Source organism: Pagrus pagrus (assembly GCF_965226575.1).
Source record: "Pagrus pagrus genome assembly, chromosome: 8".
Taxonomy (NCBI): Eukaryota; Metazoa; Chordata; class Actinopteri; order Spariformes; family Sparidae; genus Pagrus; species Pagrus pagrus.
Genome location: NC_140192.1, coordinates 19,005,716 through 19,131,646, shown reverse-complemented (window position 1 = coordinate 19,131,646; position 125,931 = coordinate 19,005,716). Strand labels below are relative to the sequence as shown.

The 125,931-nt window shown below is 41.1% G+C and overlaps 1 protein-coding gene across 1 annotated transcript; it reads left to right on the top strand.

Moving 5' to 3' along the window:
- The first annotated feature begins 6,491 nt into the window (after positions 1-6,491).
- galnt9 (polypeptide N-acetylgalactosaminyltransferase 9) lies at positions 6,492-99,759 on the top strand. The gene is made up of 11 exons (XM_084358852.1): positions 6,492-7,401; positions 21,051-21,231; positions 32,400-32,566; positions 41,924-42,098; positions 54,029-54,226; positions 62,972-63,089; positions 87,124-87,309; positions 89,010-89,147; positions 91,513-91,608; positions 98,415-98,582; positions 98,716-99,759. Exons 1-11 carry the CDS (start codon positions 7,161-7,163, stop codon positions 98,860-98,862), a joined length of 1,815 nt encoding a protein of 604 aa, XP_084214978.1. The 5' UTR covers positions 6,492-7,160; the 3' UTR covers positions 98,863-99,759.
- The last annotated feature ends 26,172 nt before the right edge of the window (positions 99,760-125,931 follow it).

The following is a 125,931-nucleotide window of genomic DNA, read 5'->3' as shown; positions in this document are numbered from 1 at the left end:
AACACCTAGGGGCTTTGTCCAATGTTGAAAAATACACTTTCCATTACGGGGGAGGGTAGCCACAATTGTAACCTTCTTCACACTCTTTTACTCCTCCTCCTACTCTTTTAGACGTACATATAAAATATTTTTAGGGAAAACAACCAACATGTTTTTGCTCCACAAACCAGAGTGGACGAACCCTGTTGATATTTCCCAGCATGTTTGGTACTGTGTCGGCCACACAATGCCATGATGACAGCACGATGACATTATAGCAAGAGAGAACATGTGTGTTACAACAGATTTTATCTCTTCTCATCACTGTGAGGTTGCCAGGCAATAGTACATTTTATGTGCATCCTGTGCATTAAGTGAGAGTCAGTAGTTATTACTAAATTACATCATATATCAGGTGTTCTAGTTCAGTTTTAACACATTTGTGTCAAAAAAACTGATTTTGGTAAAAATAAGCAATACTTTTGTTGTTTTTTTTTGTTTTTTTTTTAAACTCCAGGAAGATTCAGGGTTTTTTGTCTCCACAACAGCATTATATTATGTGAATACCTTGACATGCTTGGATACAGAGTAGAGAGTAGAGAATTTGTTTGTAATTACGGCTGATTCCGCTTTAAAGGGTTTAGCGTCGACAGTATAGAAATCCTAACAACAGTTCCATCAGTGGACTTTCATACGCCAATTGAATCAGCCAACACGTAGAGCTTCATGTTTTTGCGTGTATTTATGTGCGTGTGTATGTGTGTGTGTGTGTGTGCCTCTGTCTGAACTCAAAATGTATGCTTCTGGGTGCATTTTGATAACATTTCCGTATTCTTTTGTAAATCCATCAATAGCTGTTTTTCTCAGTGTGAAATACCCCCACCCATTGTCTAGCCCCGAAATTGAAAACATAAACTGGAGGAACGCTCACCAGCCTTGGAATATCAATCAGTCTGCAAACAAGTCGGAGGTGTCAGCAGAGTAATGGCTTTTGTTTGAGAAAGAGTCCATAGCTGGTGCACACAGGGATTTAAAACAATAATCTTTCCGGCATAATGACTCGGTAATATGGATAGTCCATTTATCTTTGATTAGATTTTTTGATGCAGGGATTCATTCCCTCAGCTCCCTGTTTCATTATTCTTTCTAATTACCTGCACCGATTCGCCCATCAAGCATCGGTACACTGGCAAGATGTAATTGCTCCTGCCATAAATCAAGAAACATTTGGGGGCGTCTCCAGAGCTTCTCCTCCATTAGGGTAATACAAACATATTGAAACCAAGGCTTATGTTCATATTGAAAAATCCAATCATTCATTTTGACAGTTTGATGTTTGATGTTCTCAGTCTCCAGATCAATGTTCCCATCGTTCTTACACTGATAGCTCTTGTCACTGTTTTGTCTGACACTCTGTGTACAGAAGCAAAGCCTGCCTCCGTCTTTGTCTCATTAACATCACATTTGCCTTGTCCCCACTTGAGAAAAAAGCACTTTGCATTTGTGATTGGGATGCCCAGAGTGATGCATCACAGGTTCAGCCACAGTTAGGTCAAGGAGCACTTTGTGCCTTAATGAGGCCCCGGCTCTGAGAAACATTCACCTGCTGGCCCCCAGTGATGCCTTATCTATGTTGTAGACGAACCAAAAAACATGTAAAAACTTGCCCGGAGCTGAACACCACATATTCTTGTCCGCAGGGGTGTTATTCTAATTCAGTTAAGGCATTAGGCAAATCAACAGCTCCCGCAGCAGAGCAATGGGGAGAAGAAGTGGCTGGAGGAGGAATGTGAATGAGCTAAGTTAAGGCAGACAGAACTGGGGCTTAGCTGTTAGCCTGAGGGTCAAAGTGATAATGTATGAACTTAGCTCAGGCAGTGGAGCAGACAGCAGTACATTAGTGACCAACGAGTATCTTAGAGTGGGTGCTTTATTCTGAAAGCGACATAGCAAGTCTGCATGTCAGCTGATCAGGAACAAAACACGGATTATTTGCTCAGCTACACCGGTGCCGCCGTTCCTGCTGCATCAGATTTGTCAGATGCTTTTTTATTTTCTTTTTACAATACACACACTGACCTTGATGTAGCTTGCGGTGAATTAGTTTGTGTTGATGCCAAAATGGTATGCATATTAGTTACTGTGAATACAAATGGAGGACTGAAGTTTTTCTCTCAGGTAAAAAAAAACAGCCTTGTATATTTTTGATGAAAGTTGCCACGTCCAGCGGTTCTCAGTGCTTGCTAATTCATAATGGAAAGTTTGCAATACGCTGAATACAAACTACCTCACTCTTAAAACACAAGGTCTCTCTTTTATTTAATTCTCTCAACACGCCCAAGAGCACATTTTCATTCTATGGCAAGGACACAGAGTGTGCGTGGTTAGTCAATACGAAATGAAATGTTGAGTAAACACAATACTGCCAAAGACAAAAAAAGCTGATGAAAAGTTTTTTTGATGCTCAACTCTGTGGTTAAATTCAGTCCTGCAATGCCTTCTGTGTGTGTGATCTGTTGACTTCTGGCTGTCCTTGCTTAATAGCATCTTGTCTGAACTCATTCACTCTGTCCGGCCATGTAGGCGTCTTGTGAACCAAATAGTGAAGCGCAGCTTCAACTGACAACAATGCTCAGTGTACAAAAACCACTGGAGTGCAGCAAACTAAATGATCCCCAACAAAGTACTCACTACCTTGGGTTTTACGGTTGGTAAGATTCTCTTTGGGGCCAGGACTTCTTTGGGCTCCTTCCTACCTGTATTTACTGCATGGTCCATTTATACTATCTGTTATTCACCTTTTAAAGCTGCAATCATCAATATTTTTATTATAACAAATCATCAAACGTCTATGCGTAACATGAAAGCTACTGCTCACAGTGATGAGCCCACAGAGAATTATTGCCTGACTGTGCAGTTTCACAGGAGCCTTTTAGCATCTTTCAGCGTATTGTTTTGGTTCACTCTCACCGTTCCTCCTATTTTCTGATGCATGAAGCGTTTTCAGTGAAAAATGATGAATAAATAAATACAATATAAATAAATTGAACATAGGTAACAGTACACAAGCAAAGTTATCAATCAGGTGGTGAACAGTGGCGCATTTAGCTGTCAAAACTTTATGTTTCTCTATGTTGCAACTTTACATTTCTTTAAGTTAAGTTTTCAATCTTATGTTATAACAACGCTGTGCTAATGGTCTGGTAAGGTTCGGGCACAAAAACCACCTGGCTAGGGATAGGAAAAGATTAAAATATTTGTTTTGGTCACTACTTGACTACTTCTTGTCCAAAATAGGCATTTTTGGAAATTGTCCTGAGGTCTCCTTAAAGGATAAGTACCGTTTTTTACAACCTGGACCTTATTTCTGGCAAAACATATGGTCATTTACTCACCCAGATAACTTCGGTGTCATTCGGCGTCGTTCGGACGAAATTAGATCCAGTGTAGCGGCGATATATCCATATAATGGGAGAGACGGGGCAGCGACACACAGCCTCTATATAACGCATTATCTGCCACGAAACTAGTTAATTTCATCAATATTTTGTTATGAAATGCTAGCGCTATTAGCCTCTGAGTCCGGGCTCGTCCGTTATCAACATCCGGGGTCAAACTAGCAGTAGCAGCTACAGGTAAACAAGCCGCGCTGTCGCGGGTGCGCGCGCAGCTCAGAGACGACATCTTCCAGGTCAGAGGTAGTAGATCAGCCTACAGACCCCGGATGTTGACAATAGACGAGCCCGGACTCAGAGGCTAATAGCGCTAGCATTTCATAACAAAATATTGATGAAATGAACTAGTTTCGTGGCAGATAATGCGTTATATAGAGGCTGTGTGTCGCTGCCCCGTCTCTCCCATTATATGGATATATCGCCGCTACACTGGATCTAATTTCGTCCGAACGACGCCGAATGACACCAAAGTTATCTGGGTGAGTAAATGACCATATGTTTTGCCAGAAATAAGGTCCAGGTTGTAAAAAACGGTACTTATCCTTTAAAAATATCCCATTGTGTCACGTTTACAAATGTTGAAACTTAGTCTCAAACTGAGGTCACTGGCTTTGCAGCCTTTTCGCCGGTAAACCCATCACCATCTTCTCCATCTCTCCAAATGTTCATTTAATTTTTCTAGGTTAAATAGCAAGTAAACTAGTCAGCTAGCACGTTGAGCATCTCAAAAACGTAATGGCAGATGTTGAGATGGGTGTTACATGCATTTACATGCTAAATGTCCTCATTTGATTATCATTTTCACAGCAAGAAGGGCTGCCTTTATATCATTTGGACTTTTTATATGTGAATAAATCAACAGGACAACTGAAAGGGCATTTGTTCACATTACCAACACACATATTTGTGATTAATAGGTAGCAGACTTATTAAACACATTTTCGCTCAGTTCCTCTCCTCGCAGAGTGTGGCTTCAGCGTGCGCCAAGACATTATGTTCCCTCTGATTACAGATCTGGTGAGTACATGCCTGTAGATATTCCCGGCTGTCTTGCAGCAGCACTATAGGTGCACACAGTCCCATCCAGCCTGTGTCCTCCCACTGAATATGTTCAAGTGGCTTACGTTGAAACACTGAGTGGGTAGAGTAAGGTGCAGCTGGCAGTGACCCAGGTTAATATGGTTAAAACACTTGAGTGCCAGTGTCTGCAGGCACCGAGGCATGCAGGGTGCTGAATACAGAAAAGAGAACAGAAGTCTTGGGAGAGTCCTATAGAGGAGTGCGGTGGGGGCAGTGATGCTGGAGCTGCTGCTGTATAAGCATCTGTGCTGAGGCCTGCACGGTGGCTGAGGTGGCTGGAACAGTGATTTCCCCACAGTCTGTCTGTTTCTGCAGACCTTGAATTAAATCAGCACCTTTTGTAATGGGACTCGTGTGCAGCAGGAATCCTAATTAAACACTGCATACAAAGCCTTTTATTTTAAATGTAAATGTCACACGGAGCTGAGAAGCACAAGAGAGGAAGCGCAGGGGGCCGATGATAGGAAAGTGTACTGTATCATCACATTTAACCACATTTTGGGCTGCGGGGACTTCTATATAGAACACCACCGAACCTCTCAGTCCTCTTCAGTTAAGTTTGTGTCTTGAGAGAAATGATGAGGTCACGCTCAACAGCACAGTGCACCACTTCTCCTCCAACTCTCAAAGTGATTTCCGAGAGGATTAAAACTAAAAGCTCTTGAATCTGCTCTCAGAAAACCCTGAATTGATTTCATCTTGAAGACACGTAGCATGAGGGCATTTATAAAAAGAGGCATGAGAACACTCACAGGACACATGTTCCTACCACGTCCTCCTCCTCCTCTGAGGAGGCGCAACGCTGCGGTCTATAAAGATTTTTTACAGTTACAGGGTGCCATCTGATGATGGTGGAGAGGCAAACAAACTGGAGAGTGTAAATCTGAGGTCCTCTGGCGGGTATGAAGTGGGATCAAAGTGCTTTGGGAAGCCTGTGCCACGTCTGGGTTTGCTTAATCAAGTGAGAGTACACAGAGAGACTGAATCCCTCTGTACGTGATTTACTCCAGCTATATATCATTTTTGGAGCTGGAGATGAGGAGCTCGCAGTGACAGGAAGGAGGCTTGAAGGAGATCTGAACTGGCTGCTGATGGCTGGAATCACTACCCCGTGCTGTGCACCGCCCCTCTCTCCTCACTTGTGGAGATCAGCCATCAAGAGTGGGCTGCAGTGGCAGGTTGGATGAAAGTTGGAAAACTGGAACAGAAAAGATGTGACGTATATGATTAAGACTTCTGTTTGTTAGCTCTCATGTGATGGAGGTTGAGACTCCATCCGAGCGTGTGATTCCTGAAGGGATGATCACAGTCCTGGGGTTGACCATGCATGTAGGCAGGGGGCAGTTGCATAACAGTCAAATTAAAAAAAACAACCCTATATGCATCGTGGATGTGGAGCTGTGAGGCTTGAGGCTGGCGGTGGCATCAGAGGTGAGATGGAAACTGTTAACCTTCGCACCACGGATCAGGAAAAAAAAGAGAGGAAGAGAGAGAGAAATCTGCAAACGCGTTTGTTTTTCACAGTCCACTAACTGATACGTGGAGAAAAGCTGCTCCACCGAGCGGAAGCATCCGTGCTGTTTATTTATTTTTTATTTTTTTACACTGCCAGACCAACACGACTCGTGAATATTCATGATTGTGCCTCCAAACGTCAGGACGCAGCGGCGGCTCTTCCTCCCCGACAGAGAGCGAGAGAGAGAGTGAGGCTGAGGGGGAGGAGGAGGAGGAGGAGGAGGAGGAGGAGAGAGACAGCATGCCAGAGTCCGGCTGCATCTCTCGCACTGCATGTGAGGGCGAATCTGCTCTCAGCTCTGCCTGCTCTGCGCCGGAGACACACGGGGGACGACAATGGACTGACGGGAGACACAAACACGGAGGGAGACAGAGAGAGAGCGAGAGAGAGAAAGAGAGAGAGAGAGAGAGAAGAGGAGGAGGAAGAGGAGGGAGGGAGGGAGGAAGAGAGAGAGAGAGGGAGAGAGAGAGAGAGAGAGAGAGAAACGCCGCCTTGTTTATGAAGCATGCACATATTTTCTGGACATAAGCTCCTCGGGTTTTCGCAGAGCGGGACGCATCGTCCGGAGAGGGGGGTGTCACAGCGGAGGAGGATGCTCCGACACGGCCGGTTATCGCACAGCATCTCCCGGTAAGATGGACGAGACGCACCGGGGCTGAAGGAAGCGGCGACTTATCACGTTTGCGGGAGGAGAGATGTTTCGCAGCTGGCTTCTTCTTCTGCTTCTTCTTCTTCTTCTTCTTCACGGGGGGATGCACGTCTCCCCTGGCGTCACATCCCGCTTGTAATATGTAGCTCGATCGCATGCAGCTGTTTCTCTCGTGGAAAAAAACAAAAAAGAAAAGCGTCGCTCTCCGGCTGCGAGCCGAGCCGAGCGCCGCGTCCGCCCGCAACCTTTCCCCCACCTTGAACCTCCATGTGACGGGGAGGGGGTGCGAAGAAGTGAGCGCTGTCCGTGGTGCTGAACGGATCCGGGGCTTCTTCTTCTTCTTCCTCTTCTTCTTCTTTTATTTTTTTTTCTTTACGAGTTGACCTTCCTCTGGAATAACGCACAGTACGGTGGCAAAGCAGGCCACCACACCGCACGGCTGCTGGGCTTGACTGAGTCAGCCAGACGACAGTCTTCTTTCATGGCTGTGGCACGCAAAATCAAAACTTTGCTGACCGTCAACATCCTGGTGTTCGTGGGGATTATCCTGTTCTCGGTGTACTGCAGGATCCAGGACCGATCCGAGGAGCTCATCCAGATAGGGCGTATTTCTGACCAGAGGCTGCGAGCCAGGAATGGCAAAGTTTCCAACTTGGTGGACAGGCAGTCTATTCTCCAGAGGCTGGAGAGGCTGGAGGATGTGGTCTACAACCAGCTGAACGGTAGGAAAACGACTCGGTTATTAACTGTAAAGAGGTCACCATCATCGTCATAATGAGGCACCTCGTGGACTGAGGCGGAGAGGACAGTCCTGGTGCAGTGTGGAGCACTCTGTGTGCCAAAAACTTAAAACGATGCGCAGGCTTCAGTGAGGCTCGTGCATGTTTAGCGCATTTTGCACATGAGACAAGGTGAAGCTCTGACTCTGCCTGTAGAAGCCAATGAACTAGGCTGATGTACCGTTTGCATTGACAGACTTTTACTGGGCCGTAACTTTAACAGCCCATCAGACTGTGTGCCACCCCCTCCTCCCCTCCATCAGCCCATAATTGACTCGTTGTAAACTTCACATAAACTTATGTATTGATGTCTGTGGATCTGCACGCAGTCCCGCTCAGAGGAAGTCTGTCTCTCCGCCTGGCAGCTCATTTCACCGGAGGCACCGCCGGCTCGCTGCTCAAACATATCAGATTTAACAAGCTGTCGGAGTTTTGAAGGAGAGTCTGGCTCTATGGCGGACTGACAGACTTGTATTTCATTACATGGCCATTAGTCTGTGCGGCGGGCTTTTCTTTTTTTGTTTTTTTCGGTCTCCTGGGCAGAGCAGAAATCTTTAAAATCAACTTACGCACGGCTCTGTCTTCCTCGTGCTCTGATCTCCTGTGGGGAATCAAACACAATCACAGCTGATGTTAAAGATGCAACTTGGCGTTTCTGGCACAGACTGATCTGGAAACAGGACAGGTTGCAAAACACAAGCCAGATAACCAGATAAAGAAGCAAACCAACTTTTAATTTATATGTATTTGTTGTATCAACCAGGCAAAGTTAGTGGTGTTTGTTTTAATAATGATAATTCCAGTTGCAACTTTTCACTTATATAGCCTACTCATTTGATGAGTCACTCTGTGCAAACATGACAGTGTCCCAGAGAGTTATTATCAAACTAGTTCAATTTGTCTTAAAGGTGCGGATTGTAGTTTCGGGGGAGACATTTTAATCAGAAGAGAAAGATCTCCATTGACTAAATAAACAACATAAATAAACAAACTTTGTTTTCATGACTGAATAATCAGAACATACAAACTGACCTTAAAGGACAACACAATTTAATACTGTTTATATGTGGCGGACCCTGCCAACTTTGTAGAGTCTGAGAACAGCTTGTTTATTCACTTATGGAAAAGATAAATATTTCTTTCCCTCTTTAATATTGTAAATATTCAAATGCTGGGTTTGAATTTGTTCTCCAAAACCACATAGTGCCCTTATCCTTTTAAAGGATAAGTTCACCCAAAAATGAAAATTCAGTCAGTATCTACTCACCCCCATGTCAATGAAAAACCTGGGAGATGTTTCGTAGTCCACAGTAACATTTCTGGGGCTTTGCAGCAAAACAACGTTGCATCATTCCCTTAAACAACTAAAGTAGATGGAGACTCCTTTTAAAAGGTAAACAAACAATAAAAAAAAAGAAATTAAGGCTCCATCCAGCTTATCCGGCTTAATCCAAGCCTCAGGATGCCCAGATATCCCAAATTGATTTGAGAGGCAGCTACAAATCTGTTGTAGCCGCTAAGCTAAAAGCGTTAGCAGGCAGCCCTGTGGGTGCAGGAGCTCGACAGCACGTCAAAGGTGTAATACCGTCAATCAGTTTGGGATCTTGGGGGTTTCCAGAGGCTTGGATTTCTCTACAGAACCATGTTATGTTTTCTTTGGTTGTGTTTTTCACGTTTTAAAACAAGTCCCCATCTACTTCAGTTGTTGATGAGAATGCTGGACGGCTGTTTTACTGTTTTGAGGACGATGTAACTTCACACAGCTCTCCATCAGCATTCCGGTGATTAAACCACGACTGAATTTTTTTATGACCTTTTCCTTTAATCAACTAATCACTCACTAATCTTTTTTTTCTACCACACTCTACTATTTCCTGCTCAGTTTCTGTCAGGTTAAAGACTCAAAAAATAATGAACAAGACAATAAAAATAGATGTTGGATAGTTTCCCACTGACTCCTGCGCAGGTCACTGCTGCAGTAAAATAAACACATTTCTTGAAGTTAGTGCATTTCTTGGGCTGACCACTGCCTATTCAGATAAACAGAGGCTAAGTGGGATCACCACCACAGTTTTCTCACAATACTGTGTTTTTTCTCTGGTCGCACTCTCCGGCGTTGTAAGAGGATGCTGCAGAAATGTTTTACCACCTTGAAGGGCAAACAAATCCAAGTGCATCTGCAAGGACTTGATGGGCTTGATTAATTGCAGTGACTTGCAAAAGTAATTGCTAAATTTGTTCCTCTTGAAAATAGATCCACAAAAAACCCCCAAAATATTTTCTTGCTCAAAGTCAGGTTTGTAATAAAACTCCTCACCCGCAGGCGTTTCAGCTGACTCAAAATATTCCAGCCTATTCAGTCGACAGTAATGAGGGACGTGTTTTGAGTCAGTGATGTTTCATCTAAATCAAAAAGGTTTGGACACAAGCTGAGTAACGAGAAATCAGCATGCTGGAATGTTACTGCTTAGCAAGTTGTTACTGAATGATTTCTAATCTATCAGTAAAGTCACTTTCTATTTACTAGCTTACTGTTCTCTCCTCGGAAACAGTGACTTTTATCATCTGTGGAAACGACACGCTGCTACAGCTCAGGCTCAAAGGGGACGGCAGGTTCTGCTGGTGTTGTTGTGTTTCATGCGGGTCACCAGTAGAGGTCACAGGTAGCTTAATGCCCCTTTAGCTACAATTCAGACCCATGAAAGCTGATTAATTCAAGAGCATACAGACAATAAATAGAAAGTACACAGAGGAAGTCAGCGTTCCCCTTTAGTTGTTGAAGATACAGTTACGTGTTCTAACTGATTCCGATGTTGAAATGATCCAGAAAACGTGGCTTGACAGTAGTTAAGGACATTTCACAGCTTCATATCCCGAAACAGCTGCAACTGTGGACTTTTTCCTGCATGATCTTGTTATTATGCCTGAGCTTCGGCAGCTATTTGAGGGTCACTCTGTCACTTTGAGTTATGCTTGGCATCTGGCAACCAGCCAGCAGGCATTGCCTCTCAAAAATTACAATGCATCCTCTCAGTCACTTAGCTTTTTATAGAGACAATGCAACTAAGCCAGTCAACCCCACAGCGTGACTGCTGCGGGACAGAAACACACTGTGTCTGTGAAAAATACACAAAGAGAGACTTATCTACTTCTTGAACATGTGTGCGTGAGATTATACGACGGGGGTGGGACACTGTATATAAATGATATCAGTTTTGAGTGGGTGGAACATGAATGTGAGGTTTTTCATTTGGAGGAGTGCAGTGGTGGACAAAGTGCACAGTTTGAGTCAAAGTCAAATGTGACTCCGAATGGAAGCTGCTCAGTCAGATTTTCTCTTTGAAATACTTAAATTGGCCATAGGCAAATTTTTTTTTGCATTCCTAAGTAATTACTGACTGCACAATATAACTGCTATAGAAAAAATGACACCATCCGCATATAGATTGTTTCCCTGTAAACCTCGTTTTAATTGTGTTATTGGGCCTGCCATGTGGCTGAATTTTTCCTGGAAAAAATGAAGGTCGAATTATGGCACAAAGGAAGCGCGTCTGCCATGAAGCAACCAAAAAGGATGGGCATTCACTCAGTGGGGACCGCCAGTGTTGTGTCACACTCTGTTCCCCCTCTGATATGTGTTTCCTCTTACCACCGGGACTTGAGACGGTTCAAAACAGGCATTATTTTTACTAGATCAGTAAGTAACAAGCTCTGCCTACTTATTAGCGCAACCATTTTACTTGCTTTGACAGTAGCCAGGTCATTAGCAGTATCCATTTTGCTAGCACTATCTTGGTGCCAACAGTACTAAAAGTCGTGTTTATCTGCATTCAAGGTGCAATATGTAAGAACTGGCCACCTGTCAAATTGATACTCCAACAACTAGGGGGCAGCATATTACCAAAGAAAACTATAACTACCGCTAGGGTAGGAGCACTTCCTGGAAACAAATTCAGTTTTTTAGAAGTGCTTTTTGGATTGGTACACATGTAGATTTAAAAATCGTGAGAAAACTCAAAGGCCCTCACTTGAAAATATTAAAATGCCTTTATTTTCATGGCATGGTCATGTTAGACCTTCAAAACAAACTGGGACGCATTCCGGCATCAAGCCGTCTCAGAGGGCACACATTGTCGAAATGGGTTGGACTCCCTGATGAAGGCTTGATGCTGAAATGTGTCAGAGTTTGTTTTTAAGGCCTAACCTGACTATGATATGGAACTTTCTTCATTTGAAAAATCGTAAACATGGACTTCGGATATGGCCTTGTGTGATCTGGTGGTGAGGAGTCATCGTCTTTATCTGCTGTAGCCATCATTACACTGCCAAATTCAAATTTAAGTGCATGGAGTTGCATTTTACGTCACTAGCTTTGTGTCAGTGAACGTTACATCAGCGTCATTAATGAATTCTCAGAACTGACAGAACTGGACACAATTCATGCACGTCTGTCACAAGTGGAGAGAGTAATAGTTGACGATGGACTCGAGAGGAACAAGCAATGAACTAAGTGCAAAGCTGGCACAGTTGCCTGCCTTTCAGCAAACAGAGAATACAAGAGAATAAAAACATCTTGAAACTAGGTAGGAGTCTAAAATTAATTAAATAAGTCAGATAAAGTCAGTAATTATAATTATTTCACTTGGTGTCGGACTGTTGCACTGAATTTCAAATTGAGCCTCACACAGCAAATTCCTCCAATTTACACTTCCCAAACAAACTCCACATATCTCTTTCAATGCTGTCCAAGTGTGAGACAGAATAAGGAATCATTCGCAGTTTCGTATTTTTTCTTTGACAGCGGCAATATGTAGCAAGGAGGGCACACAGGCTGGAAACGTTCACTGGCTGTCACAATCCCTCCATGATTTGTCTTGAGCTCTTTAATGGCATACTTAATCATGTCCTCATATCCCAGGTCACTGCCCCTTTTTCTAAATCGTGCACAGACCACAAATTGTATTCTGTGGCCATTGGGAATAACTATGGTGAGAGGAGGACTCGGCGCGCCAATAACTATTACCATGTCCAGCAGCGATATGAAGTAATTGCCCATTCCCTCTGTTGTTTATTGCCTACCAATGGCATGCCGTGGGAGCTGCAGCGAGGTCCAATTAGATTTGAAGGACATAAACAAGTCGCAGAATTCTTTTTTATGGTCGTCTGATGGATGGCCACCAGACTCCCAGCAAGCAAACAATGGTCAAGCTTTATCAGCAGCCCGTTCTGCGCAGAAATGAGCAACATGAGGGTTATCAGCAGCACTGCTGTGCTGTGGATGCCACCGTCTTTGGCTAATCAGATGAGGGGGTTTTAAGCCTGTTAACAAGCTTATAAAGCAGCATTTTGACCTTAAGTACTGCATTAGAACCAGAAAATACCTCCCCGACAGTACTTACCTGCTGAAACCCTGCGAGTGTGGCTGAATGATTTCAATACACAAACAAGATTAGCTGCCTTTGTTTAGAAAGAGATAGAAATTCATATTTTTAACACTTGTTTGAGTGAAAAGGATTCTAAAGTTCAATATTGAAATGAAAATAAATTAAATTACTCTGTTAATATCCAACATAATGTGTTAATATCCAATTAGTGCAGAGAAAACATGATTCATTAAATCAATGCTATATATGCGCAAGGCTATCTCCCCCATTCAGCTACTGCTGCTACATCTTTGAAGCTTTCTGTTGACACAGGATTTATAATGTAGTGTACAATAATAACAGTGGCAGATTTACCACTCAAAATTCTTAGACATTTTTAAAAATAATTCAGGCTTTGAACCCTCAATTTTGCTGTTTTTGAAGCTAGCTAGCTAATTAAGCTGACATTAGCACCACCAGTCAGTTGAAAAGCCCATCTTATATGACTAAATAGAAAATATTAGTGTGAAAAGAAAAAGAATAAAAGGCCTTACTGACATTCACGTAGGAGACCTGGAAATAAAGAAACAAAATGGTTCATGTGTCGCAGTGTAGAGCTACAATCCTTGTATGAATGTAACACTGGTCGGCTGTTTTATCTTACACTGTTTGTTTTTTGAATCATATGTTTTCATGTCATACGAGAGTAAAAGCTTTAGCATGATAGCTGAACAGTGTATGAGGTAAACGTCATAATGTATTGGGAACAAGTTCGGCTAGTTAGCCAGGCATGCTAACCAGTCGATATGGCAGGCGAGAATGGCCGGGGTTGTATTTTTTTTTTTTTTTGTCGTAAAAAGTTCATACGGTTTTGTTGTGATGGATTATCTCAGCATCTCAATAAATTGGGCTTTTGTTTTGTGGACATAGCGAGAAGATGAATTAAATTCATCATGAGAAAACAAGCTTTGTTATTTTTCGAGATAAAAATAATTGGCTTGTGATCTCGAGATAAGGGCATTAAAAATAATTGTACGCTGTTTGTTCTCAGCTTCCATACTTGTTTTTTTTAAGTCCTTGCCCTTTCACTCTTACTGCAGGTCCAACATGTGAGTTATCTACAGCTTGACAGACGTGCCGGATGTTTTTGTGGAAGAGTGTAGCAAACGGTCAACCGCAAGACTTGGATATGTAAAAGCAGACTGGTTTAATAAATAAAAGATAAACATCTAGTAATTAAAAACAAAACAAAAGCATAATTTTCATTCTGATGGTCTTAAGGTCAAACTTAATTTGAATTACACTCAGATGAAACTACCTGTTTTTCTTTTCATTGCCTCTCTTTCTTCTGCTGTTCTGTGACTGGAAGCAGCTAAAAATAAGCCTCCTGAAAAACAGACGTTATTATTATTATTATTATTGTTAACAAATGAATGTGCTACTCCTCTGACCGGCTGGATGTGTCATTGTTGGAGCTCAGCTGTTGTCCCTCAGCTCACAGTCCTACTGAGTCCCTTGTCATCAGCCATGCATGTCACTCCCGGCCTTCTCCTGGTGCGTAGGTGCTGATGGGATGGCAGCCTCACGGGCCCAGCTGCAGCACTAGATATGCTTCTTATCTGTAATGCCCAATTATGGCAAAGAAACCAACGCTGTTTATATGCTAAGCCTGCTGGGGCAAAGACTTGATGAGAAATAAGAAATGTCACACTCTCTCTCTTCCACACTGACACACACTTGATGCTCTGACTGTATCTTAATGATACACATCGCGGCGCGCCTGTATGTTGTTGTGCGGTGTGTAATGGCGGCGGCTGCAGGGACGCCACATCACAGCTCGGTGAGGCCTGATGAAATGAAATATATTCCAATAATGATATGGAGATGAGGCTCTGGCCGACAGTTTCAGAAACAGATAAGAATCAATTCTGCTCAGCCTTGAGGAATCATGATAATGAATTCAGCTGCTAACCTGACAATCAGCAGTCAGCCACAGACAATAATGGCTATTTCACATGGAGTGAACATTCCTCTTATTTACACGGTTGGCCTCGAGTCATGCAGCCATTTCATTACTAACATTTAATTTTGACATCCGCTGAAGGAGGGACATATAGGCCAGTCTGCCAGACTGGATAATTAATTGTTTAATTGGATATTCATTGCCTCTCTGCCTCCCTATTTGATTTGTTTTGTTTTCCTTTATGAGAATTCTACAATGAGATGTTTACAATCAATACTAAAGATGTAACCAAATAGAATTACAGTATTTAGATATAAACAGACAAAGACATACCAGAATCTGTGCAGTGATATTTTTTTCTGCTAAATTGACACCCCTTTAGATTGACCTTCAGCTATAATCACCTCCATCATGGAGGGTATGTTTTGTCCGTTTGTCAGCTGGTTGGTTTGTCAGCAAGATTACACAAAAACTCCTGAACACAGCCCAGAACAGACCCCACTAACTTCCGGTGCAGATCCGGATAAAGGGACAGATCCAGGAATCGTTTCTCGCGTACTTTAACATTGTGAGAAAGGGCATTTTCAACATTTGTGTTAATTTCTCAGGGAATAATGTATGGATCTTGATGAAAGAAATCTGCCGTGATCTTCCTTCATGGTCATCAGATTCAGACTTGCTGTTTAATGCAGCGTGACTTTAATGCAGATTTGCTGAAATGTAAACAAATATAGACAATTTGCATGATATACAGCTGTGTATAAAACAATGAGAATCACGTCTTCAAAGATTTGTTTCACATTGTGGGATAAAGCCTGACTGATGCTGAGCAGGTTGTTATAAACCTGTTGATGCAATATTTAAGCTTGACAAATTAAAGCAAATGTTGGCTCAAAAGAGACAGAAAAATGATGAACTGAATGAAGATGACCGTCTCAGAAGTGTATGCAAAACGGCCAAGAGAGCCAGACACTTCAACTTAATTTTGTCTTGACCTTCTCCATATTTTTGATAGTTCGACAGCCCCATTCCTGGGAACTCAATATCTCAGTACGCCTTGAGGGGATTTCTTCTAATTTGAAAGAATGAACAGATTCAAATTGGGTGGTTAGAGGTGCAGTATGTAAGAATTGGCCACCTGTCAAATCCATACTCAAAACAAGCAGGGGGCAGCACATCACCTGAGTAACAACTAACTGCTGCTTACTGTAGCTGCCCTCAGCTAGTTAGCTCAGTTAGCTGCGCAGCTTGCAGTTCAGACTGGGAGCTCGGGGACCAGGGGAGAGCAAGTGTTAACAGGCTGCGGCTAGCTGGTTAGCATGCTAACTTAAGTAGATATCTCTGCAACACAACACAGCAATCTGCAACTTGACTCGTGCGGGGAGGCATACAACCGAGAGGCGGTAATTCTAGTTTTCATAAGCAATATAGCACGATTAGCTGAGACGCCATATTTTTTGTCAACAGCATGCCACTGTTTCATTGAGGTGAATGTTTTGAATATAGAGTTATTCTTCTGTGAGCAGCTGAACACATACAGCACACATGACACAAATGGACACAGAAAAATGAGGCGGCAGATGATTCCCAACGACTTGCGGTGTAAATCAGGACACAGAGGAACGCAGAGATGATGTGTGAAATGAACAGATACAGATTATAGCATTGCTCTGCACTCCTGTAATTACAAATATTGGATAGAGGAAGCTCTCTATTCAGTGTTAACAATACGCACAAAACACATGGTAGTGTGATTTTGCCTGTCACACGTCGCCAAAATAGATTTTCACTCCAAGGCAGCGTTTAGTCAAAGCCAATGGATGAGAGTTCCAAACAAGCAGAGAACGGACTGAAACTACAAATGGGGTCTTTAATGGGTTATTTTAGTGTAGCTGCCTAACTACCGAACCAGTGTGAAAAACAAACGGACAAAGAAAACAAATGAGCTAAAAGGGTAAAAGATGAACTTATTGTCCTCCCTCTGCAGTTTGTGCTGTTGATGCACACCACGCTTCATATTTGCTCGTGCTTAAATATCTCAAAAGGGGAACAATCCATTGTTTTGATATAATTTAGGGCTCTAGTGTTACCAATTTCCAAATCACAGTTGTTATCCTCATGACATGCCGGCTGCTGTCATGAGTGGCAGTGCTAGAATTAACACGGCTCTTCTCCCAGCCCTCGGCATTTCATAGATTTGTTTTGGCCTTTGAAGGCTTCAAACTTCTCCACAAGGAGTTATTTTCCCCTTCTTGAAGAGATCTCAGAATCCCCCAGCCCACCGCTCGCCATCAATATTTAGAAGTCAGCTGCATCACTTTGGACACACATAAATCCACTCTTGCTCTTAAATCTTTCATTAAAAATGGGGTCATCTTTGAATCCGAGACACTATCTTGTAAAGGCCAAATCAGACACATTCTTAGGGTCGCTGTATTATTTATAGCTGTTAGCGGTTTAATGTATCGTGTCAGAGGGATTTGGACAAATGGATTGTGAGGAACGAGCGCAGGGACAGATGCACGCGAAGGACGCAATGAGATTCAAATTGGCAGCCGACGTGTCAAGGATCCACATCCAGCTGACACTGAGAGGAAGAAGCAGATGTTGGGCTGGAACTGGCTCCAAGTGAGATGATGAAAGCGCTAATGTGGTGTTTGAAGTGTGAACTCACATCGGAAGTAGTGAGCGAAAGAATACTTTGCAGGAAATTCATGGAGATTCGAAAGTCGTGAAGTCAAAGACTACAGGTGTGTCGGTTGTTTCGGCTGTTTGCAGTTATCTCGGCCTCAGCACTACAGAGACCAGGCCTTTAGACATTGTCATCTTTTTTCTTTTTTTTTTTGTTATTTACTTGAAACATAACAGGCCACTTGCTGAATGCTTTTATACAAAGTGCCTCCCAGGATCATGTGTACATACATTTTTAACCGGTGCCGTGGGAATAGCTCTTAATCCTCACAGCGTTAGGGCGACGCTCTGCCCACAGATTTGCACAGTCCAATTCTTTCCTTTCAAGAGACGCATTAAAAGCTTCTATTTTTGTTTGTGAAGGAATGTTGCTGTGTAAAAGAAGCGTTCGGGGCTCTGCTATTGATTAATCATGCATATTCAATTTTTTTCTTTCTTCTCTCTCCCAAGCAAATGTAACAAAAGGAAAAGACGAAATAAAGAGAGAACAAGACGGATGAATCAGAACCAGGCTGAGCAATCCGACTCCCTCAACTGACCTACCAGGCATTATCAAAGCAGGTTCTTGTTTTTTATCAGCAGCTACAAAAAGACAGAACCCCGCACAAGATTTACAAACTAATTCTTTTAAATCAAGAATACACAATCCCTGTAATGAACTTGCATCTGCAGAGTCTTTAAACTTATGTTGAAATGCTACAGACAGACAACAGTGGATCGGACTTTCAGGCCTCTCATCCCATAATGCAATTTCGTCCAATCAGATAGAGAAAGTGGAAGGCAGGGGGAAGCAAAATAACGCAGAAAACAAAGCCGGCAGGCATTGTCCTGCTTCCAAGACTCATGCAGAGACAGAGAGGCCCTCCAGACTCGAGTCTCCGGCTCTGGAGGGTATCTGTGTTATTGTGCGACACGAGCCGCTGTGCCAGATGGCTGGTCGGTGACGTGAACCCCACCCATACTTGTCAAAATGCCACCACATTGGCTGGTGCAGGGCATGCTAAATCCCTCTCGTGGGAGACGCCAGTTTGCAACCATTCAGCTCCAATTACAAATCTTCAGTAGCACCCGAGGATTTGAGGCCATCCAAATATGGTGATTACTCCGCAGTTCCTGGAGGGGTGAAGCTGAGAGATGAGCTCTTCATTGGTATGCGCTGTTTACTTACTGTCTGTGTGTCCATCTGTTGATATGGAGAACAGACGCGGCTCGATTTTTCTGTGCAGGCCACACTGGAAGCTTGGCTCGCATATCAATTATCTGACATTATCCTGCAGTTTCATGGAATTTTAAATAGTCAGACAATAGTCAAAGCAGCAGAGGAAGGTATGAATAAAGCTGACAACGTGCTTTTGTTGGGACAAGTTGAAGAAAATACTTTGCAACATTTACTGCAGGGAAGATGCGTTTAATTGTTGTGTGAAAAAAAGGCCTTTTGTGTGCACCATGGATTGTAATAGCTTGTTTTGTCGTACGCAGCAGACAGACTTTACTCATTAACAGTGCTAATACGCCAATACTCATTTAGTAGCTGTTGGTTCAACAGAGAGCAGCTGGAATGCTCTGTAAAGAAAACATCTATCATATTTGCACTCTTCATATATGATTTAAGCCATATAAAAGATAATTAACAAGTTTGAAAACAATCTGAGATGAGATGAGATGAGGGAGGACGGTGGTGGATGTTGAATGTTGTAAGTCAAAGGGAAGGTCCATAGACGTATTGATAGTGAGAGGGTGTTGTTTTAAAAAATAAAGACGAAGAAGAAGCATATGGTTAAGCCCCCCCTCGCTTCATCTGAATTAATTTCTGGACAAGTCTGAATCATTGAACGGGCTGGTTTCTTTCATCAGCCAAAATATCAATTTTTGACACTGCGCACCATTTTACTCCTTCCCCCTTTTGAAGATGTCACTGTCACAGCACCAAAGTGGCGCTCGGTTAAATCACATGAGTCATGAGTCATTTTAATGAGAGCAGAAGGATATTTTAAGTCTGACACATTAAATCCGGTGCTGGATCTACTTGTGTTAGACCAGAGGAGCCTCACATGACGACGATGACCAAGGAGCGGCTTTCATTCACCGCTAAGCAAACTGAAGTGTGGGCTTTGATGTGAACACTGAGGCAATGTGTGAGGAGGGATGATAAATGCAGAGGTGGGTCAAAAATGGTCCTTGGATTTTTATTTATTTATTTTTCTATCTATTTGCAGCATGGGAGATTCCAGGTTCCTGAAATATGGTGTTGGTTTCCTCCTTTTCAAACGATTTATTCACCTTTATAAAACTACAATTTTGTATCATTACCCAAGTTTTCAATAAGTAGGTCAAAAACTTTATTTGATCATAGGGATCTTTCCTCCTTATCACTTGCGACAGGTATACTGTATTTATATTATATTTATGGCACATATCTCAACTAAGCATCAGCAGGCTACATTATTTGATACAGCATTGTATCTGCTATTGATATGTTACCTGCAGGTAAACAGTGCAGTGCGATAAGAGAACGTGTTTTACTCATCACGATAACAACACTGAAGCACAGAGCTGCTGCTCATGATAATGCCACACTTTTTTAAGAGCCGCATGGGGTGAAAACTGTATTTGAACATCAGCGCTTTGTTCATGGAGAGACAAAATACCAGAGGAGACTATGCAAAGTATTACAGGAAACCATCTGGAAAATCTCATGCCAGTTGTGGTAATGAAAAAAGAGCATATAGTGGTTGACAACGAGGAGGGACAGAAAAGAAAATTCCTCTAATGGAATCTACAGTAGCTCAGGCGCCTGGAGGTGCTGCTCCATCTCGACTCTATGATTATAATCAAATCGTGCTACTTTATAACTAGCTAACATTAAATTGTCAGTCCGCTCAACCACTCTGCCCTCAAAGTTTTCAAAAACCCAAGAGGAGAATCTCAGAAGTGAATGTAGAAGTCACTGCTGGAGGATCCAGGCTGAGTGTATGAGTCAGACCCAGCTGCACGACCTGCTTGTCGTGGGTGTGTTTGATTTGTGTCGCCTCGCGTGTCTGCCTGGTGGTGCTTTAAATCATAGATTCATTAAGGTCCTTCTTTAACTACGCAGAGGTACAATAATGCTAACCCTACCACACCTCATCATAACATGACCCCTAATTGTATTACATTGTTGTACATATTGCTGCTGTTCACTCTGCTAGTGAATGTTTCTCTACTCCGTAACAGATACCACTCGAAATGTAGCGAATTATAGCATTTGTAAGAAACAGTACTGAAGTCTCTAGTCGAGTGTTGGCCTTTCTACCGCTGCCTCTGATGGCTTCTGTGACGTGTGCATTCGTGTGGGTGTTTTGCAGCTTTCTTCATTGACAGACAGTGTAATGATGCCCTGTGTATGAGCCCCGCTGGGTCTCAGAGCTGCCATACACCAGTCTCCTCACCCTGCCAGAGACTGTCCATCAGCTGCCCCTCTGCCTGGCCTCTCTTCTCACCTGTCTATCCATATTCTCTGTGTATGTGTGTCTCTCTCTACACATGGCCGTGTACATCTGTATGATGGTCCCTCTGTTGTGTCATTTTCTTGGCAGGTCTGGCGAAGCCCATGGGGCTAGTTGAGGGACCCGGAGGCCTGGGCCAAGGGGGAGCTGCTGCCACTCTGGGAGAGGACAGTCATGACGCCGAGGGGAAATACGAGGAGTACGGCTACAACGCTCAACTCAGTGACCGCATCTCCTTGGACAGGAGCATCCCTGACTACAGGCCTAAAAAGTACATCCACCTCCTGCTTTTTCTAGCTCTCTGTCATGTACATTCTCCCTCCATCTACAGCCCTCTTTTCCCCCTGGCATGGCTATATAACTTTAAAAATGACTTGGAAATTGAAGGTTTACCAAATTAATCCCTGCTGCAGTTGATGGGTTCTATTTTTGTGAAGGCACACTATGTACGGCAGGACGTTTTGCCAGGAAACCGGCATTTTCATCAAGCACATAGTGTTTTATCCTCTTTTTTTCTCTTTCTTTTTTTATGTTTATTGGTATTTTGGTGACAGTCCAGAGTATTTACTGTGCCAAAATAGTAGAGTTGCAGTACAAGGTGAGCCAGAGATGATAAGAAGCGCAGTTAAAGCGTGGTGTCGAGGATTACTGGAATTTACAAAATCTTCCTGCAAGCTCAGACCAAGTTAAAAGTGCTCATGATATTTTCATGCTTTTGCTTAATGACGTCTTGACAAAGTCTGGAAAGCTTCTTTTCCACAGTTCACCAACTCTACTTGGATTAAATTCCCTGTAAGAAACATGAGAAAATGTATTAAGTACACGCTGCAGCAGTGTGAACAGTATGCAGTGAGTGAGGATGCACTAAGTGAGACCCTTTTGAGTTTTGTTGTGTTGTCCAGATGTCAGGGTTGCTGGATGGATCTCTCAAGACCAATACAACATTGTACCCAAATTGGCTTTCTTTTCAAAATATAATTTAAAGTGCTGTGTATTTTTCTCATGTCTTCAGCTGTATTCAAGACTTACTATGCAAAAACACTGTGCCCAGTGCCCGCTGCCAGAGTGCTGATGAGATGAATGGAAGATCAAAAACTTCCTCTCATTGGTTTCTGTATTAAACATAGAAATGCAAATGCCACCCTTGTAAATTTAATGTCCTCCAGCGGGGGACATTCCTGTACACATGGTGGTTTATGACATCAATTTTGCACCGGCTGCCCAAGGCGTCTCAGTGCCACATGGCATGTTATGAACCCGCACTATGACGAAACGACATGAGACACAGTGCAGTGCATTCATAAAGTATGAATACGGGTTTTTGTCCTAAGAACAGAATTCAAACACTAATCTCACATGTTGGGCATCCGTTTCATAATGTTCTCCCTAATGTTGTCGGGATCAGAGTTTCAGTGGCTGAGGACTGTGGAGAAAGTGTTTGTTTGTGACCCCTTTGGTGTTTTACAGAGCAGCCTTTCTGCTTTCATGTCCCAGATGAAATGTGTATTTATATGAGATATGCAAAGTTGTCAACTTTCTCTCCACTTTTCAGACATTGCTGCAGCAACGTGCCTCCTCATTAGGGGGAGACTCTCAAGCAGCAGCTACGACCTGCACAGAGTGGGTCACTTGACCGACAGGGATAGCGGACTAGCACTACCACCAAGCGAGCTAATATGTTAGCTTATTTGCTGGTTAAAAGTTCTTAAAATATTAGAAGATAAAATATGGATAGTGATTATTTCTCCTGTCAGACTTCCTGAGCATATCTGTGCATTGATTAAATTTGAACACACAATGATGAGGCACTGCTGCGTCATTAATACCAGATGGAGATGAAAGAAGGCGATCAAAACCACAACGTGCACTGAATGACATCGCAACGACCAGGTGGACTCTAATAGGAGAGGTTGCGTCACAATATCACAATCAGTGCGTGTACAGGATGGATGTAACACCAGAGAGCTTCTCTCTCTGGAGAGAATGTTTGATTGATTGGCAGATTGTTCACTAGTTAGGCAGGGCATCTTGGGGCCTCGACCATGGGGAGTCTTAGAAAGGAAAATTACTTTAGACGCTTCTAATCCCAACATGAAAGGACATGGACTAGATGATGGGGATATTTGAAGAGCTGTGTTATAATGTAGCAAGAAAAAGAATCTTGAATTGCTTTATTTTTTTGGAAAGGGACCCAGTGGATACCCAGCAAGCAGCCTTAATGGCCCTTTTAAAATACATTTTATATGAAGAAAGTGAACCACAGCTGTGATATAGTGAGTGCTGCAGCAGATGGATTGGGGAGGGGGGGTATTCAAGGCTGCCAGTGGCGTTTATATCACACAGTGTCAAAGAACAATGGGGACAGGCAGAGACACTGAGAGGAAATCTGACGGCCAAGTGAGGTTTCTGAGGGCTTTAGCGGGGATAACAATTCATTTCATCCACGCTGCTTTGTTCGGAGCTCTTTTTCACGCCCGGAAAAATTAGACAAGAGCGGAATGGGGAGGAGGAGGCTGGGTAAAAAAGGAGCATGCTAATTAATAAAGTCAGCTGAGAGCGCCTCTGGAATGGAAGGTTTTAGGAAATTCCTTAAGCAACTAGTTCAACAAAAAAATGGGACGATAGGCCAAAGAGAAGCGAGTACTGGGGTTTGTGTCCTCCAGTTTTGGACGGCGTGACTTTCTCATGAGCGCTTGTGTTTGGATTTAGAGCCAGTTTCATGGCTTTTGATGGATTCCGCTTTCTTTCTTACTACAGAGTGCAAGGCTCTTCTTTCACTCTGTGTTAAACAGCCTGCTTTTTCCCTCTGCTTGATCTCTGTCTCTTTGTCCAGGCAATAATCCATCATGTGTCATTTTTTGACATACACGATACTTTTGTTCCCATATAAATAAGCACATACTCTCCGAGCGCAAACAAAGCCTGTCGTGTCAAACAAGATGAAGCTTCAGTCCATGACAGCTACTCAATAGGTACACGCCATGATAAAGACTTAATACATTTGTTGTGAAGCGCAATGGAAATCAATGCAGTGCAAAATGCAAGCATAGTTTTCTTTGCTTTTTCTGTTTACGCCACCAAAGAGAAACATCGAAGTCCTGCAAGTGAAAGAATTGTTCCCATAAAGAAAATGGATGTGCCTGCAGTTAACACATTGCTGTGACTGCCTGTATTGTTGTGGTACTAGTGAGGATTCCACCATGTTGCACCACCATTTTTCTACGGTAGACCAGAAGGGACAATATAAGTGAATATAATGTATGCACAACATAGTAACTATGAGGGCAGGTTACAATCTAATAATGCTCATAATCTGTTAGTTGTTGAGCTCTTTGTGACAACAGAGGACATAAACCTACATTAAGGGTTCAGTAAAGAGCTGCAGGACTCGCCTTCAGTCTCCACATAGTATGCAAGACGGTCACATATTTCCGATTTCTAATTCTGATTCCCTAATTACGTCCTGCGGGCAAAAGGTGACTGCAGCACTGCAGAAGCGAGGTTAAATGCAGGAACCAGGCACCTCCTGTCTAATGGGCTTTTAATTGAACAGGAGTCATTGAGCCGAGGACTTTGATGACTACAGGGAAGCAAAGTCCATCGCCATGACTGAACGATCTGCACATTCTCAAATCTCTCTCCTTTTAAACTCGGCTGTCTGCAGCAAAACCAATTCATAATAATTACAGCCGCAATTGTCCCTCGGACAAAAACCTGTAATCCCCTCTCAGCGCCCGCTAGCCTGTATTTCTCTCTTGTGCCCTTCATTTCTGCAAGTGACATTCTTAACTGAGATACCAGGGGACTTAAGTAGACTCTATATTATAGGGAGTGTGAGGCCTGCCATTCGCTGTCCTTGGGAGGCTTACGGTATGATAACAACTCATTGGGCTGTGGAGAGAAAAACAATACAGGGAGGCAAATTGATAAGATTATTGATGCCCACAACAGAAGCGATAAGGCCTTCAGTGTAACTTGTGTTATTCATAAATAGAAAAACGTATTCAAGGCATGAAACCTGTTTTTCACCCTCCATTTCTCCTTCTCCAAGAGGATTCTTATTCAATTACACCAAATCGCACCTCGATCTGTATTGTCACTTTGCCGAAGATTTGATTTATATTTTGTCAAAATGGTTGTCAAACCCAAAACTATATTGAAGCGCGGCAGATGCTCTGCTTTCCCAAGGACCCTTCGTCTCGCGTTTGTCTGCCCGTGGGAGGGTGATAACCATAAAGGGAGGCTGAAGAAACAGGCTTACCTCATCTCCTCAGCGTCTGATACTGCAGAATGGGATCATAAGGTCTCTGCGGTGCAGGAGCTCCTGCTGCAAATTGTTGCTCTTTCCAGTGCTAGAGTTTATCTCCTGGGTGGGGGTGCGGAGAAATGACAAGGCAAACGATTATCTTTGTGAGGGGAGTGCTCGCGGATTGGAAAGTTGCTTTTGGTGTTGCCTGCACTGCATGGGTTACGGAAGGTTAATGTGAAATTTCACAGCAAATAAGAGCGACCAGCGGGGAAAAAGTCAGAGGGAAGCAACTGGGGCTGCAGGCTGGAGGAGAAGGGGGAGGTGTGATAGGAATGCATCTTAATCTGGCGCTCTGTTTCTGTCAGAGCTTGTTCCGGGTCAAATTATGAGCGCTGTCCAATGAGCTCAGGCCCATTACAAACAGATGAGTCGATCGCTCATCCTGTTACAGCTTTACTAGGCTTCCCCGCTACTGCAGACAGGTACAAATTTAAGGCTGAGCAATGCCCTAAATTGGATCCAGTAACTAGGGCAATGGAACTACAATATCACTTTACGACCTCGACACTGAAATGCAGCCTCACACCACATCTCAACTAGAAGCGATGAGGCTGCCTTGCCCCCTCTGACATTTTCAAGATATTACTGTGGTAATAATCATTAAACGCAGCCCCTCCACTGCTCATATAACGGAGCAGGAGTGAAATATACATTACTTTGTTTTGCACAGTTGCCATGTGGCTGAGTCTCTGCAAAGGAGCGCCGCGGTGCAAAAAGTCCCCTCTCAAACTCACTGCCAGATTTGTCATTGTATTTATAGACCTGGCGAGGCTGATTGAGAGAGGCAATAGAGAACGCTGTGAGAGGGAACAAAGGAGTTGCTGAGGGAGAGCATAAATGCACGGGGAAGGACTGAAATGATACAGTGGAGGGGTTATCAATCAAAACACTTGTGCATTTACTCTTACGAGTACGGTGCCAGCGCAGGGCTTAAAGTATAGATAGACGTGAGCAGCGTGCTCCATCATAAACACTGTCTGTGGTTTGGTTTTTCTTTTATTACCTCTGCCATCAAATGCATGTGGGCTGCGGTAATGGAAGTGATTGATAACAGCGCATGAAATTAAGCTTTCCCAGTCCAGAACATCAAGCACTGGCTTTCTTGGCCACTGAGACTAAATACAGGCTGCAGACTGTCATTCCCTATAAATAAATCAATGCTAATATTAAGATAAGGTGTCTTGTAAGAAATGAAAGTGATGACGATTTTTTAGTGCCTCATGTACTATATTCTAACCACCTTAAAATCCAATATCCGATATCTGAGGCTGAACTCTGCATTGTTGCCGTAGTGTGGTACACAGCAGATATTCAGTGCATCAGCAAGTTGTAGCAAGTGAAACTAATTTGGCCACAATCAATATTTTGTAGTATTACTGGATCACTTGTATGTGAAAAGGGTAGCTTGCAGTGATTAACCTACAACCTACTCCCAAAGCTCTACAGAGTTTTATGGCTTTTTTGAGCTTATTGTGTTGTTGGTCTTGTCCTGCAACATGTTAAGGTAGTTTTCCCTGCTCTCATGCCGCCTTCGGCTGCATTATCCATTTTCATCGAAAAAGGTCAAAAGGTCAAAAATCACTGTACTGCAGTACAGACCAGTCCAACAAAAACATCAGAATAACACAGGTAGCAACTTGTTGGTGAAAATAGTGTAGTATTTAGCTGTTAAATAGCTAGATATTTTCCTCAGGAGTTGGTGGAGACCAAAACAGAGCTAAAAGAGGGTGAAAATTGGAATTAAATTTACCAGGTGGCGATAATCATGACTCAGAATAAATGCTAATGTTGATGCGTGTCTGCTAGATTTGTAAATAATCAACTATTTACCAACAAGAAAACTAGCTAGAAACTAAAAATTAGTCGTAAACAAACATTGTTTGGTAAATACCACGCTCTCTTTCTGAGTGTTTGTACAATGCACTCGGCTAAGGATAGTTGTGTGGAAGCAGAAACATCATTTTGATATTTGAAAAATAGTCAGTGGACTTTGCCTCTTAATACTGCCCAAAGCTAACGTGAGTCGGTCTGATATCAAATTATTGTGAGACGTGACTTACCAGCAGTTTGTTATCATTACCATAAGTAGCTGACTCTGTAAACACAACACTACCTTGATTATTATTGAAAAGGTCACAAATAACTCTTCTCTGACCGATGTTAAGACAACAGGCCATATATGAAGTCAGCCTTCCTCTGTAGATTTTCATTATCTTAACAGGCGAGACAAACTTTGTGTAATCTCATAAACGACTCTTTCAAACTCAACAAGGAAGCTAGTAACCAAAATGATTAGTGTCCTTCATTGTCTTCCACTTTTCCAGTTACTTTTCAGTTATGTTTGAAGTAAATCCAGTGAAAGAGCACATCTTATTTGCATTTAAAGTTCAGGCAATCAGCAGTAAAGTAGAGTGCTATAGCACGCATTAGTTGAATACGTTTAAATGCGGATACAATTAGTTACAAAAGCAGGGGTGAGGAAATATTTACGATATACTGTATATCATTAATATTAGACTAGATATCGTCTGGTAATACTTGTCTTTTCCCAGTCATTCATTACTGATGATTATTTATCAACAATCTCATTCTGTTATTATTTTAAGTACCAGGTACCAATAGTCAAATCTACCTTTTTTTGCACAGTCCTAGAACTTATAAAGTGCTTCGGGGAGATTTAAAAATATCAAGATATATTGTATATTGTGAACTCGCTGAAAAGAATTGCAATATTTTTTCAAGGCCACATTGTCCAGCCCTAATTTAAAGTAACCAACTCAAACTGCAAAGCTTTAATTTACAATAGAAGTAGATGTGGCGAGTGTACCTTCCCCAGGCATGGGCTGAGTAAAGTCCAGAAGGGCTTTTAAAATCCTTGTTTCTCACATCTTTATTGTGATTATATGCAAATCATTTACTATATAACTTCACAAGTAAATAAGATACCATCTGTTGTGGCGTCCTACATAATTGCTAGTTCCTCTCTTGCCAATTCTCATTTTTGAAAGGTGAGAACCTGCTAATACACACACACACACACACACACACACACACACACACACACACACACACACACACACACACACACACACACACACACAAACCAGAGGCTGTGAAGTACGAGGAGGGCTCCACTGGGTGGAGAGAGGAGGATGTAACTCTAGCACCACGCTGGGATCCATCTGTTGTGTGGCTGTCCCTCTGAGGCCTGACCCCATGGATGCTGCTGACTCAAGCTGACATCCCAGTTCATCGGGGTATCAGGCCGCTGAGCACCAGTAGAGTTCAGATGGCTCGCAGCGAGGGTGGAAGAGCAGCAACCATGCGGTCTGTGGACAAAGGTGTTTCAGGTAGCGTTGCATCACCAGAATTTGACTTTGATAACAACACCACCAAGTTTTATATCTCAAAATATGACTACAGTGAGCACCAGCAGTGTCGTAACCACCTTTACATTCATGTTTTATTTTTGTGTGCAGAAATAACAAAGAATAACACCAGATTGTACCTTTCACTGCCCATATTTTCCAACTGGCAGTGATTGTATGCAGCACCACCATTTCATTTGGACAGTGAGGATCTGTTTGCTGTGTGTTATTAGTTGTGATTGTGGATGCTCTTCAAGATGAGGAGACAGTTCACTTTTAAAATAACATCCTTGCCAAGTTCAGATGTTCAACACTGCATTCACCCTCACCCGCTGCCTCTGAATCACATCTAATCATCTCTGACAGTATGTGAGACAGATCTATTCTGACAAATCAATATACTTCCTCATTAATACTACCAGCGTGAGTGGTATTTCACCTGGCGAATGCAATATGCCACTTCAACGTCTTTAACACTGCTCAGCCTTGATGTTTAGAAAAAGACTTCAAGAGCTTAAAAGGATTTAGTGAAGCTAAACGCAACGCATAGATTTGTTTACACTACAGTTGATCTGTGTCAATTTGATATTCTAATACGGAACAATATTGCGAGTGTTTCATTACTCTGCTCAAATCTCTTGTAAATAATTCAACCACAACAATTACAATAGCCACCTCATTATCCCTACATAATGAGTCAGCACTGCTGAATAAGAGATGTGAAAACATGGAGAAACAAAGGCAGAAGCGAGTGAAATGCGTTTGTCAGCCGTTGCGTTCGGAGCCTAATTGGAGCAGCGTGGAAAGATTCACAAGATGTTGCCAGTGTGCGCGTTCACAGTTGCCATAGGAATCGGCTAAGTGCCTCCGTCCAGTCATCACGGTTATTTCTGACTTCAAAGCCACGGGATGTCTGCAAGAAAGTACTGTATTCTTACTGGAAATGACAGGACAGTTGAGAGACTAGAGGTCATCAGCGAAGAAGAGTGACAGGATTGTTGAGGCTGAGTTTGTGAGGGAGTCGCTTGAGATGAACAAAATGAACGTATTTAAAAGTAAGTTAAAAGTTAAAGTTATTTTAGATTAATTTGCATGGTGTAACCGGCAACATGAGGTAGGTCTCGTATGACAAAGGTTACCATGGAGAACATGTGCTGTATGAAAATCAGGAAAAGAAGGCAGAGAGACCAAGATGGGTGCTGAGAGAGCTGAATGGGAGAAGGAGTATAATGAATACATTTGAAACCATACTTGAGTTGTGATTATATTCCGGCTCATGTTTGTGTGGAACAAAGAGAGAGCTGGTTAGTCATCCTTCTCTACATTCTCACAATATCTACGTTCAATGTTCAAGGACCCATTAACTAGATGATAGTATAAAATTATGTTGCATAAACTGGGCCTAAGATAACGTGTAGGGTGACCTATAGTGCCATGTATGAACAAGTCGGCAGCAGCTGTATGGTTAATGTTACGTGTGTTAGCCTCACCCTCCGCAGTTTCTCCAGTGGTGGAAGGTACATCAGAGTCTCTTGCTTGATAAGTTACAAATCAATCCATTGTGACTCACAAGAATGTCTGTAAACTTGGGATAATAGAGCCACAAACCTGGTGCACTAGTGTTTACGTAAACACTCTGAACGATGAGGGGGTAGCAGCCATACACATTCATTAGACACTTAAAACTTTCTCTTTGGTATCGTGTTTTATGAGTGCAAATGCTTGAACCAGTAAGCAACTCCATCTCCTTAAAGTTGATTTTATAAACCAACTCATTTGCTTGGCCTAGTACATTTTGGAGGGCACATTTTTTTTACGTAGATGATGATCACTGGCAATTTGTATTTGTGTTGGTTTTTCTATGCCAAAATATTTTTATAGTTTACAGAAGTTTTAGGACAAACAAAACATATGACTTTTGACTTCCTGTGTCCTGTTTGTTATTACCATAGGTTAAAACTTAAGGTTAGAGAGTGTTCTGGTTAAATATTAAAAGAGTCAGCTGCTGCCATTGACTTTTCTTATATTTAACAATGACCACAATACTTGTATAATGTAACAACACAACAGAATGTTAATCATGTTTCATTTACTTTTGGAAAACAAATCAGATAGATTGACAGTGATAATATTTGCAGAATAAACATTTTGTGTTGCAGTGAACAGTTTGTAGATAAGTGATTTATTTTTTAGAAGACTAGAGTAAACATTGTCAGGAATAAAAACACAATAAGACATCATGAACACATTCTGCTTCCATTAATGCCAAGAATAGTGGGTGCAACAAAATGTTACTTGGTCATGAACCTGTCAAGACGAGAAAAAATAAATAAATAAAAAGAAAATACATACTCCTGACCCTGGAGGAGTGCACTCTTGGCTCAGCATATGGTTTCATTATGGCAGCTATACTGCAGCTGTTGTCACATTACAGTATAGAACTTGCAGGTCTGGGAGCTGCAGCTTCGCCATCAAATGGATGTGGGCCTTCAAATGATGTCCTCGAAGAGTGCTACTTCTTGCTTTGTTGGTTTGGTGCACTGAGGAAAAAGTTATCCACGACTCATCCCTTTGTTTTTCGGAGAGAAATGTGAGGCTGCATGCACCATGGGAATAAAGTGTGACACTGAATGCTTCAAGTTTTAAGCAGAGAAAGTATCCAAAACTCCAGTCAGTATGAGGAAAACTCTGGTCGAACATTCCAGGTGAACATTTGGACTTTTCAAACAGGTGTAACCAATCACATTAATTAGTGTCCGCATCCCATTTACTGCAGGTGTGCCACTTTTAGGGCCCTGCTGCTGCACACGCTCAGTGGGATAGCTTAATAGAAGATTGTGAATGTTGCTCTGTGATTTTGCAAGGTGGTATCAGAGGACTGTGAGGGAGTTCCTGGGGACAATAAAGGGTTTTCTAGAGGGTTTCTGAGAACTTTTAGGAAGGTGTCTCAGCCGGATTGTGAATATCTTAATTTTACTTGTCTTGCATTGTCTATTCTAAATTTTGTGTTATGATTACACAGTGCATAGTTAGATTGAATTTAAATAATTAATTCTTCTTTTTATTGTCGACAATGTCCCATTTCCTTGTGCAGAAATCCCAGTTTCTTTCTTTTGTTCTGCTACATGTGTTGTTGGAGTCCCAGTTGGGCTGTAAGACGATGTTCTTGCTGTTTTTGGGAATTGTATTACTCTGCTAGCTTCATACTGTAGCATAAGGTCTGAAAAAGGGGGTGAAGGTGATTTTTTTACCTTACAGAGCCAGGCTAGCTGTTTCCCCTTGTTTTCATTCTTAATGCTAGCGTCATATTAGCTTGATCTGGCATTATACTTAACATGTACATATGAGAGTTGTAGCAATCCTCTCACCTAGCGCTCAGCAAGAAAGGGAAAAATCATATACATATACACACTAGTCTGTCATGTCAGCTAATTGCTAACAGAGAAAGCTAAACGCTAAAAGCCTTTCCCCCATTTTCAGTCTTTATGTTACAGTAAGCTAACCTGCAGGTAGCCTCATATTAGCTGGATGTAGCTTTATATTTAACATGTAGATAAGAGAGTGGTATCAATCCTCTCACCTACTGTAGCACTCAGCAAGAAAGCAATAAAGCCAGTACACATAGGCTACATACATGCTAGTCTACCATGTCAGCTAACTGCTCATATAGAGAAAGCTACATGTGTTTTTCCTATCACACGATACAAATGACGGTCGTGTTTGTCTTTGCACTTGCTAATAGTCTTGAATTTATCTCGACAGGTGTAAGCTGTTGACGTACCCGGAGGACCTTCCTCAGATCTCTGTGGTCTTCATCTTCGTGAACGAGGCACTATCTGTGATCCTGCGCTCCGTCCACAGTGTGGTCAACCACACACCAGCACACATGCTCAAGGAGATCATCCTGGTGGACGACAACAGTGACAGTGGTAAGACCTTGGCCTCTCACTGTATGTTTACTGCTGGAGGTTTTGTGGAAGTTTTGATCCAGTATCTTTGTGATCATTTCCTTTGTGGATCCTGTTTAATTGTTCCTCATCTTAAAGTGTCTCCTCTCAGACTTTAAATCATGAAACCTGTTGAACCTGCACTTTATCATTGTCTAGCGCTGTAGGTTTGCTTATTCAGTGGAGACAGTCCCCCGATTTATCATGTTTTGTGTTTCCCGGTGGAATGTGAGCTGAGGCGTCATACACGAGTTTGAGTTTGTGTGATGTTTTTGGACTCCTGCCAGAGTAGTCAGTCTTTTTATGTTACGCTTTCTGTGCATATGGTAGGTGTGTATGTGTGTGTGTGGGTGTGTGTGACACAGTTTTCTGAGTTGTCTTTGTGTGTTTCGATTTTGTAACGAACGGTGGGGGGAACCCCTGAGGGTGGACTTGTGAACACCAGGTTTTAAAATAGCTTTTAAAAAAAGAGCAAAGACAAGGGAAGGGATTTGTCTCGTCCTTTTCTAAACTGCTGTGTACTACTGTTTCCATGGCGATGCGGGCAAATACTTTGCTTGCCTCCGCGCCATGACGCCCGGAGCAGCTGACGATGCTCGACTCCACATCCCAAAAAGCTTTCCCGTTCGGAGAAAGAGGGACAATGAACTAGATTCCAGACGACACTTGGCCCTCCTTCACTTGGCACAGAGGAACGGGCCTGCCTCCCTCAGGCTGGCAGAGGAAAAGGGCGCATGAATAACATACTGAAAGAAGGCCGAGCAGGAGTCGCCACTGGCACATCTCCGCTCCCCACTGAGGCTCGGACTGCCTACCACCGAACAGGAAGCCGTTAAAAGCCCGTGACCAGACAAGAATGGCAGCCGACCCCTCCTCATTATGTCATTGTGTTAGCCTGCCCCACTCATTCTGACTCTCACAAGGGTTTTTCTGAAACACATTTGTGAGAGACAACTTTATTTCCACTTCAAAGACTGCAATATTTCTGACAGCAGTAAAGTGAATGATATTTTATTTCTCCTCGTTCCCATAAAATGTAATTATTATTGCAAGAGTGTAAAACACTGTGAAACAACACTTAGGCTGTGTTGGTAACAAACACTCTCATAGAAATCTTTAATTAAATAATTTTGGTCCTTGTTGTAATTTATCAACAGAAAACTCTTTACTTCTGCTGTTACCCTGGCACATAAATACTGCCGATTTTCTCAAGAACTTAAAAAACCCCTCGCCTCTACCACTTAGCCGTACCCCTCCATTTTGCATGGTCACGACTAGGGGCCAGGTGTCCCTTGTTGGGATAGAGAGCTAGGGGGACTTCAAACCGAGGGTTATGAGATCTCTCTACCGTTTCAATGTATTGGGGCTCTTTTCTTTGCAACAAGCATGAAACAATTGCAACCATTTTGCTGATGTCTGGGTAGCTAACTAGCTGGCAGGCTAACGTTACATTGTTAAAGCTGGTTTTTGCATGACAGTCCTGCATTTTAATGTATTTCAATGTTGCATGACCTCCCTTTGATGGCATATAACACCCAAACTTAAGTCCAGCAGCAAAGTTGCTGCAATTGGTATCGCTCCTCTAATGTCAGTGCAGACTGTCAGGGTGATGATGTATGGGGGTCTTGAAGGGTTGCCCCATTTCATAGGGGGAAATTTCATTCATTACCCCCTGTATCTCTGTTCTGAGGGGCAAGAGAGCACTCAAAAATGAGGGGTAGGGGTAAAACTTGGAAATGAGATTGGTGCTTTGGGTTGCGACTCAAAGATACGCTGGAGTGTCTTGGCACTTGATTTAACAACAGCTCCCTCCTTAATTGTAACAGTTCTAATAGTTGCTGGAAACGGTTTGAGCTGCAAGTACACTTTTCCTGCCAGGGAAAAATCACTTTTAGAGTCTAGAGCAGTCGACAAGAGCTTTCATTGATGGACCTGGCCTAGTTTCACACAATCTGTACTTTTACATCACTGAGGAGAGGTTACTTTATTCCTTTCAGAACCCGTTCATGGATTATAGATGAAAACAAAGAGGCTCTGACTTTTATCATAGAAAGTGCAGACTTTATGTAATACATGTAATACAAATGCAGATGCTTACAGCAGTATATTAATCAAATGTTTTCAATGCAGTCAAACAGAATTTATTGATTAAAGTCAGACATTTCAATCCCTTCCCCATTTTCCTTATTGCTATTCTACTCACAACACCCTTGGATTTTAAAAGAGATGGGTGGTAGTAGGGACCCAGATAGCAAAGCTGAGGTACAGAGGCATGATCACCTCCCTGCAGTCTTTCTACTGCGTGGACAGCCCAGTTAAACAGCCCTTTAAACAAGAGTTCTCAAAAAGTAACTTGAGACAGGCCACTGAGGGTGCTAGTGAGAATGTAGTGCGAAAGGTCTTTTGGAAAAAGACAGTTGATGGCTAACTTTAATGGGAGGGCCGGTCTGGACTCTTGCACTTGAGTACCAAGGCAACATTTCTTGTACACAACCTGGGGATAGGAGTGGAGCAGTTGAGATCAATACCAATCAAGAGGGGTAACTAGAGGCAGATGGCTTCAAGAGCAAAAAATCTGCCACCCTGGATTCAAGTAGCCAAACTCTAAGGAGTGGTTATCATGAGGAGAGGGCGTAAAACACTCAAGCAGAGCAATAAAAAACTACAATCTGCTTAGATAGGCTGGAAAACTGAACCCATACTTTGGGGTTTGTGTGTGAGCTGTGGAGGATCTGTCAACTTGCCCAAAGCTTGGAAGGGTCTGAGCTTGGATTGGAAAGGCCAAAGGAGATACCGTCAATCCACGAGATAATCAAAGCGGCTAACAAACGGTTAACAAATTGTCTGTCATGAGGACTTCTCAGAAGGCTGAATTCTTTCTAAATAATTATTCGATGAAATCAGATAATCCTATTCCTCCAATTTAAATCTTGTTTTCAGTTGCCTCTAAATGTTGTTTCCTTGGTGCTGTGCCCCTTTTTTGCTGAGCTCTCCTTTTGTTTATGGCAGGTCAGGTATTGGAGAAATGCAGGTCCAGTAATCAATGACCAGCTCCGGTTCTTCTTTCTCCTTTTCTGGTCTTTCTGCTTTTCTTCTTCTTCTCCCTTCGGCGCTCTCTTGTCAGCGCTGCCCTTGTTCTGGTTTTGTTGCTTAACTGGGCTATTATTGTATCTTTTCAGGACGCTCATCAGGCCTCCTGTATTTTGGCTTCGATTCTTTCCTCTTTGAGCACACAGCTTTATATCAATACTCTCATATTTACAAAGGATTAAATGACAATGTGTTATGTGAGCAGCATGTTACCATCTTTAAATTCATTGTTTTGGTTTAGTCTCACCGCTCTCACCAGTGTCATTTCCAGCTGGAGCATGTCCTAAAAACCCACTGTCCTTTACTTGCCCAGCACCAAGCAGCAGACTGGAAAAGTTAGTGAAGCATTTAGCAGAAAATAGACAGACACTCCCTCAGGAGATTTAGGAAAACAGAGCTAAAAAGGACTGCATGTTGAACGACAATTCGCCTGAAACATGACTCTAGATGAATACTAATGTTTCTCCACATCTGGATCCTGACCCTGTGCTGACATGTTAACAGTACTAACTTGATGTGGTGATTGTGAAGTTGCAATATGAGACAATCACAACTGAACAATCAACAAAGAAAGCAAGAAAATGAAATTTAATTCAGTGTTTCTATCTTTTATGTGGTCTTATTAACTAACTGCCTCAACAAATGACATGACTGTCTTATATCCTAAGATTTGAGTTACAAAATTAGCATCCCATTCTCAACTTATTGGACCTGGGGGATTCGCCCAATTTGCCACAAAAAATGATCAGCACTAATAGAATAAAGTTTTCTCCACCCAGAAGAAGTGACAACATGAACTTGATTCAACCTCTCTCTTAAACAGCAGCGAGCGAATCATAAAGTTTAACTGTCACAACTTCTTCGTCTGCCACTTCTGTAGTTACCTTTGCCGTACAGCATCAAGACTGACGTTTAACATTTCAGTGCTGCGTGCAGTTCCCTGACACCACGGCTCATGATTCCTAGGTGTCGATGTTGTCAGTGTCCTTTTGCCTCATGTGCATGTTTGTTACAGCTTCTAATTCAGGTTGTATGACCCAACACATCCGTCAGGAGCTCTTATTGTATGTTTACCATCAGTGATGATAATTTGTGCAGATGTGTGAGCTGTTCCTTGGGAGCTGCTCTGCTGTGACATTAGACAATTAACATGCAGGCTGGACTGCTTGACCTTTTCTGGATGGCTCTGTCTGTCCTCTCTCATTTAAACAAGGCTCAGTGAGATGAGTGGAGGTACAGCCACACTCACTCCTGGCATAATAAATCAAGCACAGGAAGCATGTTTGCCCTGTCACCACCACACGTTTCCTTTGCTGGGACAAGCGGTGACATTTATTGGTGGCTGAGAGGTTTATTCGCTGGTTCCAGAGGTCTGAACTAAATTCACATTCCCGTTGATGAGCTTTGGGTGCGTGTATGTCAGGCAAGATGGCTCCGATTCATTGTTGTTCGCCATGTTAGCAGCAAGGATAGGCTTAATGAGCCCTACAGGATTCAATCCCAGCAAATACCAGCCCCAAATTGATAATTTAATGATTCATATAATGAAAACAGGATATAAACTGAGGACGTGTTGAGTAAAGCTTGTATTATTATTTCAAGTGGAGCTGTATGATATTAAGTATTGCATACATTCAATGTAATTAAAGCTTTTGAGTGGAAGATTTTCTCATTAACATATTGCAAGCAATCTGTACAACACATTGTGACACTTGCAAATGAATAACTGATATAGATACTCTTTCTGTTTAGTATAAAATAATCTTTCTTTGTTTTGTAAAATTTAGTTTTCTGGAGTTCTCTGACCACACGTGAACTGCTGTTTCCCCTCCTCATTTTAAAAAAAGAAGGCATTTTTTAAAAAAAATCGTTGTTTTAGTGAACTAAAATGCCATTTGTGTGTGGATGATAGACCAAAACCTCCGGGAAAATGTTTGTTTTGTGAAATATCTACATGAACAAGACATTTATGTTTCATTGAAATTCACTTGTGTCCCTAGATGAGGGACCAACTGGTAACCCATTTGCCAGAATAAATGTTGGCAATGTATGTTTCTGATGTGTTAAAACTTGCCATTTATTCTTGTTCATTTTTCAATTTTATGTTGTGACATAGCTGTGCTTGTGGTCTGATGAGGTTTAGGCCCAAAAAACACTGTTAGGGTTAGGAAAAGATCATATTTGAGCTTAAAATACCGGCTTTGGTCCTCAGGGACACAGCGGGAGATGTTCCAAGAAAAAAAAAAGTTTTGTGCCCACAAACATGGTTGGAGATGTCATGGTTTAAAAATATCTGCTGGTTTCACACTTACAAATGTTGAACACGGTCTAGAACTGTGGTCGCTGGCTTGGTAGCCGTCTCGCTTAACTCTGCAACCATCCCCTCCACCTCCCACTATGAAAGTCAGGTCATAAATATTTAACGTGATTCTGGCGACTGGGCTCCAATCCCACATCACTCTGTCACACCTCACATACAACATTTAGTCACCACTCAACACACTACAGTGTTCTTACATCTAAAGAGCATCTACATCTATTAAAAGCAATGAAGAGGGGTGATGAAAAGACAGAGAGCTGAGAAAAAGAATTTAATTCAGGTTAGAGAGTGTACCCCTGCTATATGTTTTAGTAATTTATCTGTCAGTGATTCAGAGAAAATCAAATGTAATGTTGCCTGAGCAGAATTTTAAATGAAGTGGATGGAGCCATGTTAAGAGTAGGTTAAAGGTGGAGGAGCCCAAAAACATGAACCCATTTACTGTTGTGCTGCCTCCAATAAATGTGTGAGAGGTGGATAACCTCCTCGCTGCCGGAGCAGAGATTATTTCCACAGAGCTCAGGTCTACTGCCAAAATGTTTCCCACTTACGGTGAAGGGCTTTTACTGTAGCAGCATTTTGATGTTCTTCCTGAGATGCTCTTCTGCCAGGACGAGCAGGATCATTTTACTCCTGGCTAAAGTTTTTTGGAATATTTAATGAACAATCACATTACTTGTGGTGAGCCAATTTACCCATTGGGTAACTTCACCAGTCCGCTTGTGATCGATCAAAGCGATCAATCTCAGACCTGTCCATAAAGTCCATAAATCCACCCGTAGCAGAATGTGGCCTGTGGCTTGTGCAGCAGGCGTAAATCTCTATTCTCTGAAGGTGATCATTATATTCTTCCCGACCTTTGTAAATGCAACAAAACCGATCCGACGGTTGCCCTGGGGCCGCTTTAACTGGATGGGAAACAAAGAAAATCCTATGGATTACTTGAAAGGTTTTAGGTATGCTGCTAGTTAGTAAGCACATAGGAGGCAGTATGTGGGAGGATAATTCAAGCTTTGCAGCATGTAAGTGAATTCTGAGGCTTCACCACCGTTTAAATAATCAAAAGCATGTTCAATACCTCGCCACCATCTATCCGTAACACAGCGGTTTCCATAATCCCCCACGTCACAGAAGGAATTCACAGTGCTCCACGCGCAGTCTACTGTGCATTCATTTTAAATTCATAGTATGATGGATAGTTATTTATCATCTGCTATGTTGCACTGCCAGTCCTTTAAAATGTATTCCCTGCTCCATAACTCTCCTCCCATGGATGCAGTCCAATGTTTTATTTGCGAGGATCAGAGGGAGCCCCATAACTTTTTTCCTTCCCAGCAAAGCCTAGTAATTATTACACTCTAATAGCTTTTATCATATTGTAGCTGCGGGGTAGGCTGGTGATGAAGGAGACCTGCTGCACAGGTTCAAACCTTCAGCAGTGCATACAGAATCAACTGCAAAGGTTCTTTGGAGCCTCAAAGAGGCACAATGCAGCTTCTAACATCCAAATTAGAATGCCTCATTATTCACAAATTATTTTACGTGATGTTGGTACTAAATGTTTATACCCACCACGCTATTTACCAAAGGATACTAAAGAGATGAAAGAGGAAAGGTCTTTATGAGTGCTTACTGCCACTAAGGGAGTGTGTTTTAAAATTACTTTCTTCTTTGTTTTTCTTTTTCAGTCTTCATACTACATCACCTGACTTCCTTCTTTGCAGCTGTAATCATTACTACAGCCACTAGAGGTCGCTGCCTAACAAGAAACGTAAATATGGGTCATAATAAGACCTATATGGTTGTTAGTGATCTTTACCAATGCCTTTTATTTTATACGCTTGTCTTATGTTTGTTTAAATGCTAATCTTAATCTGTAAAGTAAATAATATCTAAAACTTGCCTGAAGTGCAGTGGAATAGAAGTTTAAAGTAGCGTATCTGAAAATACTCAAGTACAAATACATCTATTAATATAGTACTTCCTCTGAAATTAGAGAGACACAATCAGACATCTACGGGCAGCATGTCGCTAATCAGTGGAAGAAAAAGACACAGATACAAGGAGGGTTAGGGTTGAGGGTTGATACAGAATCGGTGCAACCTGTATACCTACTTGCAGTCGCAGTGCCAACCTCTGAGCCACCCTGCTGCCTGTTCATTAATGTTAAACATGGGACAACCACTGGAATAGAAAAGAACACATCCACAGATAGAGAAAGGTAGATACCAGGTATCCTTGACTCAGTGGTTGCTTTAATTTGATGTCAAATGCTAACGCCCGTTTGCTTCGAGGGTCACTGCTTCCAAATTCATCTTCTCTCTCTGCAGCAGCCACCGCTGTACAGCATGTTAAGACCTTCAGCTAGAAAAAGACTCCTGACAGCCCCTCCACTCCCCACGTCTCCTCACTCACACAGACAGGGGATTAGACTGCCATTTTTTAACTTTCACCGGCTGATTTATGTAGCGAGCCAAAGTCAGAAGCTAGGTGTGCATGCTGCTCTGAGCCGGTGCGCCACAAGCGTCCTTATTAATCTCTCCCTCTGAAAGTGGAACGCTCAGCAGTAACCCAGAGGAGAAGCTCAAACAGCCATCTATCCTCCGACGGATCACAGACACCAATTTGTGCAACTGGCTGTTTACTCGGCAAACTTTGTTTCCAGTGATGACAGCCAGCCTCATCTGTGGGGGCAGAGACAGATGTTATAATCCAGCTGGAATAAAGACGTCAGCAGAGGAATGCATTAGATAGTCACACTGTACAGCAACCTGTGTAGTAACCTTGAAAATTGTCTGAAATAGGCTAATGCTGCTGTTCTTGATTTAATTAGACTCTATATTTTATTGAAAATACATCTAAGCTGGCAAAGATTAAAACAATTTTCTGCAAAAATACATCGACAGCAGATCTTTGACCTTTCGCATCAGGTTGGTGATGTATCATTTTAATGGTGCTGCCATCGTGTATGTCAAGTTGCCAGTTGATTTCCTCCATGGGTCCAATAAGATTGTGGCATTGAAAGGAGGTGGACTTTATAGTGGCTGCAATCGTACCGTAGATGATGACGTCTCTGAAGTATGTATACTACTTAGAAAATCGATATTGTGGTTATTTACATGTAGATGTTGTCCACGGTATCCTAATTAGCTGTTTTTTTGCTGCTCTTCGTTCTGTGTCTACCTCACATAAGCTAGCTCACTAGGTGTGTGGAGGATAGCCCCTATCAACAAGAGGGAAATTGTAACTTAAAATTGTCTCAGTTACATGCTGGCTTGCTAACGTTAGCTAAGCCTACCCTCAGGAATCACCTGGTTTTGTTCAAAGTTGGAGGTTGCCTCATTTTCTATTTCTGGAGGTGGAATTTGTTACCTCTAAGAGTTAAGAGGCAACACATACCAACAGGGGAACAGACTTTGACACAACACCGGAGCGTTCTCCATCGAGTGAATGCCCGTCTGTTCACTCTTGTTTTGCCTCGGTTTCTAGCACCTTGCCTTCTTTTCCTCCTCCATCGGTGGGTTCTTTTTCTTTGCCACTTTCTGTTGATGTTCCTTGGTGCCATAAATTAATCTTAGCTTTTCTGGGAAAAATCTGTTGAGTAAATGACACAGACGTTAACTACAGTGTATGATCAATCAATGCGTAATTGATTATGTTTTTCAAGCATCTTGGACAACACATGCTTCCAGCATTTTACACAAAAAAAAATGCTAACAGGGTAAATATAATCAACAAATACACTGTCCAAATATCACAAAAGTCCTGACTGAAAGTCTCTGAAGCAGATGAGACCAAAATCATTTGCCATTAGCATTGGATTATCTTGGAAACACATCATCATGTGCCACAGCTGCCTTGTTAATGTCCCAACACTGTCATTTGGATGAGAATTAAAGGAATATACTCTCCAATCTGCTTTCTTTCAGTGGAGCTCAAATTCAACTTGGACCAGTATGTGAACAAACGCTACCCGGGCCTGGTAAAGATTGTGAGGAACAGCAAGCGGGAGGGCCTGATCAGAGCCAGGATACACGGCTGGAACGCGGCCACGGCTCCTGTCGTCGGCTTCTTTGATGCCCACGTCGAGTTCAACACGGGCTGGTAAGAAAAGGTCATGTTTAACACGACAAGGTCTAAGCTGTTTCCCTGTCCTTTCTCACCTTTGCCTTTGTGGTTTGCTTTTTATGTTTTCACTACAGAAGGATGTCATGTAAGATTATTATCGTTGAAATATGCAGTGTAGCCTGCCTTAAGCATTTTGATACGGTGCCAGGCCACTTTCTGACTGAGGCAGCACTTTTCAGCACAATGACCCTTATTATTAGTAAAGGTTTATCACTCATAAGCTTTTCTCTCTTGCGTCTCCTTTGAAACTGTGAGCGATGAGCGTCGGCCAGCGCTAAATTAAAAGACATCCCACTTAAAAACACACTACCTGTCCAAAAAATACAAAGCGAGAGAGCCAAACATTGTGAAAGGCGAGAGTGAGTGTAATTAAAGAGGGAACTCAAATGTTGAGCATTTCGACATTATTTCACCTGCAGGCTTATTTTGCAATATGAAATTACTTCTGGGGGTCTCAGTCCAATGTCTGCCTGCTGCCTAAGTTTACCAGCAAACAAGTCACCCCAATAGATGTAATTGGCACCTAATTTGAGCCTGTCATGCTGTCAGTGTTTGAAGATGAAGTGTAGCTATTGTTCCCTGGGAAGCTGCCTGGGAGACAGGAGGGGGACGAGGAGGGTTGAAGGAAGACGAGGGGGGGGGTAGAGGAGGATGTCAAACGTGTCAGATTTAGTGTCCCTGGATGCACTCCAGCCTTTTTGGATAACTAGATGTGAGAGATGTAAACAAATACGCCCATATTTTTTTTACACAAGCAGAAAATACGCTCTTGACTGATATGAAAAGCACCTGCCACAGGATATGGCACGGATTGTCACACCACTTCCTCTGAGAGCCATAACTCAGTCAGGTTGAAAGGTACAGAAATCACACACGCACAACTGCAATACAGGACAGGAAAGCACTCCACATAACTTCAGATTGCATAGGCTCTCAGGCTCATAGTCATCAAATTCAAAACTCTTCCGTCTGTATCCGAGTCATCCAGCTGGTTGACATGCTGGATGACTTACCATGATGCTGATTTGCCAGAACATAAACAAACTATAGGCTAAAAACATTTACCTGAGCCTCACAGAGAAGTTATCTGTTTGCACCAGATTTGCTGTGCAGTGGAGTGCAGGCCTGATCTTTGCATGACTTGACGGTAGACGAAAGCAGAAGAGCAGAAGTTAGTGCCCTCAAAAGAGCTTTCAAAGATTTTTTGTTCTTAGCTTTTTGTCTTTTTATGGGGATAATATTGTAGCACTATTATTTAATATGTGTGGAGAGCTGTATCTCAGTCTGTGCACACATACTCAGATTTGTCAATTCCTACGATCTCTAAATGCGGTGAGTTCAAAACATATTTTCGGATTCTTACACATCGACACGCATTTGCATACAGTATCTCATGATCTTTTAGGGAATTGTAGATACGTTCACAAATCTAATTACACTTGCAAATCTGAATACACAGATTCTGGCACACGTTCACAGAATGTTTTTTACTTTCATCTGGATCTCCTGCTTTTCCTTACACAAACCTCCTTTTTCTAAGTAATGCAATATGGACGAATGAGTTATTACGGCCCACGTTTTATAAATTATTATAAACTGTTTTACCATTTTTTTGACCCCTGATACTTCAGACCAACTTAACATGCAGCGTGGCCTTCTCCCATAACACACACAACCTCCAGTGTTTAAAAAAAAAAAAAAATGCAATATTGCCAAGAACAATAACAATTTTTTTATTGTCGAGAAATTAGGTATTTATTTGTCTTTCACTCTTCATTTCCACCTGAATTATTAACGGACACATAGCTGTTATTTAGCATTGCTTTAGACTTACAGCTTCATTTCTCATGATACAAATACAAATCATGATTAAATATTTGATACATTTAGTTATTTACTTATTGTAGTTGCAGCTATACATCTATGTATGTATGAGAAGTGTAACAGACAGTTGAAATCCCTATATTATAGAAAATGAAGCAAACAACCTCTTAGCACACGCTTGCTTGTTGTCCCATTATTCTCCCTGTTGCTGCTGATGTGCTCGCTGACCCCTGACCCTGTCACACCCTGTGGCGTTAATATCTGAGGATGTGCATAAACCGACGCAGGACTCACGATGCAGCCATCATGCATATGGAAACAACTTGTTTAGAGCAAGCACATCTTTTGCTTAAGGTAGTACAATTGCATTACATCCCTACCAAATACAGCCATACACACATATAATGCCTCAGGGGCTGCACAGATGAAAACAGTATTGATGAGCCAGTATAAAGAAAGCTCTATGTTCATTCTATGAACTGGTGCAGGACTTAAGAAGGTCATGGTCTCTCTCTTGGTTTATGAAGGCGACATGAAAGCACGTCAGGTCAGTGCGAGCATGACCCTGCTTATAAAATGACTAAAGCGTACACATACTGTCTAGAAGGCATTTACTGTACCGTACCACTACACACACTGACCTTGTAATCCCTGCAAAGGACTGATATAAAGCACCTTGATCATTGCCTCTCAGCACACTGTTTTGCAGCATGAATGGGAGCTTCAGGCCCGGAGGCTGCGCGAGGCGAGCCGCCGAGCACGCAAACAACACTTAGAGAGAAAGTTGCATCATTGCCTGGGAGCATTACTGATGATAATTGATACCCTGGTGGTTCCCTCATCTGTTTTCCCATCTGTTCTTGCTCAAAAATAGACGTGCCTTTTATGCCCCCATGTAACCCCTTCACCTAGGAAGGTTTCACTCCCTGTCAGTTCTCATGCTGTCCCACCACCCCCCCGCACAGCTCCCGGCTCTGTTCCTTTGAGTTAGTTCACCTGCTGCTATTGAATTTCACACACCTCACTCCTCTGTTCCCACCCCACACACAGTCACCCACATACGCACCTACATCTTGCTTTGATAACGGTCTGCTTTCGCTTTTTTTTATTTTGCTGCTTCAAATTTGCCTTTGCGTGAGGTTTTATTTACAGGACTCAATGAACAGTAGAGCAGAATCTGTATAATATCTGTGATATTTCCGCAAGTAATGTAAAGGTTAAAGGGAAATAGTGCTGGAGGAAATGACAGGTGTCTTTCAGAAACTTGTTCGTGCTGTTCGGATATTGTGTGTGTGTGTGTGTGTGTGTGTGTGTGTGTGTGTCTGCATTTATTACCCACTGTATGTCTGCACACACTCTGTGCTGCTCCTTTATTCAGATAGATTCACTCGTGGTATCTACACTATCTATTTGTTACAATGGCAGAAGCCCCCTATTTATCATAATGTGATTATTCGCCATTGCACATACAGTGATAAGTGAGATGGATGGCTCCTCTGGATGTTGTGGTGAGTCTCCCTCAATGACCTTGTACACAGTGCCTGTGCATACCGAGCCAGAGACAACGCTGCCAGCTCTCAGCTGCAGTGCTGTGATTCACTGGCACGGCGTTCCCCCCGGGGTGCTGTACATTTGCAGTCGAAATGTATTGCTGGTTCGCATTACTGTTAAAGCAAACTTAATTGTATCATACTGTATAGTGCACCAGACAGCTGTTTCCCATTCCCTCGCACCATGTTGGTTTATGAGGAGTTAAGGAGCGGGCTGTTTCCACCAGAGGAGTGATGGAATCTGATTTCCACGGCTTTGCTCCGCTTTAATATGAGGATATGAAATCGTTGCCTATCATTCATGTAGTATTGCATCAGCTAAATGTTCGCAATCCATCTCCGCTAATACTTCATATCCATCCATCCCTGAGACAAAGGTTGTCCGTTCTGCTCCAAACAGGACCAGTCTCCCACTGCATACTCTAAATTAACAGCATTAATGGCAGGAAATGGGAGCGTGTTGTAATTAGGACCTACTGTACTGCACGCCACACTCATGCAGCTGCAGAGGGGCGGCGCGGGGAAATTGATATTTATATGGTTTTTGAAGCCCCAGCACAGTTGCAATCTCAGGTTATTAACGATTAATGATTAGAGGTGTAGCAGCAGCTCCCAGCTGAGTGTGTGCTGGAGATAAGATTGTCATTGTGGGGCGGTTGTAATGAAATACATGCTTCAGAAAGCAGCATTTTGATGAATTTTGAATGCTCCACTGCTATGTGACCTGGTGATTTATTTATTTTTTTCTTCTCTACAAACTGGTAGAATTCATAAAAAGTAAGAAACAGATAAAACTCACCTCTGCCTCCTGTAATTATGAAATATGTACTATTTATTATATTCGTATTTGATATCAGGTCCTTTGTTAATATCTTGGAGCTCTATCTGCTCAAAATGCTGTGCAGGTCCAATGGCATTATAACAAATTCAAAGGTACATACATTTCACAGATCTTGAAGGCTGTGGAAATATTTTTTTTAGCAAATCATTTCTTTACTATTACTCTCTGTGCCTGGCGGTGGCTCAGTGTTTATATCTGTCTGGAGACAACAAAGCAGGCTGCAGCCACACAGCCAGGCATAACTCCAAAACTGCGGAAAAGACAGAGATTTTTTCCACCTTTACATTTATATCATATCAGCCCCGGCCAAATGCATTTAGGAGTAGTGTGGGATCTGACATTGGATCATAAGAACCTTTTCCACTTAATGCTTCTGCTTCCCACTATCTACTTCTGTGTGGATACCTTTGCTTTCTTTAGATTCTACATTTTTTTTAGACTGGCCAGCGTTAATATGTGCTTTAAATGTACATGTCTGAGCTGCTCTGTTTAAAGCAGCCAGGCAGGAGGACTGTGGACGGACGCACATTTAGTAAGAGATTTAATGCGCTTAAAAATGGCTCGAGGCACTACAGACTAAAATTCCCCTCAAAGACACATTACACACTATCATGTGCAGAAGCTTCATATGAACACTAGCAGGGTTCATTAATATAACACTTTAAAAGTATCTATTTGGGTCTACAGCAGTGTTGATGTAGCTCTTTGGTGTTTTAATACATAATTATGGACCTTGGTTAAAAATGAAGACTCCTCAATGCTATTTAGTGTCAGCTGTTCTCCTCATTATTGTGCATTCAGACATGAACTCCTTCACAGTGTCATTGGTTTTTATACAGGTTGAGCCTCCTAGTTAAAACTGTGACGTGTGAATATGGGTACATACATACAATAAACAGTGAACATACAGTAATTTACATTAATCCTCTTGTAATAGACGCTATAGTGATTATGGTGAGCATCTCAAATGTTAATAATACACCAGCAAAATATACAAATAGAAAGATAAATTAATTAAAAGATTGAGAAACAGAAATAAAGATGTGTTCTTAATATGGTGACCTATTACAGACCTATTCTACTTAAATTCAGGACATGATTTGATTTTAAGTGGCTCAGTCACTTTTGAGTTTTTCCATTCTTATTTACAAGTGACATCACTGTTTTCACCTTAACATAAGAATTCCTGTGTTTAACCTCTTAATCCTAATTGCCAGCAGGGGGCAGCTGAGAAAAAAAATCCTACTTCTCACTTGATTTATTACCTCAGTAGATAGTTTCCTAATGAGTTTATGGTCTCAGTCACTAGTTTCAAGTCTTCTTCAACACAGCATGATGTTCGTTTTGTAAATTATGGTTCCATTTATAGTAAAATAAACGATATAGCAGGGTTTGCTTTCAGGCATGGCTGCCTTGTGATTGACAAGTCACTACCACGGCGTTTCCTCGGGTTCTCAGTCAGATCCAATCAGGATACCCTCCCCCTCTTGTCCAAATACAGTCTTATCTGGTTCCAAAAAGAAAACAATCAAAACAAAAGAAAAAAACAATCAAAATGGCGGTGGCTCTAATAACAAACTTGAGGTAGTCCACAAACCAATGGGTGACATAACAGTGGATTTACATTTGGGAAATACAAAGTAGAAAGAGCAACATGCAGGGGACAAAACAGAACCTCTACTGTAGTTTGAAGCTCAGAAGTAGCACAATTTCCCTCTGTATGGTCAAGACAAAGAAAGCCTTGTTTTTTTTTGTTCACTGATCAAAATTATGAACAGACAAAGTTCTGTTGTGAAACTAATAAATATCTAGCTTTACTTGAAAACATAGTCAGGAAATTAAAAGAACTGATTGAAGTAGATAAGGCTCCAAGCAGTTAGCTGACAAACAAAAGCGCAGCCGTTTAGCTAACCTTAAGTGAGACACAGCAGTCTTTAAATCACATTGCTCTTTGTCGACAAGGACACAAAATAGATTTTACTCAAACCAGGGTTCAGTTAAGTGAGATTTAAAAAGGTTCTATGAAACACCAGAAATGTAACTCTCCTCACTTTGCTGTGCTATTCTTGTACATTCTCTCCTATAAATTATTTGGGTCATCCATGAAGGCTACAGTAAACTAAAATTACATCTCTTCCCAGGTAGCTCACATGTTCTGTTGCGTTAGAAATATAAAGGAGACACTATTTCAGGCACTGAGGGCACAAATCTGAGCCCTGTGCCCTTAGATGTCATTATCTGATAATTCCCTATTTCATAATCGTTAACAATCTGAGATCAATGTGTCTGGTTGCGTAAATAAAAAAATGTTATCTCGAAGGAGATTTTTTTTACGTCAGCACTGGACAGAGGAAGGACAGATAGTGAAACATTCTCTGAGGTTGAGTCAAGCAGATATAAAGTGAGATTGTACAGTGATATTCATCTGTACTGTTTGTTTAATTCTATGAGATGTGTGCGCCGCCTGATGTTAAGCTCCACAAAGGTGCCGCCTATTATAAAAGACAAACAGTCAGCCACGAAGAGTTAATAAATCAAAAGAGCTCTCGCTGCAGTAGAACCTCTATAAGAAATGGCACGATGGACCGAACGGCAATGGGGGTTGTCAACATGTATTCACGGTATTGAATTAGTCATCGCTGGAAGGGAGAAAAATCCTATTGTAATATGGAACTGAGTATGATTCAGGCCGATGTGGATGAATAACCCTCTCGGTGTTATGCAGATGAAATGACAGATACAGGAAGAGGAATGTTGAAACCAGACGTGCCCTCATTTCCAGAACATCTCTATCTTATCAGCCTCATGGATCCCAGAGGTACAGGAACTGCTAGCTGGCTCTGGGGTGTTTAGGGGTTCTCAAGGACAAAAGGGAGATGAATGGAAGATGCTGGGGTGGCTGAGGGAGCTCATCTCTAGGTCAGGGAGAGGTAAAGCAGATTCAGTAGCAGCAACATCTTAGTAAACCTCGACAAACTAACTTTCCCAGTTGGTTTACTAACGGTAAGGCAATTATTTTCAATTAGATGTAATATATGTCATTAGATGTAATATGTATATAATATATAGATGGAATTTTGGATATATGTTTTTGTCTCCATAAGTCAGAAAATACTGTGAACAGTTAAAAAAAATTTGGATGTTTTTAGGAAAAAAAAGTTAAATAAATCAGGCTAGGAATGTTCAAAATCTAAAAACTGACCAGTGCATTTAAGAACAAACAAACAGACAAACAAAGAGCAAAGTCTTTACTCTAACTCATACTCGCATTCTATACACGATATGAAGGATTTCAGTCGGCATGGTTTCTTATGTCTTTCTCAAACAGTGGAATGACTCATTGAGTTAAATATGTGTGCGAGACGGCTTTGAAACATCAAAAGACGAAGGAAGAATTCAGTGTATTGCAACATGTAGCAGTAAAAATGCAGAAAAGTTAATTCAGGCCATTTATCTCCAGAGAGTTATGAAGTTTTGAAGTTTGTCTGTCAGAGCTTGATTGTTCTCCATCAAAGACAATATTGCAGACATCGAGACGTCTGTTCATCTTCTTTTTTTTCATATAGACTAATCATTCAGCTCATTTATGTATTGAGCTCTCTCGTGACGCAGATGTAGCTGCGAATGTAAAGACTGCATCATTCATTCAGTATGGATGTTTGGATTGAATGTGGACGCTATTCATTCCCAAACCACGGGTGTTAAATGTGTTATGAGACAGGCTTTTGTGGGTCTAAAGAACGTGTAACCATGGATGTATGAAGGGAGCTGCATATGGTGCTGCCACTGAGCCTCGCTGCCAATTTGTTTCCAGTGGCCACTCACAGTACTGCAATGAAAACGTCCCCTGTGGCCTAGAAAACATTTTTCCCATAGAACACTATAATGAAACAGACATCTGTAAAACAAGGTGCCAGCCTGCTCATCAGGAGTGATGCAGCACTTTCTATCCAAAGTGCCCCGCGATACTTCTATGTAAAGCTATTCACACACACTCCACACACCATTGGAACAGCAATCGGGAGCAATTTGGGGTTCGGTATCTCACCCAAGAACACTTTGACATGCAGCCGGAGCTGAGGGGAGCTGATTAGTAGACAACCGGCTCTACTTCCTGAGCCACATCTGCCTCCCTAGTGTCACCAGTGTGCATATGCAGTGAGCAACATGATACTGAAGCGAGGAAGCAGGCATTATACATATTATATGTTCATGGCTGCACAGGCACAGGCTGCATTCACATCGATGGCCATCATTACTTGCCATCTTGTGATTATGGTATAAATGATCATAGTTTGTAATTCACGGTTTGCAGTGTAAATACATTGAATCAAAATCAGAAACATTCAAAAAATGACCAAGATGTGTTTCATCGAGGAAACACATGCAGTAGGTACTCAGGCCATTTGGCAGCTGCACACTGCAAGTAGCTTTTCAGTCTTTAGTAGTCCCCGGTCACAGTCAGTGTGGTTTTGACACATGCCGATTGTACACTCAATGGCCGCTTTATTAGGTACACTCATGCAATCTAATGCAAGATAATGCCTTTAATGTTAAGGGTTTTTTTGACACTGTCATAGAGGTCCAAATTAGATTTATGTTGTAGTATCAAGGTCATAGTTGGTTATCCAATCTCAATACAACCTTTGCCCCTACAACTTAGCCCTACTCCTCAATTTTGCACGTCTATCTAGGGGTAGGATACCCTGAGTCTTGTTGGGATAGAGGGATAGGGTGAAGTATTAGGGCTACATGGCCCTCCAACAGAAGTTTTGACAGAGGCACACTTCAAACCGAGGGTTAAGAGAACTCTCTTTTCAGTGTGTCATGGTCTTTAACATAAAACAGTCGCTTCTAGTTTGCTGGTGTCTGTGATGTATGGTGTAGGTCTAGAAGGGTTTTCCCATTTCATACGGGAGAGATTTTCAACCACTACCCCTTGTAACGTGTAATGGAATTTACAGGTTCTACAAGATCTAGATGTTGAAAGTTTTTCATACAGCACTATAAACAATGTTAACACCATCTTCTTATGGCGCCATGTCTTATTTTGTCCAGCCAACAGTCTGTAATCCAGGGGTATTTAGTTTACAATGAAAAAATAAAAAGAAAGATGTAGCAAATCATCACATTTGAGAAGTTGCAACCACAGAATGTTTGTTACTTTTGCTGGATTAAACAAGTGAAACAATTAATTGATTATAAAGTTGTCACAGATTTATTTTCTATTGATTAATTAATTGACTGTTGTCCATGAATTAGCAACATCAACAATGTTAAAATATGTTTTCAGTGACAGTTAATATGGCTGCTGAGTAAAGACGCAGAGAGCCATCTGCCAGCCTCTCAGGACCCCAGCTGGAGTACTTTTACCAACCACTCTCAGATTCTTAAATGATGGCTTCTTCTAAGTACTGCTTCATATTTTTACTGACATCATCTCATATAGTACACTTTAGATCCATTCCCTCTGTACTTTCCGTCCCCTACCTTTATGTGATAAGTAGTAATTTTGCTTTAGGATGATAAATGGGCTTCACTTTTTCAAGAGAAGTGGATGGGTAGGGTGGGGTGGGGGGGAGGGGTTGGATCAGGGTGAAGATGGAGAGAAAGAAAGTCAGTGGGTGGGTAGATAGAGAGAAAGTTGGAGTGTGGGAGTATTCGTGAGAGTAAACTTATCATTTTATAATTGCATCCTGATTTTTTAAATTTAGAAGTATATCATGTGAAGAACTGAGCATATGAAGAGTTGCTTTGAAGATATGCTGGAGATCATCTCCCTGCATGAGAGGATTATACAAATATAGCCAGTGCCAGCAGCGCTTTAGCATCATTCTGTACCATATGGATCTCAAGACCATGTTGCCCTTGGCCAAGGCTTTAAAAGGAAGTGGGAGCTCACTGTATGTGGCATTGACAAAAAAAACCCATTCGACCGAAAGACATAGGCGCGGAAATCTGCGGCAAACTATGGAAGCCACCAAAGACCTATTATTAATAACTGCTGAGTGCTGCTTTTACTGTCAGGAATGGAGAAAACTGTACAGCTGAGAGAAAAGGTTGATTTATACTTCTGGTTTATGACTGTTTGAAGGGTTTGGTCTGTGTTGGTGTATTCACTATGAATGAATACACCTAAGCTAATCGCCTCTTGGCTCTAGCTCCATTTATGAGGTACACACATGAGAATGGTATCGATCTTCTCATCTCGTTCTTGGCAAGGAATTAAATCAGCCTGCTTCCAACATGCTGAACTATTCCTTCAAAATAAATCAGTAGGGATTTTTAAAGGTCCAGTGTAAGAAGAGAGATTTGTCTTCCCAATCCCTTTTTGGCTGTTTCAGACCACATGGTAGACATAGAAGCTCCTGACTGGTCAAATGAGGTGTCAATCAATAGGTCAGAGTTCTAGTTTGGGAAATTAGACATGAACATCAATTGCCACAATGCTGACTTCTGTATTATAGCTGGTGTCTATCTATGGGAGATCACTGTTTGACTGAAAAGGCATCTGGGGTTTAGGTCTAATTCTACTTGATAGTGTATTATAGCTAGCTCTTCTCTCAAAAACATACTCAAATATATTTTATACATTTATTTTGACCCATCGTCACCAGACGGACTACCAGTGGCCTCTTTCTGGACTTGTTTGTGACTTTTTCCTGGTGACTTATGAGTCCTCTTCACCACTCCTTCTGCAGGCTCAGGAGGTGGTGCTAAAATGCTCCATGAACCAAGACAAGAACCTTTTAAAGCATTATAGTTCGGACTGACAAGCCCATAAGTTTGGTGTGTTTCTTTCATATTGGCCTGTTCAGAGCCACTAAAACCTTCAGATGTTTCGTGAATATGGCCCCAGCTCTCCATTTGATGTGTTCTAAGAGAATGTGGGCCAGCTTAAGCTGCCTCAGGGCAAAAGCCATCAGAAGAAGAGACTAAAGAAAGAAGAGACTAACCTGCAACTGTTCACATAGAGGGAAAAAAAGCAAGCGAGCAGATTTTTCCCAGGAGCAGACTAAGTCTGTCTTCTCTCCTGATGTGTTTTGCTTTATCAGGTTTTACCTCTTATCATCGTTCTCACTGGGATAAGTGTCACATTTTGACATTTCGTTTTCATGAGCAGGAGATATAAAATAAGATATGATATTATTTGTTGTTCCGCAGAAAATTCATTTTCCAAGACCTTCACATCATAAACAGCGGAGGGAAGCGGTTCCCGGCAGTCGTTTTGAATGATGAATAAACGCTGATTCGACAGACTGCATCATCACTAAAAACCTGTCTAAAGCGCAAGAGTGAAAGTTGAGACGACATCTGCAGTCATCCCCGGCTGCTCCTGGCATCATTTTGATCCTCTCTGTTCAATATGTTTTACAAATATATATGGTTTGATTTGTTCCACATAGTTTCTGTGAAACTACATTCACAGCTTTCACTTTACATTTGAATCCAGTTACATTATCCATGTGGTCATTCAGATTTATTCAGCCTAACGTAGCTGCAATATTAATACTTCAAACCTCTACAGGGCAGAATGAAAATATGCACTAGCTTATTATTTGCCCTGTAGCAGACTTTTCTCCTCTTGCTCTCTCTCTCTTTTTTTCACCTTTTGCAACTGTGCACTGAAGCTTCTGCATACTTGATTCCGAAAGTCAGCCTTTAACTCCTGTGTCTTCTCCAATCCAAAGGGCTGAACCCATCTTGACCCGGATGAAGGAGGATCACACCCGCATCATCCTGCCCGCCATAGACAACATCAAGTACAACACGTTTGAGGTGCAGCAGTACGCCAACGCCGCCCACGGCTACAACTGGGGTTTGTGGTGCATGTACATCATCCCGCCGCAGGAATGGCTGGACAAGGGCGATGAGACGGCCCCTATCAGGTGAGAGCCTCTGCTGGCGAGCAGCGTCCATTATAGATGAGGATGTTTGATGAAATATGGATAGCCCCCGGATATGACTTATTCATGTGTGGAACCATCAAACTAAGCGGCTCTGCAGCCTGACGTGCTGCTCAAACAGACAAATAAAGCTGTCCCATAGAAAGCTGTCTAATTACCATGATGAATATCTTCATTTTGATGCAGGATCACAAGACCACGGGAAGGCAGTGTCATTAGTGTAATTGTGTGTTGAATATGAGCAGGGCATTCCATTATACCACTGCTGATTGGAGGACTGCGCTGGCTTGTATCGTGTTTCTGTATAATCCTAGAATTTATTATGTCTGTCCTCGGTTAATCATATCGGATTCTGATCGAAGAGCACGGGAGTATTGTCTTACATGGAAATGGTCTTACATTCTAATCAACATCTGTTTGGCCCGAGCAAGCTACAGTTACACTAGCTACAGAGTCCATGGAGTTAAATTAAATGCTTTATCTGGGGACATCACCTGTAACAGCTCTCACCAACACCAACAACACCAACACATTTAATTCAGACAAGACACTGGCAATGTGGTTAGAGCTTCTGGTTTCAGTAAACATCTGCGTAAAATAGTGACCAGATAAGTAAAAAGAACATGTATTTACAGGGATACAAGTTTGCTCCTAAAAAATAAAGATGAATAGTATTATGCATATTTCCACAACACCAATTTCATCAGTGCATTTATTTATTTACCCATCTATTTTTCTAAATCCCTTCCACTTTGCCGCTTTTTAGATTTAGATCGAAGCTACCATCAACAAAATTCAACACCTCCTAAGTTTTAGTTTGGCTCATTTAAAGTCCATTTGCTCTATCCCAGAATGGGTGAATTTACCGGAATTCTTTTTAAAGATGCCAGTAAAACGTTGTTTTTGTCTACATCCAACCTTTCCCTAAGCAAGTTAAAGCCATTTACTGTAATATTATCCTCTGTGCTTTTAAGTTAAAAACAGTTGTAATCCTATTTTTCATTTACTGACCATGTGTCCCAGAAGTATGGGACAACCATTGCCCATTGGCCCAGAGGATGAAACTTAATGGGTTTCTTTGACAAATCAATGCTGCAGAATGTGATGCTGTAATCATGTTTACTATGGAGCCCCAGAATGCCCGAACAAGATATATGTGATACTGCTGAAAAGCTGCAAAACTCTGTTTTACATGAGTAAAGCATGTGGATAGGATTAGCACTTCAAAGGTTATTTAAGATTTTAGAAGAAAGCCTTTGTGGATTAAAAAGAGAAATTCACCAGTAGATAGGTGAGTGTGGCGAGTTGAAACTAATGCTGTGTAAATGAACATTTTATTTAATTTATTTAGACAATGGGAATCACTGGAAGTGTTGTTAAGCTCTCTGGCGAATATGTACATTTGCATAGTTGTGACCTGACACATAGTAGGGGCCATGGCTGACGATTATTGTCACTATTGATTAAACTGCAGATTATTTACCCATTGATGAATTAATCACTAAATCTATAAAACATTACATTAAAATGCTGGAACCAGCAAATGTTTTTGCTTAAAAAATGACTAACTGATAAAGATTAACTGATAATCAAAATATTTGGCAATTAATTTTATTTTGATCAATTTATGAATTAATCGAATAATCGTTGCAGCTTTGGCAGGTACAGAGAATTTGTATCAACAAATGCTTGTGCTAAAGCTAAAACAGATTTGTTATTTTGAGGCATGCAGCCATCCAGCCTCCGTTCCCTGAAAGAAGGAATCAGAATTGGTCAGCACTGTCATAACAATAGGAAAATCTTACATCATTCATCAGAGAGCATCACCAGGATTGTGTTGCCACGGCAGCATGGCTGAGCCTGCATGAACATGAAGGCACAACTATAGAGATACAGCAGTAACTGGAATTTGTTCAACACCGTCAAGAGAGATGTAGCTGCAAAAAACGGACGTGCTGCCATTTACTGTTATCCTTATCCCGTGTCTCTGGCTGGGCTTGAGTCTAGAATAAAAACAAGCAAAATATGAATGTACGAGGAAGAAAAAAAAAAACTGATTGGTCATGCAGTATGCACATAGCAAATGTGGCCGTGCCTACTAAAATGTCCTTTCACTTAACAGTGTAGCTGCCTCCCAGGTGCAGGGCTAACACCGCTTGCTGATGAATACCTAAATGCACAGGTCTCAGTGGAAGGCAATGTGAGAACGTCTCTGTGATCTTGGTGCATTGCCACTTAAATTTTGGATCTTTAAAATCTGAAGTTAAAATATTCAGGCATGTAAAAAGACATCAGCATTCTGGAGGAATCATTGATAATAATAAGATATTATTATTAGATTATTCTTTCTCAATACTACTTCTCCTCACAGCCTCCTTTGAGGACAGCCTTGGGACTGATCACTTTTACCTCACCTCCAAAATACTACTCAAATCATGATGATGTGGCATTGTTTGGGATCTGCACCAAAGAAACATGTTTTCTTACATCTGGAGAACAATTTTTTGGAGGTGAGGGCATCTTTGCAGCACTACAGAACTTCATTATAATGCTATAAAGCAAAAAATTATTGCTGCCTCTGCGATGCAGCACATTATCTGTCTATATCTACTGGGAGGTCACAGGTCAATGATACAAAAGCAGCACTGATGGTGTTCTGTGCATTGCTCAAGGACACTTCAGTGAGGACGCAGTTACTGAGATTTGCTATCACACAACCAGCAGATAGAAACAACATTATTATTCATTTGGAGTCATATTTCTGGTCACCTGGCTGTTGTAAGTCAAATAGTCACTCTCTTTTAGCGCTGCTAAAGCTACATGCTGTGGCCGAAGCAACATTGTGAGAGCTTTGAGAGTGAGGAACAGCAAAATTGCAGCTAAACAATGAACTGAAACTCACTTTAAAGGTCTTAAAAGCCGAGGGGAGTTTGCTAATCACGGGATAATTGTTACATTATTATAAGAATGTCGGTTATTGCAGCCTTAAAGCCTTAAAGGCCATGTGCCAGGCTATTGCGAGAATAACAAAAGACACTGATGAAAAGAGAAAGGGGTGATTTTTTAGAGGTTTTCAACAAGATCAAGGACAAGCATAGAGAGCATAATCAGACATCGCAAAAGAATAAATACAAAGGCAATCAGAGAAGTAGAGTAGGTGCTGTAGCATCTGATTCTTATGGTTTTCTACAGTCAACTGATCAGCTGCTTTAAAGTTGATTGACTCTGTTAGTTGATTCTGGACCCATCGGGAAAGATTTAAAAAAACATATTTTTTTTATTTGTATCACTTAAATCCCTGGCGGCTGCTTGTTAACCAAGCTGCAAACATGAAACAAACTGGCGCTTACTGCCAGAATGTCTTCTAATATCCCAAACTATTATAAGCTTAAACATTCACACACACGCACACGCACACACGTTGTCAGATTTTGACCTGCAGCAACAAAAACTAAATTCCAAACCAGTTTCATTACCTCGCTCAGTCCAGCTTAGGCAAAGCAATAACGGTTTCATTTGATACTTGTTCTCATAGAAACACACGGTGTGATAACAGTTTATACTTAAGACCTAAAGTCATGTCATATGAAGGCTCCATGAGAATAACGTATTATTGAGCATCAAGTGCTTGACTTGAGATAGAAGTAAGATAACAGAAAAGCCTCAGATACTGCAGAGCTGGTTCGTGTTCCATATTGACACTTTGCTGCAAATGGACACATCGCCTCAAGGCCCGGCTGAAGTGTGTCGGCTGTGTGGATTTCTATTGGAAATCATTCTCCCACTTGTTTCCTCAAGGTTTCTGCCCATCAACAACAGAAGCTCTGTGGCCATTCAGAACTCAGTTTCAAAGCCTTTCCTGGCTGTTTGGACACAGTGAAAAACAAAGTGGGTAAAACAGGCACAAGGATGCACAAAACAGCCACATTCTGAGAGTAAGGAGGATTGCAACTATTTTGGACATTTGACAAAGGAGGTTTTCTTCTGCAACTACAGTGATCATTGACAGGACAGAGTAGGAAGGGAGTGGAAATGTCCACCAAGGGTTTTGATGTGTGGTAAAAAACTGACATCTTTAACCAAAATCATTTAGAGAGTGTTTTTTTTTTTAAATGTGAAGCTTTATTTTGAATAAGACATTATGACAAAGGCTTGATTGATTGTTTATTCTGTGACATATCTGAATTTTTACTCATATTTTTGGTCCTCAAAAATACTGCAACACATTTCATTTGACTTTTATTGCATATCCATGCACATACATATATGCACCCATCCAGGTGGCATAATAAATGCCACCTGTTCTGGGTCTTCGGGGGTTTAGCAGATGCTTGAAAAAGATTTGAGGTTTAAATGCATTTGAGAACAACATGAACATGACTTAGGGAGACGAATAGGAGCTTACCTTGGATAAATGGAAGTTTAATATAAAGAAAGAAAATGATTTGCATTAAACGTGACTTTACACAATACTGCACTTCAAACAGGTGTTACAATAAATGATAACGAGCAAACAGACTCTGTAATCAAGAACTGATATTCTGATGCATATATAAACCACATCTGTCACACAGTGAACAAAAAAAATAGAAGCTGTGCAGGTTGCTACCTTTAGATTATCTTCCAAAATCCACTGAAGTGGTTTCGTTACATATCCCACATGGCTAGATCAGTAGATGCTATAATGGCTTTTATATAGGATATTTATTCATTTGAAAGATATTGCTGTATGGATCAAACGTATTACAGTACTTTCAAATGAAGTACTGAAAATCTAATTTCTCTTATACCTTATTTGAGGCATCAGGGCTGTCATGCATCAAAGACGTCATACACAAGCCAGATGTCAGGGTCAAAAACAGTTTCAACAGCAGCTTCCTCATCTGGGAGAGAAGTGAGCAATCTTAAATGAAAGTCTTCATCTTGCCAAATCGTGTACACTTATCACATGATTCATACTGCACACTGCAAACAAATAATCTGGAGGCCAAAGTTAAGGGGTGTGAGGGGCGGATGAGCCCTGCAGGCTGACCATCTGTACACTAAAAATAACTAAACCTGGTGACACTGAAGGAGAAATCAGCTTGAAAATTTCCTTCATCAATCTGTGATGACTGCTGCAGTACAAAAGTTATTTTGTGACTCTTATGATTTCCTCACACTTTCTCTCACAGTTGCAGTCTGACAAACCTCAGAGCGGTGAGTTCTCTATGCTGTAGTACATGTCGGTACAAAGAGACAGAACACTGGCTGGGTGTGTCATTCACACTTACAAAATATTACAAAAAAGCCACTGGGGACTGTAATGTATTTCACACACATCTGATGGCAGGGTCACACTTGTGCTGTGTGTTGAACTTCAATGGAGAAATCTCTTTCTCTTTGGTTGTTTAACTCTGTAGCAAAATGGCAATTCAGGGTGAAAGTGTCGCTGTTTGATTCTTGAGTCTAACATTCAGACTCTCGATTGTCTGCATTTGTGGAGGAACAGCTGGCTCTAATTATTCATTTAATTGGCTTCAGTTAATTGGCTCGAATAGGGGAATTACTTTTTCATGGCTAAATATTGCATGTTTGATCACCTCGCACACCAGACAAATGAGAGAGACACCAGACTCAGCTATCGTTTGTTCTCTTTACTTTTCCCACTAAACATTACCAATACATAACCCACCAACTATCTGACTGTTATCCATGTGACAATGTTTCTTTTATAACGTTTTTACTGTACCTGGTGTGGAAAAGCATTGCGAGCATAACACAAGTTGGTCAGCCAGGGATTTTTGCTTCCTCATCGTGTGCATCTGATGTAAGGTGCTGAGTCTGAACTTAAGCACGGAAACAGTGTTTACATTTCCAGGGAGCTTACTCTAAAGAGAACACTCAAAGAGAGCTGCACTGTGCAGACAGGCAAGGTAGGTCACTTGTCAAGAGAGGAGAAAGGACGAGGTGAACGGGGGTGTGTGCGCTGTGTCTGTCTTTTTATCTGCTGCACAGTGAGTGCAAATAACGGCACTTCAAAGCCTCTCTGTCACATCCTTATAATTTAAACAAAGACTATGTGAGGCTACATCAGGCAGTAAGAGCATATAATTCAGTCAGTATGGGCCATTTTAAATAGTGTGGAACAAAGACTTTAAGAATTATGGATAATGATCGCAAAGATGCTAAGCATTCATTTGAGAATTCATTTTCTACAAAGTGTTTGTCATTGTAATTGTAATTTGTTGGATGTCACATAAATAATGAGGGTCATAGAGCACAAATTGTTGCCATAAGGCCAGGCTGTCCTCACCAGAAAATCTGATGTATAGGTCATCTGTGCAAGCAGCCAAGTATGACCGAATATTGGCAGTAATTGTTAGGCAGTGACCTCTAGTGGCTGGAGTAATTATGATAGGAGCCAAGGAGGAAGGAGGAGGATGGGGTTGGTGGTTGGAACAAACAAGCACAGGACTTTCACCCAGAACACTGCAGTTCATGTCCCACTCGAAACCTTAACCCAGCAGTGAGTTATTTAAACTTTCATAAGTAAACTAAGTAACCAAGTGGTTTTTGTGCCTAAACCAAACCAAGAAGGTTTTGTGCCTAAACTTAACAAATACTTTTTTCCCCTAAACCTAACCAAGTTGGTTTTGTGCTAATGATTCTCTCATTAGTTAATACGTGTTCAGTCATTTAGGTCGGAAGACATGTTGTATAAGGAGTCCAGCTGTAACTTTCAATTACCATGAAACAAAATATATTTTTTAACAAAAAACAACCATGTTTTCGCACTGTTTTTTTATTTCTCTTATTTTGAGCAAGTTACAGCAATTTGACACTACGCATATAATATAATGTGAATGCCAAGCCATAAAGGTTGATGTCAGCAAATATGGTAGGAAAGCTTTTCTTGTAGATATAATGGTTCAGATGGGTTAACACCCACCCTTGCATCCAAGATTTATTAATGTACTGATCAAGGATTTTCTAAAAAACACTCAGTGGTAGGAGTGTGACAGTGTGTTTTGACAGGGTCTAAACCTAAAAGCACTTTTTCTTTTTTGGCTCAGTGCACTCTCCTAATACGGAGTCAGTGAATCACAATGCAGCTCCCTCTTTCCTGTACTTCCTACTGTCATGTCTCTCAAACGTAAGTGGGCAGACACACATTGGACTCTTCTGTGAGTGTGTGTGTGATAATATATGGTGAACTTATCCTGGGAGCCATTCCAGGAAGAAGAATAAAGCCACTCATTGGTCATTTTAGAGGGGAAGAAAAATAACACAGCCCCGTACTCTGTATGAATGTAATGGTTTTTGTGGGGCTTTGTCCCAGAGCACTTAAGAACTGACAGATAATAGTAGTGAAAAGCAGCCCTGAGGGGACAGCAGCTAAAGTGGGACCATTCCTTTTAGTGAAGGTGGAAAGTATCCACTTCCTTTTGTAGAAAAAAAAACACTCTCCATCTTTTGCTCTACCAGCTGAACTTGGGGAGATTTAAAGGTGCGCTAGTTTTGAACTTTCTTTAAAGTTTTTTTTTTTCTATGAACACATTAGTATTCAGTATAATGAAATCTGAGGTTACAGTTAAAATGCCACTCTGGACAGTGCTTTTTTCTTTGTTTTCTATCCTTTTTAGAACATTTAATTTAATTTAAATATTAAAGCTGCATTTTTCTTATACATGTAAGAATCTAAAATTAACAGTTCTGACATTACGTTATGGAGCCACCTGCTAGCATTGCCCACTGGGTCCTCCCTGGGCTAGGCCTTAAAACCTCCTCCTCCTCCCCGTGGTCCATAGCTCTTGTTCTACACTCACCCAGTGCTCCAAGCTCCCAGTCTGGACCGCTAGCTGTGCTGCTAACTGCACTGCTAACTAAGCTAACTAGCTAATGGTAGCTACAGTTAGCAAATAATCCCCCAGTTGCTGCAATACCCATTGGGGACACAGAGCATTTTAGCATCTTTCAGTACATTGTTTTGATTTTACGGTGAATATAATCATGTCTTCAAATTGATACGAATGTTGCTTTGTCTCTGCTGGATGTTAAATAAAGAAACTTCTGAAACAGAACAACTTTATAAGATAATAAAGGATGTGTTTACAGCTTCTTTTGCTTCCCCAAATGGCCAAAGGGTGATTTTAAAGCAGCATTCTCAAACGATAACAAGAGATTGATTGATTTGACACACAGAAATTCAGTAGCCCATCCAATTGTGACTGCATGAGAGAGATATCTGCCTGAACCACAGTGGCTTCTTCTTTACACTAAACCAGGCTGAACGGGGCTGATGATTAATTCAAACAAACAATTCAAACTGTCAGACTCTTCACTCTGGTCCCTGTGGTCAAAGGAAGGCACAACAGAATACTGAGAACACTGTCAAGTAGAAAAGGTAATACTGTGCAGTGGAATTGGACAAGAGCCTCTCTATGTTGCAGGCATGCATTAATCATAATTTCGCCAAACTCAAAATCACATTTTATCTCCAGTAAATTACACATTTACATTCAATTGATTAAACTGGTTAATACTTAGGACTGTTCTGTAACTTAACTATGAAAGCACTGCAACTAATGCTTAATGTATTTTTCCAAGCCTGATGTGAAAGCCATCTAAATCCTGAGATCCCTCTTGCTTTGATGGTATTGAATATTTAAGCATTCTCTGTGGGTGTATCAAAGTTTAGAAGCAGGATAATGATAAAAAAGATGCTGTCTCTCTCTGCTCATCCAGAACTCCAGCTATGATTGGCTGCTCCTTTGTGGTTGATCGGGAATACTTTGGTGAGATTGGTCTGCTGGACCCCGGCATGGAGGTCTACGGAGGAGAAAACATCGAGCTCGGCATGCGGGTAAGGACCACACATTATTACCCACACTGCTGTTGAAATGCACTCAAATTGGAAGAAGACTTTCCTTAATAACTTGAAATGTAGACTTTCTCCTTTTTCAAAACTGAATTAAAAGTCTCTGTGTTAAGCAGCAGTTGAAATTGCTCGGAGGAATGCTGCGAGAAAAGTTGGTTTCTAATGAGGCATTCCTTCAAAGCTGGAGGGTTTTCTGTGCCCAGGCCACACAAAAAGTCATAATTACAAATCCACTATTGGAGGGGGTGATATTTAGATGTGCAGTTCTGGTTGGAATGATTCGTGAAATCTATATTCAGACTTTGGAACAGCTTATGATGAAGTTTTCTTACGTTTCCCAGCTGGAGGGATACAGCTTAAGATACAAAACCCAGGGGCGTCAACAGAAGCCATGATTAAAGTTCGCAAAGTTTCTTAGATGGGAGTGGAAGAGAAAAAAATCCCCTTAATGCAAATCTTCAGCCAAACCAAAGGCTCCAAAGCCTGTATACGGAAAATGTAAATCTCTTTTGCTGCTGCTTTGAGTTGAATTTAACGCTTCATGTGAGCGAAGGGCTTGCTGAAGAATTGGTTGGCGTTTAAATTCAGAAAATGTTTCTCTCCAGCCGAGTGGAACCACTCTGAATCTAAACGCACTCCTTCAGCTTATTGGAATGAGATATGCTTGAAAGATCCCCCTCCTTCATTAAACGTCAACTTCACATCCATTTCCAAATCTCGAGATGGCTTCAACGACACCTCTGAAGTGTCGCGGCCGCCTTTGAAAAAGCACTCAAACAGAGACTGGAAAATGGATCTCAGTCCACAGATTGCTGCAGTGCTTCATTGACGCCACGGACGTTTACATTTGTTGCTGATCATTTCGGAGCGTCTCATTATTTCACACAGAGCGGCTTTTCCCCCACATCAATAGCATGTTTTTCCGCCATTGACATTAATGGCGCAATCATCTAGCGTCTTGTGTCTTCATCTTATAGTTGTTTTTCCATTATCATAGAGTGATATCTCAGCAACACGCATTACGTGCCAACTGCCAGCGGCCTCCCCCAGGGTTACGCAGTGTTTTCTCATTCAGTTGAGCTGCTTATGTGTACCTAACAAACCATGCAACTGAGTTAGATGAGGTTCGTGGGGGGAGATCAATTCAGCTACAGCAGCCAAATAAAGTTAGGACAACTCTGTTGAACTGTGTGATACAGTGTAACTTCTCTTGGCTCTCACACACACTCCTCATTGACTCTTGTCTTTTCTCACTATGAATATTTACTGTAGCTCTTTGATTTATGAAGTGAAGAGAATATGCCCCTCTGTCGAACACAATGCCATCACAAATGCAATTACCTCTCCCCTTGTTTGGCCTGTCTGTGTGGAAATGAAACACATGCCACAGAAAAAGGGCCATTCAGCACATGTGCAAGCTTGAATAGGTCTGCAGTCAACAACCAGCTTCAACCATTCATATCGTACAGCCGCTAATGGAATGGAGATGGGCTTCTGGCGAGTGGACGGCAATTACTCCTCTAAGGCAACAGCGGCTCAGGCAGCTCATTGTAGTGCCGGTTGAGGAGTTGCCATTTGGGATAGGCTTGATTGACAAGAACATGTTTAACAATTAGCCAGGGCAGCTCACAATAGCCGAGCCTGCCCAGGACCATCAGACTACAGGGGGCTGATGAAAGGCAGGGTTCACACTGAAAGGTTATGGCGTATTTATAATTTACTGTGAGTTTCAGCTTCTGTAGCTTGCTCTGGGTAAAAAGGCTGCCAGGATCCAAAGAACTCGCCTCTTTGTAAGCAGAAAGGAGACCGGGACGTGCAGTGCTGATTACATGGCACGTAGCACTGCATGTGGTGTTGTTTCCTAGAGGAAGAGAATAGAATAAAACCAAGGGAAGGGAAAATAAATCATAGATCTAACTGAAGTTTTCTGTTTGTTCGGGTGTGCAATAATTTACAGGGTAGGATCAGTAAATGAAAAGAAATGAACAGAGAGAGAGTCAGACTGCAGAGACAAAGAAAATGGATACTTAAAAGACGCTCACCGCATGCTGTGGTACATACATCATCTACAGCTAGACCACTAATAAACTATGGATTTGTCTCAGGCATTTTCATCAGATCTATTTTTCTAATCTAGTTTCTTCACATAATTAGCTAACTTTTGGTTCATTTTGTTTTTGTTTCTTTGTTTTTCTTTATGTTCAAGCAAACAGTAGTTCAGTTTCTTTTTGATATGTTACTTTAATTTATTTAGTTTTGAAGCGATAGTCTAAAGGTCCCATATGATGCTCATTTTCAGGTTCATATTTTTTATTTTGGATGTCTTCTAGTAAATGTTTACATGCTCTAATGTTCAAAAAGCGGTCTATTATTCTCATACTGTCAACTGCAGCACCTCTATCCGAACACTTTGTTTTAGTGCCTGTCTCTTTAAGGCCCCCCTCCCAGAAGGTCCAGTGTGCTCTGATTGGTCAGCTCCTGAAGGGACATTTTAAGTTTATTGCTTATGATTATGGGAAACATTTTGCCATTTGTTTATGTTCTGTATGATTTGTTCTTTCTGCATTTGGTTTGATAGTTTTATGTAAATAGTCTTAACATTTCAATTTAAGCTCTGCAATATTTTTGATGATGAAAATAAAATAAAAAAACTAATACATTAATTCTCAGCTTGACAGATTGGAAGCTACATGATCGCTGCCAAAACAACTTGAAACAACTGTATTCTTACTGTTTCTGCTCAACGCTGCTTAACCTCAAAACACATTTTTTCCTTTTGCAACATCTACTAGTATCATAAAAAATATGATATCTTCACCTTCTAAATAATTGTGAATGGCATGTCTGAACCAGAACATCCTGTTTGCCGAAAGGCTTCGTTTGCAAACAGAGAAAAATGGTCGGGGACCTCAATGGTGAATTCTGCCAGAAGTGTCAATATGAGTTTATCTTGTAATGTGTCTCCCAGCCCTCCTGCATTGCTGAGTCTTTGCTGATATAGCATCTCAGGAGACCAGGACATTGCCTTTCATTTCTAAAGTTCCTGTGGGCAAAAGAATTATACTGTGGTAACTCTGTCAGCAAATATAATACTACATCACATCTATCCAGGGTCATCCCTGCAGCTGCTGCTCCTTCTGGTTCCACTTAAAGCTGATGTGAAATGAAACCTTTATACGTGTTTTTATTTACTCTGAAGATTTTTGGGAAGTTAACAGCCGATATAGATTAAGGTACAGGTAAGACAATCAACTGGGAATTCAATTTGTTTGAGTTTATTAATTAATTATTTACTGTTTTTTACAAAGCATACAATTTTGTATAGAAATTGCCATGGGGCTGTGTTCATCCTGTATTTAATGTTCTCTAATTTTCCATGATAAGGTAAACAATTTCCCTAGCCTCTGAAACATCATTTAGATCATTATGAAAACAGGCAAACATATCACATTTGAGTCAAATATTGATACTCAAAACTAAATTAATACAAACATTACTCACAGGAACTAAATCACTGTTACAACATTCAGAGACAGGCTAAGTGTTATGTCATGTCACTCTGTACTTGGCTTCTAAATGTATCAAATGTTTAAAGGTGCCGTATGTAAAAAATGTTGATTAAAATTAACAACAGAATTTGAAGAAATAACAGAGTTAACGTTAGACTTCCCCCAAACCTGAAAACGCTTTTCCACCCAGCTGTCCAAAGCTCCTGTCCTAGCAGTGTAAACAACAATCCCCCAGTAGTCCCCCAGAGTATTTACACTATCTATACTATACAATACTATACTATACTATACTATCTGTGCTAGCTGCATGGCTAACTGAGCTTAGAAAAGAAATGTATGCTTCAAACTATTAGTTTTGGAGGCTACACAAGGCTGGTAACTTAAGTGTTTTACCTTACTCAATATGATATTTGTGTTTATTTCCTGCATCTGTAGATTTTTTTTAAGCAGGTAAAATTGCAAAAAGCAGGAATATGAAATGAATTGGACAAGATTATGATTATGAGTATTTAAATCAGTATATATAAAAAAAATTATCAACACCAAATGCTTGTCTACACGGGAGCTGTCTCAGCCAAGTTTTTTCAGTCGTCTGTTTCAAACGCCTCTATTTTAATCAATCCAGCTCCCTACACAGGTTACATAACAACACTTTTTAACACTTCAAGTCCATTTTCTTCCATTTTACATGTGTTATCAAAGTGATTGCGTACAGGGCAACTAATTTGCCCGACCCTAGTTTGTATTGTGCAGTAATAGCCAAATGCAGTTCAGCCTAAACAGTAGATCTAGAAATAGATAAACGCCCAGTGTTGAGTCATGCCTTACTCCCTACCCAACATGATGGTAACCTCTTTTACTGACAAAAAAGGCAAATCTGAGTCTAGGCTTGTTTACCCCCCTGCACTCACTTTGCCATCAGGAAGTCATCTAAGCTGCTTTAAGAAATCTGTCTCACTCAAATCAATCAGTCACATCCAAACCCAAGAAACTCAAGTGTGATCTCATGGGGTGGCCGCCTTGTCTCAGTGACATTTATTAAACTCGCCAGGAACTCCTTTCAAGAGGTAATGAACCGAAAAATTATTTTATTTTTTTTCTCTTTGAAGTCTCGTCTCCATAGCCACCTGGGCTGGGCCTCGAGGCATCTGGTCATAATCTCTCTGTAGTGAGGAGAATGGAGCTAATTAAAGTCTAGCAGGACCAGCAGCTAGACAGGAGTGGGACATAATTACACTTCACTTGGTCCCCTCTGCATCCCAAGCAGAGTTATTACAGATGACAGTTTACAGCACAACAGTTCAGTGTATGTATTATTTCGGGTTTAAATTAGATTTTTCATCAGTTTTCATGTGTTAAATATTTAACGGAAATGTTACCACTTTACATAATTCACATATAGGAATTTGTTTTAAAAAGGGAGAGGGATAGGTGCATGGCAGCGTTCTGAAAACATCATGCAGCCAACAGGGTCAGCAGTTGGGGATGCAGCAGCGGCAGCTCATGGAGCCAGTTATGGTTCTCCAGAACCTGTCTTAGACTTAGATTTTTACATTTCCTTTCATTTCAAGGCTGTCCAGTGATAGCTATCTGTACATCTGTCAATACATTGTAAACATATCTCGCTAATAGCTAATTTAGCATACTTTTAATGATGCCAGTGTGCCAAAATATAAACGTCCATCCATCCATCCATTATCAGAAACCACTTATCCTTTTCAGGGTCACGGGGGGGCTGGAGTCGATCCCAGCTGACATTGGGCGACGCCGGGGTATACCCAGGATAAGTCGCCGGTTCATCACAGGGCTAAAATGTAAACAAATATAAGCTAAATGAACCGCGCTCAAGTGGCCCACAACTAACAAACCAGAGTCCATGGCAATATCATACTTCCTGCTAACATCCCCCAGATTAACATCTTGTATTCATCTGTTGTGGTAATTTCTGCTTGTATTCAACTTCTATCCAGCTTCATTCAGTTTAAACCAAATCAATTGAAAATGGAAAAACAATAATAATAATAATAATAATAATAATAATCTCCAAATCAGAATAATGATACAAAATGTCATTTGGTAACAAAAAACATTTATTCATGGTTAAATATTTGAGATTCTTGTGTCACTGAAAAACCTTCGCCCAAAAAGTTGGATTATCTGTTGACTAGGATGCATCAATTACCAGTAAACCAAACAATAAACCCAAGATCCCGTCTTACAGCAGTGGTGTTCTGGCCATCTGGCATACCAGGACAAATCCCATTGGGCCGAATCAGTGGGCTGGAGGACTGTCAAAACACCCATAAAGTTTTCACCGGCCGTCTGGTCCTGCCTGTCTCTTGACCAGCCTTCACTGTGTGCCTGTCATTCGGGGCGCACATTAGAGCCCGCTACACTTGTTCTGGGACTGTGGTCTCTGGACAATTACAACCAAGCCAGCAAACCCACCGCACCCCCCTCGGACCATTCCCAGTGGATAAGTCCAGAGCTGAATTTCTGTCTTACATTACTCTGCATCCTATACCACCCACTACTCTCCTATCACAGTCCATCTATTTATTCCAGATGGTAACTTTACTTCACAGAAAATAAATACACAAATACATTTTTTTTAAAAAACAGAGTAGACGGTAGATGCAGTCAGATGTTGCTTTTAGTTCATTCTGAGAACATCTGCCCCTCTGATACAGATATGAAACCTGGACTCACTAACACAGTTGATTAACCTGACAAGCCATCTGGATTTGTAGATACAAATGGATTCAAATCGAGTCTGCACACTCTAGATGTGCTGCTTTGTTAAAAGTGTGGTGACAATACAATGTATTGTACCAACTCTTTAATGTATGCACGTCTGTCTAACTACACAGTTTGTTTCCACATTTTACTGTTACTGTCTAACTCATGATGCTGTGATACAGTCATTGACATACAGTTTAACATGATGGTGAGACATGAGACTGTAAAGTGGATTGTTCGAGTGAAGCAGAGCACAATTTTGAAAGTTCAATCTGTCATTTTTGGACTGTTGTGCTTTGTTCTAATGTGTGAGTCACGCTTCCAGGCGATGAGGAGGTGGACAGTGACTGTGGTTAACTTAAGATGGATTCATAGCTCTTTTGTTTTACCAATCGCAGCTTTGTGTGTAGGCTCCAAAGCAGTGCCGTATGCCAGCCCATTTATACTCTCAACATCTCAAATACAGCAGCCTGATCAGTAACCCTACACCTCTAAGTTTGGGGTTCGCATCCAGAATATGACAAAGAGTCAAGATGAATTTCTATTGAAATCATTATGTACGTAACTTAACATATGGGAATGATGTAACTTACGTCATGTACATAACATGATACGCTTACCTCACTAATAATAATTCATGTTATGAATGTTACGTGATTATATGTAGTAATTTCAACCTAAAGTATGACCCTACAAAGCTAAGTATTTCTAGTGCCTAAACCTAACCAAGTAGTTCTGGTGCCTAAACTAGCCAAACGATGACGTATTCACAATGTTATTAACGATCCAAAAGTCATAATATCGTGAACTATTTGTCAGCAAGCTTAACTTTAGAAAGTCTAACCAAACATTGCATATGTATTATTGCTAAATTGACTGCAGCTAGTTAGCTACCAAGCTACTCACCAAGCTGCCAAAATTGACAAGTTGGGAGTGAGAACGTGTTGCTGATAGGCTCTTCCTCAAAAACGTAACAACACAATGGGGCTACAGGGTTTGTGGGTGCTGCAGGGTCTATGTAGCAATGCATATGTTGTTCTTACCACGTAAATAATAACTACTGTACTGTGACGACTTGGAATGAAACATAGTACCGTGGGCAACATAACCAAAGCACAACACCTGATCATCATTCTTACTTTTACTTGAGTATGACTTTTGGATACTTTTTGCAACAATGGCAGTGACATGATGGTAATACCATGCCTAACACTGATCCTTCCCCAGGACCAGCACAGTAAATGTTAATGTTATCTACAGGCTGAGTTATCAGGGGATGCTATGATAAGCATGGAGCGAGTTGATAAGCCTGGGTCCTGTGTGTGCTCTCTATGCCCATTCATAGCATATCGCACAATTCTCTTGTGCTGGGTAATGGAAGTGTCTTTGTGTGTGTGTGTGTGTGTGTGTGTGTTCTGCGGTGGGTTGTCTCATTTATTCCACATACAGGAACATTCAGATCATACAGATCATACCATGAACATTTCTGACATGCACCCAATCAGAACAGCTCACCAAACCACTGTAGTGCTTGCCTTGGACTCCTGCAGGCTGCAGCCCTCCACAGTGAAAAGCGGTCACCTTGAGAAGGGCAGGAACGTCGTTACGAGGCGGCAGTAAGCCCCAGCCATCTGTGGACACCAGCCATTCTGGCAGCTTCAAAATCACCAGCGTGTTCATGTCCGTCAAGCAGCAAATGACAGTGGGCGCTGACCATATGTGAGTCCCTTCCAGCGAACTGAGTCATCTCAAAGATGAGAACACATCCGAGGCGTCTGAGGAATTCTGAAATTACACTTCATTAAATGGAAGAGACAAATGTGGGGAGTTACTGGATAAATGCCATAATGAGGAGTTATGTAGGAGCCTGTGAACAAGGCACCATATACCAAACATCTGGCAGTTACATACAGTGCAGTACAGCGTCCTTTACGGACTTCTGCAGATACATTTCCTGTGGGAACTTTATCTGTAACATGGCTGTGGTATACTTGAGTCTGGTCTAATTTATGTTTTCCTTCATATCAGAATAAAGAAAACATTAAATGGTTACTGTTTAAAGACTAGTTTAAGCTTGGTTTTGGGAGCGGACTTAATCCTAGCAGTCTTCGTCTTGAAATGGTTTCTGTCTTACTTTTGCCTTCGATTTGCCTTAGCTAGCCCTAATTACAACCCAGCTCCATTCTGCTCGTTCCATCCTGGGTACACGACAGATTCATTCACTGACAACACCCTAGAGCTACAACATGGGAGGAACCATCTGCTCTCCATCAATACAGCCCGCATAAAGGTAACAATAGCATTGGACATTGATTGGGCATTTGTCTTTTTCAATGCCTGCATTATTTAGTGGCTGAATCAATCGGTTAGGGCTTAATGGACTCAGGTTTACTTACTCCATGGTTCATTACTGTATGTTCCAGCCTGCATTTGCCTCAGGGGGGGAGAGACAAGTAATAATGGATGCAGTTGTAAAGGTTCTGTATACACGACTCGGATCAGATATTGTTTTCGAGGAATTACTGCAGCTACTGAAGGACTTAATGCCTACATATGGCATCCATAGGGTGGAGCTGACATGATAAAATGTGCTCATGATTTGCAATTGTTGGTTCCTTCCATGCATAGATAATTCAAGTCTACCTTGTCTTGTTGTGACTTCAGGTGCTGCTGATCTAGGCCACATCTGTAATTTACACTTCAGCATATTGTGTCTTTGGAAAGCGTACTTTATGTTTACTGTGTAACAATGACATGTGGCACACTCTTCAGCCTGAAATGGCTTTTGAAAGATGACATGGCTTCCTGAGCATCAGCATACCGCAGAGAGTTGCCACTGTGGTGCTCAGGGCCGGTGGGATAATTAATTAGACAGACCTTGTCTGCTTGCCTATTATCCATGTGAATCATAAACTTCATTAAAAACCTCTTTTGAGAGTGACTGCAGATACTCCCACCTTAATTTGAGCACATTCTGACGAGGTAATTAAGATCAGTTCGGATGAATTGTGCATTTCGCATCCTTCTGCTTTTCAGGACATAGAGGAGCATCAAAAGCTGTCTCTGTGGACAGTATCATCACCAGGAAATACAGCAACACTTAACACGCACAGAGAGGCTCGTCTCATTATCTGAGCATTAGTTAATCTGTGCACGTAATTGTCTCTGTTGGATGTCTCAGACTCAGGCTGAAAACTTGAAATGATCTGACAAGGCCGACGTATTTGAAGAGTACTAGCACGCGCTGATTTGGCCGCACCAGCAAATCGGCAGGCATATCAAAGACGAAGGGCAGCAACTGGATGGAATTAGCTTCTGACAGCACAGTTAAAAGGGCCTTTGCATCTATCTATCTCTCCATCAGCATCCTCCATTTTATGTATGTATGAGGCAGAGAGGCAGGAAACGAAGGCATGAAATGAAGGGACGTGCCACGGGGAGTGGCTCATATCCAGTCTCTCAATAGAGGAGGAGGGAGCCTTCCGTTCCCAACGCTTTGAAACATCATTACACAAGAGAGGAAGGCAGTGGGGTAGCATGGCAATGATTCCAGTGCGAACGATAAACTATGTAGAGAAATTGTCCACAGAATGTCAAAACACAGAGAACTCAGCATACTCTGGAATGGGTAATGAAACTATGAATCATTTAAAGGCTGGTTAGCATGCTAACATCCGTTGATATCTCCTTTACATAATACATATACGTCATAATGTCAAAATCATTATTTCTTCACATTCTGTTGATGACTTTTTGTCCACTTTTGATTGTTTTCAACAAAAAATCCTACATATTTCACCTTTAACAATTTGGAAAATACTCTTATTTATAGATTAGCTCATCTTAGCGTTTAAACTGGGAACAGGTGGGAACAGAAATCCTGGCTTTGTCCAAATGTTGACCAGTCTTAATTTTAAATTGCACAGCTAAAAACTAAGCAGCGTGCAGGCTACTGAAGGCTCATTCAAGGTGCGACACATCAGACAAATGTCAAGGCGTTGAATAAGACTTAAGGATCAGGTTCCAGGTCCCCTAACACACAGTGATTCAGGTTTACTTTGCTACGTGCTCATGTTTCAAAAGTCAATTTCCACCCTCCTCCAACACACACCTTTCAAAGATAAACACTTACACACTGTTATTTAATAGTATTGGTTAACCGCTTAATTAGATGTTGTGTTGTTGTGGCTCCGTCCTAATAAGCTGGCTTGTTTGCGCTTTTGTAAAAATGAGAATTTATTATTAATGGTAATTAAAGGCCACTGTAAGCTGTGCCAGAGACCTGTCAATGTTGCATTTCCTCCTCTGCTGATGGTGGTCGATAAGTCATAAATTACTTAATGCACATTTAACTCTCCAAATGCCAGTGTGAAGTGGAAGCAAGTGGTGAAGAATCTCGCTTTATCACATGAGAGTCTGAGATCCTCTCGGTCAAAGGTGTAATTCATGAGATGAAAACAAATGGCACCTACACTTAGAAGAGTAGTGTGTGTTTTATGCTGAGTGATAGATTTCAGTTGTTAAATCAGGCTGTCTGGAGTCTTTCATGTTACAATGTTACCTCAGTGTTTCCCTGTTGATATTCTTCTCACTCAGTCAACAGCTTTGAAAAATGACTTGATACCACTGTGATATTCACAGCTTTCAGATCTGGAAATTAGTGTTGGTGTGAATAAACATTACATAGATAGTGACACCAGAGCAGATTCTAAATAAGGAAAAGGTCAGCTCCATGCCTGTTTAGTATATTCTGCCTTCTGCATGGTTCAGTACATCACAGAGAACGCATATTGTGTCCACTATATCTTAATGTCTTCGTAAACACGCAGTCCGACTAGCATCTACTGTTAATAAGCCTTTCTGGCATTTATTTGAAACGGGTGAGACTTTCTGGGATATTATCCTGCAAAAAGACATCCCTTGGGTGTAGAGATAGCAGAGTGGAGAGCATTTCAATTAAAAACAGGGACGTGTAAAATTCCCCAGACACAACTGAGTGCACACAACTCATTAACTCAAGTGGATACAGCAAGTCTGTGGATGGCTGTCTTCCAAATTAATTGTAAAAATTTCCGTGCGATCGTGATAGAGGTCTTGTGACAAAAGTCTGCGTATGAATCCACCTCACTTTACAAAGAATGCATAAAGCATTTTTGGTCAGAGTCCACTGGCACTTGAGTCTGGTGTCATCCCAGCAGATTGAGACCCTGTAAACTTGTTTATGACAGATTTACAGGTCTGTTTTTTTACCTGAACTTACTTTGTTAGTCAGAATAAATTAAATGACCCTGATTAATGTGACATGTAGTGACAGATCCACTAGTATTATCATAAACACTTATCGTATTGCATTGTTAAGATGCAAAAAGGCACTGTGATCCTTAGTTCCCTTAATTTAAAGCAACATTACGTAGAAATTGGCATTTTGTGTGATTTCGGCGAGTGTAACACCCTGTCATAAATACAAATCCCAGGTCTGTAGCAGTTTGTCAGATGTAATGTAGGTGCTAACTACGAACAAAACTCATTCCACCATGTTATGTCTTGAAAACTTGTATCTTGAAGTAAAAATGTATTCAACGCTGTGATCCTACCTTCTCACTGAAGTTACATAGTGCAGAAACACGTGATAGGAAGGTGGAGTGGCTGAGACAGACACCATTCAATCTATCCAAGAAACTCTACACTCAAAATGATTTTGAAGCTGTTATTTAAAGATAGGTCATATTTGTATCATACAACATATAACCATATAAACATATTCAATTCCAAGGTGTTTTTATTGATGTATTATTTGGTATTGATAATGAAGTAGATCTCAATATTAGGCCTCAAGTGTTAGCCCTTCTGGTCTTCTTACAGCTTCACTCCTTGGATCTCAGATTAATTCTATTATAAAGGTGATAGGACAGAAAACCAACTTGAGTGTCTGCTCAGGTACCCAGACTGAGAGCTGCCGGATTAATGTATATGCACAATCAATTTTGAATACTGCAGTGACTCTGCAGAATGATGATCTGTTCAGGTTTGGAAATGTCACCAACCTGCAAATTGAGCCTGTTGTTATCCACAAAATGAAAAGGAATCGATATTTATGTTTATTTACTTAAAATGAAATTACACAGGAGACAGAAACAGAACCTGCATAGAGCTGCCTAAAGTTTCCATAATCACAAGTCAGACCAGCTGAGAGGAATACCAAATGACTAGAGCTGTTTGAAAGTAAAGAGATGAGTTATATAAAAAGTTAATTCCCAGTGTTCTGCCAACAGTGCGGTAATGACACAGTAGTAATTATCTTCAGCTCCATATGGAGAGGAACAAATGAAGGGAGGAATTAATGCATTTTCATGATGTTTTGTGAAGAAAGTTAAAGCTAGCAGGTAGACTGACAGTCAATTAAGCCTCCCCAGTGAACCAGAGAGGCTACAACACTCTGTGACTGTGATATGATTTGACACATAAAACAAAAGCCTTGTTCTTTTGTTTAAATTCTGTATAGCTCAAAGTTTTTGTGCAGACTAAGTAAAGTTCAGTTCAGTATGTTACTTTTCTGAATAGCAAGCATTGTTTGCCACTTTAATTTGAAAAGGGTTGATGGGAACGCAGTCATAAATGTTGGACAGTTGGACATCTTGACTTATAAGTGGTGCCAGATGTAGAATTACTACATTGACGCAGACAAACTTAGATCTACAGCAAATATAATAGCATTTATGTCTCCTGTGTCTCAAGCACCATGACTCCAACATGTCAATAACCTGATGTGTGTGATTGTCCATAGGAAGAAACCATTAGCTAGAGCATTGATTTTTACAGCGGAATGGCAGATGTCACTTATAGACCATTGAGCACATGCTGAAACATGCACAGAGAGTATTGGACATGACGGTTTCCTGGTTAAAAAGTGACCCGTTTTGTCAAGTGTGCAACGAATATTACATTTTGAACTTGCGATGTGTCTCTTAACATAATTACATTAAAATGTAGAACATTTACAGCATTATGAATAATTTCAAGAGGTTTCTATCATGGTGAAATCAGGTGGAAAATATCCCAAAAAAACATCAGATCACAGTTTTGTTTATTTGTGTTGCTGAAACAGCAGAATACCGAGTTACACCCACTGAATGAGCCGGTCCCTCTGTGCACACTGAAACAGCTCCAGATAATCTTTCTCTCAGTTATGTTCAAAATTGCATTCCCGCATATCTTCACACCCATTGATCTGCTTCGTGGCGAGCTGTTTCATGCGCACAGAATGGCCGAGGAAAGTGGAGATGAACTCTGGCTGACCTCCTGCTGCTGCAACACTCATCCGGGCAAACTTTGAGGCTTCTGTTTGTAACTGCATGATAATTTTATCCCTGTCTGTCAAATTTGTCAGCTGTCTAGGAAGATGAGGCATTTTATTAAGTCTGCATGACCTTAGCACTCGCTTTCATCATCTCAATCTGGGTTCCCAGCCTGCTCACTGGCTCCTTCTCCTGCGGCCTATTTTCCAGTTTGACCACTGACTTAGAAAAAGTCTAATTAGTAATTTCATTTTCAAAAAAGGTTTCACTAGCTGGATGAAGATCAGGGGTTATTTTAAAGACATCCGTTCTTGTCAGGAGGTCAAACAGCCCCTGAAATTTCCCCCCTGAACACCTTCCCTCAACCTCAGGATTTGGAGTTGGCTGTTTCTGTAGTCTCCCTTTTCAATCTTCACACAAATATTTGTGTCAGTTTTTGTGTTTAAAACCGAGGGCAGCTCAATAAAGGCCTTCTGGAAAAGTCTATCAGAATGCATTTGCCATCAACTCCATATTTAAATAACTATGTGTTCTCACCCCTCTCTGTGATGGCCAATGTTGTGTCCAAGCCAACTGTTGACCCATTGTGACCTCACCCATTGGTTTGTGGACTACTGGTCCTACAGGTAAATAAAAGTATAAAATACTAAAATGCGTCACCAAATATGGCTGGCCGTTGATATACCTGAGTGGACTGCCCAAGTAAAATATATGTGTGGGAAACACTGATTACAACTGTCACAACCTTGTGACCATATTTTGGATACAGGGTTAAAGCTGGGGAGAATATCCTAATTGGATCTGACTGAGAACCCGAGGACATGCTGTGGTTGCAACTTTTAATTTCACCCAACCTAAAAGTTGTCCAGCTTTATCTCCTATTTTACTCTAAATGGGACCACAGTTTACAAAATGAACATCATGCTGAATTGAACAAGACTTGAAACTACGGACTGAGACCATAAACTCATTAGGGAACTGTTATCTGAGGTAATAAATCAAGTGAGAAGAAGCTCCTCGTAAGCTTACATACAATCAGACCTCTTTTGGAAACCCATGTAGTCGCCGCCGTCTGGCCGTTGGAAAGAATGCAGGTTGAAATCACTTCTGCATTGGCTTCGGACCTAGAAGCTCCAGTCAATCATTTAAACCTCTTTGCCGTACCTTAACTTTGACCCAAGCGTATTCATAACTACAACTAGTTGTTTTCTGAGACATTTAGCCTCAAGCCTCCTACTCCCCAGCCAGTTATCTCTATGATGCATAGAGCAACAGTATGGAAAATTCTGTTTGTAGGAAAGGAAAACACTATTTAAGCCGGGAAACAGACTTTGACACAAGACCAGCTTTTCTCCCCTGCTTTCAATCTATGAGCACTTCTGTCTTCTCACTTGATTGGTGGAAACATTACACAAACAAGTTCTTTTTAAGCACACCCCAGCCTTCAGGGTTGATGCAGTGGGAACCAACTGACATGTCTGATCAATGGCCTAAATATCCAAGTAGCGATAAAAAAATTTCGAATGCGAAGTGATTCAAACTAGAGCACACATATAATGCACCATCTTTATTGTTCTCAATAATATACAGTTTTCATGGCCCGTGATGGAGTAAATCCTTTCTCAGTGGCTTCTTTCACCCACGTGTGAACATTTTCGCCATGAAATTAGCCAATATCTTAAAACCAAAGCCTGTCTGAATGCCCGTCATAAGCCTTTATGTGCTGCACTTTATTGATTGTATTGTGTAATGGTGCTGATGGAAACCTGTTTACCGCTGTTAATAGCTTTCATGCTTTTTATAGCTGGTGTTTTCTGTAGCCCTGTGGAGCTTATAACGCAAATGGTCCATCTGCAATTAACTAACTGCATGTACAGAGACAATTAAATTAAATTAGCAATTACATTACCACTACATCAAAGGGCTCTGTGTTAAGTGCTCGCTATTAATGATGCAGGCTGCAATTTTGGCAGGGGGGTCAGTAGCAAATGGACAAAAAAGCAGCATCTGAGGACCTGAGAGTGGGATGTCATAAGAGGTGCAAGATTAAAACAATCTTATTTGGTCTTTAGATGCTATTATATTGCATTTTATTTCATTTATTTATCCCAAGGTATTACAATTTCATTACTAAGACATTTGGCTTTTTATAACTCAGTTTTGTGATCATAAATGATTTCCCCCACAGTATAGATCAATGATTTGCAAAACAATAGCATAAATTGAGACCCTGTCATCAGCTGAGGCGCTCTCAGCGTGGCTTTAGCATGTCTTCCAGTGTGAACAAAAGCACAAGCATCCTCATGGTGTCTTTTATGTTGAGAGGGAAAATATCTGACATTTTTTCTGATGTGTTCCACGCATGCTTTGACTGACGCCCTTGTTAGAAAGATAGAGGCTGCAGGAGAGAGTCGTGAGCATTCCTGTTTGAGCCGGCAATCTGCTGCCCTGTTTTCCCTCCGAATCATCAGATCGGTGATTCTCTCACGCGTTGAGAAAGGTCACATCAGCACTGATGATCTTCAAAGGCAGAGTTGACTCCCTGCAGATGTCTTGTCCGAGGTCGTTCGCTGTTAAATCAAGGAAGAAATTGATCCTAGCCTCCCCCATGTTGTATAGTTAGTGGCATGGGATTAGCTATTCACATCACCAGATAGTCTCTTAACACAGGTAATAAAGGCAATGACGTAACCAGATGTTCTCTATTGCATTGAAATGTTTTTTCCGCTCCATTACACAGTCCACATGTACAGGGTGACTGTGCAATACACCGTGGAGAGCTGGTGCAGTCCTATAAACCCTGAGGCCTGCACGTAGAGGTGAAAGGCATCTGAATTCAGAATATAAGACAAAAAGCTGGCAAAATAATGCTGAGTCTCAAAGGGAAACTTGCCGATTGTTTTTTGTCACCCTGTCCTGGCATTTATTGACCGCTTTTGGAGAAATTCAAACATATTTTGGTGTACTGTTTACCAAAACCAAGCAAGGCCCAACTCACAGTAGGTCACCCACCAGTGGGACTGTTTATAAAATCTCTGACGCTCGCTTGTAAACCTTTCAAGGGAAGCTGTAAAGATGTGTGCTGATGTTGATCTCAGTGACTCTCAGGAGCGAATCACAATCTAAATGTGAGTTATACATATGAGGTCCTATGAAGCTGTGGCAGCATGAAATCTTCTTGTTTCTACTCATCTCCTGATATAATGTGATTTCAGCTTTTATGATGTTCTCGTCACCATCATGCATGCTTGCACAGTGTGCAAACATAATCAGTCACACTAATTATACTGAGGGATATACGGCAAACAAGGATAACCGCATAAGATAAAACACATACAGTTGCCTTACAGACAGTCTCATAGCCACTGCCCTGCTCCCAGAGGTAAACAGAGCTTTGCATGTATATAAGAAGCTACAGCAGCAGAATTGATTCAGCCATGTTATCTATCCTCCACCACCTGACGTCTCTTGAATAGCTCTTCTTCATTTTTCCTGTCCTTCTCAGAAAACACCAACAGGTACCAAAATTAGCATATAATAGAGCATTTTTCTTTGCTGGATATCGCATTTGAAAGTTTCTTCCAGTGTACTTAGCATGTGAATTGTAGAGCAGCATGTTGTGATATATAATTAAAAGAAATTACGTTTATTCAGATGATTACAGTCAGTACTTACTATTATTAGCTGTCTGGGGGTGCAGTCGTGACACTGTGCAGTTAATTGCTGTCATATGAAAGAGAAAAATATAGTATGTACGTTACTCATATTTCTCAACAACTAGTCATCTGATCTACTTCATTCTACATAGTGTGTTTGTGTGGACCCACAGAAGTGCAGTGAGGAATTTGGTGCACTTTTGGCAGCAAAACGCTCAATAAAAATGAATTTTGAATAAACGGCAAACACTGCTCTGTGCAGCAGTTGGGGCATGGCTTAACGCTCTGGCTTTATGGCTCTGTAGACTGAAGCTGGGCTCAAACATGATCCCTCTCGTGTGATCGAATGGGGAAGCAGACATAAACAAAATGCAGATAAGTGTGCAATGCAGTGAGAAAAAAACAAATTCAGAAGGTTTAACGAGTCTGGATGAGTCGGGAGAGGTGGTCAATGTGGGTTTTCTATTATTCAGCGAGAACTGGTGGTGAGATTTTAAGTTTTGTCAACCAAAGTATGCTAGCTAACGTTATCTACAGCACTGTCAGCTCTCTCTCATTGGTTGCTGTGGTTGGAAAGTACAGATGTAATTACACAGACTTTGTTTACGATATGCAGTTAACTTTAACAACCTTATATACGTTTACCAAAGGTTAGATATATCAATAAAAACTGCATTTGTCACTTCAATGCTTTTGAATCATATTTTAGTGTACTGCTTAGATGTAAAAACTGAATGTTTATGACCAGACTTTGGGTGCTCTGCTCCTTTTTTGGATGTGTTGTTAAGGTGCAGCTTATTAAAGAGTGGGCATCCAGCAAATATCTGTTCAGTTGGAGCTTTAATTCTGATGTCATGCTGAATTGTTTAATGCATAATATTGAATCAGACTTTATATTGTTGAACAGCATGTTTTGATTGGGTACTGCTCTACAGCACATGGGTGTAAGTATGAAAAAAATCCTTTCCCCTCATTACTGAAAATCGACAACTTTGTGTTACTTTTGTCGAGTGACTCTCCATGAAGCCTTGTGTGATGCAAAGAAACGAAAGCCTGTCTCACAAGCCTAGTTAGCTCTTAGGTTTCTGACCTTCTGGAAATGGTGGTTGAGAAAATATTGATCTTCAATTTGCTTTTAGTGCCGCACTAACTGCTAACTGCAATTACACATATACACATTTTCAATTATCCATGAGTGCCCCCCGCACATATCCACAAGCACTTAGCACACACAGAAACTTTCACACACACATAAACATCCATGCACACAGTATTGATTTTAAACAGGAAACCTGGATAAAGAAACCAAAGAAAGACGGCATTACACAGAGCTTACTGTGGTACAAAAGGTGATGGGTGGAATCTGCAAGGACTAAAGACTTACCATTAAATTGGTATTGCACTTACACCCACATAAATGCAGCAGGCATGAAGGCTATTGTGTAAAAGTGGCACTTGTCACAGGCTGCAGCAAAGCAGGTAAAGCCTACTCCAAAGTACTAATGGATTTTTTAGGCCAGGGTCACTGCGGATCATCAGCAGTGAAGATGAGGGGTCAGCCAGTCAATGGTGGTGTTTAAGCTCAGGTCAGCCCCAGTGAACTACTCCACCACTGAAACAGCCAGGGCAATTAAGGGTTTCAGGGTAAAGAGAATAAAAGAGGACGGATGCCTTTATTAACGTACAATTAGAGCATTGAGTATTGAGCATTATAGAAACATGCTAATTATGATAATTCAGACTTGGCTAAATGTTGTGTGGTGTCTCATTTCCATGAATGCTGCACACTTGGCCATATGGCTCAAGGCTGATTCAAACATCTTGGCTGCCGACAGGAGCACAAGCTGATGCAGCTTGCTGCGGTGATGCTCGACACTGCCAGCGAACAAACCTCGATGATGATATTCATGTTATTTTGTAATCATTTCATCTAATTATTATTGATTAATACGCAGCTCCTGAATCTCTATTATAGTAGGTAAAGAAAAGTTGCTCAAGCAAAGCCTGTGTGATACTATATTAATGAAACATGATGACGACAATGATTAGTATTCATGAACTGATATACTCGCCACTTTCTCTACTTTATATGAGTCAGATGGCAGTCATTATTTTTCTTTTTGTCAAAAAACATTACATGGAAAGGCCAAAACCAACAGTGAATTGAACCAAACACGTATTGTCCGTGTGCCCAAAGCCTGATGAAGCTGAGTCCTTTTTACCACACACCTCCATTATTGTCCAAGACTATTAAAAACACATCAGTGAGTCACACTGGTTCCCTGGGTGACATGTTCCTCCATTATAGTGAACATGGGCACAGTAGTTTATTTTGAGGCAGTCCCACATACACAGCGCTGCTGCCAGAAGTGCTCACCAGAGCACCAAATGTTCATTAATCCATGGCTGAGAGAAGTTGCCAACAAAAGCACTATTTACTCATCATTTGAGTAACATTTTAGCAAAAACTACAGTGGCCAGCTGTTTTATGAACTTATTTAGCTGATTTGTATTATGTTGTAAATTTATTGGTGTTTTTTTTTTTTTTACATCTTCATTAAATCTCGGTGCTGGGAGTCACTGACAGTGGAAGGAAGCTGGAAAAGTTTGAGAAATGCTTTATTTAATGTGGTCCTGTCAGGGCAATTAGTGAGAATAACAAAACTACCACATAGATTCACCGTCCTTATTTTTTAATAAGTTGATCATGATTAACCTTGAATCTGCTGCTCCTACTTGTTATTATTTTTGAGTTTCCTCACCTTAAGTTGTTCGTCCCACTGAGTATTGAATAACTGATGCAAATTTCACATTTGCATCACCACTACTTATGATTTTTGTGCCCCCTCGTGGAAAGTAAGGTATCATCCAGCCCAGTCTCATGCCAAATCTTCTTGCTGATCCACCAGAGGACAGCTAGTATCATTGTTTATCTCACCTAGGTGTGAAAAAATACTTGTATATGAAGGTGCAGTATCAGCAGGAGGCAATAGTGATGGGAGCAGATGACAAACAAAGAAAGTCTGTATCGGGAGGAAGTTTGCTTGGATTGGTCAGTCACAGGACTTCACTGGGTTAGGTTTAGGAAAACATCGTGGTTTGGTTTAAAACAACTTCCTCCTTAAAAAAATCACCACCGACTATTCACTGGCTTCAACCAGGATTTGAATGTTTTTCTCCTGTGTAAAGACAGTGGATAGTTAACTTGACTGTTTTGAGGAAATAATACTTTTCCTAAACCTAACCAAGTAGTTTTGTTGACTTTATTTTGAAAGTTCAACCAGACAGTACATTTTTAGTTATTGCTCACTTGACCATGGAATGATAATGTGTTATTTTCACGGAAAGGCGAGGCCAGATGTGACACTAACATGGTGGACAGCGGCGTGATAGCAAGTCTTTATTGGGTATTCACATTTGTTTCTTGATAACAAACCAGAGATAGTTAACTTCTTAAAGTATTTTATCAATTCAATGGTCCTGTTCCAGCCTGGCAAGGGAGCACAACTATGGAGGAAAGATCCAAAGTTTGAATAAACTTTGCTCCAAACATGAATATTACAAACATGCCCCGAGGCACAAGAAGCTGTATTTACTTGCACGGCATTAAATAAACATGGTCAGCTTGACACAGGCTTCACCCCTCCTCTGGACTTAATTAGGAAAGTAGTTCTACAGCAGTTTTCTCCTTGCAGGGGGTATCGTTTTGGGTTCAGAGAGAAGTTAATGGATCAGAACATCTGTTACGCATTGTGGCGATCATCATTAAGAGCCTGTGGGTGGCGGAGGCTCCGCAGTTTGTACGACTGGAATGACATTACCATATGCTGTGGCATTCTGATGACGTTGCGCGAGTGTGTAACTCCTGGGCCACTGTCCCACAGCATGGCATAGATTTGCAGCTTTGCATGCTGTATATTGATGTTTTTTTTAAATAGTTTTAAAATTCAGATCTTTTGCTGCCCTCAATGATATGACTGTTTTACTGCCATGTGACTGCTTGTCACTATTTTCTTACTTCGAGGATGTCGGACGAGCGTCACAGCATACATGCGTCAACAATCAATCAATACTTTGTGCTGTGATTGATGGTTTCAGGACGACATATATTTACCGCCTGGCTTTATATATCACTCCTCATGCCATACACACAGCACTCATGGTGTCCTGGTTTTCCAGTTGTCATCGTCAACACTCCATGGACATTTTGTATTTATAGGCCATAGGCTCACAAAGCTACTTGTCACACACCCAAGTGAAGCATCAAATACTTGTGTGTGTGACATGTTAAAGAAAAAAACTATCAAAAAACTTTAGCTTAGACGAGCTAAAGGGAGATGTATGATCAAATAATGTAAATGTTACTGTAACAAATTATTTTTGCTGTTTTCCCGCTGTACCCTGCTCCCATTTTTGTATATTGGATGGTCTTCAATTCTGAGCTGGAGTATTTCACTGTGTACATGCATGCATCTTATATGTTCAGCAGTGGGTCCATGACACATTTAGCCTTTAGCCCTTAATTTGAAATTGCTTTCAATAGATATGAATATGTGGGTGTTTTCATCCTCAAAGTCCTGATCTTCAGCATCTGCAGTGATTCTAGTTTAAGTTTATTCACCAGGCTTCTATTTAATGCAAGATTTTCATATTGGTAAACAATTTTAAACGGTGAATAGAGTGTCCTTGTATTTGGTGTTGTCAAATTTGAATGGATTTATTCAGTGGCATGAATATCTGTGCCTGCATAATTTGGTGAACTGTGGCTATTTTGAACAAAGCATGCTAATGGACAGAGCAGTGGGGCATTACTGTACTGTATGTTGCAAAGGTCATTAAAAAGTTTCAATCCAGTACAATTATTGTTTTGGTGGTTTTGGCCTTACTGCCCATTGGTAAGAACTGAGAACTGTGGCGAGGTTGCCTCAAAGAGATAAGATGGGCCAAGCCGGGCTCAACTCGATTGCCCTGGGCAGGTAAAATGCCTCGTCAGGCTAGCAGATCAGCAACTCATTTACTAGAATCCAGGGCAGATGAAGGAAATAGTTAAAGAGTGAGCCATCTCACCTTCTCCATACTCCCTCTCCTCTCTACTCAGAGATACACATGTGCCAACCAATTCAGCTCTTGTGAGAAAATGGCAGCTGGTAAAGACATTTCCGGGCGGAAGCACAAGCAAATATTAATGCATCTTGGAAACATGATATTAGTTGGTTGCCGGCGCTGCTTTGCAGCTCTGACAAACAGTCTTCTTGTTCTGATTCATTTACTTAAAGATTAAACCTGACAATTGACTCTTCTCTTTGTTGTTATTTGATTACAGCTAATTTATAAACCAGTTTGTATAGAAGCAAGTAAAAATTACTTTTGGGCAGGTAGATTCTCGACCCACTTGGCTGGGCAAGTGAAAAAATAATAAACATTGAACCCTGGCAAGGACCACAAGTATCAGCACAATCAGTCAGGTTTTGAATAAACTCCTGACTATGACCTTCAGTGCTTGATGTATTTGTGCTCTCACACAGCTTTCCCGTGCAAGGATTATTAGCGACATGATAGCTGTACCTGCTTTTGGATTAACCTTGAAATACAGTGATCAGATCATCTGACTGATCTGTTGCTGTGTTTACTGATTTTCTGATGGCACTATTTCATCTGGGCTGACTTTGTTGTTTGTTGCAAAATTGCTGTGTTCCAAGAAATCAACAACTACTTTGTTAGTAGAGTGTTATTGTGACCAACTGAAACCAGAATATAATAAACCAGAATAATCCTTTAATCCCTGTGATGCTTGATATGTAGGCAGGTTTCCTTTTCAAAGGACTGGAACGGTTTTCAGCCTGACGTCACGTCATATGGAAGTTAAAATTGTGGAAGAAACGGTCTCAATATGTCCACATAAACTCCTTATACCTCTGCAGCAGAATTCACAAATAAATCCTGATGATCAGTCTGTTCTAAAGCCTTTTTTAAAGCAAGAAAAAGGAGACATTTCAGTTGTATCAAATTTGTGATTTGAGTCTGATTCGAGTCCAAACTTCTGGTGAGCAATACTGTGAAAGAAAAATGTTCACTACACACAGACGATGGAAATAAAGCATCCTTTGTCAGAGCTCCAGACTGTGACTATTTAGTTGAATTTTGCAGCCATTTATAGAGAGAGTGCAACTAAATTGTACAACTATGAGCATCAGTGCAACTTGCAAATGTGCCAGTTGTGTTTTTCTTTTCTTTTTTTTAAAACATCATTGTATATTATATAAAACACCAGGAGCCATGTTTCTGCTGGTATTGTTTTGCCACGGCTGCCACAGCAATAACAAAAAAAATAAAAAAATCCACTTGATCCACTTCCGCATTACGCGGTTATGAACCCTCACCAGAGGTCTGTTGACTCTGATGTCTGTTACTTAGATTCAGTGGGATACTTGAAGAACACTCTTAACACTACCCCATCTTTTAACACTATTTAGACAAAGTTAAAACTATTTCTTATCAGTTGATGATGTTTATAATATCTGGTTTGAGGAAGTCATGAAAATGACTTCCTTGCAAAGCACTCCTCCACTTTGTGACTTTTTCCTTCAAAATAAAACACATTGTTATTTCTGTAAAATCTCTATGTATTTCCAAAGGATTTATCAGTAAGATGAAAACAATATGAATGTTTTCCATTTTTGTGCTGGTGCTGAGGAGCACTACTGCTCCTAGTGGTTGAGTTAGTTTGGAGCCCTGTATGATGTATATTGAAAAATGTAGACATTCCTACGTAAATCCACATTTGACTGACACGTGGACTCTGTTTCTTGCTTCTTTCTAGGTGTGGCAGTGTGGCGGCAGTATGGAAGTCCTCCCATGTGCCAGAGTGGCTCACATCGAGCGCACCAAGAAGCCCTACAACAATGACATAGATTACTACGCTAAGCGCAATGCCCTGCGGGCTGCCGAGGTGTGGATGGATGAATACAAATCTCACGTCTACATGGCCTGGAACATTCCCATGAACGTAAGTGTTTCTCTGTCTTAGATCACTCCCTCCCTCAATCCCTGAGCTCCCTTCGCCCCCTCTGTTCCCTTCGCACTTGCTCATTCAGACACACGGCCTGGTTCTCCGGAGACACCAGTCAATAGAAATTCAAAATTCAAATTTCATTCCACTTGACCTTCACACTGCCAGAGGAGCAAAGGCAACGCGAGGAAGCGGTGGATTCTCCCTCCGAACAGACAGGAGAGGTGCACCAAGTGAAAGAGAGGAGCCTCCGGTCCAATCAGTCTATTTTCATACGCTTCACTTTAGCTTAATTGCTTTCAAGGGTCTTTTGAGATGAGCTGCAAAATAATAAACAGCTACTTTCATTAATAAAGAGTTTAATATTGACTCCTAATTGCGTCCTCAGACAGGCAGAATGAGATGATTGTCAGTGAAGGACGTCGGTGAAGGCCTCTGAACGCTACCCAAAACAACACACCGCTGTTCACAACAAAATAATAACGGGCTGAGTGGCAGTCACACACCGGTCTGATGTGCTGCTGATGCCTGCATGTCATCTAGAAATCTGGCACAAACAGCATTACATGAGAACTCACTAAGTGCAGGTAGGAAGTGCCAACTGAGGGAACGCTGCAACGGAGGTGTGTGTGTGTGCAGCTTTGAGGGTATGTTGGGGAGGAGGAGGGGGGTCTTTGACAAACTAGCCAATCAGGCCACATCCCTTCTCCAGTGTAATTACAAACACAGTGGTATGGCACGTTATTACCCCAGCTGTCCTGTGGTGCAGACTTATTTTGTGTACAGTACAAAGATCTAACGGTACGATTATTCCATCTACCTCCCCCTCTTCCTCCCTCCAAACCCGCCCGTACGCACAATCACAGTTTCTTGTTATTGTCTGAGGTACCCACTGAGCGCACAATTACTTCGGCGGGTGGAAGGCTTTATGATTCACCACAGTGGCCAGCCCCAAGTCCAAATACCAAACAAAACATCTCGGTGAAATTGAAATGCGTTTGTTAGTGTCGTTTTATGGTACAAAGAAAGTGGACATTTCCAAGTAGAAGTCGTTATTAACAGATGTCGGAAGCAACTTCAGCAGCTGGCTGCAGACTCCAACAGAGAGGGGGAACTGGAGAGGACGATTTGCCTGGAAACACTGTCTGGCGATAAGACAGTGGTGTGTATGTGTGTGCATGAGTGTGTTTGTGTTCCTTTGCATTGATCTTTATGGGAAGGCTATTGTCCTTTTCATATGCACGGAGTGTATATTCTCGACAACGACACACTGTTTTTATGCATATTTATGCACATGTAAGCAGTTTATTGTATATGCACATACTGATATGGGCTTCGCGTGTGTGTGTGTATGTGTGTCAGGCCTCTGTGCCAGGCAGCGCAGCTATTAGGCATTCCCCTAATCAATCTGGGAAGCCACCTCCATAATGCAGGCAGGGCCGTGAGGACTCATAATTAAGCAGCTGATTAGAATTTGCTCAGCACAGATCATGTCTAATGAAAGAACAATGAAGGTCCCACATGACAGGCGCATCTATCCATCTCTTAACTAAATGCTTGTTGTGTCCTCTCAGCACCTCAACACCGTTGCGTCTTCCATTTCTCCAGCAGCTAGTACTCTCACTTGGTTCTTAAGTAAAGCACCCGCCGGCTAAGCTTTTTTTCTTCTCTCTTTGTTTTGCGCCGTTTGTTGACAGAACCCAGGGGTAGATTTCGGGGATGTCTCGGAGCGCTTGGCCTTAAGGAAAAGGCTGCAGTGTCGGAGTTTCCGCTGGTACCTTGAACACGTCTACCCAGAGATGCGGATCTACAACAACACCATCACATACGGCGAGGTGAGAGAGATACTTGCAAGTAGGATTATTGGAAAACACTCTGCATGTTAATTTTTCTGTATCATCATCTCTAATTTTATTACAGGGCTGTGGTTTGGAGAGGATGCACACACTGAGACAGCTAATTTGATTGCACAGATGATAAATACAGAAATTGAGTGTGAACTTTTAATTAATTTGTGAGCTGTGCATTATCAGGATCTTTTCTGTGACAATGTTTTTTGAGACGCAACAGAGATGTCGACAGCTCCATGAAATCTGCTTTAGTTTGTACGAAAAACACAAACCGAAATGTGCAGATAAACAACCAAGCATCATCACAGTGACAGGCAGTGACACCAAAAAAATACCAAAAACAAAATAAATATAAATTCAATAAGTAAAGACGCTCTCGTTTCTATGGTAGTGTAGCATCACCACGCAGGATTAGATGCAATTTCCTGAGGATAAGTTCTAATGAAACACTTATTAGTTTTCCATTCCAACTTAATTGTTTTGCTCGGCTGTGCACGCAGCACAGTGGGGGAAGAAAACAGGATTATGACAGGTTGAAGAATTGAACACTGGAGACACTATTCAGGGGCTTGCTCAAATATACCATTTTTTGTGATATCAATTTCAACAATGGAAAACAGAAGCAAATCAAAATACTGTGCAAATTCAATGTTGGATTATATCAAAACTAACCTCTAGATTCATCAAAGTAGTGTGAATTTACCCCTCCTGTTTGTTTCCCCTGCCGCCCGTTTTGGCTCTGGCATGCAGCTAATGGATTCCTCAGAGTGGCAGCCACTTAAGTGGCACTATTTCAGATCTGTCGACAAGCCTTGTGTTGCCACGCGGCCGCAGCAGCAGCAGCAGCAGCAGAAGTGAGTCTCATCTGTCACTGAGCATCAGCGCCGCGCTAGGCCAAGCTGACCAGACCAGCCGAGTGGAACCTTCCCTGACAACAGCACATGATAGATATGTCACAACCTGGAAATGAAGCCGTACGCATTCAAATCACACAGAGCCGGAGCTCACGCTCAGTGCACGCCACCATCTGGAGGCCTGGAGGGAGAGACAGAGACAGGGTTGGTCACTGTGTGATGATATGCTATCATAGCCAGGTCATCACTTTGAGATGATATGAGACTCTGTGTGAGCGAGCCACAATGGGTCTGGTAGACAGGGAGCGATGTGACACGCACACAGGAATTGATTTGCTTTCACATTCAATTTTTGACATAATTTTGATGCAACAGCAGCCAGCGGGCAGGAACTAACTTTTGAGCAACACCATGTTAATATGCACTAGGGTTTGATAAAAGCTTCTTGATATACTACTATACTGACATACTAATATTGTTGGATTTACGCAAACAGTAGACAATATTTTGAGTGACAATTTCCTTCCCCATGTTTTTTGTGGATAAGCCGCTCCCAGGGCTTAATTTGTCCCAGATCCTGCTGGAACAGGACCTCTCAGATTGGGACTGTCGCCTCCTTTATCACTATCAAAATATGTAAATACATGTGTAATATCTAATAATATTTATTGCTGTAGTTCTTTTTCCCTCTTCCTGACCCGCCAGAGCAGCTCCGGGACCGACTGATTTACAAATTGAGCACTGGCTGCTGCTCCTTTACAAAGAATGAGACCGGTCTTCAACCAATACCCCTTTCACGCTGGCCAACAATCCCACTTACACCCACACTCGGATCAATTAGCCCTGCAGTAGTCACGGGAATCTACCGCCTCTGGCTCGGCTCAGCTGTGATGTGATGGCACCACTAAAGTTCATTGATTAACATGTTGTATTTAGTTTGTTTAGTTAACACAAAAACCAAAGTTGCAACTTTTCAGGGGTACTGTGCTCGACTATTTCTTGGCGGAGTTTGATGACGTGGGGAAGTAGCATGGGATCATGGGAGTTGTTGTCTTCATTGTTAGACAACCACCATTGCCGATCAGAATCACGGACAATCACGAGTGAGCAGTACAAACAATAATTAACGACAGAGTGGCGACTTCCTTTCTCACTTTCTGAATTATCATCTGGTGTTTATTTTTTTCCCCCAACATATAGCATCTAGATGGGCTAAAGGGATATCATGCAATTGATTAATAATCAGACAAAATGTTACATATTTTGCCTTTAGGTACTGGTGGTAGTCCGTAGCGTTATACAGTATCTAATGGGAGAGCGGTCTAAATCTTCTAACTTGCAGCAAGACGAATGAACATAATGATCCATATGGTTATGCACCTGCCATCTTCTGTAGCAGAACCTTATCTCTTGTCTCTTCCCAGCTGCCACCATAATCTGTTCTTTAAAAATTCAAATGTTCATTAAGTACCACTAACTCCCCGGTTGTCTTTCAGGTGAGGAACAGCAAAGCGAGCGGTTACTGCCTGGACCAGGGCTCTGAGGACGATGACAAAGCCATCCTCTACCCCTGCCACGGCATGTCCTCCCAGGTCAGACCCAGAGCTGTGTGTGTGTCCATGTTCACCACTGTATTCATTAAGCAGCCATGTTCAGTCAATAGTGCGATGAGTTGAGCTGACAGTCAGTCAGTGTATCGTGTTTAATCTTCCAAAATAACATTACAAGTTTGTATACCCTCCTGAGAAATGTAAATTCTTATTCTTAGATGTACAAATCAACATATTTCTGCATTTTAACACTTGACGACTCTGCTCGGGATGTAATTACTCTCCTCTTCAAGTCCCATAGAAGTGATATCACATTTTATTTAATAAGACTTGTTAGCAATAGTACTATTGAGAAAAATATGTTTGCCTGATTGCCTCTCATTTAACAGGGCTATAGACCCCCTTGCACATCTCCCACTGAAGCTTTTAGGTGAACAGCTAAGACTGCTGAGGGCAATTATTAGATTAAAACCAAAATCACCAGTTAAGTAGTTACAAAAACTTTAAATACTGTGAATTGTAAACCTACATTTGGGAGCTACATAAGAAAAAATAAACCTGTGTGTGGATTTAATCACACATTTACTTACAAGTATCCTGGTGGAATAGTAATAATCTACCAAAGATGTTTGTCAGCGTACTCGTGGATGTTGAACTAGCAAGATGCTGGTTTACTGAGAGTCAACAAGCTGTTCTCTGTTTCGAAGCTGACGTTGAACTCTATATTTATGTAAAATATTATGAAGGTGTAAGTTGACTCGCTCTAAAGAAAAATATTTAACAAAAGCCTCAGGTAGTAATTATAATTATTATCAGCCTGAAGGTAGATTGTAATTATTGTAAAATAAATAAAGAGGGAAATAAATCAGAATAAAAGAGACAAATACATATAATGCAAAAGCTGCAGATCTCAATGAAATTCAATTCAAAGAATCTGAACATAGTGTGAACCATGAGATGCACTAATGGATTGCTTCAGGTATATCTGAAAATATGTATAAACTACTATTGAATAAAGTTCATTTAATTTAATTTATTTTAAATATTTTTTTTATTATTAGCATTAGCTTAAAGGGTCCCTTAAATCTACATTTCTATTTTTTTTTTGTCTGTGTATGCCAGAAACATATCTTTGTCGTTGTAGTTAAAAAAAAGAAGTGTCTTGAGTTTCAGTTAGTCAATTCCTATATATCTTTTTTGAGCTGTTTGTTTTGAACCTGGCATTTCCTTAACATCAACATCATGAAGCTCTGTTAGCTTTCATTTTTCCAGATTATTTCCATGCATGCGTCCTCTGCTTTCCATAGCATGATACAGTTTTTTAGAAAAATAAGAACAACTTGGGAAAGGTAGTTGTAATATGATGTTTATTAACATTTATGATGTTTTTGTCTTTTTAAAAACATCAACCATGTCCCCTGCTAGTGAAGATATCAGCATTAAGCGCCACTTTCCTCCCTTTTCCCTTTTTGATACTCTCCCTCTCAGCTCTACCATTTCTCTTTCTTTTGTTCTCTCTCTCTCTTTCTCTCCTGTTGCCGTTCAGACAGTAACATGACGAAGCTGCCTCCTGTCTCATTTGATTGACACTTATTATAAATGTCAGTGCCTTAGTAGATATGCCAAATTACAGGAGTTTTGACAAATGATGCATTCAAAGTGAAATGGACAAAATAAGGAATCACAGTATGAAATTAAAACACAGTGTCAGCCACATCATTTTCTCTGAATCACGGTCAATAACTTGAGTTGCAGAGAACATATAGATTGTGTCAGTAAAAAGCAGCCTCATTGAAAGCAATTTATTTTGTGGATAAACATTGTCTCTGTGCCCTTTATTATTGTTTTAATCTCTGCTCACTTCTCAGGCTGCAACAATGTGTGGGCGAGACATTTTCCACGACTCTACTTTAAAATTTCCCTGCTCCAAATACACTTTGTTAGATTGCTACCCACTTTAATCCTTGCACCCAGTCGGCTCCTTTTTCCTGGGCTTCTTACAAATTTACGAGATTGTTTGTTATATATGTTTCCCAAAGATGCTCTTTATGTACAAGATGTGATTAAGTGGTGGAAGTCTTCCAGATCTTTTTCAAAACTAATTCACAGATTCATTCTTATTCAACCATACAACTCACAAGCAAAAGTCCACTTAGTCACATGCAGAGGCATTTTAACTTTTTTTTTTTCTTTCAGTAGGAATTCAACTTGAGGTAACAGTTAGTTCACTGTTACCAACAACTAAATGCTTTATAAACCCTTTATTTAGCAATTGTAAAGGTTTATAAACATCAGTTGCAGCAATTGCTGAATAAATGGTTTATAAAGCATTTCATTGTTTGTTAACAGTGAAATAACTATTAACTAAAGTTTAATTAACATACATTTGCCACTTATTAATGGTGGTTATTCAAAATTGAACGTCAGTTTGTTGATATTAACTTGATAAATAAAACTCAAGGGCAACACTTATTTGAAGACCTGAAAATCTCCATATAATCTACACATCTTTAAACCTTTCTACTCTTTATTCAGGTAGTTTTATGAATATGCAGTCTGATGCTGCTGAAAGAAAGACCTTGTGTGCTCAGCATAATAATTTGCTTGAATAGATACCAGGACAAATGGCACTGCACTGTGGGTGGGAGCCTGTTGTCCTGTTTTCATGCTTATTTTCCTTTTGTGCTGTGAAACAAAAGATAACACTGAAGACAAATCATCCAAATGCTATTTGTGTATCACTTTAGTACATTCCCCACCTTTTCCGACCGCCTCCCTTGCTTTTGAGTGACATGTTCATTATCTGTCCATATTACGAGGGGGCCAGCAGCTCACCAGCCTCTCCTCTTTTCTTCTGCAGTGAGAGCTCACTGGCGGCCAGTAATGTAAAGCTTCACCGGCTCTTTTAATCCTGATCCCTATGGAAAACAAACAAATGGAGATGAATCTTGTGTCTTTGTATCATTAGATTACAGTGATGACCGACATTACTGTGAGCAGGCAGAATTTAATTTGGTACGACACTGTGATGTTGCATTCCTCTTTACCATTGCTTCTTTTACTTATGAAAAAATGTAATTGGCCAGAAATAAATCTCTATTGTAGTTGTAACGAATGAGTCTCTCTCTGCCGGCTCTCCCAGTGGAAATCTAAATCATGGATAACGTCCCACCTTTGTCTGATGCAGTGAAATTATGGCGGAGGAGCTACAAAGCCTGCATCATTACTGATACTCACACACACACACACACACACACACACCACGCAGTAGTCTGTTAAACTAAATGATGTATCGTTTTCTTCACTTCCTTTCTGCTGATGAGCATTTAAATAATAAAACATGAAATGACAATATTGGTTTGAAATTAAGTTTGAAAGGAGGCCGTGACAGGATTAAAGTGCCCTGGTAATTGGCGTCTCTTGCATAAAGAGGCAGAACACCGACCAGTCTGATGTGTGCAGAGGTGTGTGTGGTTATTCTGTAGCAGCCCGCTGTGATTTAATAAACGTAAACACAGTGGATGGCCGTGTGTCATCATGTTGCACTCTGGTGCAGCGTTCCACTAATCAGAGGTTGATGAATTTAACTATTTTCATTTATACATCAATGCACACTGCTTCACTGATGTTCCTCCTTTAACCACAACAAAAACGAGTGTTGAATTAGTGTACCTTATTCACATTTTAAGCATTATTCTATAATTGCTGCACATTGCATCAAGTATTTAGTTTGCTGTTGTTGTGTTTCGGAGATGTCTGTTCTGAGAGCAACATCTGAGACCCAGGTTTCATCAAAAACACCAACGACAGTCTTAGTGCTGCTCGTGCTGTTCAGCGCTCCGCCATGCACAGGGTTCCCACACATTTTTGTGTTTATCACGTAAATAAATCATTTTTAAAATCCAACTGTTAAAGGGGCTCTGTGGGACTTTTAAGAGGACTCCATTTCTAAATGAACATTCGCTGCTGTTGCTCTCTGTTAGGGTGAGAGGCACTAACACGAGCCGCTCTAGAACATATATTTAGTCACATCTTTAGGACTGTCCTTTGCAAAGAATTCAACAGTCCAGCTTAGACAACTCAAACAAATCGTCCGGTGGCTTGTATAGACAACAGAAAGAGATGGGGAAGGTCTCAAAAGTGAATATATGTTAACTGCTACAAATTGTAACATAGAGTCTCTTTTACATGCATTTACATGCAAAAGCAAAATGGATTTAATTTTCATGGGGCTCTTGCAGCCGTGTTTATTCACTGTGCCCATAGAAACAATGATGTTTGCAATAATACAGCTATGGTTTCCTTAAGTAGAAAAGATAGTCCATATATTTTCCATACTGTAAACCAACATCACAGCATAAGCTTAATATTTAGTTATTTGTGCAAATCAAAAATATTGCCACATTTTTTTCAGAATAATTTAATTTGGTTGCATATGTTGGTTTTTGGTACAGTTTTGCAGGCTGTGATGTACAGTATGGCGTAGAGGCAGGTACTTCTTGCCTTGCTTTTGAAGACATCAAGCTCGCCCCAGCTCACACTCTCACACAGTGGTCAACACCATGCTCTGCTTTATGATCAATTTATTATAGAAATTCACATTTTAGAAAATAAAACAGGGGCAGTAGTCCGTTACACAAATATTATTCTTCACCCTTTTCTTTTTTCCATTTCCATTTATTCAGACCTGGAATCCATTTAAGTCAAATTCCATACTTTTACTGCACACAAACAGGGACCGAAATCAGTCTTCTTGGGTTTCCTCTCACAAAGAATCCCAGCTATGTGTCGCGCACTTGGGCGTGCATGGTGCTGATGGACACCCTCTGTACTGCTTATGCTGTGGGGCCTCTTAAGTCTTCCTTTTAGAGATTCGTGTAGAGGTTGGAAGCTCACTCAGCTAGACCGTAGTCCCATACGGAGAGGATGTGCTGGCCTGAGCTGAGGCCCTAAGCCAAGCCCCCCTTAAGACGTTTGTCATAATCTGTGGCATAAACTCACTCATAACTTCCTGGTGGAGCAAGGCACAGGAAAGGTAGAAATGTGGAGATTATAACTCAATACAATGTACAAGCGCTCCATCTTATATTTACATTGTCACAGCGTTGCACCATTAATGAGCTAATTAAGGGACTTGCGATTAGCTCAACCTCCAAAAAAGTAGCTGCAAAACTTTCATGATGGCGGGAAGGCAATGGAGCATCTAATGTTGCTGCACGAGGCACAGGTTAATTAGCTTGGCAGAATCATTTCCTTGTGTTAATTATTTGTTATGGTCCCATTTTAAATGTATTAGCGTATAAAAGGCTGCCAGACTGAGCTGTAAACAGGTATTAGAGGGGATTAGATGGAGGTTTCCTTGTGCCCAGTCATAGTTTACACCACGGATAAATCAGCTTAGCGCCTTACAACCCCGGAAGACCCAAGACAGAAATACAGAGTGCCATGAAGAATTCTTAATCAAACTCCCTGAAATAATGACCTTTAGGCTGCCACCTGGAGAAAAATGCCAAGTGTACAACATTATCTGTTTCCTGCTCTGATTGTTTCGATTATTTTAAAAGTTTATGTAAATTTCTGACATTCCTTCCTCCATAGACCATCCCTCTCTGGCGTCCTTAGCCTGCCAGCTCCACACAAAGTGATGCTTCAGTGTTTTCCTATTTGTTCCAAGTGGCTCTTTAGGGCAGAACATTAGATTAAAAACCACCTGCATTCACTCTTCTCTCAAGGAGAAGCACCCACACAGGCCACTTACTGCAGTTCCTCTTCCTTCATCCACTCGAAATGATTTCAGTTTGGAGAAACATTTACGTGCTTAAATTGATTGACGTAAGATTTTACAACGATAGCTTTTGAAACTTATACATTAAAAATTTCAATGTCACACTCAGGAAGGAAAATATATTATTTTTGCATCAATAATGTTCATAAATTGGCTTTTAAGTTTGGATTCAGAGGCATTCTGTTCTTCCAGGACGAACATAACATAACTGCCTTACCTGTGCTTTAACAGAACACAGTGTGTGTGTGTTATTCAGGACAGTCATGAATGTGTGTTCCCCTCAAAGCAGAGCTGCTGTCGTACTAAAGACCTCCCTATCTTTGGCATCTCATTTTTCAGAGAGGATCACTCCCATAAATAATAAATGCTATCTCTACTGTATCCTTACGTAATAGATACTTATCGTCACCGAGCCTTTCATGTGTCGGATTAAACAGTGAGGGATCAAGTTTTGGTTTGGGGAAATATTGTGGCATTAATAAGCTGTACACTGTCGTTTCTGTGCAGTGTTGAACACTAAAATATTTAACAAGGCGACATGCTATAAGGAGCCCGTCTCTGTTTTTAGGGCTAAGAAGTGTTCCTGTTAAATGGTTTAAGTAAAACACAGTAATGATGCCTATATGTATAAGATCAGCTCATCATCTAGCTCTGCTGGAGCCTGATAACACCCGGGAAACATCTAAAACATGCAGGGCTAGGTAGACAGACACCTCATAAAAGATACTATTTTTCCCCTTTCATTCAACAAGGTAGTGTCTTGTGCAGTGTGCATTTTTTATGTATTATGCATGGTCGAAGTTAATTATTTCTTATATAAAATAATCAGCTTAAAAACGGCAGGAAATAAAGCATCAACAAGCAACCCCTCTTTTCTGAGCTTCACTGCCTCTGCCACTGCTGAGCGACTGAACAGCATCACTTCAAACCACATTCACTTTTCCCACCGAAGCACATTTACAGCTGCTGCCCTCCACTGATGTCAAGTGTTTGTTAGTTGAAGCCATGATTGCTGCTACAGTGAGTCCAGCAGTGTAACACATTGGTTATCTCTGTGTTGCAGCTCGCCCGCTACTCCAACGAGGGGCTTCTCCAGCTCGGACCCCTGGGGTCGACCACCTTCCTGCCTGACACAAAATGCCTCGTTGATGATGGCAGAGGACGTACTCCCAGGCTGAAAAAATGTGAGGCTGTTTCAAGGTCCTCCCAGCGGCTTTGGGACTTTACACAGGTAGACAGAAGATGCGTTGTCTGATCTTTGGATCCCCATTGCAACACTTTAGATATACCAAATGTAATAAAATAACCCAGTGATGCCTATGATGCTGGATTCATGTTCATGTTTTCATGTGTTTTTGTTCCAGAATGGTCCAATCATCAGCAGGGACACTGGTCGATGCTTGGAGGTAGAAATGTCCAAAGATGCCAACTTTGGCCTTCGCCTGGTGGTCCAAAGATGTTCTGGTCAGAAGTGGATGATACGGAACTGGATTAAGCATCCCAGACACTGAAGCCAGAGAACAACCTCTGAGACAGTTTGGGCATTGTTTCAGGTCCCAGTTGGAGCTCAAATATTGGACGGTTCAGAGAGGAGGGAGGACTGGTGGTGCGAGTGTGTGGTGTTTCACACTACAGACTGCACTGCACACTGAGCTTCCCTCAGGCCACAGAGCTTTCCAACACCGAGTCTTAAAGAAGAATATGATCAATTCAAGTGTTTTACTGAGCCGCGCGTTCGCAGAGACCTTACGACAAGCTGCGCTGTTTGAAATGGCCCCCATTTCTGACATTCAGCTACATGTATAGAACAAGTGAAACAAGACACCTGAGTGCAGCCCCTGAAGGCGGATCCAGATCCTAATAATTCTTTTGTTTCTACTGTAAACAAAACTATCAGATCTTTGGAGATGAGAGAGAGTGCGTTAGTGTGCGTGTGTGAGTGTTTTTTTTTTTGTTTTTTTGTTTTTTTCTGAGTGCATCTGAGCAAATCAAAAGATATGGTTGCTGTCAATCACCACATCAAAATGATTATTTTGGGCTGTGATTTGGAAAATTGCTTTGGACGTATCACGCTGCCCTGGCAAGACATGTAATAGGCTTCAAGGGGGCTGCCCATCATCTGATCGGGAGGCATTCACCTGCACTCACACAAACCACTACAGTTCTTTGTTTCTTTGGACTGTATTGCTCTCCGTGGACAGGAGCAATCATGTGCCTTTTTTCTCATTTTTCTGCTTAATCTGACCAGGGAATGTCAGTCCCAAAAGCATGTACAAAATTATTTGAAAACTATTAATATATAAAACAATGTATAAAACAGTCTAATGATAGTAATATATTGTAAAAAGTGAATAATTGATATCCGTCCTCTGATAACGATTAGGATAATAAAATCATTTTTATGATGAGCCGCCTCTCTCCGTCTTTCTCTGACCCTCATTCCAAAGAATTCAGTGTCAACGTTTGCTCCCTGACTGTATGACACATTTTCTTTTGTACCATTGTAAAGCCAGTTGCTTACGGCACCAGAACAATTGCCCGTCTTTTGTTTTGCCTGCACTTACAACCACCTCAAGCCTCCATCAGGTTTCTGGCCCTGTGTACTGTGATTGTTCCAAGCCGCCCACTGGATAACAGGTCTGCAGAAAGCACTGAAAGCTTTCCAATTATTTTTCCCAGAAACAAAACTTTACTTGCTCAGTTTTTTTTTGTTTTGTTTTGTTTATGTCCTGCCTAAATGTGTCAGTTAAGGGAGAATGACTTAAAAGAGTCTTCTGATATTCTTTTAACTTAAATATCAAAAGATGAGATGCCCGTGATCTCTTTTGAGTTATTTACTAGGTTACTTTTATTGACATGCATTATAATAATTGTACTACACCTACATTGGCAGATTCTATGACTGTCCAGTCACTGCTTGGCTAGCATAAGAAGGAACGATAAACCTTTACTCGCATGGGTGGTTATATTTTGTTTCCAAAACCAAAAACACAAGAGCAAAAGTGTGTAAGCTACCATGGAGAGCAAACCAGCTCATTACCTTCAGAACTAACCTTGAATTTTTTCCAAAGATAAGGAGAACAAAATTAATTGACTATATCAGGTCGTGGGTTACATAACAAAAGCAGCGTTCATGACTTGCACGTCCACTGTGCAACCCCAGTAGCCCCAAAATTGCTAACAATCACAATTTCAATTTAAAATTTAATCGAATCGTGACTTTAAAATCGAAAGTAAAATCCATTTGGATTTGGAGAATCGTGACACCCCTGAACATTATAAAGCATAAAGTTATATTTTGCTAATTCTCCAGTATATTTAATATTTTTCCTAATGACAAATATATGACAAAAAAATATTTTTGTATATATACTGTATGCTTTTTCTTTATTTGATGCCGGCAGCATGTTACAAACAAGTTGGGACAGGGGCAACAAAAGACTGGGAAAATGTACACAATGCAGCAGGTTGTCTAGGCCAATGTATTTGTTTAGCATTTTGGCTGGCATCTTCACAGGAAAGGTGCTATATAAATAAAGTTATTAATAATAATAATATTATTATTATTATTATTATGTCTCCAGCCATCCTATATGTAGACATAAAGTGTATAGTCACATGATTTAAAAAAAAAAATGCTGACTTCTTTTAAATTTGCCGTGCGTACAAGATATAAAAACTTGACTTTTCCTCCCTTTTTAACATAGTCATCATATACAGCAGGATGTATCCTAAAAAGTGCTGTCAACCCTGAAAGCACTGAATACATTTGTTGCGTTCACAAGAGGCTACCTTGTGTGTCCAATCTATTTCTCGGCTGTCCTCTAGCCCCAGATATACTGAGCATTTTAGGACGCAATGGAAAGTGAAAAGTCCTTTTTACTGGGGTTAGCCATGCTGTCCAACCTGCATGTTCCAAAAGCTCATTTTAATTTGGTTTCCAGCTGGTTTACCCTGAGAGATTGCCTTGCACTCGCCACCACGTCATGCATCTTTGCCTCTAATCATTTCACATAAGCAATGCATCATCTGTGTGTCCTCTAAAAGAAGACTGCTTCAGCCCTCCCAAGGTAATATCTTATTCTGCTCTGCGACAAGGTTTACAAACACACCGCCAGTGCAATGTCTCACAGCCCCCATGTCAGGAAATAGCCTGAACCAGGAAATTATTATTCAGGCAATATGGGTTTTCCCTGGACTTAACACCTGCAGAATAATGTTACCTTACCTGATAGAATGAATGGATTCACTGGGTTTCAGCTCTCTGCCACAGAGGCTTGCCTGTAAAGTCGATTTACAGTGAACTCCGAGGAAGTATGGTGCAGATGGATGAGAGCTTTAGCTCTTTATGTGCCTTAGTTGTATTTACATTGAGTGGTGTTTGTGTGTGTGTGTGTGTGTGTGTGTGTGTGTGTGTGTGTGTAAGGGACAAATATTGTTAAAAATCATTACTGTTGAAATCAAAGTAGTGGTTCTGCACCAAAAATCATCTCTCTAAGTATTTAACACCCTTTGTAGGGTTTACACCGCTGAGAGGCTGTGATCATCTTGGATACACAACAGTCATAATGAGTCTTTGAATCCATGCCTCCGTTCTGCATAAAGAAGCAAAGCATGAGTGACAGCTTCATACTCAAGAATACATTTTCATTTGAAGTAACGGGTTATGGATTAAAGTTGGGATTAAAGTGAGTGTGTGGTACCCAACATAAGTATTGCTACGTGTATAATGTTTATTTGTGCGTGTGTGTATTCGTGCTAAATGCTTGAGTGGCAGACAAAAGCTGTCGAGCTCGTCGTGGCAGGTGAAAGGGAAGGTGAGTCTGAATTAAAGGTTTCATTTTCCCTCAGATTAGATGACAGAGTGACAGTGAGTGATGGGCCGTGGAGGGCGGGATGGTGGCGGTGAGACGTGTGTGACAGGGAGCCGGAGGCGGGAAGCGTTGTTGCGGGTTGGGGGTTGCGTGGGGGGGACAAGGACACCACATCCGTCTCATGAGCAGGGGACCCTCGTTCTTCCTCATTGTGATACTGACAATACTCTCTTTACGCCTGGGCTGCAGCCAAGCGGCAGAGGTGACTTCATTATTCAGACAGCTGCGGGCTGGGAGGTGGGGGCGGAGGTCCAGGTGTAGGTTGGGGGATACAGGGGGTTGGTGGGTTTGCTTTCAACAGTGTCTCACAAAAGAGATGCAAAAGGCAGCATTTCCATTGTGAGGCCAAACTGATGCTAATTCCCTGGACTGCCAGGAACTGATACTGTCTGCACATAAATTCATAACTACGAGGGAGCCAGGAGAGCAATCGGTGTTTTATTTATCTGCAGAGCAACGGACAGCAATTACTGCTGTTACAAAAGCAGAGATCTGGACACAATAGGTGAGAAAGTGCCAAAGTTTTAACGAGCAAAGTTTTAGGGAAAAACACACAAACCTGCATAACTATACTGTAAACTATATCATGTAGATATTACAGATTATTATGATTATTGCTATTATTATCTTTTGAGCAACAGCTATATTTAAACTCACAAGAGAATCAAAATGACATGTTGGCTACAATTACTCAAATCCATCAATGGGGATTACAGAAAAAACCCTCATCTTGTCTGTGGTCTGGGTAAGAGCCAGACTTTATGAGGACTGTGAGTGGGTCATTCCTGCACGGATTAATGTCAGAGTTTATGAGCCCTTCTCCAGATAAAATGATCATTTCTCTATACGATATTTCACCTCTTTAATAGTCCCCAGTGTTCACTCTGTGTCTTGGCTGACATAACAGGAAACATTCCCCTTGTCATATTTTTGGCTGTTTAATAGTGTGTCATTTACACGGACACAAAATGGGAAAATAAAAGAATACTCACATAAACTCAATATAGGCTTATAATGTATCAGAGCATAAAAATGCTGCACAGTCGGGCTTGTGCCTGTGCAGAAGAAACAATGGTTTGGTAGAGTCATGTAGCACACTTCCTACTGAAATGTCCTTCAGCAAGATACTGATACAGTAAAGATGAGTTTCCTGATCTGAGTTTTGAACAACAATTGTTCTTGCTATTGTAACTTTTTTGGGAAATACACTTTTGCTTTGTTTCCTAGAGTTAGATGAGAAAATGGATACCACTCTCTTTTCTGTGGGTCAATTACTATGGCCGGACTCTGAGGCTAGCATAGCAAAACTTAGCTTTGTGACACATTTTATCTTGTTTGTTTAAAGGAGCTCTATGTAACTATTTGTTGCAATTTATATGTATGTATGTAATCACTTTTTATTGGCCATATGTGAACGGATTGTAACGTGACGTGAAAAATGAGACCTTCACGTCTCTCTGCTGCTGGAATGTGGATTTCTTTGCGAAGGACTCGGGTTGAATTTTCTGGGACAGTCCAAAGGATGTCACTTAATGCAAGTTTTCAAGCGCTTCATCCCATAGCCTTCCTACACTTTGCTAACAGAGCAGTAAGCTAACAGTAGCTAATGTTAGTTTGGAAATGGAGTCAGCAAACATAAACTAAACACCAGCACAACATAGAAATTCCAGACCCCCTTTAGTCTTTACATGGGCAGTAATGTAAGAATGTAATGTAATAATACATACTATGATGTAATAATTTCTTGACAACAACATTTTATCCATCCAGCTATCACTTCTGTGCGTTTCACCATCACTGGCCCAAAACCACAAGTATTTTCATACTTTTGAGCGAGCCAGGCAAGCTGTTCCCCTCTGCTTCCACTTATTTATGCTAAGCTAAGCTAATGTTAGTGTTTGCCTCCCAGGTCCAGGCTCATACTAGAGAGTGGCATCTTTTCATATCACTCTTGCAATAGTATTGTATTGTGAAAATGTTACACATGGGTTGATGTTAATCTCAGATTCCAGACAAAGCGACAGCTCATGAGCGACAAAGGCAGACAAAGATAGAATGTGTTTTTATTTATATACACATACTGGATGATGCTGGCATATAATGACTCATTCCTTGAAAATGTGGAGCAGATATACCTGTGGAAGAAAAAATAGTGAGGAGTGAGCAGAACCTAGCAGCTGAGCAGGATTGTAAAAAAAAGTCACGCTTTGGGCTCTTCAGCAGCCGTATCTGCTGTCAAATGGACAAAACTTTTTGAAGACTTTGAAACCCACACTGCTCTCATGGCTGTGATCAGAGCTGCTAACTAGACACTCGCTATCGACAGCTAACGGCGAGATCAAACACCTCACAGAGCAGTTTATCTGTTTGTCTCTGTGCCCCTCTCTTTGGGTGCACGGTGCAATTTCCTAATCAACAATAATTGCTTTATTCTGTCAATACGGCAAAGGGGCAATGGAGATTTTAGACGGTTATGATGTACAAGCTGATGGGATGAGAGAGTGAAGAGAGCGGGTACGTGCCTGAACAGCTTGTGGATCTTATAATGAGATCTCCAGAGATGAGCAGCACAGTAGCTCCAAGACACAATTAGGCCCAGCATTGCTCTGCCTCCAAGATAGAACTGTATAGGCAGCACAGAGGTGGTGGTATGTGTGCATGTGGGATATGTGTGTGTGCGAATACCAGTATCTTTGAGATTTAAGCAATGCAATAGACCGTTTTTCAAGGGCTAACTATAGCATATATGGATGAATTTCCCTGTGACTGGACCACGTGATTGGTGATTTCCATTTGCTTGTCTAATTTGAAACATGCTGTGGTGGTATTGGTCTGGTTATGTTTACAAGCCCGTCATATTGTGTAACGCTGCGTGTTTCTGTATTGATTGTGCTTTCTGTAGCTAGTCAGATCACATTCTCTCTCCAGACGAAGCGCCATGCTTGTTTGGAAACCTAAAGAGGAACCAGGGCCTGAGCACAGTCTCTGGCCTATTGATTTGGACAGCAGCTGTCCCTAATGCTCAAATAAAACCAACTGGGAAGAAACTGCTCCAGGGTTCGAAATAACTGCTGTAAACCAATAATGTCTGAAGATGCCTTTAGGCCTTGATTTGGCAAATGAATAGAGAAACAGGTTTGATCTGTTTAGCGGGCTTACATTTAATATGATAGAGAACGAAAACCTGTCTGCAGGGACAGTTATCGAACATGTGGAGAAAGCTCCAGCCTGTATAATGACTCCTAAAGTAATATAAAGTTGTTCCAGCATTTAATAAAAACGGGCTGCACAATAAATAATCTATGACCTTTACAGGACCAGCAGAAGTTACATCAACATGGATAGAACTTGTTTACACAGGTCTCTGGCATGCAAGTCTGATATGTGGGGAGTTGTTATTCCTGCACGAGTTGAAGCTGGATAGTCAGAGGCATCTGGGCAAATGAATAATTAAATCTTTTATTATAAATAATACCAAGTCTCTGGTATTGATCAGCGACTCCAGCGAAACACAAACAAACTCACAGCTTCGCTCATTTAAAATCCAGGTAGTACCCACTGCTTGCTTCTTTCTCCAGTAGTGTGTAAAACTCAGGAGGCTGAAATTTCAGAATGACAATTGTGCTTGTAAATGTTAAACTTGTAAATGAACAGTAGAGTAATAAAGTATTACTGTGCCCAGCTTGTTAAAGCAGAATTAGGAGTGCTGGATGGTTACTTAATAAAATCAGTTTTCTGATGACTCGTGCATTAAATTTATGAACTTGGACGGTCTACTCTGCACTGCATAATCAATATTTTCTATATTAACAATGGATCAAATTGCAATGTGAAAAGCTTGCTCCCAGAGACAAACCACAGAGAGTCATCGCCTCATTTAGCAGTTCCCGTTAGGTCTATAGAGGTTTTTGTATATTCAAGCTAATTCATTTGGTTTCCTGGGCAACAACTCCACTTTCATAAGCTATGTTTACCTTTCACAACAGGCACTTTTTTTAGTAACAAGTGCCAATTCATAATAGCTGTAACCAGGTACGCGTGGACAAATGAACTGATGGACCAACAGAAGGAGACAGAGCAATGAAAAAGGAAACAAATGCCTCGCATAAGAGTGTATGACAAACAGTTCATGAGAGAAGAAAGAAAGAAAGGAGAAAGGAAAGTGTGTGTGTCCACGTAGAAGTCTTTCTATTCCTTCCTGTTAAAGGCCACTCCCACTGACACATCCCCTTTTAGCCACTTGGCATGAACCCAACACACACCTCACACACAAACATTTGACCTCCATACCAAATTTCAGCCTCCTAGGTTGAACAATGTGGCTGTGAAAACGTAGACAAACAAAGTTTGTGATGAGCTGGTGGACATAGTGGCGCTAAAGAACTACACATTTTTTACATACATATGGGACTTAAATCTGTTGGGTGCTCTCAGTCAATGCTAATGTCATTATTTTCTACAGCATGTGTAAATGATGTTTTCAGGTGGCCATAAGAAGTGTGATCTCATCACTGCTGGATTTCTTTGCTTAAAATATCCTTGTACGCCTCATCAGAAAAATGACTGATTTGGTCAAGTATGAAAGCAGCTTTTTACCCATATTATTACCCATATCTACATTTCGTATTAGGCGGCGCCCTCTAGTGGCTGTAGGAATTGATACGGCTGCAAAGGAAGAAGTGTGCACAGGACTTTCACTCAGGTGATCGCTGTTCCTACCCAGTGTGAAACCAGAACTAAAGAGTGAGTTGTTTTAACTTACTAATGTAGTGAAGTTTCGTCAATATTATGTAAATTTAGCATAAGTATGTTTATATCTAAAGTTTAAGGTGTAACATAGTTATTTTAAATCAGAACCCAATGTTTTCCTAAACTTAATCAAGTAGTTTTCTTGCCTAAACCTAGTCAAACTGCAAACCAAATGACGGCTGTCCGCCATGCTTGTTGCTGGTACGCTTCAACAGTCATGTTGTTTTGGGAACAGTGTTTCCCGTCGATTCTGGCAATTGACCTATCCAGTGGTTTTGGTATGAGGATGTGTTGAAATATCCACAGTATGTGCAGTGAATTCATCTAACAGACGTTTGAAAAAAATAAAACAATCACACCTGACTTTCAAGAAATCTTCTTCCTAATTTCTGATAAAAACATCCAATCCAGTTGTGATGGATAGTCCTCAACTCAAGTTCTTTACATTTATTGAAAGGTTATTTGTTCCTACTGATGGTTTGAATTACAGCAATCCTATTATATATAATCTGCTACTCTCATTTCAGAATTGTAGATATAGAAAGCAGTGAACAGGACAGTGATATAAGTCTCTTTTTATAGTTTTGTATAATACAAGGTTATGTGAAGCAGCATGCTGAGCTGACTGTATTTACACACACACACACACACACACACACATGCACACACAACACCACTACCACCCAGTATGTGGGGCCCAAAGGGCTGTTTTATGCTAATAAGCTCCATCAAGGTCAGCCAGTCTTTTCACTGCTCCCACATCGCTGTGTTCTTTCCACATCGTAGACGGTGATGACTTTAGCGGTGCTATTTCCCAAAACAGCACAATGACTTGAGGGGGAATGCATTACCCATAGCAACATTTGAGGTTATTTGCCACAGCAAGGTTCCCTCAGCCTCTGAACTCTTTCTGCAGCTTCATCCCACCCGAGATCTCTCACAATGTGCTTCCTGCTCTGGCTTCCTGCGACACACACTCTACATATTAACACAATGCCCTTGCAAAAAATGACTCAGTGCATGATGGTCAGTTTGTCTGTAATCATCAGTGAAATCCTGAGGTTCATTATAGTTACATCGCAAAGAAGCAGCTCATGCATTAAAACTACGTTGTGCATGTTTTAAATCCTACAATCAGAAAGTGAGTTCAAGCTTTGCCGAGCCTTGTGTTCTCGCAGCTGCAAAGAGATGAAGTTTGAAAGACTGTTTGTAGTTAAGACAAGCTGAGGACAGATTTTAAATGGCGTACTATGTGAAACATTCTTGCCGAGTGCAGGATTTTTGCTGTGAACTGCACACTGATGTGGGAGGAGAAGCACAGCGAGAGTCAGCAGTGATCAAGAAATGCAGTCCAAGTTCGGTGTCGAGGATTATTGGGACTGGTTTTTATGTCAGCTGGCTAAAACCTTTTCAAAGGCACAGGGTATGAGGCAGAGTGGTGTTCTGTACTATTTCTGAGGTCTTCCAAGTTACAGTTTGCACATGAACAGATCCTATTCAAAGGCTTAGTGACTGTTGGCCAATTTGACTTTGATATAATTCCTTCACGCAGAGAGTCGAAGCCAACATGTCATTCTAGCCACAGTATATACAACACGTGACTCCATGTGGGAATGTCATCCAAAATAGAACCATGATAGACATTATGCAGGCAGCCATGTCCTCTATAGATGTCAAAGACCGGCTGCTAGTTGGAGCCCCCCCCTCTCTCCCAGCCAAACCGTCCCTGCCGCTCACTGTTCACTTGTTTGGCTCTTTGCCTAATATCTCTGAACTGGCTCCTATGTTGCTATCTCCTCCCAGCTAATTCTATGCCGACATATTGATTCAGGTTATTTCGACACCTCAAGGACATCCACTATTTTTTGGGTAAGGATTTTGTGTTAAATCCACAAAGGGCTTCTGTCTCTGATTTTCAGAGATCTGGTGTTCAAGGATGGAAAAGATTTGATTTGTCGACAAATGTATCTTCCTAGTTCCATCTTGTTTACAGCTGCACCTGCGGTGATTACATTTGACAGTCAAAGTACACTGTGTGCTTGTACACAGACGGGCAGTACTTCAATTAAAGTGAGATGGTTGGTAAGATTGGAGAAAAACAGCAAGAGCAAGCAAAATTTTGAAAGTGTCCGACCCCCCCCCCCAAAAAAAAACACCCCTTCCCTTCAGAGTCACTCTTCTGAAACACGAGTCTTCGTTGCCTGACACAGACACCGACTGTGCTGTAGCTCTCTCTGGCCAGCAGGTAGATGTGTTAGCGGCCAGTTTGCTATATTCAATGAGCTGTCTGAGCTTTTTTAGTCTAATAAATACAACAATTAAAAACTCTGTTTATGTAAAAATACCACAATCATAAAAAAACCTTCATGAATGCACTTCAGTCCAGGCTGTGTGCTTTGTGTGACTTGGTTAGTGGTTGAACGACGCTGCTGCTCACTCATTCTCTTGCTCAGGGGCTGTGTGCTTGGTGCTTTGAGTTAGCAAGCTGCTGAAGAGCAGGCTCAGGGTCTGTGGATTGTGAGTGCAGCAAATCATTGTCATGGCTTACCATATCCAACTACCTCCTGTCTCAGACACATGTCAAGAAAACACCTGACAATATCATAATGAATGAAAACACACAACGAACTCAGTGTTGTCAAGCTAGTATGTCAGTGTCAGGTAACGTTGCCAGCACTGTCTCTTGTGCTGCTAGCTTGCTAATAGCATTAGCAATACATCAATGTTCAGAGATGTTCTACAAATATAACAAAAAAATGTTGCTAGAATAACTAACCAACACTAGCTTTTTAAAATATGTGTTGAATTACTTTTGATGCGATGTCTGTTGTCATCTGAAAGCATCGTAACTGTTCACCTCCCTGAGCTGCATTTCAATTAGCCAGTCAATGTCATCCTTCTTTGTTCCAAATAATGTGAATTGATGTTTTCACAGTGGATGAGGCTGCACTGAATGCACTTTGCAACTGTTCCTTCTGTCACAAATATAGAGCCTTTGCAGTGTGGGCTCATGGGACTTGGCTGTGAGCTTTGCACTATGGTGACAATCAGTTATGTGATGTGATGAAAAAAAAAAAAACATCTCTCCTAGTGATACATGTCCCTGTTCTTCAAAAGCATACATTATGAACTATGTATTTTTATTTAGTTATGTTATATGGATTTCTGATTTTTTGTATCAGGTGTTAATATCAGTAGCAACACGGATTAGTGATGGAGTAAGTGTTCTTTGTGGAAACGGATAGATTTGGCAAATATCACCATTAGATACTCAGTTGTCACAGAGAATAAAAAAACATTTAAACAGTTGAAGGCTTAAACTGATTTCGAATAAATATGGTAAGTGACAGAGTAAATGCAGGTTAATATGTATGTTGAGTCGAGGTCAATCAGCCAACATGAAAACAGCACACAGTAAACTGGTTTGCAGTATTCAGCAGAATGAACTGCAAGCCAATCTCGTAACTCACAATTCCAGAAATAAAATTACAGGTTATAAGTGAAGTACTGTAGCTGCACGATAAATGATTATATTCATTGATGGCACACTGGTCACATTCAGACATAATAGAGCAGAGATCTGTAATTTAAATGCTTTTGTGTATTCTGAAATTGAACCAATGCTGATTTTGTGCGGCTATTGCCCTGAAACCAATCTGCGAGCTGAAGATAGCCCCCTTCCGCCCATCCCATTAACCTCAAGTCCTTTCAGCCAATCAGCATGTCGGTAGTGCTCGCCGCACAACCTGCGGACGCCATCACTTTACTTAGGTTGATCGTCAGCAAAAACTAGTGATGCAGGTCATGTGGAGGTGGTGCAAAGATGGAGGCAGCTAATTGAATTGTCACCGTAGCTCTGCTGTGCCATACTGTACTCCCTCTTCACTGGATGCCCTCCAGGCCTCTAATAACACGGATGAATGGAATCAATCTCACCATACAGTGAGGTGGTAATGGGACATTCAGACATTCATGCATCGGAGTGTGCGGTGGGCTGAGAGGAGTTAAAAGCCAGCCAATGAGGGTGATGCAACTGACCAGGCTATCGGTGCGATCATGTGCTATTTTCTGAATGAAGAAACTTGAGTTTCCCCTATCTAAACTCTTTATTCTCCCCCTAAAACGTGTTTGTCATTTCTGTAGAAGAACTCCCTGGAACCCCTCAAGTCAGAATATCAGCCCACACAGGCAAAGATGATGCCACTTTACATGTCCACAGGGTTTCTATCTATCTGGAGAGGCGTTGAAACATGGTGAGAGTCATGTTTCCTGGCTTCCTCTGTACTGTTCAACAAAATAAAACCCCATCTCCTCAGGAGAGGTCTCAAAGCATTGGTCTCTGCCTGATTTAACTTGGGGGTCATACCACCTCCAGAAGCTCTCTGATGACTCTCCTATAGTGGGATGCACCACTGAGAACACAGAGGAGTGCAGGAGTTTGATGTAGACTTGTAGTGAATATGAGTGAGGTTTGAGACCTGGAATATTCCTTTACCAACGGAGGCTTTTACTCAGCACACGCACTCCTTCTTCATATGGTATATATGTACATTATTGGCTCCATTCAGTCGTTGTTGCTGCTGCTGTTTTGTTTGTTTGTTTGTTTGTTTGTTTGGTCAATCAATTTCTCCATCTGAGTGACGCTTTGTATTGTCTTTTAGCATGTTTTATTTTTTCAATTTCTGCAACTTCACTGTTGTGGTTCACTCTACTGCCTGACAAAAGTTATAGAGTTAGAGATAGAGTTATATCTATATTTTAACTTTTTTAGTCTTTCTTTCTTATCCTGTGGCAAAATGTCAAGTTCAGTCTTGCTCTATCATAGAGAAAAAGTGATGTAAAAATTGCAGTAACTACAAATTCCAACCAAAAACCAGTTATTGTGCAGTTATTGTGGTCTGTGACAGCTGTCTATTAAGACAAGGACTAGATTATTCCAAAAATAGGTTTACAAAAATGTAACAATGACACTAAATATATCAAGGAGGATTGATTGAATTGTTTTTTTATCAAACACATAAACATTTAAACAAATAATACAAATGCGATGCTTTAAGAAAAGAAATCAAATGTAGATTTAGAAGAGACAAAAATAAGATAGTTACTGACGTTCACTACCATTGTTGTTTCAGGTAATACAAAGACACCGTGCAGTATCTGCATTTTTTTATGTCATAGGTCAAATAATTGGTCATGAAAATTATTTGAAGACTACATATTTAATAAGAACACAACTGCGGTACCACCTATACTACATTCAGCTGGATTGTCGAAAAAACCTTTATAGACACTTTTGTCTGAGCACAGCTCTCATGATTATTATTCAATGGTCGACCTCAGGAGTTCGATCGAGGTAAAACCAGAACTAAAAGGAGACTGAATATTGGACTTACATTCTTCAGGAGAAGCAAAACTTCAAATAAACGTCTGTGTTGCTCTGCGTCTGCTCGATGTTGAAAGAAGCCACAGCTGCCAACAGGTTTAGCTATAAAACTTTATTGCTATGTTGATGTAATGTTTACCGTTAGTTGCTCTGCCTTCAGCTGGTAAGTCAATTAATGCAGGTTTTAGTTTTGAGGATCATGTGGACCAAATAGTTTTTACCAGCCGAGACCTCTGAGATATGTTCTTTCTTTTTTTTTTTTTACCATCAGGCACTGACTGGCTGATTTTAAATGTTATAGCAGAGAAGATTTTGAGTTACTGCTGACTGCTCATAAAAACACTGAATGATTTAGACCCTATCTATATCCTTGTAGGATATTTTCTCCCAAAAATCTCCTCACCCCCATGCCAATAGAAAGTCAGATGAAGTTTCGTAGTCCACAAAACATTTCTGGAGCTTCACAGCAAAACTGAGTTGCATCATTCTCCTAAAGAACCGAAGTAGATGGGGAGTTGGGGAGCTTTATGGAGCCATTTTTAATTTTCTTTTTCAGTTGTTTATCTCACCTTTTAAAACAAGTCCCCATCAACCTCAGTTGTTTACGAGATCACTGCAGCTTTGTTTCTGTGAAGCTCCAGAAATGTTTTGTTGACTACGAAATTTCATCCGACTTTCCATCAGCATTAGGGTGAGAACATAATAACTACATGTTCATCCTTTAAGTTCCAGCACCAAACACAATTCTTCCCCTCCCGTCATCAAACTTGCACATTCATGCGTTTAAAATGACCTACAGGCAAAGATACACTGTTAAAAACAGATTTTACCACTTCTTTTGTAGTTGTTTTAGGTTTGATTGTACTGACATTGATGCTGATGGATGTATATGTAGCTTCTCTCACTTATGTAGTTTTAATACCTTTGACACCTTCATATTAACAGTCTTCTGTTGTCTGCTTCTGCTTGTGTTGTAAATTCAGAGCAATATATAAATGCAATTATGTTAATTATCATTGGAGGTAGTAATGATATTTATATATGTTATAGGCGAGCTGTGTAGTCCAGGATGTTTCTGCAGGAAAAACACGAGATGGAAACATGTGTTAGTCACAAAGGTGGTAAATAATACATGGCAAAGAATCAACTAAATATTCCATCAGCTGAGACTCCCAGTTGAACTAGGAGGCGAAGCACGTGTCAGTAGGAGCACGCATTGGGTCAAGATATTGAAAGAATCAATAGCACCGAACAAATAACACAATCTTCCAGTCTATACAGGAAACACAAACCTGTCCACTTTTATCACAGGTCTGTTTTCTATGATATGGTGGCAAGGCAAGAGGTGGACGTGTTGAGTTCATCTATGAATGCTTTATCATTCCAAATTGCAGAGGAGCGTGGAAAAAATAGCAACGCAAATGTCAATCCTCTCCAGGATACTTGGAGCTTTGTTTAAATGCCAATCAGAGATTGGCTGAGGAGAAAATGGAAATGAAAGCTTAGAGAACAATTCTCAACAGATGTGACTCATCTCAGAAGTGAATTTTAGAATATTTATTCAAATATTCATGCAGCTCCCTTTTGCATTGTTTCTCCATAGAAGAGCACAGGATGAGTGTGTGTGTGTGTGTGTTGTGCAGCTTCTGTACTGTGGTTATCCATTCTATTGTTGAAGTGTTATTAAAGACATAAATGGCCTTGGTATGCCACTTAACAGTATTATCGTAGACAAAGTATTGATTCGACCCACGGGTTGCTTTCATTTGCAAGTCATGGTCCTGTAGGGGTGAGGTACTCACTTCTCCCTCGTTACTTGTCTCTGAATACAAATGAGCCTTCTTTTATCTTTCTAAATAATCAGCCCCGTCTGTTCAAATGTAGGCAGCCGCTGATGTCCTTGATGTACTTCTTAAAGGGGACATTTGCACAACAAACACACGTGACAACACAAGTCCTTACCTCTACCAGGAAGGACATTCAGTCTTCACTCCTTATGAAAACAAACCTTCCTACTTCCCCACTCAAAGAGTATTCTAGCAAATTGAGGGGAAATGTGTCCAAGGTCGTCCTCAGAGGAGAGGAGAGCTTTTATCTTACTCTGAGATAACCTTTGCAATCGGTCTGTGAGTCATTGTAATCGGTAACAGTGGGGTAAAAGTATGACACTTGCTAACTCTCTGATGCACAATCACCAATTAATCGCAGTCGCTGTGCTCTGCCACAGATGATAATCATCAATGGGAAGTGTATCGGCATCTAAACAGAGCCGAGGACGGAAACAAACCAATTCATTACCTGTGCTCTCTGGAGAAAAAAAAGATCCCAAGGACACAGTTTACCAGGAAAATCACGATGAGCAGTCTGCTGGCTTATGACAAATGAACGACTGTCAAAGCATCCACTCATGGAAATATCAAAGTTGTTCATAGAGATTAAAAACATTTGAGCAAGAGCGTATCATCATTCTAAGCAACAATTGATTAATGACGTATAAAACTGTATTACCTGATTTACCAACATTTTAGTGCTTACTGTTTTATGACAAGAAGCATTTATTCATTATATTTATCCCACTGTAAGGATGTGTTCATTTTTAACTATGGTGTGTAGGGGTAGCACTTCATATTGCACATCAGTAATGATGTGGTAATAGTGGGGTAATTGATTGATAATAATTGGGTAATACCGTGTAATAACTAGAGTAATAACCAGGTAATGACTTGGTATTAACAATGGGTATCTCTCTGTATTATTAGACTGAAATTTAAGTACCAGTGTAATAAGAGGCCAAAAACAATGGTTTATCACTACACAGGAACTACTGCAAGTGTTTCCAGGTAACAAATCAGAGCATTAAAGCATATATATACACCGATCAGGCATAACATTATGACAACCTGCCTAATATTGTGAAGGTTCCCCTTGTGCAGCCAAAACAGCTCTGACCTGTCAAGACATGGACTTAAGACCTCTGAAGGTGTCCTGTGGTGTTTGGCACCAGGGCGTTTTATAGTGGATCCTCTGGGTCCTGTATGTTGGGGGGTGGGGCCTCCATGGATCAGACCTGCTCCAGCACGTCTTACAGATGCTCGATCAAATTGGGATCTGGGGAATTTGGAGGCCCGGTCAACACCTTGGGCCCTTTATTGTGTTCCTCGAGCTGTTCCTGAGCAGTGTTTGCGGTGTGTCAGGGCACATCGCCCTGCTGAGGGGCCACTGCCATCGGGTAGAGTTGTCGTGATGATGGGGTGTACTTGGTCCACAACAGTGTTTGGATGGGTGGTGCGTGTCAAGTGGCATTCACATGAATGCCAGCACCCAAGGTTTCCCAGCAGAACATTGCATTGTGATGAGATGATCAATGTTATTCCCGTCACCTGTCAGTGGTTTTAATGTTGTGGCTGATCGGTGTATATATACATATATATATATGCACATATATAATGTGTGTGTGTGCAGTCTTACTTTACAGCAAAATGAAATGTTTAGAACATAAGCGATGAAGTTCAGCTTTAAAATATTCCCAATTTTGACTTTAAGAATTTCCATGTGGTTTTGATGATTGCCTATAATTTCTGAAAATATCAACTTATAGTACCTCATTATTATCAGGTTAATACCCCATCAAAGTCAACATATTACCATTTTTTCAAGTATTACACTGATATTGACATTACTATATTTATTGGTTGCAGGTTACCATCCTGTTATAGATGTTATAGAGTCCATTTACGATCTCTTCCAAATAACCACTTAATTACCGTATTGAATATAGTAAAACAGCCTCAGTCTGGGCATTTACATTCTGTTGCTTTTTATTTACTTCTATATTTTCCTCACTAATGGGATTCTTAGTTTTCTTGTACCAGATGTCGTCCACACTGTCCAATCAGCAGTGATTTATGGTTTGTTTGTTTCATGAGACAGAGAAGGGTAGCCTTTGATACCCACAAACAATTGTGGCGCCGGGTGCTCTTGCTTCAAATTGATTCTCTTCTGTATCTGCTTTGGAAAATGCACTTGCTCAACCTCAAAGATCAATTGCTTCTCAGCCGTATGGACTTCAGACAAAAATGGATAGGAAAAGCCTGTGGTTGAAAAAAACAATTACAGCAACAACAGAGTGTCCACTGAATCATATTTCCAGAGTATTAGTCTCTTTACTTGTGTGTGAAAACACTATTTAAGGCATGGTTAACTTTAAGTGCAGCAGGTGATTTGTAGATGGCAGATCAAACCCAACAAACTTCATTTGTGTGTATACATCCCAAAAACAGTGTGTGAAAATGACCTACAGGAAAGTTTCATGTGAACACAGTATAAGGCGGAAAACTGCATTCTTAACTTCAACAGCAAAGTGACCTCTGTAAAGAATCAAGTATATTTCAGCTCAACTTTCCCTGCAGTAAATATAGAAATGCACAGAACTCGTCATATACAGTAGTGTCTCAGTTAGCCTGACAGGAGTGCTTTACAACGCTTCTTATTCACGCACTCATACACGCTAACATGGCAGCGAGGCATCGGAGCATCAGCGTTGCCTTTCTCACAAAGGTGAGACACTGGTCACAAGTCAAGGATCACTGGCAGGGCGAGGTGCACACAGCTTTGAATCCAAACTTCTGTGAAACAATACACAAAAAACACTGAACCCCATGTGGCAGCACTGACATTTAGAAATGGCTTGTGTCTACGGTGAATGCACAAAGTCAGAAAGCGTAATTTAACGAAAGAAAGACAGATGGTTTGCTTTTGGATTTTTATTTAATGTGTTTTGTGTACTAATAAACATCAGGATGGATCGCCCAGCCCAGACACCGCATTAAAATGCTGGCAGCTATTTTTTCTGCAAACAACTGATACGTTCACATTCATATGAGTCATAGGCTATGTATCATACATTCTAATGTTTAGGCAAAAAGTGTCATACCACATTCACATTACATGTTTATCACCCGACTTTAATAACCGGAGATGGAGGGGGTGCTGGTGGAGTTACAGGTGCATTTCAACATTTGCAAGTGTGACACCTCTGGACACTTTTAAATAACGGCAGAGTTCATTGAGGCAATTGGGTGCCAGATTAAATGGAAAACGCCTCTTGTATTTCACATCGTTTGGCTTTTTTTCCCGTCATTTTTAACCAGTTAGTTTCCTGTTAATGTGCGTCTGCGTATCAAAATTAAAATGAACCAAAAATGACATCCCTAGTCTACACAGGATGCTTTCAGGGACAGTAGCCTACTTGAAACATGAAATACTGTATATATATGCTCCAGGTTCCATTTAGCATGAGTGAAGCCTGTGCAGACAGCTGTACTGATTACAATAGTTAAAAAGTGGATCTGTCATTCAGTTGCTTGCAGGGGATTAGAAAGCTGGGAATCACCTCCTAGACTTCCTGTGATGGTCCACCATACAAGTCAGAGATGCAGCAGTAGATAGATGATCTCTAAAGGTCTTTTTAAGCTGTTTGAAAGAACAACCCTTATTGCTGCTGTTCTCAAGATGATCATTTCACAGTTTAGGCCACAGTTTGTTTTTTCTTTTAAATATTTAAATCAACTTGTCCTGTACGTAGAGAGATTTCCAAATTATCATTTTATTTTTGGCAAATAGGGCAAATCCAAGCCTCTCAAATACGAGGATGGGACAATCCCTTCTGCTGGCAGTACTACTTTCTCATTTTGGATGGCATAAGGAATGTATTTTTTACAAGAAATCCTGCCAAGTATCAAAACAAGATTTAGGATGACGTCAAGTGGCAGAAATCTGACTGCCTTGATGTCGCCCTACATTTTGGCTATGTGCCTACATACGCCTTCCAATCCCATTCACCAAAGACCTCTCAATGTTATTCGCCATCCTGTATCGACAGCCTTTAGATTGCTTTCCGTGCTTGATTGATGAGGAGGCGAAACAAGCACACTCTATCCACTCTCTTAGCGGGCTCTATCTCTTGTGTGAGACACTCCATAATTTATTCAGGTTCCTCCAAAGATACTGTTCCATAAGTCCCCGTGACTTAAATAGCTGCAGTGCTGTCCTTGTTGCATTCTTGAGTGTATTTTCTCCCTCTAGGTGCTGTTCTGCCTCTTGAAAACGGGATCACAAGTCCCATTTTCCATGTTCTAGTTTGAAGAGCGAGTGACTGAGCCAGCAGTTCTGTGGATGCCAAGCTATGCTCTCTTGACCTGCTGGCATCCCACCAATGGAGACATCTAATAGGAAAGTGGCGAGTTTCATTAATGGAAGCTCTGACTTTTTGTGCTTGTGCAGTAATCACAATGTTTCTGAAAACAATTGTATGTAGGCTGGTAATTAATTATCCCCTGTCAAGATGATATGTAAAGCGATGCTATTTTAATTTGGGGTCCTCAGGAACACTCATTAATCTTTTCCGAGATGCTGCTCAGTGCCTGCGGCCATGTTGTTTTCTGTTTATTCTTTCCTGTATCGCTGTACGTTGTTTTCACACTTGGTCTCCACATGTTCATGTTTTTGTTCTTTGATTTCCAGAAAACATATACAGGACCAACTATCCAAAGCAGTGTGAGCGTGTACGGACATGAAATATGTTGTTCTGTAACAAGCCTCCCGAAGCGCTCAGTGCTGTTCACGTATGGTCAGTAAGTAGGACACATTCATAAACATGCTGAGATGCAAGTAAGACACGAGGAACTGCTGAGTGAACACAAAGGTCCTAAAAGTCAAAGCAAAGTGCTTTTTGTCCCCCTTTCTTGCTTGTGAACTGTGTAGCAGCCTCTCAGTCTGTTCTCCTCCCCGTGACAGGATGGGTTTTGACAGTCCTGTGCTGAGTGTTTGATCCAAAGGCTGCAGGAGAAGAAGCGAGGGGCCTCAGGGTTTGACAGCGACGGCACTGCAGGGCCCAAGGGAGCGAGCTTCAGCCACTACTTTCAGATCCGAGCCGAGCATTTTCTCCTTCCAACGTCGGCCAAACATTCCCCAGACCTCGGCACAGCGACAAACACAATGCACAGGGCTGCATGCGCTGTCAGGGAGGAACAAGAGTATTTCACTGCGCCTCCCGTGTGGCCCAGATTTCCTCTAACCGCTCAAGACAAGGCCAAGGCACTCAGACTCTGTTGTGTTGCTTCTTATGCAGTTGTTCAGTGAAAACTGAGGCTTGATTTCAATGCTGTTAGTCTTGTTTGTCAGAGCTGGCTGCGGATGATCATTTCCATAAAACCACATCCTGTAAGCATGAAATGTTACATTGATGTGATACAAAAAGGTTATTTTTGGGGCTGTTAAAAGTGTTACTACCGCTAATTGAAAGGATGATTCCCCCGTTGAATCAGCACTGACACCAGTTTTTAGACTAAACATTCAGCTCCAGTTAAAAAACTTGAGAAATAAACTTGAACTACTTGCAAAAAAACTTTAAATTATTATTCGTGCAACATTTGCACGGAAGCTTTTTGTTTGTCTAGGATCAATAGAAATGTCATCCTGTCAGCTGGTCAGCCGGTCCACCACTTTGTTCCAGACTGAAATATCAATACAGTTATTAAATGGATTACCAAGATATTCTGCTTATTTCTTGTTCTCCTCAGGATGATTTGTATTAACTTAATCAATCCCCTCACTTTTCATCTAGCGCCATCATCAGGTCAAAATGTTCTCTTCTCCAGCACCTTTGTTTGTTAATTAACACCTGCAAAATTAATTACTCTCCCATCAGCCTGAGCTCTACTTTGTGGGGGGGCATTGTACTACGGTGTCGGCCTGTCATGTTGTAATCCAGATGTCATCGAGGTTGTTGAAGTGATTTGTCCATTCATTTGTTGCACACAGATCTGAAAACATCTCCCCTCCATATGGTGCTCCTAACTTATTAATGGGAGCACACTTTATGTAGTGCAGTAGTAATGGCTTTATGACTGTGCAGATAACAGTCGTCACCAGCAGTGACTGTTTCCACGGTGGCACTGCTGATTGCCCTGCCGGCCCTCTACGATATCATTATATTGTAACCACTGCTCTGTTCCACTTTTTCTTTCACCTGTGAACCAGGACGGTGAAGCTGTTACTGAGTCTGCATGGACCAATTCAGCACAGAGGAAAGGGTTACGGTGAGACATGCGAGACACCTGCAGACAGTGATACTGCTATTCCATCATAAATATGACAAGTGTTGGAGGTAACGTGCTTCAAAAGCAATATGTTACAGTGATGAATCACTTTAGGCAGTAACAGAGCTATGTAACAAGTTGCCAATAGGATTTGGGCTAATATTATGCCAGTTACTATGTGGTTACTGTCAAAGAGTCCATTTACTGTTTAATTAGTTCACAGGCAGAATGAGTTCACCAGGCTTGTTTTGTGGAGCTGGAAAACAGGCAAGCACTTTACTTTAATTCTACAGCTACATGTCAAAGTTGAATATCATTATCTATTGTTTCCTATCAATTGTGAGGCCTTTTTTGTTCAGTACCAGTGTTGATTGTTCCGTGACAATTATTCCGAGATGACAAGCGTTGATTTGAGAATTGTTTGATGTGGTTGTGCAGCAGCTGTTCAAGACTAACTGAAGTGTAAAATTGACATCACTGATGTGGAGCAGTGCAGCACCTCACATTTATGAATTTGTTCACTGGTCATGTGTATCTAATTCTAAAAATGTTGGTAGTCCAGTCAAATATTAGCGTGTTTTCAGTGCAGCTACAATGGATAGTCATACCTTCAAGTACCTTTGCTGCCATGTCTGAACAGGCTCTCAACCAGTCAGTCACCAATGATTGTAGCTTGCCCTTTCCAATTGTGTAAGGATAGGCAGTTTGGTTGCGTGGGAGCCAAGCTATTTTATTGAATTATGGTGCAAAAATCTTGCCAGACTGCTTTAGGGCCCTGTCAGACAGAGCAGAGTTTTTATAGTCAGAGGCATCTTTGTCCATTTGTTTTCTAAATGCAGCAGAACCCAGAACAGAAGAGAGATGACAATCAATAGAGATCACGTTGATCTGAGCCAAACAATTCCGACCTCTTACATTTGAAAAGGCCTAGTCGTACTTTTGTAATGCAAAAGTATTGCATCTCATATGCTCTCGTAAACTAGCATTTCTTTACACCGTGTAATATTGTCAAGTAACATATTACTTTCAAATGACAGTAATGCTATAGATCACATTTTGGAGCTGACTTGCCCAACACTGTATATGATTGGCCTAGACCTAGCATTATAGGTATCACTGTGTTGCGTATGTATGTGTTAATCAAAAATAAAATGTTTTTCAACACAGAAGATGAAACGCCCACAATCACTGATGAGCACAGTTGCATTAGCAACTCGCTTACCTCATCCGGCAGAAAATAACACTTTGGCCAACGCAGTCATCTTACCTGATATACCTAAGAGCCCACTCACAAGTACCAGACTGCAGAGACGACGATAATGATGCAAGGAGGAATCAGAAGAGGAAAGATTAAAGGGCCTTGGCTTGAGTTGTGAGGAGAGCAGTAATGAAAGCGTTTGAAGAGTTTGTCCTTTTTCTCTCACTTGGTGTCACAGGTCAAATACAGTTGGCATGAAAAAAGCATCTTCAGAGCCAAAGGATGAAAAGAGTCCACTTGCTGTTTAATTAGTTCACAGGCAGAATGAGTTCAGCGGGTTTGTTTTGTGGCGCTGGAAAACAGGCAAGCACTTTACTGGAGGAGTTATATGAAATCCTAACTAGCAGCTACATGTTGTTGTTGAATATCATTTTCTGTTGTTTCCTTTTAATTGTGAGGCCTAAAAAAAAACACATCAGTGATGAATAGTTATATATTATTTAATATTTAATGTGATATTGATCGTGTTTATCCCCTTCAGTCTTGCACTCCGCTAGTTTCTCAGTGTGTACCCGTGTTGATTGTTCAATGACAATTATTCCGAGATGACAAGTGTTGATTTGAGAATTGTTTGATGTGGTTGTGCAGCAGCTGTTCAAGACTAATTGAAGTGTAAAATTAACATCACTGATGTGGATAAAACATGGGCACAAAACTGATCAGTAAAATCAGCGCTAATGAGAAAAGCTGCCATAATACACTTACAAACTAGCCATCAGTGCAGGACCTGTTATTTATGAATTTGTTCATGTGTATGTAAATCTACAAATCTTGGTAATCTAGCCAAATATTAGCATATTTTCAGTGCAGCTACAATGGATACTGATAACACCAAATATTCAGCTGTGTAAAACATTAGTTTGTTGGTGTCAATCGGTGAAAATCATAAAAAATCCTTAAACTGCCCATTTTCAGTGACAACCTACGAAATCTACTGTGCAGAAGGAACAGACATCATCTCGACTGCAGTAATCATCAATCCATACAACGATGATGCAGTGCAGGCTCAGGACATTCCTTGTGAGACACGGCTGTCTACTAAGAGACTAAAGACCACTCACAAGAACATGAGGAAAAGCAGGAAGGGACGATTTTGTCTTTTACAGTGCAACATTGTGTCCTCGAAATTATGTGTACTTACAAATAATTTGCAAATATGTTCATAAGGGAAACGTAACTGAGACATTTGTGTACCGCACTGCATATTTTCAGCATTTGTCAGTGTTTTTGGTGTCTGCCTGGAACAAAGTCAGCCAATTCCAAGTCTTACGCTTTCTTTCTCTGCTTTTCCCAGTAAGCCCTGTGTTCCTGCCCATCGCCAGACCCTAACCGCCCACCTGCACACTAGTTCCCACTTCCAATTCCATTCCCAATCAGCCCAGTAGCATATATATACTGGCCCATTTCTATTTGTTTCCAGCCAGATTTTCTCTGCCTGTTAGGACCCACTCCCTGCCAGCTTGCCTCATCTCCCCTGCTTACATAGTTTTAACCATTGCCTGTTTTCAACCTAAAGCAAACTTGAATTTTTCATTTTACAGATTTGGTCACACAGTTGTGCCTTGAAGTTCAAACCTGTTTTTACTCCTCTTGTGCTAAATGTGCTCATGCCTGTACAGGAAACAAATCTTGATCACTCTCTTTTTATAGATGTTACGTCCACCTCTGCCAGGATGCATAACTTTCTTTACTCTTAAAAGCTGGTGTGAACATTTACCACTTAAACGAGGAGAGCATACTGCATGCTGCTACTTGGAAAATAACTGCCCAAGAAGAGCAATGCGTGTCAGAGTGTTATGCTGGCATCATATCTCAGCTCTCAGATCCATTAAACCGGGATCGCCTTGTGATTTGAGTGGTAGGAGGTACACTTGAGATACACGACCATGCATTACACCACCAGATATTTGCAGGCACCTGCTTATTTGTGAAGAAGCTACAGTAACCCCACTCTGCACACCTGCCCGGCACTAAACAACAGACATTCAGCAAGTAGCAGGTGAACATATGGAGCATTTAGCAGCTAAGGGGCACACATTTTCCTCAGGAGTTGGTGCAGTGCTAAAAGACAGTGAATAATGGATTCATCATAAAAACGACTCTAAATGAATGCTAATGAGGTTGTTTCCATTGCTCAAGTGACCGAACTTGTACAAACTTATCTACGTTACATTAGATAACTTAAGTTAAGTTAAGAACTCGCTGTTGAATTTCTTACGTCCTCATGTCCACTGACCTTACCACTGTTAAATACACTAAAATGCATACTTACTGACTTCTTCCTCCTACAGTATCGCTCCTCTGGAGTGCTCCTTTAGATTTGATTAATTTTTGAAGCCAGGATGCCTCAGTTGAGGGAAAAAACAGTTGCATACCACAACTTTCTCCCTCAGCTATCAAGGCACAGCATGCAACTTGTGTGTTTGTAGCTATTTATGAGAGATTAATAGCTTTTGTTTAATTTCAGCCCAAAGGGGGGTTTAGTACCATCAAAAATAACCCAGGGGAAAGACATTTAGTTCTTTATTTAGGCTATGGAGTTTTGATGTCTTTCACGATGGTACAAATGTAATGATTCACTGGTTCATTAGTGTTTTATAATGACTAAAGAGACTGTTTGACAAAGTCAGAACATTCACATGAATAGTTAAACATTTTGGGAGCTGTGCTTACTCACATTCGTGACGAGGGTTAGATGCAAAGGTTGACACCACTCTCATGAAGTAGGGGGTTCAAAAGCGAGACGACGTGTTAGTGAGCTTCAGTGGTGTTGATTTCTAACATTTGGATCCTAACCCTAACCTTCCCACATGCAAACAAGTTCCTACCCCCGTCACTATTTTCTAAGCACTGACGTCAGGGGCACTGATGTTATATCCTGGATGTATCGCTGCCCAAGATTATTGTGATCGGTTTAAATAAATACAAACAAGCCACAGTTGTTGTTTTGCTAAGCTAAGCTAACTTGCTTCTGGCTGTAGCTTCATATTTACCCTGCAAACATGTGGTATCAATCCTCTCCTCTAGCTCTTGGCAAGAAAGCGACTATACAATGTCCCCATACTGTTGAACCATTCCTTCACAATTCTGTAATGGTCACTATCTTTGGAGAAAAGACGAGTTTGGTGATTTAAAGCATATTTTTACGCAAAGATTTAACCAGGCCATTCTGTTTTAGGTGTTGTCTGCAAGTGTTAGCTGTGCAAGTTGTTTTGCAATAGGTTGGCATGGAGCATGGAGAGAGTGAGAGAGAAGAACAGGTAGTAACAGTAAGTTGATTTACATAAAGGATGATTTTTTTTATATCAGTGGAAAGTTTATACAATAAGCATGAACAGTAATGCCAGGGTTTCAAAAAGATGAAAGTATAGGGCATAGCCACTTTGCTTTTCAGAATAACTCTAGCAGTTTTGTTCAACTTTGCATTTACAATACTAACAGTACTGCTGTTTCTTTAATCACATAACTTCTGGCTAAAAATCTCAGAATCTGTCCAACATTGTATTCAAAATGCAATATTGTTGAAAGAGGTCCTTGGCGGTTTTGGTTTGAAGATGTGCTCTGGACGCCTCAATGGTGAAGTAGCCTTGGGCTTCCTTGTAATTCGTGCACTGATCCCAAAAGACATCTGTTTGTGTGTGAAATTATTCAGCTGGCCTCCTGTTCTATTCATGCTTTTTTCAGATAAATTCCTCTAAAGTACTTAAAACATGTTAGTTATGTATCTGAAGTGTGTGCACCCTCAGGGACTGCGAAGCTTCTGGGTAAGTGGAAATGAGTGGAAAACAAACTGCATTAATCTTGTCTTTATCTTCACTTAAACTGAGGGCATATAGAACATACTCACACATCTAAGGCACAATGCAAAGCAGTTTGATCCTCAGCCCTCTCAGCAGCATTCAATTTCTGAAATGCCATGTTACCAAGAATCAGTATTCAGTATCTGACCAAATGTTTAAACATATTCATGAACTCTCCTTCTGTTCCTGAGTTATGGCATTTAGTAATGGCAAGAGCAGCATTATGATGTCAAAGTGAAGTTGACCTTTGACCTTTTGGACCCTCACTTCATCAGTGTTTCCTATCAGACATTTGCGTGAAATGTTGTCAATATTAACATGTCAATTCCTGACTAATGGCCGAACACATTTCTATGTTAGGTCACAGTAACCTTTGACCACCAAATTCAAATCAGTTCATCCTTGAGTCCACATGAA

Coding starts and splice junctions, on each gene's coding strand:
- galnt9 (XM_084358852.1), top strand. CDS start 7,161: ATGGCTGTGGCACGCAAAATCAAAACTTTGCTGACCGTCAACATCCTG. Junction 7,402..21,050: donor GGTCTACAACCAGCTGAACG/GTAGGAAAACGA, acceptor TTTTCTTGGCAG/GTCTGGCGAAGCCCATGGGG. Junction 21,232..32,399: donor CCTGACTACAGGCCTAAAAA/GTACATCCACCT, acceptor TTATCTCGACAG/GTGTAAGCTGTTGACGTACC.